Raw genomic sequence first — 143,684 nt, forward strand, 5'->3', positions numbered from 1 at the left:
GCTTGGTTGGAATTAAAATCATATCTTTAGTAAATTTAAATAAAAGTTGATGAAATATGTGGTCGAAAAGTTGTAAGACCCAGAAAATATATACTTGAAATAAATTGTTGATTTTGACTTGAATTCAAATTAAAATTTTAATCAATATCAAACAAAGGCTAAGCACCCATTGCACTTGAGAAGTCACACCAATCATCGTAGTGTACATATCATAATTTTTTATTTTTTATTTTCAATTCACACATAATAATCATTAAATAACACGTAAATTCCAATAACATAATATCTTCCTTTTAATTTATTAGAATACACCGTCTTTGTGATAGTTTTAAGTCAAGCTTACTCGAAGCATGAGATATTTAGTCATTTTTCTTATTTACTAGTTAAAGTTGAACGTCATTGCACATTATTCTAAAATATTTTATAAGTGGTGTAAAAGTAATATTTGATACAAATTTGTTGACGGATTTGATAAGTCTTGGATGAATTAAAGAAAATAAAATTTAGCATAAAAATTTAAGGTAAGAAAGTTGTACTCTCAAAATTCAATTTCTATTATTCAAATTTTTTATAATAATGAAATAATATAAATGAGTAATCTTTTTATATTACATTTGATGCATAAAAAGTTTAATTGTTAATACATAAATTTAAACGTCCATTAAAATTTTCAAATACATAAGTATGAATAAATTCATCTATAGTAAATATAGATTCAAGATTCATCAAGTGAAAGTTCATTGAATCTAGATTAATGTGAATATTAATTAATTGGAAATTAACGACACAAATTTCATAAATGACAATAATTTTATAGTATCTATTACATATTGAAAAACGAAAAGTAAGGTATTATTGAAATAATTGAATTTTAAGATGGTTAAAATTGTCCAAAAAATAATTCTCCCTTGATGTGATATTATAACAAATTATAAATATAGGTTATAGATTATACGAGTTAACTTTTTTTTTTTTTAATGTTCCATGATTAAATCAGCATTACTTTAAAATATAGTTTAACGTATGCACATATTTTAAATGTACATTTGAACATTTACCAAAAAGCAAGGCGAGATATTTGTGATATTAATTAAAATATAATTGAACACACTCATTAATTTATTTTATGTTTATTACATGATCACTTTTAACTACACATTCACAAAATAAAATATTATACAACGTCCTTGTTTGAATTCCATTATTTGAAAAAAAAAATACATTCTTAAATAATGTTTTGACATCATTTCAACTATACATTCTTTAATAAAATAATATTACACTCAAATCTAAAAATTTTCCTTATTTTTTAATCATACATTTTTCATAATCAATACACTATTCAAAAATTCATTTTTTTTTCAAAGAATGGGGGCTCAAACACTATTCGAAAAACATTTTCATACCTTTTAACCAAACGTTCTCCTAAAATACTATTCAAAACTCATTTTTCCTTCGTGAGAATCAAACCGGCTCTTAATACAGTGTATTACCTAAGTGTATAACTTTTAAAAATAAAAATAATAAAATGAAAATATTATAAAGTAGGTGCGATAATTATTAGTGATAAGTCCAGCAATATTTAAGCTGCTATTTCAACCGCCTCATGTGAGACTGTTGATAGCCATAAATTTTGCTATTTGCTTAATGAAAAAGTGGTTAATGATGCTGGAATGATGGACAAAAAGGTGAGAAAGTACCTTGGGTGAACCTTTTCAAGGATAATCGAAAATTTGTTGATGATGTCAAGTTGCAAGCTTTTGAAAATCAATCGGAAGAAATGGTCCTATGTGAAATGGATGCTCAAAATGTAGAGACAACTTGGGGATTTGGGCTCGTTGGGTACTTTACTGGTAGATTCCCAGGGAAAAACGTCTTACTCCAATTGTGTGATTCTTGGAAGGTTTAGTATCAATATTTTGTTCACTTTAGTGGATGTTGGTCTTTAAATTTGAGACTGATGCGAAAGGATTATCAATATTACATGGAGGTCCATATTTTGTCTTTGGAAAACCATTAATGCTTAAAGTCATGCCGCGGTATTTTTGAGTTTAATGAAAAAGAAGTGAGCACTATGCCCATTTGGATCAACCTACCAGGTCTGCCTTTGGAGTTATGGAACACACATGCTTTGGTAAAAATGTATCTAAGGTAGGTAAGCCTATTTCTACTGATAAGGTCACTACCACGAGAGGAAGACCATCCTATGCTAGAGCTCTTGTTGAAGTTGATGCATCTATAGATCTTGTGAGGGTAGTTAAGATAAGGCTTCCTAGTGGCAAATTAAGGGAGTAAGAAATCCTCTTTGAGCACGAACCTAAATTTTGTAGAATACGTAAGATGTTTGGGCACATGACAACTTTATACTCCTTCAATACCCAAGTTGGAAAACAGAATCAGGTTGTTAAGGCCAATTCCAAAAAAAAAAAAAAAACCAGGTTGATAAAAATGGGTAGATTACAGGTGACAATGCATCTCAGATTGGACAGATTGTTGGGACCAACATGCTTCAGGCGGATGTGGGTGATCTTGTTGGTCGACAGTGTGATAATTGACCACAAGAGGAGCGGGCTGACGAGGGTACAAATCAACATAGTCACCAGGCAGATGATAATGAAATCCCATTTACTGAGGTGATCAATAAGAAAAAAGAAATGCACCATGGACACATTCAAGGCAGGATTACTCTTACCCCGGTGATGGAAAATGATGGAAATCCAGTGGCTGAAATGGGGGACGATTGTTCATTAATTTTGTAGGACACAACTACTAAGGCTACTAGCAATGATAAACTAAAAGGAAAGCTTGAGGAGCAAAGAAAGACTATAACTATGAAAGACGGAAAGAAGGGTATATCCCTTGCTTCATCATCATGAAGATCGGAGCTTGGAACATTAGGGGCTTGAATCATCCTCTTAAACAAAACGGGATTCGTCACTTCATGAAGCAACATGAAATAAATGTTATGGGTATTTTGGAGACGAAACTTGGGGAACTAAAGTTGAACCAAGTTATGCGGAATAAATTCGAAGGATTGATGCAAGCGGACAATTTTCTCACTCACAAAGCAGAGCGGATATTGATTTTGTGGAATCCTTCCAAAGTCAAATTGGAAATGTTGGAGACTACATCACAAGTCATCCATTGTACTGCTACTTGTAAGGTAACTTCCTATACCTTTCATGTTAGTTTTGTTTATGATTTCCATACAATTATTAGCCGGAGGCCACTATGGTGTAACATTATGGATTTGAGCACTAATGTTTCATTGCCTTGGATGATTCTTGGAGATTTTAACAACGTACTTAAAATTGATGAGAAGAGCAATGGAGTAGAGGTAACCCCTCATGAAATTAAGGACTTTGCTAATTGTTGCCAACATGTTGGTCTTACAGATATGAGGTCCGTTGGTTGTCTTTACAAATGGACTAATAACTCGGTTTGGAGTAAAATTGATAGAGCTATGGTGAATGATGTTTGGGGACGAATGGGTATCTATGGCCAAGCGGAATTTTAGCCTTCGGGATGTCTTTCCAACCATTCTCCGTGTGTTGTATCTATTTTTGAAAGAGGGGAGAGCACAAGGAAGTCGTTTAAATTTTTTAAGATGTGGACAAATCATGAGGATTTCCATGGACTTGTCCAAGCATACTAGAATTTTGATGTTGTGGGAACGAAACTATTTGTACTTTGCAGGAAGTTACATAACTTGAAAGGAGCATTGAAAGAGCTCAATGCTAAACACTTTTGACACATTTCTATTAGAGCAAATGATGTTAAAAAAGAGTTGGAGGCTGCCCAACTTAGGCTACATGATCAGCCCGCTGATGTGCATTATCAACTCATGGTGGCACAATTGAGGAAGAAAGCCATGGGGTTATGTGAAGCGGAAAAGAGCTCTCACTATCAACAAGCAAAGTGTGTTTTCCTTAAGGAAAGTGATAAGTGTACCAATTTTTTCATTCGTGGAGGAAGAGGAACATAAGGAGGAATTTTATTGCTACCATATTTAAGGAGGATGGGACATACACCACTTCTCAAAATCAGGTTGCTCGGGAATTTATCCTATTTGACCACAATTTGCTTGGCACAGGCTACCCTGTTCATCTCATTAGTTGGATATTTTGAGGAATGGGCCTTTGGTTTCGTTGGAACAAGGTAACTCACTTACTCGGGACATTTCTAGCCAAGAAATCAAGGAAGCCGTATTTGGCATTGGAGATGATAAATCTCTCGGGCCGAATGGTTACACATCTTTTTTTTTTTTCAAGAAAGCTTGGGGGATTGTTGGTGATGATGTTGTGGAAGCTATCAAAGAATTCTTCTCATCTAGATCTCTCCTCAAACAAATCAATCACACGATCATTCTTTGGTGCCGAAGTCTAATCATACACCGAATGTCGGGGATTATAGACCTATCTCTTGTCGCAATGTTATCTACAAGGTGATTTCTAAGATACTTTAGTCTAGGTTGAGGCCTATTTTGAAGACCATTGTTGATCAAGCACAAGCCGCTTTTGTTGAAGGTAGGAGTATAATGGAGAATATCCATCTTGCCCAAGAACTTATGAGACAATATAATAGAAAGAGAGTTGCTCCAAGATGTCTTTTAAAGATTGATCTAAAGAAAGCTTATGATCGGTAAATTGGGATTTCCTTAAAGAAGTTCTTAAAGGGTTAGGTTTTCCAAGTATATTTGTCCAATGGGTTATGGAATGTGTTACTACACCAGCATACTCCGTTGCTTTGAATGGGAGCATACATGGCTTCTTTAAAGGAAGGAAAGGCCTCTGACAAGGCGATCTTCTTGTTTGTCTTTTGTCTCGAATATTTTTCGAGAATGATTAAAGCTGCCTCCAATGATAGTGAATTCAATTATCACCCAAAATGTGGCCCTTTAAAGATTACGCATCTAGCTCTTGCGGATAATTTAATGCTCTTTACAAGGAGAGATGTCATGTCGGTGCAAATCTTAATGGATTGTCTATCCAACTTCAGAAATGCATCGGGTTTGAGGATGAACACTTTAAAATCCAACTAGTTTACAACTAGAATTCATGGGCAAGAACTTGGAGAAATTCAAGCACTCACTAATATCCCGAAGGATACTATAAAATTCTGGTATTTGGGTATTCCACTTGCATCCGTGAAGCTTAAAGTTAGTTGCTATGCCCCATTTTTAGATAAAATTGCTACTTATATTGGTGCTTGGACTTGCTCCTCTTTGTCTTATACAGGAAAGGCAGAGTTAATTAGGGCGGTGCTTCAAAGTGTTGAATGTTTTTGACTTTCTATTTTTCCTATCCCGGCTACAATCATCTCAAGGATAATTAGTCTATGCCGTAATTTTCTTTGGGGATCCAAGAAGCCATTGGTAGCTTGTAGGGATGTTTGCCTACCGAAAGATGAAGGTGGCCTTGGTTTTAGAGACATGAAAGGCTGGAATTTAGCACTACTTGCAAAACACTTTGAAACATTCATCAAAAGAAGGACACTCTTTGGATACATTGGGTCAATCAATTTTATCTTAAGGGGGCGAGTATTTGGGATGTTTTGCCAAGGAAAGATGATTCACCTTTTAATAAAAAATTGTTGGAGATCAGAGATTTCATTTGGAGGGCTGAACAAAATGAACAGACGGCTACTCATAAGCTATCCAGCTGGATTTGTGATGATAGATTCAATATTTTTGCTCCATATGAGTTTTTTAGGCTGAATGGGACAAAGGTGATATGGGCTAAATCAATTTGGAATGCATATGGGACACCAAAGCATGTTTTTATCATGCGGTTGGCAGCTAAATCTAAATTGCTCACAAAGGACATATTAAATTACCTACAGATTGACCGCAAATGCTGTTTCTGTGAACATGTGGATGAGACGGCTGGTCATTTATTCTTTGGATGCCCGTTTAGCTGTACAACTTGGGAGAAAGTCCGTGCTTGGGTGGGTCTTCGAAGGTCTATGTCTACGTTGCTTAGTGCACTAAAATGGATCAAAAAGGAAAGTCGACGAACATCTTGGCATAGCAAAACAAAGCGTACTGCACTTACGACTACCGTCTACTACATTTGGATGACAAAGAATAGAAAGATTTTGAAGATCCCAAACCATATATTGATAGTATTGTTCAAAGAATCAAAACACACGTATACAAAATCATGTTTTCTTTGTATCCAAATGTTTTGATTTAATATGAGTCATTAGCTATATTGGTTGTGCCCCCTTATTTGTATTTTATTTGTTTCGCCCGGGAATGCCCGGTGTAGTTGTATGTGGACTAAATGGGAAATGTTAGCTCAGGTATGCTTGGTGTAATTGTAAATTATTTTTTATCAATATAATTCACATTCACCGATAAAAAAAAAATTCTCAAAACCAGCTTCCACATGCATGAAGGCAACCATTCTTGTTAACTTCCATTTTATCACTTAATTGGCAGAATTTTGGCCACAAATTGAGGTGGTTCTTGCAGCTAAAATTTTCTATAAACATAAGCTACCACAAAGAGAAATATGTCCCATGAGAGGAAGAAAATAGAGTGTGGAGATAGAGGGGAAAAAAGGAGAGGTACAAAGAGCGATTTTGAGAGGTTTTTTTTTATTGAGTTTGTAAATTCTCTTGTAAAATTCTATTCAAGTAAGAGATAGAATTGTTTTTCCACTTGTATCTTCTTTTCTCATGATCACAGAATCACAACAATTAGTTCTGTGTCATTTGTCCATACCATATTCTCACATTTTTATGGCCACGACAAAGATGAAGAGTGCTAGAGCTCCTGCTAAAATATAGCTCGACATTAAGATGATAAAAAATTTAACATCCCTCATTCTTATTCTATTTCCAATGATTACCGCACATGTTTTTGGTATATTAATTAAAATATAATTGAACAAACAATTTGTTAATTATTCTATTCAAGTTTATTTAATACAATGCATTATTGAAGCGTTGATCCCAACTTTCTTCTCTTTCATGTTGATCCCAACTTTTCAAGAGTGTAGTCTGGTAAAGAATTAGTTTGGTCTGTTAAGTCATTGTTTGGTAGGGATTAAAATTTTAATTATAAAGTAAGTCAAAGTTATCAATTAATTTAAACTACATATTTCATGGGATTCACAACTTTTTAACCATTTTTTCATCAACTTTTATTAAAATTTACTAAAAATCTAATTTTAATCCAGGGGCTAAACATTTTTTATTGTAACACTTTGCTTTGGGGAACTGCATGGAACAATGTGTTCGTCGTCCATTACTTAGCCTATGTTTGACACCATTTTTTAAAAAACTCATTTTTAACAACACATTATCTAATAAAATAATTTTATACGAAAATTTTTCCTTATTTTTCAACCACACATTCTCCAAAAAATTATTATTTTAAAATACACTTTTTTTATTTTAATAAAAATGGGCTTTATTTAACTTATTCGTTACTCATAAATTATTAGCAACATATAGTTATAATAAAATATAGTAAAATAATTTGTTCATGAATATTGTCTGAGTCCCATTTTTTTGATGAAAATATAGTTTAAAATTGTATTTTGATAGAGAATGTGTGGTAAAAAAATAAGAAAAAATTTTGAATTTTCGTGTTATATTATTTTATTGAATAATGTGTAATAGAAAATAAAAGAGAAAAAAAATATTTTAAAAATAATGAGAACCAAACAAGGTATAAATTTATAATCACAATAATCTGCTATAATAAATATTGGGTTTTATTGTTTGTACATCGGAGCCCCTCTATCATCAGAGGAGTTAAGTGATAACTATATTTTATACACTTATTTGAGATTTTAAATAATGATATGTTGTAGTTTTTCTAATGAAATATAGCCTAATTCATGTTATATTGTGTTAAATATGTAAAACTCGATGTTTAATAAAGAATTAGATAAAAAAATTCAAAAATAGTGAAAAATGGCGAAATCTGAAAGTCGAGGACTAAATTGCAAACAATCCATAGATGGGACGTACCGGATATCAACGAGCTGAGTTGAGCCGAGCCCGAGCCTAAAATTTTAGGCTCGAGCTCAGCTCAGTTAAAATGGTCGAGCTTTTTTATGAGCCCGAGCCAAGTCAAGTTTTTGCTTAGCTAGAAAATTTCGACTCAGGCCTTTTCGAGCCGAGCTGGGCAAGTTCAATTTTTTTCTGCCTTTTTAAAGGCAGCAAACTTGCTACCTTTAAAAAGGGATCTTTTTTTTTTTTTTAAATAGAAGTTCGCGGGCCGACTCAGGCTCGGCCCAAGTCTCGGCTCGATTGCTCCGAGCCACGAGTCGAGCCGCGGGTCGCTCGAGCCATCGAGTTTTTTGACACCTCTAGATGAGAGAAAATCTTATGTGGGGCGAGCATATCATCCCATGTTATATGTCCACCCCATCATGAATTGACATGTGCACAAACTTTGTTAATTGCGCATTTTTTAATTGAAAAGTACGCTGACTCCAATCTCTTTTTCTTTCTAACTACCGTGTCTCTCACTCTTTCTCTCTTATGTCTCTCACTCTTTCTCTCTCCTTTTGTATTGTTTGTTCCACATTCTTTTGTTTTTAAATATTTTTCATTTTTTATTTTATTTTTTTGAAAAGTGATTAGAAATCCATTTTTAAAATGAAGAAGCAAAGAAGTTGTTTTGAATATAATTTCAAGCCAAATTAGAAATATATTGCAATAGTTTTTAACAAATAACAAACTAGTAATAACGCTTTTAATATACAATAATGTCAAAGCAAAAACACTTTCATCAAAGAAGACAATATTTAATATTGTCTAGAAATCATCATAATCCATCTCAAATTTTTATGTGGAAATTTAGCAAAATAATTACATCATAAACCCTCTTTATCTTCTACAATAACTTCATCAACAAAATATCATACTTCAATCACCTGAAAAGTGTAAACAAACAAATAAATAAAATTTACAAATCAAATTCATTGGCACAAAACTTATAACTTCATCAAATGCATTTTATTTAATAAAGCTCATACCAGCCTCATATCAAAGCTTTCACTATGTAGTCACCATAAATTTGTAACCCGTTCTTGTCTCTGATCTATTATACTTCGAACAATTTTTCCTCCCTTTGAAACACTTCCTTTGAACATAAAAATTCTCGTTGTTTAATATTTTTTGGTGCATATCTTCGAATATGCCCTTTACGAATACTAAAACCTTTTCTTAGAGCATATGTATTACATATATTATAAGCTTCTTCATCTAAACATACTTCCATTCCCACATTGAGTTCTTCACGAGTTTTTCTCTACAACTTAAATCCTCCATTCAATAGAAAACCTGATTAAAAATATTAACATATTAAAAACCCATTCAACCCTTATTAATATCAACAAAATAAATACAACAAAAGATGATTTCACTTTCCCATTTATATAATATAAATACTTAAAAATTTGGCGAAATGAAATTAGTAAATTTAAGAGTAACATCCCATGTGGGACGGGCAATCCCAACGAATCTGCCCCATTTAGAAAATTAGAAGCAGCAAACGGATTTGTTAAAGATATTAAAAACCCATTCAACCTTATTAATATCAACAAAATAAATACAATAAAAGATGTTTTCACTTTCCCATTTATATAATATAAATACTAAAAAAATTAAAAGAAATGAAATTAAAAAAATTAAAAAATACATGTGATTTTTGTTGGACTATAAATTGCCCAGAAAGTGCTTCCGTCTTCCAACAAGACTTTGAAGAGAGGGAGAATGTTTATTAGAAGTTGGGTCCAATTTTTAAGGAGAGAATGGAAAAAAGCGGGAAAGAAAAAGAGGTTACAGCCAGCATACTTTTCAATTAAAAAATGCACAATTGACAAAATTTGTACACATGTCAATTAATGATGGGGTGGGCATACCACATGGGATGGTATGCCCGCCACACACAAGATTTTCTCCCTAGATGGAGGACAAAATGAAGATAAAAGATGCCAAGAATTTAATTGAATAAAATTGGAAGATTAAGGAAAAATAGCTTGTCGAATCAAATACAAAGCTTATGGACTAAAATACAATACTTTAAAAGTTGAGTCGGATTGCGAAATGGTGATCCAAGAATGCCAAGAGTCAAATGGAGTTGAAGAGAAGTCTAAGGGATGAGAATTTGTTAAAAATGATCAAAATACACCGTGAGAAAGTTCGGCAAAAAATTGTACTATATATAAGCACAGGCTTACAGACGTTCCGTACACAAGGTTCCGAAAATTCAATTCAGAGACCAAATCAAGTGTACTATGCATACGCAACCAAGTGTAAGCATGGTTTAATTTCCAAAAAAATAATAATAATAAAATAAATTTGTTTCCTTATTTTATTCTGAAATTTTTTCGCATGTAATCTTTTGACACTCTATTTATACTAAAAGCTGTCCAAAATGTGGGAAACCTCCTTTAAACCTAAAAAATCTCTATATTCTACATATTTTGAAGACGAAGAGTGAAGCTAAGCATCAGAATCAAGGCGGATTATACAAATTTATTGAAGGATATTCATCTTCTTTCAAGATTTAAGCCAAGAAATCGGATTTCTCCACTTTCTTCATTAGTTTTTCTTTCTAGGTGATGCTTTTTCAATATTTCTTGTATAATTTAATCATTAGAATGTTAGGCTAGTTTTTCCATTGTATTGGGTGAATGATGGCTCCTATTGCATGTTTGTTTTGATTTAAGACTATTAATTTAATTATTTATTGATTTTCTTGATTGATTTTGCATACCCATTGCATTATTTAATTGATTGGCCACCAATTGAATAATTAGTTGTTTGTTGTAGTGTTGAAAGACTCACAATAAATTTATAACGCGAAAAATTAACATATGTAAATAGAATTAGGAATAATCTTGATCATATTTGCAATCACATGGATAACTTATAATTTAACGCATTTTGGTCATATGAATTCGAACTAGGAATCAGATCGGATTGTGATTAGAAGAGACTTAATTTGTCTTAAAAAGAGAATTAAATACACTAGTGTTATCGATTGTCACAAAAGCATGAAATTGACTACATTACGAATCAAGAATTAAAATAAATGGCAATTGGGGATTCAAAATCCAATACAATCATTCATATATTTAACAAAATATTTTTTTATTACTTCCTTAGTTTAGAATTAATTTAAATAACAACAAATCACGTCTTTTGTGTCACGAAGATTGAATTTAGTAGTAACTATAACTCACAATTTATTTTATTATTACTTGTCAAAAATTTTGTACACTTGCGGGTTTCATGCGAACATGAACCTAAATGTGTAGACAGCAAAACTCACGGACATTACACATAATAGTGAAATTTGTGTCTTTATGTAATTAATTACCACCTACATAAAGGTTAATTTGATTGTACTATGAATTGATCTGAATGTAGGTCGTGGTTCTCAAAAATTGTGGTCTACTCTCACTTTTATTTTATTTTATATTTTTCAAAAAAGTTAATGAAATATAAATAAAAGAATAAATATTCATAAAAGTTTTTATGTCAAGCTTTTAATATAAAATCAAATTTAACTTCCAACTGAGATTATCATACTAATTCTACTGAAAGTAAAATTAATTCATCTCTTTGATCCATAAAAAATAACTATCTCTAGCAGTTCAACAACCTCGAGTAATGATTATTAATGTAGATTTTGGCCATCCGAGGTATAGTCCAGTGGTGCAAAGGATAGGAGTGAGGTTATTTTACGCTTTGCTGGCAGTCGCAGTGTGAGAGTTTGATTCTTGAGACATGGAATTAGACTCCTTGTAGGCGCAGTGTACGAGCAGCTCTTATTCCCTGACTTGTTGGAGCACATCCCGTGATTTATCTACCTCACAAAGCTCTAGGGATGGGGCCGTGGGAGCCATCAAGGTTGGGTTCAAGTTTTTTTTTTTGTTTTTTTTTTTTTAAATTAATGTAGGTTTTGGCATAACAGAGAGGTGGATGAGAAAAATCATGCTACACTAACATGATGGTTGATAATATTTGTTGATAATCATGATTTGACATCATCACATTTATCCATTTCAAAAAATTTTAAAAATTATGTTTTAAATTAACTGTCCAAATTTTGCTGCATCAAACAATGTCAATCATCATTGTATAGGTAAATTAATTATGGTAAGTTAATGACACGTCGCATGATAAAAATTGATTTAAAAAAAGGAAATTTATAGGGAAGTTGTATAGTCACCACAATTTTTATTTGATATACCACATTTTGATTGTAGATAAACTCCTTGATCTTTGGTCATTGTAACAATTATTTTCTTAACTTTTTTCGTCAAACTTTTTTCATTAAATTTTCATTAATAAGTAGTTATTTATATCAAAATATATTATTTTTATGCTTTGAAATGAGGGAAAATATATTTTTTGTACTTTTATTTATTTATTTTAAATAGTATGGTGAAAAAAAGTTATTTTACGTCACTTCAATGGACTTTCGGATAAAAAACTATCATTAAATATAAAATGTGTTGACTCATAAAATGTTTCGGGATAAAAATGACAAGAAAAATCATTAAGAATATAAATATTACAATGAGCAAAGATTAAGATCTTTAAGTACAATTAAAATGTGATGAAAGAAATAAAATTTGTGATATGAATATAATTATTTGAATATTTTACCAATTTACGTAATTTTATGTCAGGATTAAATCCAAATTAAGCCCCCGATTGTCTTGCTCTAAAACAAAAATTTTTAACCTTCATACTCATCATTCACAGTGATAAAAAAAAAAAAAAAAAAAAAAAAAGAGTTAAGGCAAACATTGTCAGAAAGATCCACTAGAAAAGTTAACTTATAATTAGTACAAACACTGCTAAATCTTAATTGCCTTTGACCTTATCTTGTAAATTATTGAAAAATCTCTTCAACTGTGCAACCCGCACTTCCTAAAACTTTGGATTACTTTTCTCTCCATTGGATCACCAAGAATGAACTCGTTCTAGAGTACTGAAACTCCAAGTGCCTCTTCTCCAGGTTTAAAATTATTTTAACAGCTTATAGGTGAAGGTAGGATTTTTGATGTTTGATATTTAGATCTTTCTGAATTTTGATATGCGTCTAAGATAAGAAAATATTGAAATATGTAATTGATCTTCAGAGAATAATCTCTTGACTAAATATAAAAGCTCAATTAGTAATAACAAATATTTGAGAACAATTATAAAGAATTGAACTTGTGATTAAATCAAAAATCAATGGAATGTATTTTGGATCTTCAATAATATGATCTCTAATGTAAAAATAATGATTCAATTTAGGATGAACTTATGATTGTATATATATAATAGATAATATTTTAGGTGACATTGAAAACTGTATAAAAATTTGATTAGGATTCTTCTTGAATTGAACCACAGCTTGAGTGCTAAACTAGAGCCAAGCAAGCAGCAAGTTCGCTGCTTGAATATGAGGTTGGTGGATTGCAAGCACGAATGCCCCTGCTCTAAGCGCTCGACCGTCGCCAGTGAGTGATCGTCTTCCCATTTCTTGATATTCTTGACAAATCCTTTTAAGATTCTACCAAACCCAAACTCTTTTGACTTTAATTATAACTCATAGAACTATGATTTTGGATACAGATATAGCCAAGTACAATTAGGACTTAACACAAAGATAAGTGAAAATGGATACCAGCTTCAAGGTTTTGATGTCTCCATCAATGTGTGTGGCTTGACGATGATGGTAGGCAGGCTAGCTCAGGAAAACTAGATTTTGAGCTTTAGAATTTCACTTTCACAATAAATACGGGTCCGAAATACTTACAAAATCACCAAAGCAATAAATGGTAAGGAGTGTCGATTTCATATCTACATTTTAATATAAAATTAAAAAAAGTTCACTAAGGTACCATTTGATTGGCAAAACATTTCCATGGAAAATGGAATTTGGGTGGCATTTTCGAACTTTGGTGTGTTTGATAAGGGTTTATTTTCCATGGAATAGAAATTCTTGGATTTCTTGGGAGCTGCACTTTTCTTGCTTTTGTATAGGCCTGGGCGTGGTTTGGTTTGGGTTGGTTTTGGCCTAAACCCAAAACCAAACCAAATTAGTCGGTTTGAGTGAAATTAAAATCAAAACCAACACACTCTAATTTTTAAACCGAACCAACCCAAACCACTTCAGTTCGGTTTGGTTTGGTTTGGTTTCTCGGTTTTAACTTTTAAATAACATTGCATTGTAACTTATAAAGAACAAGCAAACATTGATATTACTCTTACACATTGTTCTCTCTCTTTTCTTTTCTTTTTCCTCCCTTTTTTCTTTCTTTTTCCTTTCTTTTTTTCCTTGTTCTCCCATTTTTGAGTTTGATTTACAAATGTGAGTGTTTCTTTTGCTTGGCGCATAATCTTTGGATACTTTCTGTAATGAATTAACAATTGACATGGTCATTTAACTGACTCTCCAATTAACAAAGCACAAAATACGTTTTTCCCCATAAATTTGCTCAAAATTCAAAAAAGATGCCTAATTCTCTGCACTCATTTATCTAAACAAGCAAAAATAAGTTAACATAACATTTAAAAATTATAAATGAAACACAAACTTATGAAACAAATAGAAGTGCTAATGTTTTTTCTGATTCAAAATGTTGAAATAATTGCTTCTAATAACGATTCATGAAATGAGTTTTAGAAATATTTGTAGAGTACTAGTTAGAGTTAAACATGCATTGCACGTTATGATGAAATACTTTATAAGATCTAATATTTCAATCTGCTGCGACATAAACTGAATATGAAAGAAAATAAAAGTTAGGATATAAATTTAAGAGAAGGAAATTATATTCTAAAACCTCAACTTCTATAATTCAAAATTTTTTGATGATAAAGTACTACAATTGAGCAACTTTGTTATGCTACATTTAGAACATAAAAATTAATTGCTAACACATTAATTTAAACAACCACCAAGATTCATAGACATTTGAATAAAAATAAATTTATTTATAATAACTCCATGTTCATGTAAATTAAGATTCTTCAAGTCTAGATTTATTGAGTCTAGATTAACATGAATGTTTATTAATTAAGAATTAATAACACGAAATTCATACAGGACCAATGATTTTATAGTATTTATTACATATTAAAAGACGAAAAGTAAAGTATTATTGAAATAATTGATTTGTAAAAGTGTTAGAATCCAAAAAATACTTCACATTTGATGTGATATTTAATATATTATAGATTTGAGAGAAATATAAGCCTCTAAAAATAAATGTTAATCATTATACATGCACGTAAATGGTGAAATGTATAATTGAATGTAAATACATACTGAAAAGCGAAAAATAAGGTACTATTAAAGTAGTTCAATTGTAACAAGTTTAGAATCGTCAAAAAAATTATTCTCACTTGATGTGATATTTAAGGGATGTATTTAAGAGGCATTTTCAAGAATGTCCAATTATAAGGGTTGAAGTTGAAAAGTGTACTTTTTTTATAATCCTTGCAAAAATGTCCAACTTTTAGATCAAAATCTCTACTTTACCCTCATGAAAAGATTAATCAATTTTATATCACTTTGGCACAATTTTTAAGAAGAGCAAATAACTTCCTCGAGAAGCCACAATAATGTTGCTATTATTTAGGTGAGTCCACTTGCTTATATTTTTAATTATATTTTTAATCAATTATTCTAGAACAAATGAAGAAGAAGCAAAAATTTCATTAACATATACGAAGAAATATATGATTCCAACTTCAAAGAAATCATTTTAAGAAATTTACTATGGTAGAAATTTGAAGCTGATTAGGCTTTCATCATTTGTCGGTAGAAGTTATATTTCTTTGAATTCTATTTCTTCGAACTCTCATTTTTTTGATAAATTTTATTTAGTAGTTGTTGTTATATATGTTCAAATCTCAATTTTTTGATAATGTATTTTTCCCTTCAATGGACAAAATTATCCTGAGTATATATTTTTGGTACCATTCATCTTAAATAACTTAGTTAGATAATATACTTCTGTATTTAAAATATCATTTATGGTGGAATAAATTCTTACAAAAATGGTGGTTGAAGTTGAAGAAGATGATAAATACATGAAATCTCGTTATTTCATTCTCGACATTTTATAAATGTCAATAATGATGGTATAAATATCGTTCACGACATTTATAAATGTCGAGAATGATATTTATATTATCATTCTCGACACTGTCAAATGTTGACAATAACATTAAAAATTTGAGTAAGTTGAGAAAATTTCGTGTATAGCGATTCACATATTGCATGCACGTAGCATTTTCGTTTTCGATTTTCGTTAGTGGTTGATAGTATTGTTGTTTATGACATGCAGATATGGGAGATGTTAAGAGATTTGTTGTCTCGTATGGTGGTAGATTCGTCAACATAGACGACGGGTGGAAGTGGTTAGGGAACCGAACAACATCAATTGTTGTTCGACATGATATTACATATGAAGAGCTTGTACATAAATTATTCGAGAAGCTGAATGTTGATAGAATGAAGTTTTGAATTCAATTGAAATTTACAGTTCCGAACATGAATATACCCCCTGCTGATGTAGCCGACGATTAGGATTTGCAATGGTTTATGTCTATTCACACAGAAGCAGCGTTGTGTGTAATTGCAGATGAATATAATACTGAAGAGCACGAATTGCATGTCGGAGTTGAGCCTTTGTCACCAATAGAAGATGCATTGTGTGGACGCGATGAAGTCGGTATGTGCGAACTACAAGAGCCACAAACGATTGATAATATGAATGAAAGTTTAGGTGAAGGCAGTTTGTTTATTCGAAATGCAATTAAGTTGATTGATGAAGAGGATATTGTGGAGAATCAGATATTCTTTAGCAAACAATAGTTACACACAAGGCTTCAACTTAAGGTTTGAAAGAGAAGTTTCATTTCAAGGTTAAAAAGTCGAATCCTAGATCTCTTACTGTGTGTTGTGTTGATACTACATGCCATTGGCTAGTACGAGCTTCTAAGATAAAAACTTCAGAAATATTTACGATTCGAGAGTACATACCTGAGCACACATGTTCTCTAGACGTTCGGCGAAATGCACAAATTCACGCAATGAGTGCAGTAATTGGGCATCACATAATGCGAAGGTTGGACGATGCAAACCAATCATACGTTCCTGCGGGTATTATTGGGGATATGGAACGTAAGTTTGGTGTATGGATTACCTACAACAAAGCGTGGAGGGCTAAAGAGAAGGGACTTCGATTTCTTCGTGGTACACCCGAAGAAAGTTTCCAGAAATTGCCATCATATTGTCACATGTTAACCGATAAAAATTCAGGAACTATTGCACACATCGAACTCGACTCGAATAATAGGTTCTTGTACTTCTTCTTAGCGTTCGGGCCTAGTTTACGTGGTTTTCGAGAATACATGAGGCCAGTAATTTATGTTGATGGAAGTCATTTGAAGGGCCAATATAAGGGAACACTACTAGTAGCTGCAACGCAAGATGCTGACCTACAAATATACCCTCTTGCGTGGAGTGTTGTCGATGGGGAAACAAATGTATCGTGGTATTGGTTCTTTGCGAAGTTGAAAGATGTCGTTGATGATTCAAACCAGCTAGTGTTTGTGTCGGACAGGAAGAAGAGTATTAAGCGGGCAATTACGAGGTTGTTCCCACTTTTTCACCACGGTGCCTGCATCTGGCATATCGAGAAAAATCTTATTGCTAGGTATAACAGTAGCAATGTCATCTTCTTATTCAAGCGAGCAGCACTAGCATACCGCGTATCGGAATTTGATCTGTTCATGACACAAATAAGAACCATTCGACCGTCAATGGCATCTTACTTGGAACGTGCCGGTATATCCACTTGGTCATGGGCACATTTTGTTGGTAATCAATACAACGTTATGACGAATAACATTGCGGAGTCACTGAATTCAGTCCTAAGGCGACAAAGAAGTTTCCCTATAACCTGGTTGATCGAAAATATTACGTCATTGATGCAACGATGGTTCTACAAGAGAAAAAGTGCATCCACGAAATGTAGTACGACTGTAACACCAAAAATTAATGATGAATTGAGAAAATTATTCGACGCCGGTGCAACTTTACCAGTACGAAATTTGGACGAACTCATTTTTGAGGTAGGTATAGCTACCGAACTTTGTACTGTCGATCTTATAGATAACACATGTTCATGTCGAGAGTTTCAGATGCGACAAATCTCATGTTCACATGCATCTCGAGCTGCTTGCGCAAAAGAAAAATCATTGTATGATTTGTGCTCCCCTTACTACACCACAGAATATTGGCGAGCTGTGTACAACGAAGTTTTTCACCCCGTTGGTCGAGAGTTAGATTGGGTTGTTCCTCAGTCTATTCGTTCCGTCGAAGTTTTGCCCCCGAATATACGTAGAGCACCAGGTCGACCTCCTACCCAACGTCAACGGTCAAGAACTGAAAGGTCGACGTTGAGACGAAAATGCGGCCGATGTGGAGGGTTTTGGACATAATAGGCAAACATGTCAGAATTCAACATCTTTAAGTGACACGTATACTTGAATGACATTGTGTATTCCGATCGTCAAATGCCTTGATAACATGAATTATTAATGTTTTGAATTTTTTTCTTTTGTATTACTTGCTTTCTACCTCTTGTTTTAAATGTTCTTGAATATATTTTTGACTTCTACTTCTTTCTGTTTCTTTCTTCGTTCTCTCTTGATATCACTTATTTGCAATTGTTTATTGTAAAATTAAGTTTGTAATACATTTTGAATCCTTTATACAGATTCATCCCATTTTTTGTGATTTTTCTCTTATATTATTGTAGTCGTTCAAAATTTTATAGCGCACAAACAGGAAAATTCGTATGGGCATTCACTAAATACAAACAGCACTTCATTTTAGAATGTCATAATTGATACAAACAAGAGAGGCCAGGTTTGGGGTATAACTACCAACAAGGGAAATGGTGCTTACATATATTCTTATGAGCATTTCACTACGATATCATTTTGTTCATCGTATAAGTGAACAAGCATATATCCATTTCATCATTGTGATTTTCTTAATCATTGCAGACACAATGTGGTAATGGATACAAAAGCAACCCATGAATGACTCGTTCTCCTAAGTCATTGGAGCAGACAAAATGGTAATCACAACAAAAGGAAGCCATAATTCCAATACATATCGTAGACAACTATTATACAAAATGGTGATCACCCCAAAAAATATCCATCAGCTATATGGATTTTATAGCACTACTATATGTACGTAAACATTTCACTTACGATGACCGCATCTTCTACATATCCTCCACGATGGACAAAGAGGACATATTATTGTCATACTCCTCGTCGGAGCTTATGATGATCACATCTTCATTTTCGACGGGAACTGCTCCAACATTTTCATCCAACAACACATGATGTGCTTCCGGTTGGACCGGTACTAGGACGATCTCACGATGAACTTGAATTGGTTCAATTTCGTCGATTAGATTCGGAAAAGAGATTGGTTGAAGGCAAACCCTACGATGGCGGTTCGAAGGTTGACGAACATATGGAACAAAGATATTGCTTTCATCATCCGAGTCCGAGTCTATGATGATCGGGTTGTCCGCGGACGACCGGGGGGTCAAAAGTGATAGTAACATTAAAAATAGGAGTATGTTGAGTTGATGAAGACATAATCAATGGAAAAACTAACTAGTGTTATGAATTTGTTAAATTCTCGTATGTACATACTTAAGTAAAGTCCAACATTTTATAGTGGAGAAACACTTGTCCGTTGAATGCACGATAAGATATCTTACCAACCAATATGGTTGAAATCATTCATGGTGATTATTTTACAACTTTTTTCACATCAATATGGTTGAGAACGTACTTGTGCTTGGCATACCAACTTTAATTGCTATAGGAATTATAAACCTGCTTGCTACAGATTTTGCAGTTAATACACCATTTGGTTGCCTTCACTCTTAGTTAAATTTGGTTGGATTATATTTATGTTGACATTTGATGCCGTTCTCGACATTTGTAACGTCGTTATCGACATTAAATGTTGTTAATCTCGACACTTGACATTACGAATGTCTAGAACGACACTTGGACCAAAATACGATATTTCTTTACATTTCTTCGATTTCCGGACGTTTGATATGTCGTTCTCAACATTACATAGCTGTGAATCTCAACGCTTGATATTTCATTTGTCTAGAATGACAGTTCGAGAACATATTACATACCACCATATAAATCGAAATATGCAAACCACTGTGTAAACCAAAATACATTTTACGTACCACCACATAAAACCAAAATACATGTTATGTACCACCACATAAAGCAAAACACATATTGCAAACGACGGTATCATGAACCGACTGATCATCAACAGTCACACAAGCAAAGTACAGCTAAGCCACGACAACTGTTTCACTATCGAGGATAAAGACAGTATTCGTTATTCAAAAAATCGACCGCAATCTTTCTTCTGTATATTGAAATCCTCTCTGCTGAAACTGATTCTATTGGATGCCCGAGAACAAAGCATTCTATATACTTGAGTACAAACATTATGCAATTTAGCCTGTACAATAAATGATTTTTCGTTAGTCGAAATTAGTATATACAATAGATTAACTACGGTAGTAAATAACAAGAGTTGAAGTGCTCACCCATTGTTCGTACACGGTAGATAAGGTATAATCTTCACCTTCATTGGATCATTTATATGTTTCTTTATATCTCGTCTGGTGGACAGGGGTAGACACTGCAATAATCCTTGAAGGACTATGCATGTTACTTCTGTGTGTGCCTTGATTGCATCAGGTGTGTGAACATTATTGCTGCAGTCGTATATGTAGAATTTCCATTCAGGAATATTGACCAGAAATAGATAACATTCATTGCCTGGATATGAACTTGGAATTAATAAATACTTGCATTTCATCCACGGACGACCAGTTACAGGCAATGTACCGTTGACGTAGCCTTGTAGGCGAGTTCCATCCGATTCACCTCTCTGGTTATATTCCATGTGCCACCTCATTTGCTGACAACACTCCTCTTAAAATTGAAAATCCAAAATTGCATATTTTTTATTGACGAGAGTACAATCTTCATTCATACGCTGCCTCAATAACTTTAGCTCCAACTCAATATGCTAATGCAATAAATATATGTAACATATATTAGACATATTAACTACGAAATTAAATTTATTTTGATTGCAAACCTTTACTCACCGCAATATTCAGATCCTTCGTCGGATTCATTAAACTTTTTAGCATGTCTCTTTTATAGACATTGCCACGGCCATCGTCCAAATATGCACTGTATAACATAATTTAAATTACTGTCAAATAATTCAACAAATAATTTTGACATTGATAAAGTAATGTTTAGCATTCGGACTATTCAAAATGAGTTACATTTGTTACCCAGATTGATTTCTCGATATCCAATTCCTAATATTTTTGTACTTGTTCATGTTATAGTCTTCTAAGGGACGACCTGTGGATGACGAAGCCTGTGTGTATTTTATCTTCTTTTCCCTTTCTCTTCTCCGCATGTCAACACTTTCTACTGGTTGAGACGTTGATATCTCATGCGGTTGAACAGTAGGATTTGGACTTGCATGGAGAGGAACATCCTACTGCACGGAACCTATAATGGATTCCATGTTGGATTCCCAGTTAGATAATCTTTTTAGCATATTCTCATTCTTTTCGTCAATGTAAGATCTGACAGAACATAAACTTGTATCAATATAAGACTGTATGGGCTCCTGTTACTGCTGGAATAATTCTTCTTGTTTTCGAAGAATCGCCTGATAATGGGCTTCTTGTTGTTGCGATTTTTGGGCCATATGAGTGCTAAACATATTTGATAGAGAATTATCCATGTATGACTGCATACCACATAACATGTAATATTGCATCAATTTGTTATGTTGTTCGAACAGTTGCTTTTGGCTTTCAAGGATATCCTGGTTCAGGGCTCTGGATTCTTCAACAAATTCTACTTTCAAGTTGCCACACAGACTAGACACATCTGATATCGTATGTTGCATGTACATACCCAACATTTCTTCCATTCGGTCTTCAGTTATATATCTGGAGGCACCAGAAGCAGAACTAGGCCCAACTCCAGTTGAAGTTCTCGATGTACCACGACTGGTCGTTTCTTGCACACTGATGTTATCCGATATTTGTGGTACTACATTATCTACTTCTCCAGTGACAATGACATCTAATATATTATGTTTATCGTCAGCCGGCAGTGAAAGATTTGTGTACCAGGGTATTTGTAATTCTTCCTCTGTAGGCTGCAGCACTGCAATGACTTCGATCTGTAATCATAACAGACTATCAGAAATCCATTTGTTTAATTGAACTTGTTAATAATAAAATACGAATGTCATTCTACATTGAAAATAAAAAATTCATACATCTTGAGTATCCAAAAATTGCTTAACAACAGATTCATTTAGTATAGTATTCGGCCTCCAATTATAGATTCGTGGAATTTGCACAGTTCTGTATTTACGGCCACCAAAATTTTGTCCAATTCGTGGAAACGCTTTATATATCCAATACTGCAACGTAAAGAAAGAGAAATGTGATGTATAAATTTTATTTTTTGTACAAGGAAATTATACATAATACGTAAGTAATTAGAATAGGAACATAATACCTGAAATGCGAGTGGATAGCTTTGTAATACATACTTACATTCTATTTGTCCATTCTGTTGCATCCTTAGTATTTTTTCCAATTGTGACTCTTTCAATGAATTTAACAAAATGAAATATGCTATCTGGCCCCACGGATACGTAAGGAACTCATCCAGATGTTCAACTATGCCCAGAGTTCTATAATCAACTTGTCGTGAAATCAGTTTCAACAAACACTCAACCAACATAACTAATCCCAACTTAAATTTATCTTCTGTATCTTCACACATGTGAAAAGTTTCAAAAAGCATTCTATTGCTAATTTTTTTGTGCCACTGAAATATTGATTTCTAAGACGATCGTTGTTATAATCAATTTCTACGAATGGTTCATGGCAAGGTAGTCCAGTAATGAGGCAAAATTCTTGCAGCCAAACCTAGCAAGATGGTCATCTAACCGTACCCAAAGTCATTATTTTTGCCACAATGCACAAGTCTCATTATAAATTCGTGTACCAATTTGCTAGTAAATTGTTCTTCGTCTCCTTTAAAAACAGCTCCATATATAAATCTATAAAAATTACTACACATCAAATAATATTGTTAATTTGCATCTATGAAATCTACAAAATCTTGAACGTATTGACGGTTTGAATACTGAAGGATGGTACCAGAAAAACATTGTTCTAGAGAGAGAACGTATTCTAAAGACATCTGCATCTATTATACAAGAATTAATATTTTTAAACAACTGTAATTATTTTTTCAAGAATTAATATTTTCATTTGATTGTACACATCTATTATAGTAAAATAAAGTACTGTTAATTGTAAAATTATTTAAGAATTAATATTTTCAAACAAATATAATTTTTTTCACGTCTTGTATACTAAACAAAATTAAAATCAAAAATTAATATTTTAAATAAAATGTAATATTTTTGTTTACATATGATGTAAAACATACTGGGTGGGTAATTACAAAAATAAATAAATAAATAAATAAATAAATATATATATATATATATATGGTGGTTGCATTTCTGTGTCTCCGTGACACGATGAGAGTGTCACGGAGAGCAGCGTTTCCATGACACAGAGACGAGATTTTTCGAGTAAATTGTAATTTAAAAATATATTTTCTTTCAATATATTCAACTAACTGCTAAGTAGCACAAATATTAAATACAAATTTTGAATTACTTACCTTTTTTCGATCAAATGACCGTCTTTTTTGAGTGAATGTGGAAAATGTTTTCGGCTAAATGAATGTGAGAATGAAACTTGAATTAAAATGTGTAGAGAGTGAGTGAATGTGATAAATAATTGTAGCTAAATGTGTGGACGGGGGAGTGAATGAGAAGAAGGAGGTAAAATTAATTAAAACGTGTGAAGAGTGAGTGAATGTGACAAATAATTGTAGCTAAATGTGTGGATGGGGGAGTGAATGTGAGGATAATGAGTGAACGAGAAAAAAGTAGCTAAAAGTGTGCATGTGTGTAAATGTCAGAACCATTTTGTTGTGTTACGATAATTGAATGTTGTTGATAGATTCTGTATATAGTGAATATATTCGCTTGTTTTGTTGTCATAATTGAATATTTTTCACACATTATGGATATATATATATATATATATATATATATATATCAGTGGTTTCTTTAAATTTTCTTATGTTGCAATTTGAAATTTTTTGACAAATTATAAATTTCTTTTTAATTCATTTTGTTCCATTAAAATTTTATATTGACAAAATAAATAAATTAACGTTTTGTACAATTCAAATTTTATATTGAAAAAAAATGTTTGATAAATTTATTTAATTTATTAAAACTAACCGAGTTGATCAATTTTTTCTTACTAACTGCTAAGTAGCACGAAGTTTATTTTATTTTCACATACATGATCACACAGAATGACACATATGTTCACATATTATTGAAAAAATATATATATAAGGGACGTTAACATTTATATTGAAACAATATATTTTTTGACATTTTACTCATTTTTTGACATTTTACTCATTTTTTGACATTTGACGTGTAGTTCTCGACATTAAATGTCTGCTAATCTGGACACTTGACAGTACATTTGTATAGAACGACATTTTAACTAAAGCATAGTATTTCTCCACATTTCATTAGAACATTGACATCTCTTACTCCACTATATAAGATAATAAAGTTATAAACTATTTTCAACATACAACATTCGGAACATGTCACTAATTTATAAACCACCGGTTTGCATTCACAAAATATTACATACCACCATATAAACAAAAATAAACCACTGTCTAAACCAAAATACATTTTTCGTACCATGACATAAACAAAAATACATATTGAAAAATCACCATATAAATCAAAATAGGCGAACCTCTAAATTCTACGCATCCCTCTTACCCCTCTTGCGATCAGATCGGGTGTATGGCGTCTTTGTGTTTGCACTAGCCTACTTCAGCCTCAACGATCGAGGTCTACTTGTAGGTGGATCAGCTGCCATCAAAGGTCCAGAAACGACGCTATCATGAACTAGTTGATCATCAATGGTCACACCAACTGTAGGTACAATGGTTGGTGCCTCTTTCACAATATCACAAGCAACATATACTGACCCTAGTACTCCCACCCCACCTCCCGATGTTATGGACACATCAGGGATATTGCAAACAACTGGTTCGGTTGCCTTTCCGACATCCTGTTTGTCCGCAGAAATATTGGGAGTGAAAACATCATGTCGGGGCTAGTCTCCACTGCAATCGTCATGACCAAGTCCACCATACTCAGCACCAACATTGTGTTGTCCAATTTCTGTAGCAACTTCATCAAACCTTCATCGAAGAGCATTCATCTCATCAGTGACATGATTTCTCAAACCACACACATGACCTCCCAGATCATTTTGGAGACTAGCGAATCTTGTGTTCATTTCTTCCCTCAAATCCCTCATCTTGCTCTCAAATGCCTCCCATTGTTTATTCAAGATAACTCTTATCTCATCTAAAGACATAGGTATTTCAACGATCGAATCCCCATGCTCTTCTTCTCTGCCTTCAACATGATGCAAACCTCGATGACGAGGTCCACCTTTGTTGCCTCTCTGGGATTTATTTGGTCGATGGTTGTTGTCTTCGTTTCGTATGACATCATCTTCAACTGGACAAGCTTGTATTTCTATTGATTGAGCAACAAGATCATCTAGAACGGGGTCGGCTACGTCTTCCAACAGAACTAGATCGACGAGGTACCGCTGCAATTCTTCTGCAGTAGTTGCTCGCAGCGTTGCCCACAAGTGCACCTACAGGAGAAGAAAAATAGGCGAAATGAAATAATATATATTGCGAAGTGTAAGGCAATTAAGTATGTAAATCGCCTACATTTGTCTTCTCAAAAAAATCTGAATATGTTCGGGAATGAGGTTGTTTCGTGCCAGACAACCGCAACATCCTCGGGACATCGTCACAAGTCTTACTCGAGAATCGAGCTCCCAACTCTGGAATTGCTTCGTACGCCTAAATCTGCATGACATTTGTAACAGTAATAACCATATTTGGAGATAAATAACAATGAGCGATGAGAAGAACTGAAATAAACCAAAATAGATGTATACACGCAAGAGGGAATCCGTACAATGTGTAAGTCATCATATCACAATCATTCAAGTAGTGATTTGATGAGAAGTTGAAAACATACTGTCCCCCATGGGTAGGCATTGAAAAATCCAAGTCGTCAACGATGGAAAGAGTTGTCGAATTTGTTCCTACATTTCGATCTCTTGAATTAAATACCTCTTCAATAATTAGTGCCAACCCAAACTTGTAACGATTGTTACGGTTGGCACATTTCAAATTTTTTTTCTCCAAGTCGCTACACGTTATCCGGTCCATATTAGCAAACATTTTATCTTGTAGACGGGGTTTCTCTAGGATTTTGTCAACTTCGGCACCTTTAGGTACCGGACTGCACTTCAAGCCAGTAATTAGTGCGAACTCCGACAGTCCAAATCGTGCAAACCTTTGGTTCACCTTGAACCAAGCCTCAAACCGCTTTCGGCATACCACCTATCTGTTTACCATTTCATGAATTAATTGAACAGATAGTTTCAGTTTCGGTAACCTTGCAACATGTCCTATACAACTGTCCTTCAACTGACGCTTTTGCTGTGGATCCAATTTGTTGAGGACAACTGATATATATTTTGTGTTGCTCACTTGCGGCACATGGGCTTTGACACGTTCTTCCTCCGAAATTTATATCGGTGTGTCATACTCATCTACAAATAAAACAAATGAAAACAATACTTTAACAAATAGTATGAGAACGTACAAACGAAATCAAATATAACATTCTTGTTAAAATGCAGTGAAAGAAAAATGATTTTTACAATACAATGGTTTGATAAAATACCATATCTAAACTAAGTTGTTTAATTGTTGAAATTAAAACAAACCTGGCTTCTGATCTGAAGCTATCATGTAACCATTTTATAGTTGATCACCATTCAAACATTTCAAAAGTATACACACAGTCTTCTACAATTTCATTAAGTTAATTGCCTAATTTAGATATGCAAATAAATCGAAAATGTAATATTCTTTAGCAAAATAAATAACAACAACATAGCCTTGTATTAAATAAATTTAGAGCCAACTACAACAGACCATACGCAAAATCAAGTATACATGTCATAAGATTTGACAAAGTTTTCTATCTGCTATCAACCTATCACAGTCTTCCTCCATAAGAAACCATCAATATACAAATGCGACCCTTAACAAGATGCAGAACAAATTTGATGCGAAAATAAAGTCATTTAGTTGCTGATGAGCATTCAAACAGTCTAAGAGTGTATAATAGCAACACAACCCGTGTCATTTCATCATGTTTATTGCCTAACTTCGATGCGAAATATGCCTCAAATGGAGTATTCTTCACTTCGTACTAGTGTTATTTATCATCTAGCAGTATCAAATTTAGTTGACATATAGATTATATCTCAAAGCAAAAGATACAATAACAGGGACAACAGAAAGTACAATCATTTTCCTGATTTCTTTAAACACTTTACCTCTTCAACCTTTTCAACAGTATCTCACATGTACCACTTTTTATCTCAAATTGTATCAACAGTTAGTATTTGCTCGCCCAATAGAATCGAGACACTCAGTGACCTTGATATCAACTTATGTTAAACTAGCTAAATCCTAGGATTTAGGAAGAGGGGAGACTTGGGGAAGTGAAAAAAATAACGAAATAAAGAAAAAAATAACGAAATAAACTTACTCTATAGCACTGGACTCTGAAATGTGGTGGGCAAACGGCAACTGGGAAAATAAGAGAGAAATGGACAGACTCGTTGTCGGCGGGTTGGGTTGGAGTGAAGATTGAGAGACTGAGAGTGAGAGTTGAGAGGACTTAGTTTAGGGCTTCTTTTTCATTCCCCCGCCTTCATTTTTTTTTTGTATTCGGGTCAGGTTCTATTAGGTTTCCATTTTTAACCCATAACTCGATCCAACTCGACCCATACCTACCCGACCCAGGCATTTAATGCTGATTGACATTTCTACGTTGATTGACATGAATAATGATATGGAAAATTTTGAATTCTTGTGTGGAAATAATATTTTCTAACTGGGGTATTTTCGTCTACATAATTGGAAAATGGACATTAACAAAATTGTGGACATTTTTGCAAATGACTCGTTGAAAATGGACATTACGTGAAATTTCCTCTGTATTTAATTTAGACTTTTAATGATTTTATGAGATTTAAAAAGTTTAGGAATATTCAATGTAAACTTTTTCAGACCTTCTAAAAGTATTACAGCTTGTTTGGGAGTAATTTTTTGGCCCAAAAAATTAATTTTTTGACCGTTATTTCACTATTCCAACCGTCATATTTGATTTATTTAATCACAGGTGGATCTCACTTTTCTCCTAATGGTCAAAAAATCAATTCTCAAAATTACTCCCAAACAGGCTCTTAATGTATTTAATTGAGATTTTTATAAAGTTTTAATAAGTCTATAAAAATCATGGTATATTCAGCTAAAACTTTTGAAAAGTTACGGTGTATTAAATTAAAATTTTTTAGAAGTTTTCATAAATCTTAGGGTATTCAAATTTTAATAACTTTTAGAGACTTTTATAAAAACTTCTAGGATACTAACTTTTAAGTAAAAAGTACTCATATAAAATCTGAAAACTTATCTCTCATTAATCACGAGATTTTGAGACTTTCACCAAAAAAAAAAATGTTTTTTCTTTTCAATCTTTATTTCCTTTTTACTTCTATGAACATTACACGTATGATTAAAATTTATTTTTTGTATTGATTATTGTTTCTCTTTAATTTCTATGAAAATTTAAATTGAATTCTTACAACTTTTTTTCCCCTTTTTTCATTCATTTTTTTCGTGAAAATATCTATTTTTTATTAAATTATAAAATTGTATACGAAAATTTATAATTAAATTTAAATATATTGATATTTATTTATTTTTAAAAGTATATTATATTAATAATATTGAATATTAAATTTATTGTTTATCATATATATATAATTTTGATTATTATTTATTTAATTAAGGTCTTAAAATTTTATTCTTTTAATTTCTTTTATTACATGGGAAGAAGAAGGGGGAAGAAAAAAGAGAATTGTGGAACTCAACACCTCGTATATGAAAATTTTATTCCATTGTACTAAATTCACGTAAATTTTATTTTAAATGAAAATCTTTTAAAATTTATAAAAATTTTAAAATGAAAGCGCATAGAAGTCTACGAAGAACTTCTACTACTTCTATATAAATATATAAAAGATCCACGAAATTCATCATAACCATCATTTAAAAAAGTCTCTCAAAGTCTTCAAGATAAATTTGCAGAGCTTCAGTGTTAAAGGAGAGATTTAGACCCGATTTGACCTCATTAAATTTATTTTTATCAATTACATATTTTTAAATAAAATAATATTCCACTTAATATCATAACATTTTTTTAAGGAATTGTTTGAGCTTCATTATTTTAAAAAAATACATTTTAAAATAATATTATGGTGAAAAATGTGTGATTAAAAAATAATGTAAAGTTATGAATTTACGTATAATATTATTTTATTAAAAAATATGTAATTAGAATAATATCAAATTATTGTTAAAAAATATATTTTGAAAAAAATGGGACTTTTATAATTATTAAAATTTCGAAGGAACGGGGACATCGGGGCTAAAAGAGGCTTCTTTCCCCTTCCCCAAGCCACCAACAAACTCTAATTCACCTCCCAGATTCATCACTTTCACATAAGCAGCTCACATTTCTCTCTCTCTATATATCTGTTGACATGTCGGTAAGTATTTAACATACAACTTCTTGTTAATATTACGTATACAGTGTAAAACCCTAATTGGTTGATTGCTAATTGTGTGCATGATTTTGTTTCAAATTTGTACGATTTGACTGAAATTGAAGTGATGCAGATCTTTGAGTACAATGGAAGTGCCCTAGTGGCAATGGTGGGGAAGAATTGCTTCGCGATCGCGAGTGATCGCCGGTTGGGAGTACAACTGCAGACAATCGCCACGGATTTTCAAAAAATTTATAAAATCCACGAAAAGCTCTTCATTGGTCTATCTGGCCTGGCTACCGACGCCCAGACCCTGTAAATGCTATTTTCCAATTTTGTTGTACTCATTTATCTCTTGTATATGTAATTATTATCGATATCGATATTTCAACATCTATCTATTAGGCAAAGCATACTGAAACGCTTGACACATATGCACGATAGGCTTTTTTGTATGTAGATGCACGAAACCTTTGATATACAATATAGGACATAAGAATTTGAAGCTTCATGAGCAAACTCGCCATTTTTTTTTTTTAACATCGTCATCCATAGTAATACCATTAGAGAAAGGTACAGATTTTGAGCTATATGATGTTTCTGTTGATACACATACTCCAACTTTAGCAAGCTATGATATCTTTAGCATGATTTGAAATATTAGGAAATTTATTAAGAAGGGCCAAAGTAGTGAAGGAAAATGGAAATTCACCTCCCTTTAAATTTTTCATAGATTCCTTCCTTGTTTACCCAATCCTTCGTAATCCAAAAGTTACCTTATGTTTTAATGATGATGAATTTAACATACCTTAGTTTTTTAGAATTCTTCACAAAACTTTTGTTCATGTATAATAGTAATTTGGACAATCATGAAATGGAAGGAAGTGAAGGCTAGAAGTGGATTTATGTGTTTTGAGTTGTGTGTTTTTGTATGGATACGAAGAAAGAAGAAGGAGAAGAAGGATAAAACATGTACATTCATATCAGCAAAAAACTAAAAAAGAGACCTTTTTTCATATTGACCTTCAAACTTCGAAGGATGAATATGACCCACAGTATGTTGCTTAAAAATGTTGACAAAATTGTGAGCATATGTAGTGCAATACGCTTGTTTATTAGGGAAAGATACAACTCTGAAGGATTATATGCAACATGTTGTTATACTCTAGTTCCAACTAATGAACCTTTCTCCAGTAGCTTGCGGATTGTTTTGGACTACTTATGGCTAATGTTTTTGTGTTCTGTTGAATATTGCTGAGACTGTAAGTAAACTTAAATGCCCATTTTTAAGTATAATCAAACTACAAATTTAGTGAAAGGATAAACTCTTTCCTGGGGCTTCTTTATTTAAGGCCATGTTTGACGAGGATTAAAATCAGATTTTTAGTAAATTTTTATAAAAGTTGATAAAATGTATGGTTAAAAAATTGTGGATGGGTCTCACGAAGTATGTGGTTAAAATTTATTGTTGACTTTGACTTAGATTAAAATTTGAATTTTAATCTTTACCAAACAGTGGCGAAATTGGTTTTTGATGAATTTTATGGTATTATTGATTTCTTTTCTCCTTTTATTTTTTAACTCTCTGAAGGTATCAGCGGCTTGTGTTTCGTCACAAGTTATATCAGCTTAGAGAAGAGAGGGACATGAAGCCTGAAACCTTTGCTAGCCTCGTATCTGCTATTCTTTATGAGAAAAGGTTGGTAACATAGCAAATTGCTCTGGCTGTCTTATGAAGACGCTACTTATCTTGGTGCACTTGAGGGCTGTGCAGTTTAAAATAAATTGTTGTTGCTTTGATATAATTTTTATTTTTAAAAAGAATGATTTAACAGTTAGATAACCAAACCTGCTAACTGGATAGATATTCTTACTAAATAAAACTTGAATGCCATATAGTTCACTTAAATTGCAGCCTAGATGAGTAAATAACCTCTGTTTCTGAGCCACTCGCACATTGCTTTTACTTCCTAATAAATTTTCTTGTTTATGAAAAAAACTAATAATAATGGAATTTATTTGGCCCATTATATATCATATTTTGTGCGTAGATAGTAGTATCCTATTACACATCAAAGCTACTCTTGGAAAATGTACTATGCCCTTGTTTGGTCCCGAATACATTTTTCTCTCTTTTCTTTTCAACCACACATTCTTCAAAAAAATAATATTACACTCAAACAAAACTTTTCCTTATGTTTTAACCTCACATCTCCATCAATCTACCATGCCAAAATACATTCTTTGCTAAAAATGGTGCTCAAACAGGCTTTATATATGCGCTTCAATTTCTTTTATGTTTTTCGTTGATGGTTCTTTGAAAACTTATGCATTGGTTACCTGATCTGTTAATTTACTGCTAAGTGTGGCAAATGGTGATTAGAGACTTAATAACCCATAGCTACATTATAGAGACAAGGTTTGCAGGTTTATGGAAGATGTAGATGAAGAGAACTAAGTTAATGAATTTTTGTTTTTATTTCCTTCATCTCTTTCCCCTTTCTATTGTGTATGCACATGTGAATTGATTCATGCCATTATATTAGAAGAATCTCACACTTCATACATTTTTTAAATTCAGTTATACATTCAAGTATTGAGAGAATTTTGTGCTCTGTTTCTTCTTTTTGTGATTTAGATTCGGTCCGTACTTCTGCCAACCTGTAATTGCTGGACTTGGAGACGAAGACAAGCCCTTCATTTGCACTATGGATTCTATTGGTGCTAAGTATGCCTAGTTTCTTCCCGTCTTCATGTTTTCATCAGGAGTTTTGGTCTCTTTAGATTTTACCCTTCTCTAAAAAAATAAAATAAAATAGCTTCGAGGTCTCTCTTAGGGCCACTGAGGTGAGTATCCGACTGTAAATTTTAGGGCCCCGTGAGATTAGTTGAGGTACGTGTGAGCTGGTTCAACACCCATGGTCATAAAAAAAACAAAGAAAAAAAGAAAAAAAAGCTTCGAGGTCCAAATTAGTTCTTGCAACTCATAATTTTCAGAATTATACCAATTCCTTGGACTTTCTGCATCTACATGATTTTAGTTATTTTGATTTCTATGTTTCATATGCTTTTCTTGAAAGACAAGTCATCTAGTGTTTTTACATAAACTCGTGTGCTTAAGATACCTTCTGTTTATATTCTAAGAGTGCAGTGTATAAGTAAAAAGTAGTAATTCAGATTTGCGTAACATTTAAATCTCAGTATTTTCCGGGGCAAAAACATCTAAAAAGTTCTCTCTGAATTTTACTGCCTTAGATTGTTTGCTGAAAATTATTTAAATTGATTAAAACCTCAATGCTGTATTGTTCCTATTTTCAAAGGTGGTGTCATTATTTATGCAATTCTTAAAGCCTGAGTTAGAACTAGCATTCAAGCTTAATGCTCATTGCAGACATATCTTGTTAGATTTTACATGCAGTGTTTTGTAGATACGTATTTACTCTTCTTTTATGCTATTGTTTTTGTTTCTTCAAATGCCAGGGAACTTGCCAAAGATTTTGTTGTTGCTGGAACGGCCTCTGAATCGCTGTATGGTGCCTGTGAATCAATGTTCAAGCCTGACATGGTTTGTCTTTACTTGAAATTGCTTACCCTTTTTTTGTGGTTTTAAACTTAACCTTTATAAAGATAGCATTTAAATATTCTTTTTGGTCTTATTACTCGTATAATTAATTACATGAGCCAAGTGAGGCTTTTGCTGAGTAATAAATTCTCCTTCCCCCAGACTCACCTTCAAAGTTATGTGAGTTTTTATATGAAAACCATTTATAATCGATGATTTATGTAGAATCCACAGGTTTGAACTAACTGTTCACAAATAATCTTTACTTTGGTTGCTCTAGCTGTAGACAATTTTTTGGCAATATGAGTTGTTTTTAATAAAGCAAATTTCTACACACTTTTGAGCCTTGTTTCTGTGATGCCATAGAGATAGAATAGAACTTTTTTTATTTACCAGATGGCAGATTGTATAAAAATATATTTGGCTTCTTCATGGGTTTGTAGAGAGTTCATTTTACTTTATTTATTCTTGGTTGGAACTTGGAAGTGTGATGTATTATTAATTTTGTGTTTGTATTGTTTTTCTTCGATTTTAAGAGATCCCGTTGACCACTTAATGAATGTATCTTCACAACATGATTAATAAACTGTTGGAAAAAAATATTTATCTAGATAAATAAAATATGTTATTTCTAGATCTATGTTTACAGAAATATTGGTCAGCTTTTCACTTGATTATACAGTTAAACCTATTGTACTAGTGTTATTTGGTAAGAGTTGGTGCACGGTATAATACAGTATCTATGAGTCAAACATATGATGATTCTAATGGATTCAGCTGATGCAACATAATGTTGACCAAAGTAACTACATAGATTTTTTTTTTTTTTTATTTGTGTAAGATTAATGAAAAAAGGTTTTTGTCATCATCACTCAAGTCCTCACCAACTCTGCTAGGAGTTATCATGTTACCCAGGCATTAGATGTTGGGATGAGACGCATCTGTTATATGGAAAAAGGAATACTGCACGGAACTTGTGGAAGTCCAATTTAAAGGGTCCAATTGCTTTTAAGCAACTATTTCAGTTGAAAACATAAGTAATCTGTGTTATTTCTAGTAGAGTAATTCTCTCGTCTACGAACAACTCCAAGAACAAAAAACTGAGGCTTGTTTCCAGTAATATTGCTTTGTTGCACCACTATTCTATGTGGCAATACATGGCGTCAAATGTTAAGTCCAATTAAATGTGGTGCTATGGGGCCCATATAATTAGACTTACCATCTTTTGGCACATAGACTACTGTTTTAGCACAGGTGGTGCTATATTGCATTACTCATGAATTATGGGCTGGCTATAATCACTGGTGTAAAATCATATTAAAAAGCTTTGAGTAGTTCACACGTGTAAGTTCATAAATGCACCATGTTACTTTGGTGGCTTTGTAGTTTTTATGATCTGGGTATATTAATTGTAGATTGGATGTTCGTCTTTAACTAATCTTTTCAAGAAACAATGAAACTTTTGTATCTACTAATAGCATTAATGCTTTGCATAATGAGCACATTCCACAATAGCTGTTATACGTATTACTGCGCTCATCTTATTTGTATCTCTTTGTCCGTCTCTTTTATGTGCTTCTTTCTCCTATGTTTTTTGGGATATCAAGCCCACACCCCACAAATGAGCTACCTAATTTCAGTCACCAGATAAAAAGAGCATATTTCTAATCCATGCATGCAGTATATATATTCTGTGATGCCACTGAGGTGAAGATGAAATCCAATTTGACTAAAAAAAGAGCATATTTCGTGCTTTGCAACAGTTACTGCGTGATCATGCTTCAGGAAAATGTATACTTCATTCGTTTTGGTTTGCTGTTGATTTCATTGGGCTGGGTGGTTTTTAAGAACTGTTTACCTGAGCATGGGAGGAGGAATTAATTTCTATTAATTTCTACATTATACTGTGTTTATTTTCCATTATTGCGTACATCAAATCTAGCTTTTATGATAGTATAAAAATTTGAAAAAAATATCCAACCACCTCACTTTCATTTGAAATTGGTTAGCACATTGACTAATGGCTTCTTCCCCTAAGATGATAAAATCTCAGCCTCACTGATTCTTTTATTTTGCACACAATTTTCGTGATGCCAATGGTGCAAGATATTTAACTTATTTAACTGTTTCAGGATGCTGAGGAATTGTTTGAGACCATCTCACAAGCACTCCTGTCATCAGTAGACCGCGACTGTTTAAGTGGCTGGGGAGGGCATGTCTATGTCGTGTAAGTCTTTTTTCTGATTGCTTTTCTATTTCTCGGTGATTTTTTTTCCTCATGCGGAAATTTAGTTCTTGGAAGCATTACCCTCGTGGATCCATAATGGCAAGATCAAAGTTTTTATTGTGATTTTTTGTGCAATTTTAGTGAGAATTTCGCTGAACTTTTTATATTATGGCAGCACACCAACTGAAGTTACGGAGAGGATCCTGAAGGGAAGGATGGACTGATTTTCCTCCATGCATGTTTGGATACTTTGTGATTCAGCTCCTGAGTGCCTGCTTTATGGCGTTGACTCAGGTTACTTTGCCAATTTGCTGATAGAATACTTTGTTGTTTGACATGGATGTATACTTCATCTCTAACTCTGGATGTTTATATTGTCGATGAGTAATCTATATGAATTTCTTGCAAAGATGAGTGTGATGTTAAGCATACTAAGTTCAAAAGCTTTCGCATCTTCTTTTTGACGACTAATTCCAGCCGTGTGTCGATTGGATTTTATATTTGATGTACTATTTAGTTACCTCCTAAAGAGGTTGTTCTTGTTCCACCATTGCTGTCAATGTGATATTTGTCCATTTTCAGTTTAAGAGAGACCACATCCAGTTGTATGCCCCCACCTCGCAAACCCGTTACCGTGCTCCCTAATCCCCACACCTGCCTTCCACCGTGTCATGGTCTGACCTCTACCTTCCATCTCTTGTTCGGATTACCACCTTTTCCTCTCATCCAAGCCTTTCGTACCCCACTCCCGGTCTCCGCCCCACCATTGTCCTTGTTAATCCCATTTCTTCTCTCATTATTTAGTCGGTTGTGACACACAATGAAGTAATGACAAAACAAGAAGAAATTTTGTCGTTGGGAGCTCACATTGTGGCATTCTACAAAAATTGAAAGTTGAGGACCAAAATGACAAGAAAAACTAGCTGGAGACTACGTTGCTTAGATAAGCATAAATTTTTTTTTTTCCATAACTCGACTAGTTTTTGAAACTTTACTAGTGGAAATAAACTGAATTCACTCTTTGGGGATTATTGTTAGTTAATATTTTAATAGAACTGATTTCGTAAATGACCCAAATTTTTATATATTAATGTCTCTGCCAAAATATTTTTTTCTTAATAGTTTAATTGTTCATGGATTTTATGTATGAATAGTTTACACAAAATTGATTAGTAATTTTCCATATTCTTTAATTAATTAATTTATTACTCAACTGGTATACAATTCAAACTCAGAACTAATTTTCTCAATTGAACAGTAAGTGCATAAAATCACACAATGTTTGAAAGTAGGAAACATAATCATTGTTCCAAATTAATAAAAGAATTATTCATGTGATAAAATTTGTCTCGTTACATAGGATTATTTTACTGAGTTCCATAAAAATCTTGGCACAATGACTGCACTTCATCGCCTGCCAATCAATTACTTGTTCTAACTTGTGAAAAGTAGGGAAAATAGTGAGTAGATGAGAATACTCAATAGGATAAAAGTAAATGTATAATCCTGAATAAAATATATATTCATGCATCAAAATAATTATACCGTCATATCATATTTTTAGAAAATCGATAAAAAAACATAACATATCACATATTTGGTACTGAATGGCTGTATCATATTGTATTATATCTTTCATTAGCATAACATTTATCAACATGAAGAAATAAATTAAACGGGATAAAACTACTTGCACTTCATAATTCTACCTCGTCAAATCAAATGAATTATGAAAGAAATCAAAGGGTTGCACGTTCCAAAATTTCAATATACATGATTAAATACGAGCTATTCAACAAGCCCAATATTAATTTACTTATTATCACTCTATCAATATTTAAATATTTGGTTCAAATAAAATTGAACTTAATACATATATCACTTTAGCCCCCCAATTTTTTCAAAATTTTAAAAATATAGAATATAAAACAAATAATTTTATTCAATAAAATTTTTTGGTGTTACAGATCCACAAGGGGCAGGAGGTTATAATGCTTACCACATCAACAGTGGAGGATAAAGTTTAAAAAAAATAAAAAAATAAATTAAAACACAGTTGATGTGGCAACGTCACACTTTGGGACATCAACTGTGGGCATTATAATCTCTTGTCTAGTTCTGTTAAAATATTAACTAAAAATAAACCCTAAAGAGAGAATTCTATTTATTTCTACTTGAAAAGTTTCAAAGACTAGTTAAGAGTTATGATCAAAGTTTCAAAAACACTTAGCCACATAAGCGACTAAATTTTCGAGTCAATTTATCCAAATCTTCTTATTTTTTGTTAATTAATTGCTACATTTTATTGGTAGTTGTGTTGATTTATTTTAAGTTGTGCTGGGCTCCTTTAAATTTTTAACAGACAACATTATTTATTTATTTCTCAATATCCTAGTCAGGTCACTTAGTTAATTATTTACATTTAAACTTATTTTTAAGATTTTACTATTAATGGTTAGAATGATTTAGTAGATTTCTTAAATAGTTGTTTTGAAGATTTGACCAACAAGCATTTCGACATATTACTTTAGTGTTGTAAGTAAATAAGTACAACACTGTTCCCCCCAAAATTATTAAAGATGTATTATCTATTCAAAATTATTTATGAGTCCGCATTCCCTAATTGGAGTCAAATTTTTTATTCCTTTAAGAATTCGTTGAGAGAAAATCTAGTTGAGGTGGTGATTGGCCAGAAAAATTGGTTGTATAATCACAATAAACCTATTTGATTCGTCAATATTTGGATGAAATAAAAGCATTGAAATGATTCACAAAATGTTATAGAAGGTATCATCGTATTTGATATTTTTATTCATTTTCTTTTATTAGTTATTTTACATCATTTAACAATAATCAATGAAGTCATGGAGAGAATGTATCTTGTGTTATATGTTTATCATGTGTATTATCTTATATTCTTATTGAAAGCCCAAGAATACTTAAGAGAGAGGTGAATTGGTTTTTAAATTATTTTTTTGACGAATTAATCTAAATTCTAGTAAAGATTAAATAGATTAATTCAAGTAATAAGTGCAAATATGAAAGTGATAAGTAAATGTGAAGAGAGGATGCAAAACGATATAATTGTGGATGTTTGATCCAAAACAATTATCTACATCTTCCATTACCAAACTCTCCGGCACTAGCAATGCCTTTTCATCATATTGATTGACTTACAAATGAGGAGCACTTATCCTTATAAAATATTGAGTTTTGCGGGACCTCAATATGATCCACACTATTGAGTTTTAAGGACCTCAATATGACCACATTATTAAGCTTCACGGGACCTTACTATGATGTAAAAGTATAACAAAATTAATTTATAATGAACTCCTCTTTCAATAAATGATACAACTGAATTAAGTAATAAGATAGGTTAATACTTAAATGAATAGCAATAAATGATAGTTCAATTGTTAGATGAGAAAATTTTGATGAATATGATGATTTCAAAGTTTAATTCAATCAACCAAAGTTTTTTAATGAGATGATAAAATAGAAATAAAGGCAATGTTAGTTCAAAAATATTCTCAAAATATATCTCTCTTTTAATGAACAATGGTATAAAATTATATACCAAAAGAGAGATGATAAACTTTGATGAATATTAAAATTTTACATGTTTGATTCAATAAATTAAAGTTTTAATATAGAGAATTAGAAGAAACGATACAATGTAAATTCAAAGCTTTTTTTCAAAACAACTATCTCTTCTACGAATGATAGAAATAAGTTAACTACAAAAGGAAATATGAAAAACTTTGATGAAAATGATAATTAAAGAGTTTAAATCAATCAAAGTTTTTAAATAAAGAAATAAATAAAATGAATACAAAGGAAAGCCCAAAGAATTCTAAAAGAAAATGTCCACTTTGATGCTCATGAAAGTCTTGTGAAAAATGGAAAGAGTGGGGATATTTATAGAATTTAAAACTTTAAAAAAAATTTGTAAGTTCGGATGACCAATATAGTCGTTTGTAAAGGAGCGTGGAAAATTTTCGGTCGACCACTTCTTCCACTAGTCAACCGTCCGGCTATTTTGCCCTTTTTACGTTTTGGCCTCGTTTGATCCAATTTGATGACTTTGAAAAATGTGGACTTTTGAAATGTATTTTTAACTAGTTTTTCAAGAAAAAAGACATTTTTCAACTTCAATTGTCATTTTAAAATTCAATTTTATATTTCATCAAAATATTGTATCAAAATAACTTTAAATGCACAAAATTATTTTTGATGCATAGAAAAATTTTGAATTTAAACATTTATTGCTAAATATCAAATTATTAGTACATTTACATTTGTACTAAGAAATCTAATCTTTGATCTTGCTTCAAAGTTTGGAACTTAAGATCTTAAATGTGTGACTTCGATCTTGATCTCCTTCATGAGTCCAATTGTGATAATAGCTTTTGATCTTTTGATAATTATCGATCAATTTTTCGTTGGATGCTTTGAAGATTATAATAACTTTAAATTCAATTGTTAGTAAACAAGATTAACTTATTTGTTATAATCAAAAGTTTAAAATTATAATCAACCATAGGTCAACACTTATCTTTATGGAGAGAAAGTACCATGTGTTACAATTACATATGTTGTGCCTATTATTATCGATTAAGGTGTTAAAATGTTTATATCATATTGTTGCATTATAATGATTAGAATTATAGAATTTTGGTATGTAATATTTTTATTAATTTTAATTATGTCTAAACATTATATTTTAGGCTAATATTTACGATTTAATTTATTTGATATATGTTAATTTTTTTCTTTGTTAAAACATGATTTTAAGTCGAACCAAATTGAAAGTAGTTTGGATTGGTTTGGTTTAAAAATAGAAACGGTTTGAAAAAAAAATAAAAAATAAAAATTTCCATTTCACTTTAAGTGATTTGGTTTGAAATGTCACAAATCTTCTAAACCAAATCGTGTTTGCCCTAAATATGCATTTATTCAATATATTAGTATCAAATTACATGTCCATTTTATGCTAGCAATAGTTCCAAGTTATCTAGATTTCTACGAAAAGCCCCCGTCACCAACAGGGCCTAGCATTATTTATTCAATTTTGCTACATAAATAAGGGCAATGAAATAATTTAAAAATTAATGAAATATGTTATGCAATTCTTCTATTAAAATTTCTCTATTTTATTCTTGCATGTACCGCTCATCAATACAAAATAAGCAATATTATCGTATATTTATGACACAAGTAATTCCAAGGACACATGATTATTACTTCTTTTGTCCCATTTATGTAGATTGATTTTGTTTTTTTACATGTATTAAGAAATTTTATTTAATGTTATTGAAAAAGTAATTTTTGTTAAAAACTTTTCTAATTTATCCTTATTTATATTTGTACAATTTCGATTAAGTGAAAAAATTGGCTATAACTAGACAAATTAAATAAGAGTATATTGGTAAATAAAGAAAACAAAACATTCTCAGTAAAAAAAATAGGACTATATAATTAGGACAAGAAAATAAGAAAAGTCAACATATATAAATGGGACGGATGGAGTATTAGCTACGCACACAAAGCTTTTGTCTTGTCTTGGAGGCTACGTCATATGATGATCACGTTTATTACTAGTTATAGTAGAACGTGCATTGCGCGTTATTCTAAAATACTTTATAAGTGTTGTAAAAGTAATATTTAATGCTAATTTGTTAGAAGGATTTGCCGAGTTTCAAACGAACTAAAGAAAATAAAAATTAAGATAAAAATTTAAAAGAAGAAAATTATATTATCAAAACTTAACTTCTATGATATAATTTTTTGTGATGATGAAATACTACAAATGAGCAACCGTTTTATACTACATTTGATACATAAGAATTAATTGATAATACATTAATTTAAACATCCATTAAAATTCTTAGATTTATTAATATAAATAAATTTATTTATAATAACTCTAGATTCATATAAAATTCATTAAATCTAGATTAACGTAAATATTAATTAGTTGAGAATTAATAACACGAAATTCATAAATAACTAGAATTCATATACCCACTAATGGAAAATGGAGAGATGGAATATTTGATAAAATTTATTTTTTTGGGCTGTAAAATACAAAATTGTATTCTGAAATAAAAGAAAACAAACTAATAACAAAAAAGGAAAACAAACAAAAATAAAAAATAAAAAAAATCCTCTAGATCGATTTTCTCTCTCCAGACCTTCGCTTCTACCCATTGATAATTTCAATCAAGTTTTGAAAACGGTAAATATTCAATGTTATTTTTTTGTATTTTTAATTAAATAATGTTAATGTTTTGTTAATTAGTTTCTATGGAAAACTGTAATTATTCAAGGTTAATTTTCTTAATTTATTAAATTCTATTGATATTCTCCTGATATGAAATCTCTGAATCATTAAGGGTGCGTTTAATTACCAATATTTTTCATGAAAAATATGTTTTTCCTATTCAAATTTTCACTTTTGTGCTGTTTGATTACTATTTTTTTCGATGAAAAACATTTTTCTACTTTTGGTCATTTGATTATATTTTCCTCAAAATCAAGAAAAATATTTTTTTTTAGAGGAAGTAGGATTTTATTTTCCACGGAATTCACTCTCTCTTTCTCTCTCTCTCTCTCTCTCATCTATTTTCTCTCTCTCATCTACCCACCAATAAAAAGCGAACAAATATAATATTTTCTAGATTAAAAATTAAATCAATCAAACATATTTAATCGACAATTTTCGTGCAAATAAGTTATAGGCAATTGAATTACCTAAAATTTATTTTCTTGCCATGCAAATTTCATACTTGCAATCAAACGCACCATAAATTCCAAATTATATAGAGTATGCATGGACGTAGGTAAATGTATTATGTCTGTATTGATATTCTCCTCTTCCTTGGTGTTACAGGACGTCTCACTTTGGCTTGGCTGTACCATTGGCGGAAATTGTCGTACACCATTGCCATGGATGTTTAGATCGCATGTGTGTACGTTAATCAAAGGCTGAAGCTGTAAGAAAAATTGAATCGGAGAAGAGAGGGTTCTAGGAAGGGTAAATGATGACCCAATTATTGTTTTTCTTGTCCCACTTAGTAGGATGCCTAAATAATGGTACCCATTTTAGTAGCCCATTATTCTTGTGTTGGGCATTTGGACCACTACTTTAGCCTAAGCCTACGTACCTTTTTTGTCCACTCTATTGGTTAAATGGTCCATCTCTCTTGCTGCCTCTATGTCGCGAACTTACTGCTGCCTTTTTCTTCTTTACTCCTCTGTTCACTTTCCGTTTGCTCACCTCTATTGCCTTTGTGGTTTGATTCTTGTGTGATATTGGCTTCTTTTATTGTCTCCTTTGTGGCTAATCAATAGCAACCGTAAGTGGAGGAACCATTTTGGAAGTTTTGGGTTGTTGCTCATTGTGGTGTTGATTAGTTGGTGAACTGAGCCTGGTAAAGCCTTGGTGGTTGTAGTTTCTCACTTTACATGAGAGAATCTGTAGTGGCTAGGAACATATTTGGAAAAGTAGTCCTCTCTAAAATGCAAAAGGAGGATCAAGTATTTCTTAAATGCAAATAGAAGAAATCATTTGTCCAAAATCAAGATTTTTTGTGCTATTTTTTCCTTCTCTAGTATAGTATATGGGAGAACAACAAGGTCATATTCGATATGTTGGATTGGATATGATTAAAGAGTACAATTATGTGATGATATCTGTTTGTTTTTATGTTGTAGCTTATGAATAATGATACGTTTGTTGTAATGACAAAATATTTAATCAAACAACTTACCAAATTATCTTTTGATGGGCCTGACTGTATTTTTTCTTTTCATTTTCCATATCATAGCTTGTTAAAGGAAAACGCAAAAGTGGAAATTATACAAAACCATACTTTAATTATTCATACTAAGAACATTGCCTGATTAATGGGGGAAACCTGTAGTTATGATGCAAGTTATATACACAATAAGTCACATAAACAAAAATTAGGACACGAATGAAAGTGCATGTCACATACTTATATATAATGTGACACAAATATTACTCAAACACAATAGTACAGGTCACAGCACATGTCACATATCATTTTGGTAAATCACAGATTAGAGATTAAGTCATAGAATTTAACTTCACCCTCAAGTTTCTCATATTTGTGCTCATTTCCCTCATCTGCTTCTCATATTTGCTTGACAAAATTGTAAAAGTGCCTTGTGCCTTTTCCTCGTGTCTGCAGAACCAAGATTGAAGAATTTCTCTTAATGACTCCAACAAAGCTAAAATGTGGTAGTTCTTGGGAGACTTTGTGACCGCATTAACCGACTCCACGATATTAGATGTCATTATGGAATACCGATTTGAAGGCATGTGGAAACGTGACCATCTCTCAAGTCCAACATCGTCCTATAAACAAAATCATGGAGATGTATATCATATAGTGCACAATATCATGTTAAAAGTATTTAAATGAATAACATTATAGGATAATGTATGGTATGTTACCAGGTAACCCCTTATCTTCTCATTAATCGAGTCGAGCTGTTGCATGTAATATTCATATTCCAACAATGGGCAAGCGCGAATAGCTACATTGAATGCTTGTGTTATGTTTTGTCTCGATCTCCCGTAATGTGATTTCAGATTTTGTAGTAGATGGTACGAACATATCCCGTGAGAAGTTCCCGGATACACGTTTTCAATTGCCTTTTTGATGTTGTTGTGACGATCCGATACAAGGCACAAACCGTCTCTGTCCCCATAAGTTTTCTTTAGCTGTCCGAAAAATCATGTCCAAGAGCTGTCATTCTCATTATCCCCAATCCCGAAAGCAAGTACATAGATGCTATTATTTGCATCTTGTGTACATGCCATGAGTAAGGTGTAATCATAGTGTCCATTTAAATATGTGCCATCAACCACAACAACTGGCCTAAAATGTTTCCATCCCCATATAGATGCACCTAGTGCCGTGAAATAATATTTAAACCTACTATGACCATCAATTTTAGGCTTGTGACCGATCTAGGGTTTGTTTGCTGTAGCACGGAAAAAAATGCTAATATCTTATTAAATGAATTAGTTGGATCACCCCTTAACACTTTCAAAGTTTCCTCTTGAGATCGCTAAATTTTAACATAGTTCAAAGATACTCCATATGTATACAACATGTTGTTGCGTATATCATTCATTGTGTATATGGTGCGCGATGATATGTACTTATACTTAATGCAGGTTGTCACAACTCTCTTTGTTACTTGTCTATAAACACTGAGTACGATGTTTACAGCACGTGTGTGATCTTCTGCAATATGCCTAATTTCAAACATATCTGTTCCGGCTAATTTTGATGATCTGCATGTCCAACTATACTCGCCATGTGAACATTTTACGAAATAGCCTTTCTTATCTGACCGAACGACCACATATTCAAACATATGTTGGATTGCAAAAAACAACAAGCTCAATTTCATAATTTCTTTGTTACAAAAAACTCTCCCTTCCTCTACCTCCCTAGCATCTACGACCACCACAACTGTGACCTCATGTTTGAACTTATCACTAGATGGATCCACTGTTGCTCCACAGATATCTGATGACATATCTGCTAATGAAAACCTATATTCATTCAATTGAACATTAACTGATACCGCAATAGGCTGTTTTTCACTATTTGCAGTTGTGACCTCAATGTGAATTGAATCTTTGGCAGGGTAACGATTCGTATATTTCAAAAGTATGTACGATAATACATTATTGTCACTCTTGATTGTTATCGGAGGTAGATCACTATTCAAGACATACTTCAAATGCCTTCATCGTCACAACAATTTTTGCAGGGTCCAAGCCAAACTCTTTCATAACTGTATCAACAAGCCTCAAATGCCCGCAACTACGATCAATCAAGACTAGCATCATTTGTGATTTATTCAACAAATAAACGTGAATGAACCTCATTTCTACAAAATGAACAAAAACATAATTAGTCAAACATCCAATTACAGTCACAACAAACACATGTCGAATTTCGAATATCATGGTCACATATTGAATACATGCAGGTCACATGTTCTTATTTTCCAGATTTTTTTGTAATTGGTCATAGGTCATTGCATATTAGTTACATGCCATTGAAGAGTGGCCATAAGTCATTGCATATTGGTCACAGCTAATAGCATATGGTCACAATTTTAATTGATCACAGGTGACAACAAATGCATGTTGAATCTCGAATATCATGGTCACATATTGAATATATACAGATCACATGTTCGTATTAAATCACAAAACATGCACAATTGAGGCACGGTAACTAATTCAAACAACAACATTAATGTCACATGTCACATATTCAATATGTCACACATGTCACACATTTCGAGACACAAACACCCACGTGCCATTACTACATAAGGTCACATCCTATAAACAGACGGTTACAGGTTGTGTGCAACAGTCACAACACTTTCGAACATCATTGAATGATATTCACGATCACAATTCCCACACAAATCACAATTTCATCGATCGATGCTTGGGAAGTAGGAATAAACGACAAATTACATTTTATTAATCGTAATTACAAACATGATAAATGCAAACTTTCTGAATTACAGGTTGAAGTAACATATCAGGGTCTGTTTGATGGACTCATGTTTTATTCTAACGTAATGCAACCTGGTGATTGCAATTCGTGACTCGAACTGTGCTTTTACCGTCAATTTAGATAGAGCCGACGGTAAATTGGAAGTAATTTCAGATCTCCGTAGCTTCTGAAATTAGTTAGAGAGATGATTTTTTTTTATGGAAAGTCCTACTGGTTTTGGTAAGTCATGCTGATTTGTGGGATTGTTTTTTATTTTCAAATAAATTAGTGTGTGTGTGTGTGTGTGTGTGTATAGACCAGTATCTGATTGGTGAAATTTCATACTTGTTTTCTTATTATTGAAATGGCCTATACTTAATCTCTTGTGTATGAAATTTTCCCAACACAGAATGTGATTTCAATGGCATGTTCACGTAAGATATGCCAAGCAGCTGCAATAATTTATATTTATCTGAATTGTTATTAAGTTTGGATTTCAATCAAATTCACACCACTTATCCATCTTGTTCCAATGTTTGAGTCTGTTGACCCCGCACTTTGGGCCCTCTACGTGGCCAATGGTGAGCTACTCCACGTGTTCCCCCTACGTGCAACGACTAACGGTCAGGCATATATGGTCGATACTGACGATGAAGATAGACCAGTATCTGATTGGCGAAATTTCATACTTGTTTTCTTATTATTGAAATGGCCTATACTTAATCTCTTGTGTATGAAATTTTCCCAACACAGAATGTGATTTCAATGGCATGTTCACGTAAGATATGCCAAGCAGCTGCAATAATTTATATTTATCTGAATTGTTATTAAGTTTGGATTTCAATCAAATTCACACCACTTATCCATCTTGTTCCAATGTTTGAGTCTGTTGACCCCGCACTTTGGGCCCTCTACGTGGCCAATGGTGAGCTACTCCACGTGTTCCCCCTACGTGCAACGACTAACGGTCAGGCATATATGGTCGATACTGACGATGAAGGTGGTGGCCACATATACTTTGACGATCAAGTTAGTCGACGGTGGAGGAAGCGATGTTGGAACGCACAAGCTAAATTATGGGGGGGAGAGTATAATTACTTTACTATGGAATGCTTACCTTCTTTATGGCCAAGTCCTTAGTATTTATAGGCAAAGGGTACCATCATACGTGAGACACGTGTAGCCATCCGACGATGCGAGGTGTCCGGTCGTAGGCGTCCATCAGTCGCTTACTTGGTGGGCGGGCATTTAATTTCTCTGATCTTGGATTGACATATGGCAGAAACGTCACATCAATCATTCCTAAAGATATAGAAACAATCGTGTAAAAAATCTGTTTGTGAAACTGGTGGCGAAGAGGCGTTTCTCCTCGTCTCCGCAGCATATTGCCTTGGCCTCATCACCCTTGTGTAGACACCTTGGAGTGTTACCACCTCGTCTCACCTTGTGGGCGAGCTCACGAGCCACAAGCTAGCAAGCCAAGTCGAGCCCACGAGCCGCTCGTGAGCTCTTGATTTGTTTTAATTTTTAATTTTTGTAAATTTGCACATTTTTTACGAGCCCACGCTTGTAACTTTGCTCAAGGGATTGAGCCCCCTGCTCGACTCGAGCTCAGGCTCGGGCTCGTCATTTGACGAGTTCAAGCTGCCCATGAACCGAGTTTTAACGAGCTGAGCGCCCGAGCCAACGAGTCGTTCGGCCCATTTGACATCCCTATAAACGCTAGGACTTGTTTCAAGAGAGATGAGCACTCGCATAATGGTCATCTCATTTTACTTCAATGCCAAGGACACAGGGTGGTGGGCATTAGCAATCTCGTTGTTTGAGTCCCCGGACAAAGGCTCAAAAGACCTTACTATGACTAGCGAAATCCTTTTCGACTCCGTCAAATATATTCACTCTTTTCCCCCATCAGTAGCTTTGAGTAAGTACCAAGGGCAAATTTACTTTCAATTAGTGTGACCTCGAGTCCATAATCTAAAAAACTGAGGTTCTAGGTCTTTTTGTGACGGAAACAGTCAATGTGAATGTTACATTGCACGCCAAAACCATCAAACTACTTAAAATTTTAATGTCCACATTGACGATTTCCACTATATAAGGATCTTGATTCACAGATTTAAATAAGTTGAGGTACTGTAACCTCAATTTTGAAGGTTAGGACCAAAATTATGCTACCTTTAAAGTTGGGGAGTTCAATCCTACAGTCTCTATAGATTTTAATTTAATTCTTGACATTTTTAGTGGTTGAGAGACAACATATACACCTAGGACATGCTCGAGAATACGACTGTTTATTAAGTACCAAACATGCTACAAAGGTAATCAAACAACAGAGACTTTCCAGAGGTGCCAAAGAAAAATACAATTGCAGGGGAATCTCAGTGCAACTTGCACTCAAGGAACCAATACATAAACATGCAAGCACCATTTTGTTTGTACAAGAAACGGAATTTCAGTGGAATGATCCAAATGTATCATCAGATTTTATTGCAGAATTTTTCAGTAGTGTTATAAACTTTGGATCAAGGCCTCGGTAAAGCTTGCCTTCTCTGAGTCTCTCAAAGTAGGAAATCTTCAATCCATTATTTCTTGCAATAGGAGAGCGAATCCAACCTGAATTCCTCTTTGGTGTACCAGTCATTATGACGGCTGTTCTGTCATTTGCAAAGTTCGCCAGAGGCACCATAGCCTCAGGTTCTGTGGCCGATGAGGCGTCTACCAGAAAAATATGACTAAAGTGTCCAGTCTTCAGTCCTTCAGCATACAGTCGAAAGCTACTGATGAAAGTGGAAAGGATTACCTGGAATTTTTCGAGTTCATCAAGACGAGGACACGAAAAGCACTCGACCTCTTCCTCATATGAGCAGGACCGAAGGATATCGAAGGGTACTCCATCCAACTCTCGAAATGCTGCATTGGCTCGAAACATATCAGACTTCGGAATCCGCTGCTGGAGGCCTCTCATTAGCACATCACATGTTTGGTTTAATGGTGCACATACAAGAATTCGATTTGATGGGGAACTTCGACAGATTTGGGCAACTGCTTCTGCAATTAATAGTCCAGGTTTCGACAATGCCTTTGTTTCAGTTACAGATATTGGTCCCTCAATGAGGTAAGGAGGTGAGCCCTTGAGGCTTAAGATGTGTTGAAGAGAAGAAATTTGCTGCTTATCGAGTTTGGGGTCAATAAACAGTTCCATGGAGGTAACATTATTTTCTGGAATGGACTCGGGGAAGAGGAAGTTTCTACCTAAGGATTCTGAGGCAACTGCGATTGCATGGTGTGCCCGCTTTAAACAAACTCTATTGAATGAAAATTTGACATCGTATTTGTGGTCTGATTGATAATGAGCGTGAAAATCATCTCCAAATTCAGCCAAGAGCAAATTTTTCCCCACCAGACGATAGAAACTACCCTGTTTAAGAATACGATGACAGTGAGATTAATAAGACAGGAATGAATTACATTTACTAAAATTCAATACTAGACAATGCAATGTATAAGGAAAATCTTGTGAATATAAGATTCGAATATATACTTCCATTGCAAACAGATACATGAAAAGAGCTAAATGACATTCAATTACTCCGGAATAGCCATCTGATTATGTGAAGAGATTACTGAATTCAATTGGGATGGAAAGGAGAAAATAAAAACCATATAGCTAATGAAAAGTATACAGTCAACATGTTCGACAAGGAATTTTACAAATTTCTTATTTAATAGCTAAAACCCTAGACAGTGTGGAACCTCAACATGGCTCCTAAAATTCTAGAATTTACTCAGTAATGTACAGAATATATTCTGATCCACAGAGGAAAACATGAGGAAGAAGGGATGTTATTCAACTTGTTCAAAAAGGAATCATAGACAGTTCTTATATACTAGCCAAAACCCTAGACAATGTGGAACCACAATATGGCTTAGTATAATTCAGGAATTTACTCAGTAATGGACGGAATATAGTCTGATCATCATTTTTGAGGAAAAATGAGGAACAAAAATGCACTTAAGGCCTTGACTAAATTGCAATAAACCAATATGTTGAACATCAATCATCTAATGTTCATGTGTTCAAATTATTATTATTATTTTTTATTTATTTATTTTTTTTTATTTTTTATTTTTTTAAATTTCCTGGAAAGAGAGAGGATCAAGGATCAAGGGATAGATCTTGGCTGAAACAGCTATAATAAATTGAATAAATAAATAAAATCAACTTTTATAATTTGGTTGGTTCATGTTACAGGATATAACAATAAATCTGTAGGGTCGTGTATAGGCTTAATTGTAGGGATTGGCATAATTATAGGGATTCCTAATTAGCATACCTTCCTAATATAGACTTCTTAATACACACACTCACACACACACACACACTCTCTCTCTCTCTCTCTCTCACACACACACATATATACAAACACACACACACGTGTGAGTGTATCTTTTCCCATGATTAATATTAAGAAAATATTTTCTCTCTCAATATTAGTTCAATAGTTATTTTACCAGTTTCAAAATTTCTGGTTTTTACTCTATAATTGGATTGAATTTCAGACCAGTTCTTGGTTTTTCTAGTCGGACTAGGCTCTCCGGTTCTAGTCTGCTTTTGATAGTGTTGGTTCAAAGAGGGGTGAGTAAGTTCAATTATTTTTCTCAAAAAATTGATGATTTAGTTACTATCTTGAGATGTGAAATGATTCAAACATGTCAGGATGATTGATATTTTATGGTTTAGTCTATGAGATGACCAGTAGCTAAGGTTCATCAATTGTTTTATTTTTCTCTGTTTTAATTCCCATTTTAGATAAGTTAAGTATAACAGTACTTTGACATCATCAAAGAGAAAAGCTAAACATTCTGTTTGAAATGGCTTCTTAGTTTAATACTATAGCCTCCTCGTTTCGTGACATTATGGCTTTTTGGTCGACCCTAGTAATGACCTTTCAGCCCTTCTCAAAGAAAACAGTCAAAGAAAATATCAGTATGTGATGGAGGAAAAAAATTAGAAATCAAGTGAGCATTGGTTGAATATAGCAACAAATTTTAAATTGACAACACAAGAATCAGCTTCACTACTGTGATCCTGTCGATTCAGTTGATAAAAAACTGAGGCTTACCTGAAATTCTTTGCCTTTCCCATTCGAAAGCCTTACTGAGATGAAGTCTCTAGATAACAGGAATGGCCGGTTTGTTCCAACGTCAAATGTTACAAATATTTTTTTATCTTTTTCCTTATGCTTATTCCTTGAGAGATAACCGATCTTGAAAAGGATTTCAGCATTGTGCAACTCCAGATTTACATTCTTCATCTCAAATCCATCCCATTTCTGATCCAAGAAAGCAAATTGAAGATATTATGGTGGTACAACAATGTTAATTCTCTACATATAATGAGCACACTTATAGGTACCGAAGTCAGAGTGAAAGAATACAAAAAAAATCCCTAACAAAAGGAATACAGTGATTTCAAGAACCCATAAAAATATAGAGCTTCTTTGTTTGTTTTTATTTCAAGGATTAGGGTTCTGAACATTTATCTAGTCAGAAGATTAAAAATATCATTTGAGCAAGTAAAAAGCACGAAGAACAACTACCGACTACCATCATTTTTTGATACTTTTATTGAGTTTTAGGGAATGCAGAGCATCGATTGAGGTAGGATCACCATTTGACAACACTTCATTGTAAATAAATAAGATTACCGTTTTGAACACCATAAAACAGTGTGAAGACTTAAAACCAGATACTGTGATTATGAGCTAAAAGAACTTCCAGCAACACGAGAGTTTGGTTTGTTACTAGAAAAACTCAGCCAATAAAGGAAACTGAAAATTCTGAATCGAAGCAATTAACATAAATTTCTTAAGTCTAAAACTAAATGATAAAATTCTTTCTGACTTAAATGAAAGATTGTGTTGTTACTCTCTAACATCTCCCTCTAAATTGGGTTGGGTCCAGTGACCCCTACTTATGCAAAGAAAGTTTAAGAAACAAGAAGAATTAAATGGGCAAATTACCCTTTCTTATTTTGTACTAACTCCGTCGCAGGCTTGTTACTATTTTACACACAAATTAAGAAAGGACAAAGATATTTGTACGCACACATTTGTACAAAATGTTTTACTCACTCTCACATACACTTGGGCCCCACATGAAATTAAAAATGCCAACATGTAGCCCTCACCCTCCCATTGTGAGTGTAAGTAAACCATTTTGTACAAAAATAGGTTTTACATCTAGCACTCTCCAGAAAGAAAATGTAATTAATATAGTTGGAAATATAAATTTTTCTTACATTTTTCCTAATATACCCCCACATTAAATAATGATTTAAATAGGATTAATTTATATTTGTTGATAACAATGTATATTAAATAGGGGAATATTAGAAAACAAAAAAATATATATCTATACTTTCAATAAAAAAAGTGGTCTATAATTTGGGACAGGCGGGAAAAAAATAAAAAAATATGGGATGGAAGTAGTACTTTCTAGAAAAAAGGTCATATTTAATCAAATACAAGGCAAGTAACTGGGAAATGTAGCATACACATACACTTACACATTTGCCTACATGAATAGGCCTTTATGTGCAACGGTGCGATCGTCCGTGTTTACCAGAAGGGCGTGGGCATACCTGAGAATTTTCCGATGTCTATCCCAGGTAGGATTGAGCTTAGAATGAAGAAATCAGCAACTTGAACAGCACAAATGAGGAGTAATTCTATGATCCTATTAAGACTTAAAAATGGATTTTCAAGATTTTAGCAGTAAATCGGTGAGCCTGCCTGCGTGTATTAATCTGAGAAGGAAGAGAGTAAAGTGGAGACAACGATATGAATACTGAAGAAAAGAAAGACTACTTCATGGTTCCAACAGCCAATAATATCTCTTCTTCCCTTACGTTCTTCGTGCATGTTTGGCTAAGAAAACTCAACTTGTAAGTAAACTTACTTATAGGCAAATAATTGTGTTTTTAAATACATAGATTTTTCATTTGTTCAAATTAAATACTTATTTTGACAATAAAATAAATATTTTTCTAATATGTACTAGAAATTAATACACACATACACTTTCTTAATTCAGTGCAAATATGTCTCCAACGAACATTCAATCTCTAGAATAATAGCATCAGATTCAACCTGGCTTTGTGTGTGATGCATCAACAAAGGTTTATGAGGCGGACAGAACATAAAGTGTGGTTAGTAGGGATTATGAATGAAAGCGATATGATTCAATTATTCAAATGAATGAATATGATTGATTTGAAACTTCTACTTGTTGAGTCGAGGTCGTTGGGGGTTGGGATGAATAAATTTTAAAAATAAATACTCATAAGAAAGGACAAATTCGATTTTAGAGTCGAGTACTTACGGTTCCTATTCAAGAACTAAGAATCGACTTGGACCGAATTGATTTTCAATTTGATTCCTAATTTATTATTTTGGAACTAGATCGAAATATTTGATCTTGGTTCGATTTCAATTTGGCAGGTTTGATTTTCGCTAAAATGTACACCCCTACATGAATGGTTGAATAGTCAACCTGATTTGATCTCCTATATTGATTGGCCAATCCATGAACCCATGAAACCTCGATCGAGTTAAAGCTGATTTCGATCCATTTGTTTGAGCTAGGTAACCCCAACTCTAGGTTGCATGTTCATTTTGACACGAGCCCACACATGAACATGTACCAATGCGTCTACTTGATTGAAAACGCTTGTAGTCATTATATGCGTTTCTCCACTTCGGTCACCAAACTTTTTTTTTTTTCTCAACTTAGTCAATGAACTTTAGTTTCTGTTTCATTATAGGCACCTCCCAAAAGAAAAAAAAAAGGCTCACGTCTAAACTTAACCATCCAAATTGAAACAAAAATAGAAGATCAATAGTTGATTAAAACATCGAAACTTTTACTGTAATAAAATAATGTCAAATATTTAATATTTAACTTATATATTCAATTTAGGAAATTCTTGTTTAATTATGGAATTTTTTAGAAATTAGAAGTAGTATCGCCTTTTTTTATTTTTTATTTTTATAAAGCAAAATGGAATACACTAAAATAGATTGCCACGACTTGGAGACTATAAAAAGAATGGAATACAATCAATCCAACCAGAAGTGCCAATGACTAAATGAATAAAAAACGCTACAAAGTGGGCTACTCTATTCTCGTCATGGGAAATAAAACAACAAGAACCACAATTGACGTCGCCTAATAAAGCTACAATTCTCATCTTTGAGAGCCATGACTAGCTCTATTCAATCCGCGCTAGTTGACTTAGAGTGCAACGAGTGGATATTCGAGTCCAAATATCCCTCCATCAGAAGTACTTGCAGCTTCGTGATCTAGATCACCATTCAACAAGCACTTATATCCACTTCTATAAATATAAGTTCCGTTTGGGTCGTGGTGCATAATTAATAAATCTCGTCTCAATGTATCTAGTGGAATAGGCAAAATCTGCTCTTTATCAGATGAGACAAAAATTCTCGCTAATAGTTCCAATCTCCCATTCCCCAACATGTGTATTCAAATCAGCTACATTATCTACCTATTCGAGGCAGCGTTGATTGGCCAAATAGGAGGTTTTGATAACCCCAAATGTGGAGATGACCAATGTTGGTAGCTCTACGTCCATTCTAGATTTCGAGAGAAGTCCTAAGGAAAAGACTTTGATGGAACTATGTTCTCAACATACGCTGTAGTCTCGAAATTGTGCTACAGGTACAACTTATTTCACAGTATTGTTGACAACTTTCTCATATGGAGGATTGGGGCTGCGATTAAAATAATCTCGAGCCCCACATTTTGTGAGAGAGCTGTCAAATATAGTGTACAGCACTTGATGTACACTTGTCATTTTCCATAGTCTCGAGGGTATATCCCTAAAATGATGAAAAACTCGTAATGGATTTAACCATATTTGATAAAGTTCTGTTTCTCCTCTCTCAAATACCATTTTGTTGGGGTGTCCATTTGCGCCTTGGTTGGATACAATCACATATTCCGATAGGTATTTCCTAAATCCATGTACAAGGTATTCATGACCTTAATTTGATCGAAATGTTTTGATATTTTTCCCAAATGTTTCTCAACCTCTGTACGATACTCTTTGAACTTTCAAGATTTTTTGAACTTTTATACTTCAATTATATGTACCTGTATCTTGAGTAATCATCCATAAATATGTCAAAGTACTCGTGATCGCTTATCGCAATTGCACTCGTAGGACCACATATATAAGAACCGATTAATTCTAAAACATCCTTGGCACTATATTCTTTAGCTGAAAAGGATTCTTGAAGGCAAGCTTCACATATTACATATGGTTCCACCTTTAAACCATTTAGAACCCATCTTTTTTCAAATGTTCATAATCTTATATGTCCAAGTCTTAAATGTCAAAAAAATATTTCATTGGTCGAAGATAATATTACGTTATTGTTCCAATAGCATTATAAATTACACTAGTAGTTGAGTGTAACATATGGAGATAGCTATCAAGCCAAACTGGAGATTATTATCATGTACTGACATAGACTAATAGAAGATTATTGTGGATAGGGCACGCCCAATACTTTTCCATCATGTTGGGCATAGACAATGGAGGTCACCCGATCGACACCTTTCATAATTTATTTGATTTATTTTTGAAATTAAAAATAAAATAGTCTCGTGTCGACCATAAGCTTAACTAGCTAGACTCTACATAACCATATCAAATCTAGGCTAGACCCTCAACGAGTAATTCCAGACGGGAACGGTTAGACCATGTTTCAACACTATGGAGCTGGTGCTCGAGAAATGGACCCATTCAGGTAGTGAAAGAACCATTATTTATGAATTCAAAGAAAGAAAAAGGAAAAATCTAGAGAAATCTATGAATTCATGTACACAAAGTTTATTGAACTCCAAAAGCAGAGCCAGAATCCTAGAATTTGTTCCTTTCCTCCAAGAAACTTCCGACCAATTCTCTTTCATATAACAATGTCAATCACTTTGATCTTTTTTGCCAAGAAACTTCCTACAATGTTCTACCCGCAATTTCAACCGCAAGTTAAGATAAAATGATTTGTATATCCCGTACAAAAAAGGACAACCTTAGATTTATTTATTTATTTTTTTCTCTCAATAATTGAAAACAATAACCTTCTACCATCATCCTTCGAGTTCTGCTACCCGTACAGGCCACACACAAATAGGGGGGGGGGTAGGCTAATTTTATTTATTTTTTAAATAATCACCCACCCCACCCCCCACCTAGCATGTGAGGGACTTGTACAGCAGGCAATTTCCTATACATATACACACACATACGGTTGTTGCAACATATACATAATAGTTTACTTAATGGTATATATATGCATAATATAGTGAAATATGATTGGATCAACATTTTTTCAACCAAAAATTAAAAGAAAATTCCCTATTCTCTTTTTGACACATATTCTATATATAAACTATTATATAACTCCTTATATACAAATAGCATTATATATGTGATGTAATCTTCATTGTTGTATATATAACTATATGCATATATGCAATACCTTCGTGACTTTACACGATACATCACCAAATAGGAATAGGAAACTTCAAAGTCCATCTGACGTGTTTCTGCTTTAAACTCCCATACGATATGTTTTTGTTAAGTTGTGAAACCTAATTACTATCATTTCGTGAAGCTATTTAGGAATTTGTATTCTTTTGAAATTCAATTTTACTCTAATTTATCTTATAAATCGGGGGCTGTAAAAAGGAGACAAAGAGACGCTAGAGAAAATAAGAGTTCGATTGTTTATTTTTATTTTTTGTAAACATTGTTCGTCATAGTAAATTATTGCAACGGTGGGAGCGAACGTAGTCTCACATTAAGGCGAACCTCTATAAATTTTGTATGTCATTGAATGTTTATTTTTCTTTCTTCAAGCAATCAGCGGAGTAGAATTAGAGTTTATAAGTCTCAAAGTTTCCTCTAAGTAGCATCCACCTAAGATGAATTTTCATTAAGCTTGACAAAAATGGCCATGGAAAGGTTAGTATCTATAAGATAATGTGGCTCTTTCAAAGCATTGTATCTATACCTGCACAGAAGATGAGATAGAGTTATTTTTGGACAAAACCAAGTGTCAAGGACCGCAGCTTTACTTAGACCCTTGACACAATCGTAGCCGCAATTTGCCCAATTTCGACCGCACATTGTAAATATTTGTTCAAGTTTGAGTTGTAATTTCCTTTCTATTGTAATAGTTATTTTAGTTGTAAAATAGCTCAGATATTTGTAAACGTTTAATATGATTTCTTGTCATTTAAACGTCTACTCTTGTCATATAAGTTTTTGTTTCGAATGCTATTATAGGGGGTATTAGTCAATCAAAAATCTTTCAAGCTTACCGGTGTCCGCCTTCTGTACCAGCAATTGTAATTTTTAGCTTTCATCAATTTTATCAATTTACTTTCAATGCATTCAAATTCTCTGTTGTAAACTTTCTAAAAAATTGTAATCAAATTTTCTTTCATCTCGATGTGATTGAGAAAAGGAGAAAAGTAGTCTAGCGGAGCAGACTACTGTCGCACGGTGTCCCTTTATGTGTCAAGAAGAAAGGCACCCCATGAAAGTTGATATCAGAGCTATGGCTCACGACCCTCGATAAGAAAGCTATGTATCAAATTACATCACACACTACTGAAGTGAGAGATCCTCAAATGAAGAGTACTACTAAAAAGCGAGTGGATGTGCTTGATGAGACAACTACTAGGTTGTGCTATGCCGTGGAGGGCCTCGAGGAAAAATTCGAGGTGGCAGAGTCAGAGATTCATAAATTAGACATCCAACTGGATGAAAGCCAAAAGGCTTGTGCAGCAATGACTGAAACTATTGCAATCATTCCTGATCTGCAGAATGAAATGGAAGAGTTGATAGCTCAATTACAAGTACTCCAATGTGCAGTGGACAATGGGCAAGCTCCCGCACATGAGTATACTCCCAGACTTAGAATTCTTGAACTGTGTTCCTACGGAGGGGCACGTGATGCAAAAAAAGTCGAAAACTTCTTGTTAGGCATGGAACATGCAGAACCCCAAATAATTTTAAACACCTTAGTGGCACTAAGACATGAATATTGGATGGCTAAAGTATACTTCAAATTTTTAGTCTCATTTGAGACCCATTTACGACATAAAAAACATTCGATTTGAAAAATGATATTTCAAGAAAAGTTGTAGCTCTTTGAGTTAGCCTTCCAACGCACTTTGAATTACCTCAATCGGATATCGGGAGAAGAAGTTATGATGGAAATACTAAAGGCTGTACAGTATCAACCGAAGTACGCAGAATATGAAAAGTCAAATTCCTACACGACTTTCTAGCACCTTCTTGAACCTATAACTCCCACATAAATGGCACCCATATTAATGAGTATTAGGCCCTTCACTTGCCCTTAAGTTGTGAGATTTTCACCTATAAATAGGCCCCAATGCATACACATTTTTCATACCAAGACAAAAGCTTCTAAGCATAAAAGAGAAAGTTTTCAAGAGGGAAGAAAATTAGTTTTTCCTAGAAGTTTTGGTGCTATCAAGAAGTGTTTTCCAAGCATCAATTCTCAACGAAGTGTTTTTTTTGAAACATCAAAGGAGTGCATTTTTCAACAATGTTCAAAGCATCAATCAAGTTAGGTAGAGGTGCAAAGTGTTAATTCGTGTTAAGTTATAAGTTTCTAGCAAATGAAGATTTATGTTAATGTTTGTATGTCTAATGGTACCTCTGGTACGGCATACACATCCATGTCTAATGGTACCTTCGGGTACGGCATGTACTTCCAGTCAAGGCGTCGTGTTAAGTCATGACTCTACATGTTTGGGATTCTACCGAAAATCCTACTATGAAAAGGTTTCTAAAATTACAGTTTTGAAATGTATAGCTTGATCACGAATACACCAATGATATCTATTGAGTTTTTTTAACTCACGGGTTTAACCCCTTCTCTACAGATTGATATGATTCTACCTTGGGCCTGGATGATGGAAAAGATGGAGAGTGGTGCAACGAGCCCATGGAAAAACCCGGTGAACCAGTTAATTAGATTTATTTTTGTGAACGTTTTCAATGTTATTTCTTTAAAGTATTTGAATAACGCTGAGCGCGAGAAGAAGTTGTGTTTTCTTCAAATAAATTACGTTTCGTTATTTTTTATTCAGTGTTTTATTTAAAATATTCGAAAGGTTGTTGTTAAAATTATCATTGTAAAAATTAAGCTTCCGTTAAAACATATTCTCCTATGACTAAACCACCGATTAATTAAGTAAAGTAAGTAACGTTCCGGTCCATAAGGGGTCGGGGCGTTACAGCGTGGTATCAGAGTACGGTTTAGCCGGTTCTGTAGACCAAGTATGTTTTTTTTTTAAAAAAACTGTTTAACCGGTTCTTTAAACCAAGTATGTTTTTTTTTTAAATGAAAAAGTCTAAGATATTCCATGGCATCTTGCATCCATCCATCAATCTCATCCTATGGCCCAGGTATGTTGAAAGTTAATGTTTTCATGAAAAGACTATGTTATGATGCTTTGCGATGCTATGGTACAACTTATGCTTATTTTCAAAGATATACTATGCCAGTTAGAAATGATTTGAAAGATGTGTTTTTTTTTTTTTCAAAAGATATGCATTGGGCTAGAATTTATAGGTAGAATGTTATGTAACAGTAGCCATTTTTCCAAGAGTAAGAAAAAAAAGTATATGATATGTGAAAATGCAACAAATATGGCTCGTAGAACGGTCAGGGCATATAAAGAAGCATTGAACCGCAGAATCGTCATTCAGTCCTATGAGAATTACGTTACTGATATGCTTCGTCCACTTGACGAACATATACATGATGTCTATGAGAGGTGCATGACAGCGGTGAACGCTGGAATGGAGATAACGCATATTGAGGCTATAAATAACCTCATACACTCCCTTCCACCTCAATGGAGAGATATGGGAGTCACGGTTAGCGATGTAATGCTAGAGGGGTACCCAAATATATTTGAAGTTGAAGTGTATTACCAATCAATCCTAGACCTATGGAGGGAAAACTTAGAACCTCAACCGGAGATAGTAATTGAACTTGATGAAGAAGAAGAGCCTGAAGAAGGGAATGATCCTGAGCCCGAGCCATAGGTTGAGATGGACATAGAATCCGGACCTGAGGCGGAAGACTCCTCTAGAGATGAGGCTCCACCAAAGAAGATCCGTAGAACTTATAGGGGTTAGATTTAAATCCTTGTAACAACTTTCTTTATGTCAAGAAATAAAACTTTATCTTCTTTGTTAAGATTCGAAGTATGAAACTACTAAGAACCATACATTTTGTCTAAAGGAAAATGGCCCGCGCAAACCAAACCAACTTGATAAGAGATCTCCTCCAAGCGGTCAAGACCTTGGCAGGCAAAACCCGAACCAGGCGCAACCCCTACCACTAGCTCCTAATGCTCCTCCAACCCATGCTTCAGTGGTTGAGCAATTTAGACGACACAAGCCCCCTACCTTCAATGGAGCAGCTGATCCACTTGCAGCCGAGGAGTGGCTTCGCAAGTTGGAGAGAATATTTCGATTAATAGGGTACATGGACGCCCAGAAGGTTAAGTGTGCTGAGTTTATGTTCTTCGGTGATGCAAGCCATTGGTGGGACTGATGTTAAGGATGAGGACCCCAGAGCAACAAGCGAAATTGACTTGGGAGTGATTTAAAGAGGAAGTAATGGACAAGTACTTTCCACAGTCTTTAAGGGATCACAAAGAAAGTGAATTTCTCCAACTTAAGCAAATGACTATGTCCCTGACTGAGTATGAAATGAAGCTTGACCAACTTTCAAGGTATGCTCCACATCTGGCGGATACGGAGGACAAGAAAGTCAGGAGATTTGAACAAGGGTTGAATCCAGATATAAGCATGATACTTATGTCCCATCGTGTCACCTCATACCGTGAAATGCAAGAAAGAGCTCATGCTATCTGGTACCAGAAGACTAGCGCCGAGCAATATAGTCAACTGTTCAATCAACCGGACAATGGCAGTATGGGTAAAAGGAAATGGAATGGCTAGGATAAGGGAAAGGGCAAGTGGCAGAACAAGAAAGCTAATGGCGGAGCCAATGCCAACAAGAGCATTGTGCCAGTTATAGAGCCATGTCTTAAGTGTGGAAAGACGCATCGTGGCGTGTGTTTGCAAGGGAAGAATGTTTATTTCAGATGTGGCAAGCCAGGGCACATTTTTAAGGATTATCCCACATTTACCCCGAAGAAGGATGATAACAATGACCAGAACCAGAAAGGGAGAGCACAAGTTTTTGCAATGGCTCAGAAAGATGCAGAGGAAAACTCGACGTCATAGCAGGTACTTTATTGATAGCCAATACACCTGTTTATGTATTGTTTGATTTAGGAGCCACACATTCCTTTGTATCGACAAATTTTATGGCTAAATCTAGTATTACCTGTGATAAGTTGGAAGGTACATTAGAGGTTAGCATTCCTTCAGACAACCCTTTGAGTAATGATAGAATAGCCAAATCAGTAAGTATTGAAGTTTAGGGAAAACCAGTGGAAGCGAACCTATACATGATAGAAATGAAGAATTTTGATGTAATACTAGGCATGGATTGGTTGGGTTGTAATTACGCCACCATCCGATGTAAGGAAAGAGAGGTATCATTTCAGAAACCAGGAGATGAACCATTTTCATTCCTTGGAATGAAGACGAAACCCCTTATTCGACTAGTATCGGCATTACAAGCTAAGAATATGTTGAGAAAAGAAACATGTCAAGGATATTTAGTAAACATCTCAGGAGGGAAACAGGAGACGATAAAGGTTGGAGACGAACCAATAGTACAGAAATTCATAGATGTGTTTCCAGAAGATCTATCTGGTATTCTACGAGATAGGCAAGTGAAATTTACCATAGACCTAATTCTCGGAGTGGTACCAGTGTCAAAAGCCCCATATCGAATGGCCCCGAAGGAACTACAAGAGTTAAAGAAGCAGTTGCAAGAACTCCTAGATATGGGCTTTATACGACCAAGTGTATCTCCATGGGGTGCACCGGTGTTGTTCGTGAAGAAAAATGATGGAAGCATGAGGATGTGTATCGATTATAGGGAGTTAAATCGATTAACTATCAAGAATAAGTACCCACTCCCGAGAATCGAGGATCTTTTAGATCAACTGAAAGGAGTTAAAGTATTTTGCAAGATCGACTTACGATCGGTATACCATCAATTGAAAGTAAAGTCAAAGGATATACCCATGACAGCTTTCAAAACTCGTTATGGACACTAAGAGTTTACAGTGATGCCGTTTGGGCTAACCAATGCACCTGCAGTGTTCATGGACCTGATGAATCGTGTATTTCATCAGTACTTGGATAAATTTGTCATAGTTTTCATTGATGACATTCTGATATATTCCAAGAGTAAGGAGCAACATGAAGAGCACCTAAGAATAGCATTAAAGGTATTACGCAAGGAGAAGTTGCATGCCAAATTCAAGAAGTGTGAGTTCTGGCTTGAACGAGTTGGATTTCTTGGACATATAGTCACTGCCCAAGGGATTGAGGTATATCTAGCGAAAGTGGAAGCAGTAACCAACTGGAAAGCACCAACTAATGTTGGCGAGGTACGGAGCTTTCTAGGATTAGCAGGATATTATCGGAGATTCATAGAAGGATTCTCCAAAATAACTGGACCAATGACGCAGCTTACAAGGAAGGGAGTAAAATTTCAATGGACGGATAAATGTGAACAAAGTTTCCAAGAACTTAAACAAAGGTTGATATCAGCACCCGTGTTAACAATACCTGAGGGTATGGAAGGGTTTGTTATATACAGTGATGCATCCAAGCAAGGATTGGGATGTGTGCTGATGCAGAATGGAAAAGTGATAGCCTATGCATCAAGACAATTGAAGAAACATGAGCAGAACTACCCGACACATGATTTAGAACTTGTGGCGGTAGTACACGCCTTGAAGATATGGCGACACTACTTATATGGAGGGAAGTGCGATATCTACACAGATTACAAGAGTCTCAAATATTATTCACACAGAAGGAATTGAACATGCGACAAAGACGATGGTTGGAATTGGTGAATGATTACAATTGCACTATCCATTACCATCCAGGTAAGGCTAATGTTATGGCCGACGCCTTAAGTAGAAAATCAATAGGACAGTTGGCGTCACTACCCATTTTTCAAATGGAGTTAGTCAAGGACTTGAAAAAGTTGCAGATCAAAGTGGTTACCACACCAGGAAAAGTCATTGCTCGTCTAGCAGCTTTGATAATTCAACCTACTTTTAGAGATCGAATTATAGAGACACAAGGTAATGACCTATTCATGTTGAAGATCAAGAATGAAATTGGTACTGATAAGAAAAAGGATTTTGGAATAGCTTTGGATCAGGCACTGATGTTTAAGGGGAGAATTTGTGTGCCTAAGGATGAAACCTTGAGAAACGAAATATTGAAAGAGGCCCATTCCACCCGGTACACCGTACATTTCGGTGGTACGAAAATGTATCGAGACCTCCGAGATACATTTTGGTGGAGAAATATGAAAAGAAGTATAGGGTTGTACGTGCAGAAGTGCATGGTATGTCAACAGGTTAAGGCAGAACACCAAAGACCGACTGGATTGTTAAATCCACTGGACATACCCGAATGGAAATGGAAATGGAAAAATATCACAATAGACTTTGTGGTTGGATTCCCGAAGTCAGCAAAAGGAAACAATGCTGCATGGGTAATAGTGGATCGATTAACAAAGTCAGCTCATTTTCTTCCAGTGAAAATGACATTCAGTTTAGACCAATTGGCACAGTTGTACATTAAGGAGGTTGTGAGATTACACGGCGTACTTGTGTCCATTGTGTCTGACAGAGACCCAAGGTTCACGTCCAAATTTTAGAAAAGTCTACAAGGAGCTATGGGAACGAAGCTGAACTTTAGTACAGCATATCACCCTCAGTCTGATGGTCAATCTGAAAGGACCATCCAAACTTTGGAAGACATGCTGAGAGCATGTATTTTGGATCTAGGGGGTAGTTGGGAGTCATACATACCCCTAGTAGAATTTGCATATAATAACAGCTTCCAAACAACTATCGGGATGGTACCGTACAAAGCTCTCTATGGTAGAAGATGTAGGTCCCCTGTTCATTGGGATGAAGTCGGGGAGAAGAGAGTTTTGGGACCAGAAATAGTTGAAAGGACAGTTGAGGTAATCGATAAGATCCGTGCAAGGACAAAGGTAGCACAGGATCGACAGAAGAGCTATGCGGATACAAGGAGGAAGGATTTAGAATTCAAAGTAGGAGAAAAAGTGTTTCTGAAAGTGGCATCGATAAAAGGTGTACTCAGGTTTGGCAAGAAAGGAAAGCTACGACCCTGCTATATCAGACCATTCAAGATACTTGATAGGGTCGAAAATGTAGCCTATCGGTTAGCTCTCCCACCTGGGTTATCGACAGTGCACAACGTGTTCCATGTATCAATGATTAAGAAATACGTGCATGATCCCAATCATGTAGTGAACTATCAATCCGTGGAAGTACAAAAGGACTTATCCTATGAAGAGGCACCGATTAGAATATGGGATCGAAAGGTGCACAAACTAAGGAACAAAGAAATTCAATTGGTCAAAATACAATGGAATAATCATGAAATAGAAGAGGTCACTTGGGAAGGGGAAGGAGAAGCCAAAAACAAGTATCCAACACTATTCGCCCAATCAGAAGGTGAATTTTGAGGACGAAATTTTAATTAAGGTGTGGGAGATGTAGAACCCCAAATAATTTTAAACACCTTAGTGACACTAAGACATGAATATTGGATGGCTAAAGTATACTTCAGATTTTTAGTCTCATTTGAGGCCCATTTATGATATAGAAAACATTCGATTTGAAAAATAATATCTAAAGAAAAGTTGTAGCTCTTTGAGTTAGTTTTCCAACGCACTTTGAATTACCTCAATCGAATATCGGGAGAAGAAGTTATGATGACAATACTAAAGGCTATACAGTATTAACCGAAGTACGCGGAATATGAAAAGTCAAATTCCTGCACGACTTTCTAGCACCTTCTTAAACCTATAACTCCCACATAAATGGCACCCGTATTAATGAGTATTAGGCCCTTCATTTGCCCTTAAGTTGTGAGATTTTCACCTATAAATAGGTCTCAATACATACACATTTTTCACACCAAGACAAAAACTTCTAAGCATAAAAGAGAGAGTTTTCAAGTCTAGAAAAAAGAGAAAGGAGAGGGAGGAAAATTAGTTTTTCCTAGAAGTTTTAGTGCTATCAAGAAGTGTTTTTCAAGCATCAGTTCTCAACGAAGTGTTTTTTTTGAAATATCAAAGGAGTGCATTTTTCAACAATGTTCAAAGCATCAATCAAGTTAGGTAGAGGTGCAAAGTGTTAATTCGTGTTAAGTTATAAGTTTCTAGCAAATGAAGATTTATGTTAATGTTTGTATGTCTAATGGTACCTCCGGTACGGCATACACCTCCATGTCTAATGGTACCTCCAGGTACGGCATGTACTTCCAGTCAAGGCGTCGTGTTAAGTCATGACTCTACATGTTTGGGATTCTACCGGAAATCCTACTATGAAAAGGTTTCTAAAATTACAGCTTTGAAATGTATAGCTTGATCACGAATACACCAATGATATCTATTGAGTTTTTTTAACTCACGGGTTTAACCCCTTCTCTACAGATTGATATGATTCTACCTTGGGCCTGGATGATGGAAAAGATAGAGAGTGGTGCAACGAGCCCATGGAAAAACCCGGTGAACCAGTTAATTAGATTTATTTTTGTGAACGTTTTCAATGTTATTTCTTTAAAGTATTTGAATAACGCTGAGCGCGAGAAGAAGTTGTGTTTTCTTCAAATAAATTACGTTTCGTTATTTTTTATTCAGTGTTTTATTTAAAATATTCGAAAGGTTGTTGTTAAAATTATCATTGTAAAAATTAAGCTTTCGCTAAAACATATTCTCCTATGACTAAACCACCGGTTAGTTAAGTAAAATAAGTAGCGTTCCGGTCCATAAGGGGTCGGGGTGTTACAGAACAATACTTTCTCGCAGCTTCGATTGAAAATAAAGCAAGAAAAGTAACCACAATTACCATGTATCTAGATGGAGATGCAAAATTATGGTGGCGAATAAAATATGCTGATATTTAGGCCAATAGGGTTCGAATAGATTCTTGGGATCTCCTGAAGGAAGCAATAGATCACAATTTTTCCTAGAAAATGTTGAGTATCTAGCTTGATGGGCACTTCAAGACCTGAAACATACAAGCTCCATCAGGGAGTATGTGAAAGCCTTTTCAGGGCATATGCTGAATATCCGAAATATATCGGAAAAGGAAAAGCTCTTCACCTTTATCGAAGGGTTGAAACCATGGACACACACAGAACTTTAGAGACAAAAGGTTACTGATTTGATCGCGACCATGGGAGCCGCTGAATGTTTGAGTGACTATCAAATAGAGTTGAGAAAAGATCGACCTTCGGGGAGTAATCAAGCAATTGGAGGTGGAAATAGACCTTACAAACCCAGCTCGAACCCAAATAGGAGAGAACGTTACTCTCAGAATAAGGGAGGAGCCAACTAAAGCACCCGTCATTCTCAAGGAAATTAACATAATAACCGTCAAGAGAACTATAACGGCAGCAATAGTAACAACTGGAACAAAGGGAAAGTAACGGAGGATCGACCTGTCGCTAATTCTAAAATTGTGTGCTTTTCATGCGAAGGACCTCATTTTGTGTCAGAGTGTCCTCAGAAACAGATGGCGAATGCATATTGTCAACTAGCAAGTGGCAGATCAAGTTCAAAGCAAGATGCCCCACAAGCTAGTTGTCATGGTGAGACCAACTCCAAAGAGGATGAGGATGTAGTTCGTGCATTTTCACATCGGTGCAATACATTGTCACATCGGGTTGCTGAAAATGATGATGTCCCTTTGAAAGAGACAAAGACGGAAGAAGCAAAGACTCGTATTTGTAGGGCCAAAGGCTTAATGTATATTGATGTGAAGATCAATGGAAGCCAATTAGGGCTATGGCGGATACTGGTGCTACCCACAACTATCTTACATGTACTGAAATAGAGCGACTAGGACTTGTTCTGGAAAAGGATAGTGGGAAAGTCAAAGCAATCAACTTCATTGCTCAACCAATAGCTGGAGTGACGAAATCGGTGTTGATCAAAGCAGTTCCTTTTGAGGAAATGACAAATTTATCTGCAGTTCAGATGGATGACTTCAATGTGTCAAAAGCTTTGAAAAAATTTAATATGCTTGATTGTAAGCCTATGACACTTCCTCTTGCTAATCACTTTAAACTATCTTCTAAATTTTGTCCTAAATCTGAAGAAGAATATGCCAAAATGTCAAAAATTCCATATGCTAATGTAATCGGTTCTGTGATGTATTTGATGATATGTACCAGACCTGATCTTGTATATAGTATTAGCCTTCTAAGTAGATTCTGTTGACCTACGGTTGACTTCTCGTTTTGATTATAACAAACAAATTATGTTTATTACTAACAATTGTATTTAAATGATTATAGAAGTTATGACAAACATAGTAAATCGAAGATAAAAGATTGCTTTTGGAGCTTTCACACAAATTGAAGAAAGCGGGAGCCCAGCTACACAACAAGTCAACAAGCACTTCATCAAGTTAAACTATGAAGAAATTAGACTTAGACACCTTGATTTCAAATGTAAAGGTAAAATACTTATGTATTTGATAAATATGTTATTTGATGCTCAAGAAAGTTTCTTTGCACAACAAACACGATTTTTTGCATAAATAATTTTTTAAGGCATGAACCTAATTATACACTTTAAGGAATGTCAAAAATCTTGAAAAACAAAGTAGAAACATCCTTCATGACATTACACCCTTTTCGAATATTAAAAGAAGAAAAATTCTAACTACCAAATGCAAACTGGTCTAGATGACGCGTCATGTAACTCTGGTGGATGCAACCTATAACTTTGGCCTAGAGGACACGTTCTATAATCCTAGTGGACGTCTGGCACGACAGGTTTGTCCAACGGTCTGAAAATTGGACGTTCTGACTTCTAAATAAAAAACGGTTAGTTGACCATCCGATAAGTTAGAAGACGTCCAGTAGCCTCATTCGGTAAGATAAAATTTTTGATGGTTTTGCTACTATAAATACCAGATCAGTTTGCATTCAAGATAACAACTTCAAGAGCATTAAAGTGCAATTTTCTTGAGCTTAAATATTTGTTTTATATTCTTTACTCATCCCTATTCATTCTTAAAAAACCTTTTATTGATTCAACATTTGATAATCATCTCATAAAAATTTTTCATATCTAACACCTGAGCTTTAATTATTGCTATTTACTAAAGTGTTAACCTCCTTCTCTTGTTGTACTCAACTCTGAATAAATCATTCATTACAAGAGAAGTCTCTATTTATGAACTCTTTCTTTTCAAACTTATGGGTAGGATTGAAGTCCCGAAAATTTCAACATTATAAATGAACGGTGCTCCTCGCTTGTAAGTCACTAGAAGCATTATAAGAAGGTTGAATTGCACCATAAGTCAATCAGTATAGTAAAAAAGGCCTTGCTTGTGACGAAGAACTTGGTGACGGGGGACGTAGTTCATTGTATTGGATCAAACCTCCATATCATATCGTTTAACTTCTCTTCCCTTTTACTTATCCTTGTTTTTATTTATTACTTGTGAATTTATCTTAGTCTTCGTTCCTTTTCATATTTGACTAATTGCTACATTTAACTGAGAAATAATTGTATACTTAAAACTATTTTTCGAAAAAGTTACTATAACCAATTCACCCCCTCTTGGTTAGCTAGTCTTGGGTTTTCAAATTTTTGAGTAATCCTGGTGTAAGAACACTGGCATGCTTTGAAGTGGTTATTAAGGTATCTTAAGGGATTATCAAACTTAGGATTAGTGTTCAAATCAGATAAAAATGGGATAAGTTTGAAAGGGTATACTTACTTTGATTTTGCTGGCAATAGAGATAATAGAAAATCAACATCATCCTATTTTTATACACTGTGTGGTACTGCCATTAGTTGGAAGTCTCAACTTCAAAAAATAGTAGCTCTGTCCTCCACAGAGGCAGAATATATAGCAACTACTGATGCTGTTAAGAAGGGGATTTGGTTAAATGGCTTACTAACTGAAATGGGCTTTGATGATAATCACACTATGCTATTTTCTGTAACCAAAGTGCAATTCACCTAAGCAAAAATCCCATGTTTCATGATAGATTGAAACATATTGATGTTAAGTATTATTTTATAAGAGAAATAATTTCAAAAGGTGAAGCTAAGATTGAAAAAGTTTCTACTCAATTTAATCCATCTGATATGGGTACAAAAGTAATTCCTTTAAACAAATTCTTAAACTGTTTGAAACTTTTATTGTTGATTCTTTGTGATTCATGTACAGGTACATAGAGCAAATGAAAATGAGTTAAGGATTTGCTCCTGGCTGTACTATAGTTCCAAAAATTCTAGTATGCTTTGAAGTGGTTATTAAGGTATCTTAATGGATCATCAAACTTAGGATTAATGTTTAAATTAGATAAAAATGGGATAAGTTTGAAAGGGTATACTCACTCTGATTTTGTTTGCAATAGAGTAATAGAAAATCAACCTCATCCTATTTTTATACGCCGTGTGGTACTGCCATTAGTTGGAAGTCTCAACTTCAAAAAATAGTAGCTCTGTCCTCTACAGAGGCAGAATATATAGCAACTACTGATGTTGTTAAGGAGGGGATTTGGTTAAATGGCTTACTGACTAAAATGGGCTTTGATGATAATCACACTGTGCTATTTTCTATAGCCAAAGTGCAATTCACCTAAGCAAAAATCCCATGTTTCATGATAAATCGAAACATATTGATGTTAAGTATCATTTTATAAGAGATATAATTTCAAAAGGTGAAACTAAGATTGAAAAAGTTTCTACTTAATTTAATCCATCTGATATGGGTACAAAAATAATTCCTTTAAACAAATTCTTAAACTGTTTGAAACTTTTATCTGTTGATTCTTTGTGATTCATGTACAGGTACATAGAGCAAATGAAAATGAGTTAAGAATTTGCTCATGACTGCACTATAGTTCCAAAAATTTTGGTAGCAAGGTAGAGAATGTGAGACTCGAACTGTGGTTATATGCTTCCAGAATTTTTTAATATTGGAAAGTCGTGTTTTATGAAACTGCAACTTTATTAAATTGACACTTTCAACTGGATGGAGACATGTGGCTTAACTTGGACTGTTGGATTGGATCTGGAACCTTGTATTATTGGCGCTGTTTCACTTGGCATGCTCTTCTACCAATTAACGCGTCTGACTCTTGGTTCTTTGTGAGAAAAAAATCCTCTTGTCTGGTTAGGGTTTCGTCTATTTGATTCTTTGGCTCAAATATCTGATTTGAGGCCTTAAACTTGTAAATCTTAGTGATTTGGTTAGATATTTTGAGTGATTATCTGTCAAACCCTATGTTCTCTTGAGTTGTGATGTTTTAAGAGAAGTGCAGTGAAGATTCTTTGAAGGTGTTGGATCAATCTTGAAAGATAAGTGTCTTTTCTTTATCTCCCTGTATTTGTTGAACATTTGTAACTCTTAGTTGCCAATTTTTGGCTATTATAGTGCAACTGAGCGTAATTCAATTTGTTGGATGCTCAACGGAGGATGTCGGTGTTTGAAGCGGTCACTGAACCTCCGGGGTTTAGGTGAAAAGAAATTTCCTGCACTGTTTTATTTTATGTCGTTTTGAATATCTTGCTTCTCAGTTTAATATTGTGTGAACTTTGACTTTCAAGAACGAACTGGCGAATGGGTGCATAACGTGTGGGAGTCTACTAAACAGTTTACTTTAGCATTTCCTCCTATAAGATATTCTATTTATTCCTCCTTCTATCAATAAAGTAAGAGAGAAGGCTGTCTCTGTCTTACAAAGAAAAAAGATTTTTGCCCCAAATACAATATTATAATCGGTTAAAAACACAGTTAGCCACCCAACTTAATGCATTGTTTCACTTTGGTCACCAAGGTTGTTCCTTGTTTAACTTTCATTTTTGTTGCAATTTAAGCATTATGTCTTTCTCCTGACCAACATAAAAAATGGTCATTGTTTATGCTCGTAAAGCATAAAAATGATTTATTGGGAGGGCCATAAAATTAATAGATATACTAATGTGGCTAATGGAAAGACATAAGTAGCATGAAAAATTATTAAGTGCATTGTTTTTATCCTCCAGGTAGACAAAGTCTTGTCATATATTTTTTCAAAGTAAGAAGAAGAATCTAAATCTTCTTCCCGAATCCCCACAGCTCCCCTCATCCATCACCACTACTTTCAAAGTCAATCTTACAAAGAGAAAAATGCCCTCTGGGACATGTCCCAGTGGTGCAAAGGACAACGGTGAAGTATACTCAACCTTGCTGGCAGTCACAGTGTGAGGGTTCAATTCTTGAAACATGGATTGTGACTCTTTGTGGGCACCAGTTTATAGGTAGCTCTTATTCCCTAACCTGCTGGGGTACATCCCGCGATTAACCTCTCTCACGATGCTCCAGGGGCAGGACGGTAAAAGACCCTTAAGGTTGGGGTTCAACAACAACACAATAAAATTGTAACAAAAATTTCCAACCCAGCTTCTTCTTTTCAAACTCAATTTATTTGTCTACGCAAATATGAAGGAAAAGATGCCTGAAGCCAATAAAAGCTGGAGCGCATGTATTAGCATATCAATGATAAAAGCTACCTCAAAACCTAGAAAAACCATTGACATGAGAGAGAGCGAGAGGGGGAGAGGGAGGGAGGTGGAGGTGGTAAAGCTCGTTTGATAGTTCTTTCTATATTGAATGTATCTATCATCTGTTTTACCAATATTAAAATACAAATTGATGCTACTGTAATTGTAATAGAGAAAACAATATTTCTCCTTTAGACATGTTACCTTTTGATGGTATTCTATCAACAGGAATATAATATCAAGGAATAGTACTAACAACATGAGCCAATAATGATTATATAAATGAAATAACAGAAGGTTGCAAGTAAATGTCAATCTTCTTTGAGCAAATAGAGATAATGGCATATAAGCTCAGTTTTAGGAGGCCACTTAAGTTCCTTCAAATCTTTGATCTCCATCAGAATGTCGGACCTCGAGGTGTTCAAGCGGGTGAAGGATGCTGAGGAGGTGTCTTACCTTGGCTTAACCTGAGGTGCATCTTGTCGCAGATTGGACTCATGTAGTCTTTTCGGATCGGACTTTCCTGATGACGAAACTTCTCTTCTTGGGGCCATGGTTTCTTCCATGTAAATGTATTTCTCAGCTCGCATGAGTAGCTCGGTTACTGACTTTGGTAGAGTCTTAGACAAAGACATCTTGAATGCTTCACACTTAATGGCGTATATCAAAGCTGAGACTGCTACTGTAATATGTAGATCGGGGATCTGAAACCTTTCCTTATTGAATTTGGTCATGAAATTGCGAAGTGTCTCATTGGGTCCTTGACACATCTGCATGAGTGATGCGGCTGTCTTTCTGATTTTCTTGTTATTTGCAAAGAAAGCAGAGAAGTTATCGGCTAAATCTGAAAAGGAGGTAATAGAGTTGGGTTCCAATGTGGAAAACCAATCTCTAGCTGCATTTGTAAGGGTCTAAGGAAAGGCCTTGCATATTACCGCATTTGGTGCGACCTATAAGTTTATGATATTTGTGTATACATTGAGGTGGTTAATGGGGTCAATTTTCCCATCATACTCCTTTATCCTAGGATACTTGAACCTATCCGGGAAGGGATATGAGAGAACTTCCGGAGTGAATGAAGTATTGGGGGTGAAGCCTGTTGTTGCCCGAGCATTTTGTAGCATACCCACTACGATTCCTTCTTGAATTATCCTAGCGAGTTTAGCAAAATTCATTGTAACGGATCTTGAACCTGAGACCACTTGCAGTGCACCCGAAGTTCCAACCCCACCATCATTATGAGTTCTACGTGGGACTCGAGCTCTAGCATCTATCATAAAACCACCTTTGAGGGTTGGGGTATTTGACGGGTGCGAATTTCTCTAACTCAACAATTGGGTTAATGCGGCAACTTGCTGACGAAGCTCCTCAAAAGCTCTAGTGGTAACAATAGCTAGAGAAGGTGTTGACATCTTTGATGATTCTTCTTGAGGGACATGACATTCTTCAGGAGGAAGAGGGTTATCTGAAATGGATGAGCTTGCTGGAGGAAGACCTGAACGTGTATTGACCATAATTTTTGGTAACGCTTCCCACAGACGACGCCAATGATGCTACCAAAAAATCGTACTTGAAAGATCTCGAACTAGATTATTGAACTCTGAACTTGGACGAATTTGAATGAACACGAACGATTTTCGAATACCTAAAACAAAAGCAATGAGGTGTGTGTTCGTCGCCCCTTAGATGCTTAAGTCAGATAGAGAATTTAATGCGTGAGGCTATGAACTAGGAATAATGAAAAAAATACTTGAAGAATGAGTGCGAGTAATGTATTTATAGGTGTTGATGAAAGAGTCCTAGACGGACTCAACCATGTGTGATCCTTATCCTCGTAGGATAAGGAGCTCGTATTTTATTCTAAGTATTCCACTTATGTTTGAGTCGAAGAGGGAGTCAATTAGGATAAGTATTGTAGGTGGAATAGAATAGTTCTCTCTAGGAACCACATCAGGGGATTGAGGGCTTTATATGAACAATGATACCCGACCTGCCTTTATGAACCCGACCTCAAATACACCTGACCTCACATTCGAGGGATTCATAGGGAGATAAGGTCAGGGGTTTATAGGTCGAGATTGGGCCTTAAGAATGTTGAGTTATCGGTTATTAATATGAAAATAGGTTGAAAGGAATGAAATTAGGTTGCTTGAATGTATAGACCTAGAGAAGTTCCTTTCCTATTTCAGTAGAACGTGTTAGAAGAGATCGAGGTACAAACAAAATGATCATAGCTTGAGCTGCTTAACATGGTAAAAACTGAAAAGAGTTGAATCTATTGCAGATTTTAGTAGATGTAGAGCTAGATCTAATGGGCTTATGCAAATAATTGTATAGTCAACTCCAAATTTGTTGGGAAGCATAACTTCTATTGTTCTTTCACATTATACTTCAAAAACTTTCATCTTCTCGTCTTTTGATTTTTTATTGTGTGGTCATCTAATCAGGAAATATCTCGCTGATCTCTTCAACAACGCTACCGATCATCTGTACCATCCCTTGCACAATTGGACTCTCTTTGTACAAGAGCACCTCAATCGAAGCACGACAGAAGATAGCATCATGTAGGAATCTCAACTATCAAGACCAAAGTCATTCCTTTCCCACCTGATCCCAATCCCAAAATGTTCATTTACAACTGTTAAGACTGGTGAGAATCTACATTCCGGCATGAACAGTAATCTCCATGTTCTGTTTGGAAATAGGAAGAGTGCCCCAAGTCAGGAGCGGACCTAAGGGGGGGTCCCCTAAGGTCATTTGACCCTCTAGGTATTTCAATTTTTTTTAACTTAGTTTTCGGGCTCACTATAGAATATCAAATGAAATTGAAATATTACATTCTTAATATTATTTTGAAGTACTCGCGGCCTAGTATTTCATGTCGTTAATGTTGTGTAAAATGGCCAATCGTAGCAAATGTTACGAGACGTCAATATAAGTTGTTCCAAACTAATATTTCAAGAATTTCGATACCAAGCTAACTTTAAAAATTCTTCGATGATTATACGCTAGCCATATCCATAAATATTCTATATTCTCTTGAAACTCATTTCGAGAATTATATCATAAACACATCAAATGATCTAAATGAATATTGAAAATAGTTAAACATACATCAAATGTATATGCTAAAAAGAGACGTATAACTTATTTTTTCTTGTTAAACGTACGTCAAACGTATATGCTAAAAAGAGACATATAACTTGTGGTTGAGAGTATATTTTCCACCACTTGGTGCTCCATCCATTTCCAGTCGTTCTGCTAGCTGCTACAGGCTAGCCATTGATCCACTGACTCCTGTACAAATGTCCAGTAGAGACATTTTTTTATTCTTTTATTCCTTAAATTCGATTCCTTCTTTCTTTCTTTTTCTTGCTCATTTGACTCAGACTATGTGCAATCTTCATCCACCCTAGATAGTGTGAGTGTCTCTCTGCTTGTTTGGGTTCAATTTTTGATTGGGAGGGAATTGTTCCACGATATCTTAACTAGAACCAATGCCAAAGCTGGGGTTGAAATTAGGGCTGGACAAAACTCCCGAACCGAACTAATCAAACCGAACCCGACGGTTCTTCTCAAATTAAATACCCGAACGGGTATTTGAATCAAGAACTGACGGGTATGGTTCGGTTCTCGGTTCTAGGCCAAGACCCGAAAAATCAAATAAGAACCGAATCTCCGTAATTTTTTTAATTAATTAATTTTAAATAAGTAAAATTATTTTATTTTTTCTAAATAAATTTGTTAACTAGATAATTTAGTTCAAACCACAAAATATGATTTTCTTATTTCTAATATTTAGTTCAAAATCAACTTAATCAAATTGACCTCAATTTTATCCAAATCTGTTATACTACTGTAGTGTCGTTTCCACGGGAAAAAATCGAATTAAAACTTTGCAATATCTCTCTTAATGATTTTGAGCTCGCTATCTTTCTCTTTCTGTGATTTTAATAATCAAGTTTATGAAGAATTCAGTAAAGAAAGACGTGAAACACATAAGATTGAACTACATTATTTTGTAAGAGCTAATATTAAATATATCATTGATTAAATTAACGTAAATTTGTATATATTAAAAAATTTAATTATAATACGGAACCGAATGGAACCGAACCCGAACGGTTCCGTAATTAAATTTGGACCCGACGGTTCCACTTATTAAATACCCGAAAATTTCGGGTCGATTCGGTTCTTGTCAGAACCGAACTGAACCAGACCATGTCCAGCCCTAGTTGAAATATATACTCCCCAATTTTTTGCTCGCCAACTTGGTTTTGGCCAAATTTGACCTGTCCCTCCTTAATACTCTAAAAATTTGACAGACCGCTTTCACACCATTAATAGGGCAGAGGCACAAGCTATAGATGTTCGCAACCTTCTTTTGACGAGCAAGTTTTCATTAGCCCATTTCAATCCTAGCCGTGCTGTCCACCCTCTTTTTGAACAACTTTGACCATCAGTGAATCGCATATTGTTTGCAATTGATGCCAATCGTGCTTTCCATTCACTGGATCAGCCAAACACTTCTTCCACTTATCCTATTTTGGTCACCCTTGTGTCCATTAGGAATCCTTCCTCCCCCACTCGTGCTAAACAATCTATTCGTCCATCTACTTTTTCTACCTGCCAAGGCTACTGCAGCTAAGAGTGCCTTAAATCACAAACGGCCAGCTTTAGCATCTCCCACTTTGGAGGATGATGATGATGACGATGACGCTCCCCTCATCGTTAGGAGAAAGGTAATTGAATTCTATTTATTCACAAACATACCTTTCTATGTACTAATGGTTTACTTGAAACCTTTCTATGTGCTAATGGTGTACATGAATTTCTCAGAAAAGTTCAGCCTCTCCTTTGAAGGCTTTGGTGTTGGCAACTCCTGCTCCATAATCCTTTGCTGAAGATGCTTCGTCCAAATCAGCTGATGAAGAGACTATGCTTAAAGAGAAACCTTCAGTCCCGAAACCCTCATCACAACCAATGGAAGATCCATCTTCTTCCTAGGGCGCCGACCCCCCAAACATCGAACCAGAAGGTAATACATTTTTTGATGTTTTACCTTTGCTTGTGCCATTGGTTTCTGATTTGTTGCTTCTTGAATTCTGCAGAGGCTCCCATGGGTCTGCCCGTTGTGGCAGAGTCTTTTTGCCCAAATAAGGGGAAGTCTCCATAGGTGGTGGAGCCAACTGGTGATATGCCACTTCCCAAGATTGCTGATGAGGTAACTTTTCGCTTCACTTTCATTTTCGCTTTGTTTATTGTAGTGAAAGCCCTCAATGTTGGCATTTTTCTTTGCAGGGTGCTGATAACATTGTGCATTCCGTCCAGGACTTGTTCACTTCCTGGGGGCAAGTCAAGACGCCTCGCCTTACTTCAATCGATCATCTTTCTGCTTCTTCAGAGGAAGATATGAAGTTCCTCAAATAGTCGATATTAGAGTATGTATCTTTTATGGACATGAACATCGGTCAGGCTAGTGCTACTAAACATAAAGATAAGCTTGAGCTATTGAGTGTGAAGTTGGCGCAAGCACTGACACTTCCATCGCTCAATATTTCTGCTGATTTTAAAGCGACGTGGAAGGTTGTCCACTCTGACATCCTCTCCTTGTTGGCCAAAAATATTGAACTGAAGGCCAGGTGTACTCAATATCTTCGCGCTGCATCTGAAAGAGAGTCTTTGCTTCTAGAGATTAACAAAGCCAAAGACGAGTTGAAAGAAATCTCTTCCGAAGTTATGATCGAAGACTCTCTGATGACAAGTTTGGCTGCAAAGATAAAGGAGCTTCAAGTAAGGATGGACGACTGTAAGGCGAGAATGGCTGCTAAAAAGCGTAATGCTTCCTAAGGAATTGAGCGAACCAAGTCTTTGGTCGAGCAGTACGAAAAGCTGGAGGTTGATGACAATTTTGTAGCTGAATTAAATGTCGCTTCTTCTCAGCAGAGCGAGGATTGGGGGAGACTTAGGGAAAGAATTTGATCGGCCTAGGGTGAATTGTAATTAGACATCTAATGCCTTAAATTTTCCTTTTGTAACTTCATACTAACTGTCATTGCTAAATTTGAATGTAACAGCAACCATTGTCATTAATGAATGACTATTTTGACTACTTGCGTGCTAATTGACGTTGTCCTTAATCGTCAACCCCCAAGCATTTAACTGCTTTATGATAAGATTTATGTACATTCTCTTTTGGTATTTCTGTCTCTTTTCCCAAGACTTTGGGCCACTTGACTCCAATTACTAGGCACGAATGTGGCTCTTCATATTCCGTCTCTTCACCTTCACGCCCCTATAAATGCACGTATATTTCGCACTTTTCATTTTCATTTCCTTTCTTTTTTTCAAAAACTAATTTGCTGCCATCGTTTGACATTTCAACGATCGATCCAAAATTTTCGTCTTTCATAGAAATGGATCATTTGATCCACCTATTTTACTACCTGTTTTGATGTCACTTTGGTATGGGAGATATAAGAAATATTTTTTGGCCAGCAAAGTTCTTTCCATTGTCTTCATGTTCTTTACAAGGAATTCAAAGATGGAAGGTAATTTTTAAGGATGCCTGTCAAGCCACTTTGCTTGCTGAGAGTGCTTCTCAGTCTCCTTGCCCGTTATTGTAGCAATGCGATTAGACAGACGATGTGAGGGTGCTTTTCTTCCCTTTTGCTTGTTGAGAGTGCTTCTCGGCCTCTGTGCCTGCCTTTGCAACAGTGCGATCAGGATGGCAATCAAGGCCAGTTCACCCTCTTACTCGGCGATCAACCGAGAGATTAGTTTGCTCTCAATTCTAGCTTATAGAGCATTTAGTATTTTGTATCTCGCAATTTGTAATGAATGTCTGATAATAGAGGAATTTATTTGAAAGTATTTCGTTCTGGCCCTTTTTATATATGATCGTTCAACGCGATTTGACTATGCTTTTATTTGTTCACTTTCCCATAAGGAAGGAACATGTTTTTTTAAATATTTTCCATTAATGAACCTCATGTGCTTGGTGCCATCTAAATCTTTCAAATGATAGACTCCATTAGACAACACATTATTTACTTTATATGGCCCTTCCCAATTGGGCGACAACTTGCCATATTTTGGATCCTTGCTATCCAAAGGGAGTATTGTTTTCCAAACCAATTCGCCCAGGCTAAATGACTTGGCTATAACTTTTTTATTATGAAACTTAGCCATCCTTTGTTTTTGAACTTGCAATCTATCTAGGACGTCCAACTTTAATTCGTCCAACTATAATAAATTTTGAACTAGTGATTCGGTATACTCATCATCACTTTACTTATATTGTAAACACACTCTGATCGATTGCACGTTAATTTTCATAGGCAAAACGGCCTCCTGTCCATAAGTAAGTTGGAAATGAGTAATTTTGGTACTTGACAGAGGCAACGTCCTATAAGCTCATAAAGCATTGTTTAGACATTCATGCCAATTTCTGACATTTTCATCTATCATTTTCCTTATGATATTTTTTAGAATCTTACTAGAAGATTCCGCTTGTCCGTTGGATTGAGCGTAATACGGTGTGGAGTTCACTACTTTAACTCCAAACTCGCTCAAGAATTTATTCACTTGATCTCCATTTAAAGAAGTTCCGTGATCTACCATCAAAGTTTGTGGAATCCCAAATCTATAAATAATTTGATCACAGATAAATTCTATGACACTCTTTTAGGTGATTTCTTTTAAAGGTATCGCTTCTACCCACTTAGTGAAAAAATCAGTTGCAACTATAACAAAGGTATGTTGCTTAGACGATGGGGGATAAATCTTCTCTATTAGGTCTATCGCTCAACCCTTAAACGGCCAAGGTTTGATAATAGGTGTCATCTCTCATGCTGGCACCCTTTGTATTGGACCATGCTTTTGGCATGCTAGACAACTCTTTACATATTGAACACATGATTCTCCTATCTTGAGCCAAAAATATCCATTCCTAATAATTAACCATCTCATCCTTTGGCCAGCTTGATGAGCTCCACATATCCCTTCGTGTACCTCAGCCATGATTGTTCTGGCTTCTTGCAAACTTACACATTTTAGCAATATACCATCAGAGCGTTTCTTAAACAACTCATCATCTATCAGTATATAGTTTAGCAAACGCAACTTCATTTTTCTATTATCTCCTTTATTTGGTTCTTTAAGGAACATTTTAATCTCTGCCCTCCAATCTATTGCATCTCCATCTTGTATGCAATGAATTTCAATCCTTCTCGCCCTTCTTTGGACTACGGGCAATATTACTCCATATTTATAAGTAGCTTTCCAATTTAAAACCTTTGAATACCCTGAGGCCATCTGAGCCAACTCATTTGCTACGTCATTATATTTCCTATTAACACATTGAAGCTCTACTTGGTCGAATTCTTCCAACAACTCTTGGGCGATTTCATAGTGACTTATAATGGAATCACTTTGGCACTTAAAATCACCAATCAATTGGTAAATTATCAATTCAGAATCACCTCTAACGATCACATTCTTTACTTCCATGTCTATCATTAATTCTAATCCTACGATTAAGGCTTCATATTCGGCTTGATTGTTGGTGCACATCATATCCAAAGTAAAAGCGAACTTGTAACTAATTCCTAAAGGATTTATCAATGCTACTCCTACTACTGCACCTTTAGAGGTCTTTGACCCATTTAAATACAAAACCCAAGGTTTTAATTCGAATGAATTGATTTCTAATTCAATTTCTTCAGACATGTTAAGTCATGGACGATCGATTAGAAAGTTAGCCAAAGCCTGATTTTTGATTGCCTTTTGGGATATGTATTGTATTTCGAATTCTGATAATGCTAACGTCCAAAGGCCTACCCTTTGGTGTAAAATAGGGTAAGAAAACATATACTTAACCAAATTTACTCTAGAAATCAAATAAACGATTACGGGCCGTAAATAAGCCCTTAATTTCGTACACATGAAATACAATGCAAGAAATAATTTTTCAAAGGTAGAGTAATTACATTCACATTTTGTTAACCGTCTACTCAAGTAATAAATCGCCATTTCTTCACCAAATTGGTCTTCTTGCGTGACCATTCCAGCTATTGATTCTTGTTCAGCCGATACATACACTTTCATTGGCCGTCCTTGGATTGGTGACACTAACACTGTGGACTTGATAAATATGTCTTTAGGCTTTCAAAAGCCTTTTGATGCTCTTCTTTTCAGATGAATTCGTCTTAATTTTCAACTTTAAGAGCAGCGAAAAAGGTTTAGTTCACCTTGCACAGTTAGAAATAAAGCGTTTTAAAAAGTTTACTTGGCCTAGAAACCTTTGCAATTCTTTTTTATCGCTAGGTGATTTGGCCTCTAAAATGGCCTTCGCTTTATTTTTATCAAATTCAATCCCCCTTTTGTGTACTAAGAAACCAAGGAAGTTTCATGCATTAACACCAAATGCACATTTCAAGGGATTTAATTTTAATTTATATTGCTTCATTTGCTCAAATGAACATCTCAATTGTTCAAAATGGTCATCTTCTTTAATGGATTTGACCACTATATCATCTACATACACTTCAACAAAGTTGCCTATCATATCATGAAAAATCAAGTTCATCGCCCTTTGATAAGTTGCTCCTGCATTTTTCTAGCCGAAAGACATAACTACCCATTCAAAACATCCTAGAGACCCAGGGCATCTAAACGCAGTTTTGTGTATATCTTTCTCAGCTATATAAATTTGATTGTATGAATACCCATCCATGAAGGAATACATTATGTGTCCGGCAGTCGAGTCTACTAGAGAATCTACCGTGGGCATTGGAGATTCATCTTTGGGTGTGGTTATGTTTAAATTCCTAAAGTCTATGCACACCCTTAATTTACCATTCTTTTTTAGTACTGGCACGATATTGGACAACCATTCGAAATATATGGCTGTTCTAATAAAGCCTGCTTTTAATAATCGCTCTATTTCTTTCTTAATTTTAGGGAGTATATTAGGAGCAAAACGTCTAGGAGGTCATTTATGATGTTTAAATTTTGGTTTGGTTGGTAATCTATGTTCCACCAAACCTCTATCTAAACCAGGCATATGTTCATATTCCCAAGCAAAGCAATCCTTATATTCTTCTAATAAAGCGATTAATTTATCACTAACCTCTTGATCGAGCACCTGGCTCACGAATATTGGGCGATCTTCTTCTTCATTGCCAATATTCACTTTAATCAGAGGGTCCTATGCTTGAGCGTATCCAAGCTTGGCGATCCTCATTACTTCATCGTCCAATTCCCTTATAGACACTTCTTCTTCTAAACAATCCACCTTGTTGACTTCTCGGCCAATATTTTGTTCCAACTCCAACACTGCTAATTTATCTCTCAATGCTTCCAAGGCTACTTCTTCTTTCATCTTGTCCTTACATCCTTTATTGAAAGCCATTAATTTGACTTTGAAGGCCTGAACATTGGCCATTACCTTTGTTGCTTACAATTCATCTAAAACTCCTTGATTACTCTTTTGTCAATTACTGGCTCTTCTAGGGTCACTATATTTGGCCTCATTTGACTGAACATTTCAGTGAGTGCATCTACCAAAAACAGCTCTTCACTCTGTGCAACAATTTGAGTTTTTTTCTCCATCTTGGACTACTCTGACAGGTCCATAATTTCCTTCGTACAAACATTTCCACTGAGTTTGCTTCTGCGACAAAAGGCCTATGATCAGCCTACACCACTTCTGCTTCACCCTTATCATTCCAAAAAACCAGGCATTGATGGAGCGATGAGGGTATATAGCGACTTCCGTGTATCCAATCTCTTCCTAATAACACATTGTAACTAGTAGGACCATCTATTACAAAGAAGACTGTAGTCCTAGTAGTTGTCCCTATAGTTATGTCCAATGGCATAACCCCTTTAACTGAAGTTGCTCCTCCATTGAAACTTGTAAGGATGACTTCTGTTGGAATTATATCACTTTCTGTCTTTGCAAATTTCATCATCATCCTTTATGGAATGGTGTTTATAGCTGCTCCATTATCAACAAGTACTTTTGCCACAGGTATGCCGTTAACTAAAGCTTTAACGTACAATGGCCTCAAGTGTTTAGTTAACTTCATAGCTGGTCTCTTAAAAATAACCTTTTCAATAGCATCTATTTCCACTTCCTGTTTGTCTTCTATTGAGTTATCCTTTTGTGATAAGTCAACGTGCAATATGTCGCACTGAGCTTCTGTTTCCTGAATTTCCTTTTTACAGTTTTCTAATGCTTCTTCTTCGGTTACCCAACATGTGGGAGGAGGCATTATTTTTGGAGGTGGCCCATACTTTTCAGAGTGAGGAACTCTCTTTTTCCTTTTAGGCGCCCCGTACAACACGTAATAATCGAAAGAAAGCCCAGACGGTTCCCCCAACAAGTCCACTTCACGAACCTCCTCTCGATGTAGTTGCTTCAACAGAGTATTGTGCGATACCCCTCTCTTTCTTCTTTCTGCTTCCAGATCAATTTCCTCTTCTATGTCCATCATACCATCATCCCCTTCATCATCGTAAGCCCCTCTAGAGGTTTGGCCTTCCTCACATTCCAGCACACGTGCTTCTTGTTCGTTATCCTCCCTTTCTTCTTCTTCTTTCTCTTTATTCTTGAACTCATTGGCTAGTAAGTAATTATTAGCCAAGACAGGAGGTAACGTACCGAACTGAATAGTAAGGGGCTGATCTGGATTTTCTCAATCTCTTATGTCTCGCTCAAACTTCGATCTCTCGGAAGAACTCTCTGGCAATTCTTCCATCGATTCGCCTGTACTAGTCTCTTCACTGTCTCCAAGAACATTTTGATTGGCCACCTCGAGTAATTTAGGCGCCTTAGGACGTGGCATTCCCTATTGTTGCCTCATCATTTGTCCATAGTTTCATTGAAAATGCCTTTGTTAGGTTCTAGTCATCTCGTTGAAGGGTATCACCCTTCCTGCGTTATACTGGAATGAATGCCATACATTTGATTGGCGAGGTTGTGGCCTGAATGTTCTCCCAATATTTACTGGCCTGAACTACCTTTCAAAAGGCGGTCCCCTATAGAATGATGTACCTCGCCCTCTACCAGGCTGAGCGTTTGGGAAAAAACTAGGACGATGGTGATGCTGCCATATCCCTGGTTTCTCTGTATTTGCACTCACTTCTCTTTTGTATCTTGCACACAGGACGTCTTCATCCTTTTTGGGCTCCTTCCCTTTGATACGTTCAAAGACACTCGGATGTGGCCCAGGGTCCTCTTCCCCGTCATCTATAACCAACTTGAATTTCGACAACTTATTTTTGAAACCAGTCGTCACCATGTTCACACCAAGTGGCTGTGGAAAAGGGTTTTCATCCACTGCCATCTTCTTCTTATCTTCGAACGTAATTCGTCATGATTCAATGGCGTCCTGTAACACATGGCGAAAAATCAAACAGTTGTTAGTCACATGTGACCATGCATTATGCCACTTACAATATTTTTTATCCTTAACTTGTTCAGGGTTTGACAATTTATGTTTATCGCTCAGCTTTATCTGTTTATCCTTATATAGTTTATCAAATATAAGGTCAGCTTTGGTTACATCGAACGAGAACGTTCTAGCCTTTTTGTTTTCATCTTTTATAGGTTCATCCTTACCCGACGGTCTAGGCTTTGCCATTATAGGACAAATATAAGTATCTCCTTTAATTAATTCGGTCAAACACATTTCGGCTTGATCATAATATTCATCATTAATGGTATGAACATCAGAGTTCGGGTCTCTATAATAAGTCCTCTTGCTAGAGTTTTTCATTTGCTCTTCTTCTCTTATTAATCATTCATACCTAATCACGTTTACGCTCAATTGAAAAAGATCAGAAAATTCCTTGTCTTGAAATTTCTTTTTCAAATCAAAGCTTCGACAATTTTGAGCGATTTTGACAAACTCCTTTTAGGGCAAAGGTACAAAACATTTACTTCTTGCTGTCTTGAACCTTTGAAGGAAACCTTCTGCCCATTCATTTGGCATTTGACGCAGACTCGCCAAATCGGTCAAAGTAACTTCAGACTCAATCTTATAAAACTGAGCATGGAACAATTACTCCAATTGTTGCCATATTTGAACAGGGTTTGCTGGCAAATTGATGAACCGAGAGAAAGCTACTCCTGTTAATGAACGAGGGAATAGCCTCATTTTATGGTAGTCCGTTACTTCACCACTTTGCAGTGTGAATCGCCCTATGTGTTCTAGAGTAGACACCTCTCCTAATTCGGTAAATAATGAGAATTCTGGCACTTTATACCCTCTAGGCCATGGATATGTTTGGTCTACCCAAGCAGGATATGGCTTTGTGTAAGTCGGCCTAATGACAGGACGTACTCCAAAAGCCATCTGATCATGTACTATTTCCATAATTTGATTTCTCAACATGACATTGGGGTCATATGGAATTCCTATAGGTTGGTTGATTGGTTGATTTGCTTGAGGCATGATGTTTGGTCCTTGGTTGGCAACATAGTTGCCTTGATTTGGGTCATTGTTACCATTAGCCAGAATATTTATTCCATCATTAACACGTGGGGCATTCTGTCCATTATTTAGGACATTGTCTCTTACATTTAGGTTACCCCCCAAGTTAGTTGTACCATTACCACTATTCTGATTTGGCAGTACACCATCCCCTGGTTTGAAGTAGAGGGACGAAAAGGTGGTTCTATCCCTTGATTTGGACTTAGGACTGGGGGATTATGTCCCACAATTGTCCTAGATTGAAAGTGATTTGCAAGAGGCACAACTGGCTGACAAATTTGGCCTACTAACTTATTCATTATTTCATTCAAAGTATTCAGTTGTTTGGCCATGTTGTCATAATGTGCATTCCCATTCTAGGTAAATCTTTCCATATAATGAATATTTCATAGATTTACCTGTTCAAGGACATCCTGTGTGAATTTTCCAAGTAATGCACGTATGGTTCGAGGACTCAACTCTGTCATTGGTTCGTAACGACTGTGACTGCTCTGACTCTGTCCCTCTGTTCGTGGAGAGCTACACTGTTCCTCATATCGCTCGATCACAAACTGGACTCCTCCCTGACTTGCTGCTTCCTTATCAGATTTGTGAGGCATATTGTTTCACCTTTTATATCTTCAACACCAAACACCAACTGGGCGTGCCAAATTGTTTCGCGCAAGTAGTCGCTAACAATTAAAAAAGGGATCAGACAATTGTGTAAGGAACAAACCTCTTGAGACAAAGTCCCAAAAAGGGGTGTTTTATTGGCGATGGTTTACAATTGGAACTAAACAGAATGCCTCCAAGGGGCGCAAGCACACGAGTACTGAAAGAAATGTTTAAGTTTAAACTAAGAATTGAAATTACATATTTTCTGTTTGAGAGTGTTTGATTCGGGGTCTTTCTCTCTATGTCTTCTCTTCTTTTTATATTCTCTTGATGATTTCTTCGTAACAAACCGCTTGGAAACTGTTTGACTGCCTTATAACTATCCACTTTCTTTATGGTGGCTAACTTGTCATGAAACTGCCGTCTCTAACTGCTGGTGCTACTACTCTTTGTCGTTCAACCACCTTCAACTGGGCTCCTTGAATCGTGAAATGTAATAAGGTTACTCAATAACTGCTTCAATAACTGCATTTCTGGATAACCATAACATTTTATGTTTGCTAAAAATCCTGGGCGATTCGAAGGTATGGGCGAGAACAGGGTCATCGCTCTAGGCGACTGTAAGGCATTCTATTCGCTCGGACCTTGGGCGTCTTGAAAACTTGGGCGATGATTTTACTGTGTTCGTGGGCTTTCACTGCATTCATTAATAACCCTGTCTGGGCCTTTATCCTGAATTGCCCAATTGGACTTCACTCTTTGGGCTATTTGATTTGGGAATTCCTCAATTGGGCTTCATTCTTTGGGCTATTCGATTTGGGCTGCACTTTTAGTGTGTCAACACTTATTTTAATTATTCTTTGATTTTATTTGGTAGAAAAACGAGTGAAATTTGTGTTCATTATTTGATACTATGTACCAAGCATGCATCTACTTTTTTTTTAAACTAATTTTGTCCCATATTACTTTTCCCTCCTCTTTGCTTTGGAAGATGAATACTAACAAGTAAATTTGTTCTTGGGTACAAAGAGCCCTGCTTGATGACTTTTTAACCGAGACAATAAAATTGTTTTCCTTGTAACAAAAGATAGGAGGGAAAAGTAAAACGGAGTCTCCCAACTTTTTTGCTTGAGACGTTCTTAACTTTTCAAATTTGTAGCTAGTTGATTCCCGAGTCAGTGATCAAATTTGTTATATGCGTGACGAGTCACAAAATTGGAGTAATTTTATTGGGGTTAAATATAAACATATGATAACTATTTCATGTATCCATTCAATTGATATCCTTAAATTCTCTATTTTATTTAATTGTAATAAAATTGTTAAATAAAAAAATAAAGGATTGCGATCTAAAAATGATATTCACTTTCTAGATTTTAAGGTATTTTTTTAAATGACCATTGGGGGGCATAACCTATTTTATTTTGTTGTAGTGAATTTATATTCCTATGCCAGTGGTTTGCACGTAAATCTTTTGTTTTTGTTCTTATATTTTCATATTGCCAATTCTCATTTATTTCTAATAGTATGCACTGATGAGTGCTCTATACCCATGATATTTATGTCCCTTAATTTATTATTTTATTATCCTTAAGAGTGTTTTATAACGTTTTAGTGTGTGTTTTGCTGTTGTGATATAGGTTGATGAAATTAAAAGAAATAAGCAAAAGTTGGCGAAATTGGAGAAAATGGCCAAATTGTAAGAGATTCAAAATTTGGGAACTAAAATACAAATAATCAAAAGTTCTGTCAAACCTCTCAATGAAGATCCGAGAGAGCTAGGAGTCAATTGGAAGAAGAAAGACATTAAAGGGATCAAATTTAGTCAAAGTGTGATCACATATCAACTTCCAATCGAAAAAGTTATTCTCCGGATTTTTAGTCTCACATTAAGACTCATTTTTTACATAGCAAACGATCAAAATGGAGAATGATGTCTGAAGCAAATTTGTAGCCCTTTGAGTTATCTTTCCAATGCATCTTAAATTACTCCAATCGAATATCAGAAAAAAAGGTTATGCTAAAAATACTGAATAACGTGTAGTCAGTCTTTTAGCTGAATTAGGCGCCACGATGCCTATGATTCTGAAAATAACAGTAAGGGCAGCGCTGCAGCACCCATATTGGGCGCGGGATGCCAGCTATGCGGGAATTTTTTTAATTTTTTAATTTTTTGGACTCTTTTCTTGATCCAACTTAACCCTAATTCGTTCAAGAACTTCAAGATACTTTAAATACCATTCAAAACACCTATTTTCTCCAACAATTGAAGGGGGCAAGATTGAAGACAATTCAACAAACAATTCATTAAGAACAAGGATGCTAGAATCAAGGAATCAAGCTAGGAGGCATGAAGAACATCAAGGGAAATTCCAATTAAAAGCTTCAAAAGAGTTTTTCTTTCTTTTCCTCTTTATGTTGTTCATCAATATGTTTAGATTTAATTCTTCCATCATAAACTAAACATTTAATTTAGGGTTTGATTGTAACCAAAACTTGAGAATGTGGATTGATTAATTTTGGTTATTTCTATTTGATTTTCCACATGTGTTTATTTGTGTATTGATTTTAATGCTTTCAATTAATTGGCTAATAATTGAATGAGTAGATGCTAGTCAATTTCGGCACTCAAGAGAGCGGAATTTAAGCGTGATTATAAGATTAACATAGCACAGATTTTATGAGTTTCGAGAGAAAGTATATGATCTATGAAGCTTACTCGATAAAAGAACCAGGACTTTGATAAATTCTTGATTTTAATTCGAAATAGAGATATTGAAAATAATTTCTAAGATTAATTTCTAGCCGGTACTCGAGAGGGGATAGAATTACATTTCTTGCTTATACACATGGAAAATTGATTAAAGATAACTAAGCTTTTGAAAATCATATTTGAGGGCGAGGTGAAATCACAACCCTAGGCCTTCTCATCTTGATTATTCTTATATCTTGCATTTATTTGTTGAATTTATTACCACATTCATCACGTTAATTCAGTTAAAATCATTGATTTCAAATTTTCATTCATCTAGATAAAATAAGAACTACTCAATTATAGTACTTAGTAGAAATTGAATTACAATCTTCGTGGGTTCGAGACTCTTAACTTCTTTACTATATTACAAAACTTGACATTGTACACATACGGTATAAATAACGTTGTCAAAAACGTGTAGGATGCACCTTGAATTAATTTTATTTTTTATTTTTAGTTCTTTCTCTATGCTTTATGAACAATTATTTTCACATTTATTTATGCGTGCATAATGTATACCTGTATGTGCCTCTTTTTTTTGTGTGGTTTAAATTAGGTTTATTCTACATTAAAGATGATCATATTAGTAAATGCCATCCAATTGTTGTGCCCTTTTTAATCATACATTTTAGTAGTTTCTTAGTAAAACTAAGATAATCAGAAGTGTTTTTTGAGTTGGTGCTACACTGTTTAACAAGAAGTACTTTTTGAATTGGCATTACGCTGTTTTGCACTTAAAGTAGACATTCAGATTCTTTTCTTATTTTCATCGTGGATAAAATTTTGCACATAAGCAGGCATTTTAACCATATTTACATTGAGGATAAATTATCTTCGACGAGTTTCATAATCTTTCATGGATCAATTATTCCTCAGTTTCTCCTCACCTTTTTTGCCGTGCATTTCATGTATTAATTCATGTATACCGCGAGTGGCATTAGACATTAAAGTTGGGAACATCTTGAAAAACTGGAATTTACATTGGTTGGATATATTTTTTTTAATTTTGTGATGTAAAATGGAATATCTGTTTCTCTGTTTTTATATTCCTCTGATTCCAGGATGTAGTAAAAAGACTGTAATGAAGTAGATATAGAATAGTTGAAATGGATTGTTTCTTTACTAAAAACTTTGATTTGCAACCAGTGGTGAATCCAGGATCGAAATCCAGCTAGGGCGGATTGATCGTTGACCATTGTAATAGTTCGATCGTTTATTAAAATTTGGTTACATAATATCAAAAGTTATTCAATATATATGTAAATGAACTAAAACGTTAAAATCGTATAAATATGAAAATATACTTTGATACAACCCATAGTAAATTGAGTCTGGGACTTCTTTGTGTTATTCAATAACTCTTGTGCTCGACTAGAGTCAGTGGCGGGACTAGATGCACAATTAGAAGTAGAAAAACTGGGTCTGGACTTTCGTTTTGGTTGAAAAAATCGTTCCATAATCTGCAAAATGTCATCCTAAACGTAAATTCCCAAATCAATAATCATTCCTAATATCCTATTTCCTCATCAAATCATAAATTACTTATCATAAATCACAAATCACAATTCGCAAATACAATTTCATAAACAGAAATTCCCAAATCAATAATCATAACTCATCATGATAAAACGTAAATTACTTATCATAATTCATAAATCACAATTCGCAAACATAAATTTCCAAATGAATAAATCATAACATAATTAATATTAAATTATTCAATGCTCAACAATCAACATCAACAACTCCAAAATAGAAAAAATCAAAACAAAATAGGCAGACTCACGGTGACAGTAGCCAATGGCCCAGTAGCAAGGACAAAACAAAATCGAACAAAATCAAAATAGCTAAACAAAATAGAACAACACCAAAACAAAATAATAATAATAATAATAATAATAATAATAAAATAAAGAGGGAAAGAAAGAGTCACCAGTCTGAATGTCTGAATTCTGATGGAGTTCACTATCCGGTCGACGGTTCGGGCGTTCGACAGTCGGCACTTCGGCGTTCACTATAGCCAGCGAGCAGTGACGAATGCTTTGATGGAGTATGCTATTTATTCGGTTTGCCTCCTGGAGTCTGGAGCTAGGTCGTGTGGTGTGAATTTGGAGAAACAAGAAGTGAGGTTGAGGAAAAAGGTTTGGCAATTTGGGGAAAATTCACAATTCTTGCTGCCTGGCTGCTCACTGCGTCTGTTGGACGATTGAAATGGCCAAATGGGTAATGGGTTCAGGCTGAATACATATTATACATTGGATAAATTCATTTGACATTTGGGCTAAATAATAATAGCCCAAAATTTAATATTTACTGAAGCCCAAACCACAAAAAAAAAAAAAAAGAGGGGCCTTCATCTTCCTTCTTCTTCTCCAGTGACCGATGCACTGACCACACGGTTCTACAAGACTGCAACTGCTGTGATCTTTCATTTCCTTACCAGGCGGCTCTGCAAATTTCGACGGAGCTAGCACGCACGGCCGCACCCCCTCGTCGGGTGCTAGCTCCGCGCCTGTTTGCACCCTAGAAAATCAAAATAGGGACTTCTAAAAACTTATAGACTCTAGGACTTGTTTCAAGAGAGATGAGCACTCGCACAATGGTCATCTCATCGGGGTCATTTACTTCAATGCCAAAGACAGAGGGTGGTCGGCATTAGCAATCTAGTTGTTTGAGTCCCTGGACAAAGGTTTGAAAGACCTTATTATGATTAGCGAAGTCCTTTTCAACTCCGTCAAATGTTTTCACTCTTTTTCCCCATCAGTAGCTTTGAGTAAGTACCAAGGGCAAATTTACTTTCAATCAAGGGCAAATTCTGGGCTAATCCTTTTCCCTTTTGAACCCCTTCAATTGGCTTATGAGGATTGAAAGGTAGAGTTTGAACTATTTTCACGAATGATGAATACAAGGATAAAGAAGAATCTTTCAAATTTTGATCACAACGAATATGAATTCAATTTAGGATATAATTATCTAATTTACGGAATTTTTAATAAATTAGAGGTAGCATCAAATTTTTTTTAAACCTTTTTAAAGCAAAGTGGAATCCACTAAATTTTTTTTTTTTTTAACCTTTTTAAAATGAACTACAGACATTAAAAAGACTGGAGTACAATCAATCCAACGAGAAGTGCCAATAACTAAATGAATAAAAAAGGCTACAAAGTGGGCGACTCTATTCTCCTCTTGAATAATCAATAAATCTCATCTCAATGTATCTAATGGAATAGAGTAAAATTTTTCAGTCACGTCAGGTTGCAACTTTAGTCTAAGCGATGTTAATGTGGCATTTAATGATCGATTGAAATAAATGACATATTTCATTTCATATTTCATTTAGCATCTCATCTAATGTCATCTAGATTAAGGTTCCAACCCTAGTGGAACTACATCTATAGCATTACTTGATGGAATAGCCAAAATCTGCTCTTAATCAGATGAGACAAAATTTCTCTCAATAGTTCCAATATCCCATTCCCCCACGTGTATTCAGATGAGATACATATTCTACCTATTCAAGGTAGCAGTGATTGGCCAAATAGAAGGTTTCAATAACCGTGGATCCTGGATCACATCAACTGCCGTCCCATCCCTATTTCTCCAGTGAAAACCTGGAACAATTCACATCCCCATATAATACTCTTCGACGAGAAATAATCTTCTATTGTGACTGATGCCTCTAAAAAGTTGACCGGTCTTTTCATCTTTTCAGTACCACCTTACTTTCGATAACTTTTCCTCCGAAAAGGTTACGTTTTACTAAGAAATATCTTCTTGTCCTCATGAATATAATATCCCCTAGTGTCTCTCCTAGACCCTATGAACAAGCATACATATGAATCATCTGATCTTGTTTCCAAGCACACGTGCAAGACCAGACAACCCCAAATGTAGAGATGACCAATGCTCGTAACGTCCATTCTAGATTTCGAGAGAAGTCCTAGGAAAAGACTTTGATGGAACTAAGTTCTCAACATATGCTGTAGTCTCAAGGGCATATCTCTAAAATGATGAAAAACTCGTCATCGATTTAACCATGTTTGATAAAGTTCTGTTTCTCGTCTCTCAAATACCATTTTGTTGGGTATTCATTTGCGCCTCAGTTGGATACAATCAGAGTCTGATAGGTATTCCTAAATTCATTTACGAGGTATTCATGACCTTTAGTTTGATCGAAATGTCTTGATATTTTTTCCTAAATATATCTCAACCTCTATAAGACACTCTTTGAACTTTTCAAATTTTTGAACTTTTATACTTCAGTTATATGTACTTGTATGTCGAGTAATCATCCGTAAATATGACAAAGTACTTGCGATCACCTATCGAAGGTGCACTCGTAGGACCACGTATATAAGAACCGATTAGTTCCAAAACATCCTTGGCACTATATTCTTTAGCTGAAAAGGATCTCTTGAAGGCAAGATTCACAGATTACATACGCTTCCACCTTTAAACCATTTAGAGCCCTTCTTTTTCAACTTTTTATAATCTTATAAAAGCTTATACGTCCAAGTCTTAAGTGTCACAAAAATATTTCATTGATCGAATATAATATTATGTTATTGTTCCAGTAGCATTATAAATTGAACTGGAAGTTGAGTATAACATATGGAGATAGATATCAAGCCAAACTCGAGTATTTTACTCATAATCAGTAAAAGAATAAAATTGTCCAAAACAAGAAATAAACTAATTTCTACTACATATGTGGGATAACATAACAATCTCTAAAAAAGAAACTCCTACCACTACTAAAAAGAAAATAAAAAACTACTATATATGAGTCACATACTCCAACAAAATGGAGTATTGAACTTGTTTCTCAACATACGAAGTGGCCCACGTGGAGGCCTCATATTCATACACGTGGCAAACATATAGAAGGGATCAACATTCGAAGCTATCGCATTGAGCGACAAGGTTATTTCACTCAGAATAGCCGACGTGGTCCTGCCCTTCCTTCCAAGGTGGTTTGCCTTTTGCTGCCGAACTCCTGGAGTATCCGAGGCCCCGACAGGTTCAACTTTGACGTCTCAGAGAAGTCAGTCTAGACTTGTAGGATAACTGACCTCTTGTCAAATGTCTGTCGATGTAATTAATGTGAAATAGAGTTGACGTGACATCAAGAGTCTCAGATCAGGCCACGTGGTTCAAATTTAACGATGACCACCTCGACTTGATCACTATAAATAGACAATTTTTGTATCATTGAAGAGGATGGATCTTTGAACAAAGAAAAGGGGAAAAAGAGTATAATATATACAAAGTTGTCTACTATTTATCTTCTTATTCTTCTACAAATACATGTATTTATAATCGAGATATACGACCACGTGTATACAATCTCTTAATGACATTTGTTGGCCATTTTCAGAGGTCAACGAACTAACTATTATTGCATCTAAAAAACAAATTGATAGTAAAGTACAATGTTTTTTTAGGATGGCAACTATAACCTTTTTGAAAATCATTTTTCATAACATTCATTTTCAACAACATTTTAAAAAAAAATTATTTTTCACATTTTCTCATAACTTTTTTATTTAATTTTTAACTTTACATTCTCACACTGTCATAATTTGGTTGCTAAATTCAAAAAGATAGACTCTCAGAAGCTCCAAAATAAATATTGCAGTCAGTAAAATTGTACATTTTATTCATAAAATTGTTTGTTCGAGTGATCGTGCTAGCTAGCTGAACGCGAGGCCACCGTTCGAGCAATGGTTTTATCCGGGGTGAAATCTGTTTGCTATTTTGGTAGTTTTTACACTTGTTCTATTCCAAGCACTCCATTATTTGTTAGATCTATTATATTAGGACTCCTCCATCATTTCTTAGGATCTTCTTAGAAGTTACTTTTTTCGAAAGTTGATTAAGACTTACTTTCCAAAAAAAAAAAAAAGTTACGATAGTAAAAAAAATTAATTTCAAAAATATGTTTAGTGAAAGACAATGTTAAAAGTAACTTTTACTTCTTTTTAATCATGCATTTTAGTAGTTTCTTAGTAAAACTAAGATAATCAGAAGTGCTTTTTGAGCTGGTGCTACACTATTTAGCAAGAAGTACTTTTTGAATTGGCGCTACATTGTTTTGCACTTAAGTAGACATTCAGATTCTTATCTTATTTACATCGTGGATAAAATTTTGCACATAGGCAAGCATTTTAACCATATTTACATTGAGGATAAATTATCTTTAGCGAGTTACACACTCTTTCATGGATCAATTATTCCTCAGTTTTTCTCCAAGCCTTTTTTGCCGAGCATTTCGTGTAAAAATTCATGTATAATGTGAGTGGCATTAGACATTAGAGTTGGGAACATCATGAAAAACTAGAATTTACATTAGTTGGATTTTTTTTATTTTGTGATGTAAAATGGAATACGTGTTTCTCTGTTTTTATATTCATCTGATTTTAGAATGTAGTAAAAAAACTGAAATGAAACAGATATCGAATAGCTGAAATGGCTTGTTTCTTTACTGAAAACTTCGATTCACACCCTCGAACGTCAAATTAGGGGTATCCAAACACACATAGACTTCAGGACTTGTTTCAGAGAGATGAGCACTCGCACGATGGTCATCTTATAGGAGAGATTTACTTCAATGCCAAAGACAGAGGGTTGTTGGCATCAGCAATCTTGTTGTTTGAGTCCCTGGACAAAGGCTCGAAAGACCTTATTATGATTAGCGAAATCCTTTTCAACTCCGTCAAATGTTTTCACTCCTTTCCCCCATCAGTAGCTTTGAGTAAGCACCAAGGGCAAATTTACTTTCAATTAGTGTGACCTCGAGTCCATAATCTTCAAAACTGAGGTTCTAGGTCTTTTTGTGATGGAAACAGTCAATGTAAATGTTACATTGCACACCGTAACCATCAAACTACTTAAAATTTTAATGTCTACATTGACGATTTCCGCCATATAGGGTCGATTCACAGATTTAAATAAGCTGAGGTACTGTAACCTCAATTTTGCAGGTTAGGACCCAAAATTATGCTACCTTTAAAGTTGGGGAGTTCAATCCTACATTCTCTATAGATTTTAATTTATTTCTTGACATTTTTAGTGGTTGAGAGAACATATACACCTAGGACGTGCTCCAGATCATGACTGTTTCTTTAGTACCAAACATGCTACAAAGGTAATCGAACAACAGAGAATTTCCAGAGGTGCCAAAGAAAAATACAATTACAGGGGAATCTCAGGTCAACTTGCACTCAAGGAACCAATACATAAACATGCAAGCACCATTTTGTTTGTACAAGAAACGGAATTTCAGTGGAATGATCCAAATGTATCATCAGATTTTATTGCAGAATTTTTCAGTAGTGTTATAACCTTTGGATCAAGGCCTCGGTAAAGATTGCCTTCTCTGAGTCTCTCAAAGTAGGAAATCTTCAATCCATTATTTCTTGCAATAGGAGAGCGAATCCAACCTGAATTCCTCTTTGGTGTACCAGTCATTATGACAGCTGTTCTGTCATTTGCAAAGTTCGCCAGAGGCACCATAGCCTCAGGTTCTGTGGCCGATGAGGCGTCTACCAGAAAAATATGACTAAAATGTCCAGTCTTCAGTCCTTCAGCATACAGTCGAAAGCTACTGATGAAAGTGGAAAGGATTACCTGGAAATTTTCAAGTTCATCAAGACGAGGACACGAAAAGCACTCGACCTCTTCCTCATATGAGCAAGACCGAAGGATATCTAAGGGTACTCCATCCAACTCTCGAAATGCTGCATTGGCTCGAAACATACCAGACTTCGGAATCCGCTGCTGGAGGCCTCTCATTAGCACATCACATGTTTGGTTTAATGGTGCACATACAAGAATTCGATTTGATGGGGAACTTCGACAGATTTGGGCAACTGCTTCTGCAATTAATAGTCCAGGTTTTGACAATGCCTTTGTTTCAGTTACAGATATTGGGCCCTCAATGAGGTAAGGAGGTGAGCCCTTGAGGCTTAAGATGTGTTGAAGAGAAGAAATTTGCTGCTTATCGAGTTTGGGGTCAATAAACAGTTCCATGGAGGTAACATTATTTTCTGGAATGGACTCGGGGAAGAGGAAGTTTCTACCTAAGGATTCTGAAGCAACTGCGATTGCATGGTGTGCCCGCTTTAAACAAACTCTATTGAATGAAAATTTGACATCGTATTTGCGGTCTGATTGATAATGAGCGTGAAAATCATCTCCAAATTCAGCCAAGAGCATATTTTTCCCCACTAGACGATAGAAACTACCCTGTTTAAGAATACGATGACAGTGAGATTAATAAGACAGGAATGAATTACATTTACTAAAATTCAATACTAGACAATCTAATGTATAAGGAAAATCTTGTGAATATAAGATTCGAATATATACTTCCATTGCAAACAGATCCATGAAAAGAGCTAAATGACATTCAATTACTCCGGAATAGCCATCTGATTATGTGAAGAGATTACTGAATTCAATTGGGATGGAAAGGAGAAAATAAAAACCATATAGCTAATGAAAAGTTATACAGTCAACATGTTCAACAAGGAATTTTACAAATTTCTTATATAATAGCTAGAACCCTAGACAGTGTGGAAACTCAATATGGCTCCTAAAATTCTAGAATTTACTCAGTAATGTACAGAATATATTCTGATCCACAGAGGAAAACATGAGGAAGAAGGGATGTTATTCAACTTGTTCAAAAAGGAACAGTAGACAGTTCTAATATACTAGCCAAACCCCTAGACAATGTGGAACCACAATAGGGCTTCTTATAATTCAGGAATTTACTCAGTAATGCATGGAATATAGTCTGATCATCATTTTTGAGGAAAAATGAGGAACAAAAATGCGCATAAGGCCTTGACTAAATTGCAATAAACCAATATGTTGAACATCAATCATCTAACGTTCATGTGTTCAATTTTTTTTTTTTTTTTTTTTTTTTTTTTTAATTGCCTGGAAAGAGAAAGGATCAAGGATCAAGGATCAAGGATTAGATCTTGGCTGAACCAGGTGTAATAAATTAAATAAATAAATAAAATCAACTTTTAGTGGGTGAAGTGGCGAATTTGGTTGGTTCATGTTACAGGATATAACAATAAATCTGTAGGATCGTGTACTTAATTGTAGGGATTGGCATAATTATAGGGATTCCTAATTAGCATACCTTCCTAATATAGACTTCTTAATACACACACACACTCTCTCTCTCTCTCTCTCTCTCTCTCTCTATCTCTCACACACACACGTGTATCTTTTCCTATGATTAATGTTAAGAAAATATCCTCTCTCTCAATATCAGTTCAGTAGTTATTTTACCAGTTTCAAAATTTCTGGTTTTTACTATACAATTGGATTGAATTTCAGACCAGTTCTTAGTTTTTCTAGTCGGACTAGGCTTTCCGGTTCTAGTCTGCTTTTGATAGTGTTGGTTCAAAGAGGGGTGAGTAAGTTCAATTATTTTTCTCAAAAAGTTGATGATTTAGTTACTATCTTGAGATGTGAAATGATTCAAACATGTCAGGATGATTGATGTTTTATGGTTTAGTCTATGAGATGACCAGTAGCTAAGGTTCATCAATTGTTTTACTTTTCTCTGTTTTAATTCCCATTTTAGATAACTTAAGTATAAAACAGTACTTTGACATCATCAAAGTGAAAAGCTGAACATTCTGTTCGAAATGGCTTCTTAGTTTAATACTATAGCCTCCTTGTTTCTTGACATTAAGGCTTGGTTGAATATAGCAACAAATTTTAAATTGACAACACAAGAATCAGCTTTACTACTGTGATCCTGTAGATTCAGTTGATAAAAAACTGAGGCTTACCTGAAATTCTTTGCCTTTCCCATTCGAAAGCCTTACTGAGATGAAGTCTCTAGATAACAGGAATGGCCGGTTTGTTCCAACCTCAAATGTTACAAATATTTTTTTATCTTTTTCCTTATGCTTATACCTTGAGAGATAACCGATCTTGAAAAGGATTTCAGCATTGTGCAACTCCAGATTTACATTCTTCATCTCAAACCCATCCCATTTCTGATCCAAGAAAGCAAATTGAAGATATTATGGTGGTACAACAATGTTAATTCTCTACATATAATGAGCACACTAGTAGGTACCGAAGTCAGAGTTAAAGAATACAAAAAAATCCCTAACAAAAGGAATACAGTGATTTCAAGAATCCATAAAAATATAGAGCTTCTTTGTTTGTTTTTATTTCAAGGATTAGGGTTCTGAACATTTATCTAGTCAGAAGATTAAAAATATTATTTGAGCAAGTAAAAAGCACAAAGAACAACTACCGACTACCATCATTTTTTGGTACTTTTTATTGAGTTTTAGGGAATGCAGAGCATCGATTGAGGTAGGATCACCATTTGACAACACTTCACTGTAAATAAATAAGATTCACGATTTGAACACCATAAAATAGGGTGAAGACTTAAAACCAGATACTGTGATTATGAGCTAAAAGAACTTCCAGCAACACGAGAGTTTGGTTTGTTACTAGAAAAACTCAAGCCAATAAAGGAAACTGAAAATTCTGAATCGAAGCAATTAACATAAATTTCTTAAGTCTAAAACTAAATGATAAAATTCTTTCTGACTTAAATGAAAGATTGTGTTGTTACTCTCTAACATCTCCCTTTAAATTGGGTTGGGTCCAGTGACCCCTACTTATGCAAAGAAAGTTTAAGAAACAAGAAGAATTAAATGGGCAAATTACCCTCTCTTATTTTGTACTAACTCCGTCGCAGGCTTGTTACTATTTTACACACAAATTAAGAAAGGACAAAGATATTTGTGCGCACACATTTGTACAGAATGTTTTACTCACTCTCACATACACTTGTGAGTGTAAGTAAACCATTTTGTACAAAAGTAGGTGTATATCTAGCACTCTCTAGAAAGAAAATGTAATTTAATATAGTTGGAAATATAAATTTTTCTTACATTTTTCCTAATATACCCCCACATTAAATAATGATTTAAATAGGATTATTTTATATTTGTTGATAACAAAAATAGGGGCATATTAGAAAACAAAAAAAATATATATCTATACTTTCAATAAAAAAAGTGGTCTATAATTTGGGACAGTCAGGATAAAAATAAAAAAATATGGGATGGAAGTAGTATTTTCTAGAAAAAAGGTCATATTTAATCAAATACAAGGCACAAGGAAGATCAAAACTTTGTACCCTCAGAAGGCTATACTTTACAAAGCAGAACATATTTGGACCGTCACGAAGCTCTTTATTTCTCTTGCACTTCCCTTTTTCCCTGAATTTGTATACTAGCATTTTCGTAGCATAATAATGTACTTTATCTTTGAAGTTTGAGAGACATAAAAGATTTGATCCTGCTACATTATAACAATTATAAACAATAACATAACATGGCAATTGAAGCTATATGAAAAGTGAATAATCACCTCAAGGTAACAATCCTCGGCATAAAGTAGAGCATGGAAGTAATTTTTGTACGTCGACATAGACAAAGGCTTCTTGAGCACTCCCGGAACAATTTCTTTTTCAATTGAACTTTTGATGTCCTCCGAAAAAGCATAGGTAGATGAACCCTCAACCAATATATAACTAGTTGTTCCCTGCTGATATGTCAGAGCTGAGGTCGGTAACAAGGTTGGCTTTGTGGATAGTGGACGTGGTTTTGGTGAAGGAAATCTCTCTAACAAAGATGATGCCGATGATGACTTAGACAAATGCAATGCAACAGGAGATTTAAAAGAAGACTGAGATTCTCGAAAAGTAGCTGAAGATACATTCTCGGGTAATCCCTTTCCCTTCTGACAGCCATCAATTGATTTCTGTGGTTCCAAAGGTCGTGTTGAAACTGGTTTCATGGAAGAAGATGATGATGATGATGAAGTGACTGGAGCCGAACCTTTTAAGTTTTCTAACAAAGAAGATGATGATAGAGGTGACCTGGACGAATGCAATGTGATGGGGAATTTAAAGGAAGACTGAGATTCGTGGGAAGAAGCTGAATTTACATTCTGGGCTAATCCTTTTCCCTTTTGAACCCCTTCAATTGGCTTCAGAGGATCGAAAGGTAGAGTTTGAACTGTTTTCATGAATGATGATGACGAGGATAAGGAAGAATCTTTCAAATTCTGATCACGATGAAATTCATAGGGCTTGTTTACCTTTCTCTCCGGATTATGATCTCTCTTAATTACATTCGAATGATCAATATTATTCTTTCCAGACTCTATTGACCTATAATTGTACTCAACAATTCCAGGTGACTTAACTCGAATAGAACTTTGGAAAATGGTCTCTTGGGACTGAATGGATGAAGCATTCGAAGAAAGATGATTATTTTCATTGTGAAATCTTGCTGCATTGGTGGTGGCGGTGTTGGTTGGTCGGAATCTAATCCACTGGAGTTTAGAACAAATGTAAGAAACAAAATCATTATCACGGCCAGCAATTTCAAAATATCCATACCGATTCCTTTCAATCTCAAGCTTATCCTCTTCCTCAGAGCAAAGAATACACTGTAATATATTAAGAAACCCCATCTTTTCTCCACCACTTAGCTAAATCCTAGTATCAGCACAGCCTACACAACGAAAAATGAAGAACAAAAATTAGTCGAAAAGGAGTGAGGAAATTGGCCACACTCCAAAATTTGTCAATAAGTAACTGGGAATATTGATAAATTTGAATCTAAAAATCTCAGTATTAGATCGGCCTACGCAGGGAAGAACGAAAATCACTCGAAAAAATAGTGGGGAAATTGATCACACTCCAAAATTCGTAAATCAGTAACTGGGAAATGTAGCATAAACATACACTTACACATTTGCCTCCATGAATAGGCCTTTATGTGCAGCGGTGCGATCGTCCGTGTTTACCAGAAGGGCGTGGGCATACCTGAGAATTTTCCGATGTCTATCCCAGGTAGGATTGAGCTGAGAATGAAGAAATCAGCAACTTGAACAGCACAAATGAGGAGTAATTCTATGATCCTATTAAGACTTAAAAATGGATTTTCAAGATTTTAGCAGTAAATCGGTGAGCCTGCCTGCGTGTATCTGAGAAGGAAGAGAGTAAAGTGGAGACAACGATATGAATACTGAAGAAAAGAAAGACTTTCGGAAGACTTCATAGTTCCAACAGCCAATAATATCTCTTCTTCCCTTACGTTCTTCGTGCATGTTTGGCTAAGAAAACTCAACTTGTAAGTAAAGTTACTTATAGGTAAATAATTATGTTTTTAAATACATAAATTTTTCATTTGTTCAAATTAAATACTTATTTTGATAATAAAATAAATCACTTTTAATGATAAATTATTTTTCCAATATGTACTAGAAATTAATAGACACACACATGCTTTCTTAATTCAGTGTAAATATGTCTCCAATGAACATTCAATCTCTAGAATAATAGCATCAGATTCAGCTGTTGCTTTGTGTGCGATGCATCAACAAAGGTTTATGAGGCGGACAGAACATAAAGTGTGGTTAGTAGGTATTATAAACGAAAGCAATATGATTCAATGATTCAAATGAATGAATCTGATTGTTTAGAAACTTCTACTTGTTGAGTCAAGCTCGTTGGGGGTTGAGATGAATAAATTTTAAAAATAAATACTCATAAGAAAGGACAAATTCGATTTTAAATCTAGTACTTACAGTTCCTATTCAAGAACTAAGAATCGACTTGGACCAAATTGATTTTCGATTTGATTCCTAATTTATTATTTTGGAACTAGGTCGAAACATTTGATCTTGGTTCGATTTCAATTTGGCAGGTTTGATTTTAGCTAAAATGTACATCCCTACATGAATGGTTGAATAGTCAACCTGATTCGATCTCTTATATTGACTGGCCAATCCATGAACCCATGAAACCTCGATCGAGTTAAGCTGATTTCGATCCATTTGTTTGAGCTGGATAATCCCGACTCTAGGTTGCATGTCCATTTTGACACCATGAGCCCACACATGAACATGTACCAATGCGACTACTTGATTGAAAACACTTGTAGTCCTAATATGCGTTTATCCACTTCGGTCACCAAACTTTTTTTTTCTCAACTTAGTCAGTGAACTTTAGTTTCTGTTTCATTATAAGCACCTCAAATTAACATAAAGGCTCACATCTAAACTTAGCCATACGAAAATTTCTGCCAAATTCTTTCTTTTTAAAGCAAAATGGAATCCACTAAAACAGATTGCCACGAACTGGTGACAATAAAATTAATGGAATAAAATCAATCCAATGAGAAGTGCCAATAACTAAATGAATAAAAAAGGGTACAAAGTGGGCTACTCTATTCTTGTCATGGGAAATAAAACAACCAGAGCTACAATTGACGTCGCCTAATAAAGCTACAATTCTCGTCTTTGAGAGCCATGACTAGCTCTATTCAATCCGCGCTAGTTGACGTAGAGCGCAACAAGTGGATATTCGAGTCCGAATACCCCTCCATCAGAAGTACTAGCAGCTTCATGATTTAGATCACCATTCAACAAGCACTTAGATCCACTTCTATAAATGTAAATTCCTTTTGGGACGCGGTGCATAATTGTATCTAATGAAATAGCCAAAATCTGCTCTTGATCAGATGAGACAAAAATTCTCTCTATAGTTCCAATTTCCCATTCCCCAACATATGTATTCAAATAAGCTACATTATCTACCTATTCGAGGCAGCGTTGATTGGCCAAATAGGAGGTTTCGATAACCCCAAATGCGAGATGACCAATGCTGGTAGGTCTACGTCCATTCTAGATTTCGAGAGAAGTCCTAAGGAAAAGACTTTGATGGAACTATGTTCTCAACATACGCTGTAGTCTCGAAATTGTGCTACAGGTACAACTTATTTCACAGCATTGTAGACAGCCCTCTCACATGGAGGAGTGGGGTCACGATTAAAATAATCACGAGCCCCACATTTTGTGAGAGAGCTGTCAGATAAAGTGTACAGCATGTACTGTACACTTATCATTTTCCGAAGTCTCGAGGGTATATCCCTAAAATGATAAAAAACTTGTCATGGATTTAACCATATTTGATAAAGTTTTGTCTCCTCTCTCAAATACCATTTTGTTGGGGGTGTCCATTTGCACCTCGATTGGATACAATCACATATTCTGACGGGTATTTCCTAAATCCGTGTACAAGGTATTCATGACCTTAATTTGATCGAAATGTCTTGATATTTTTCTCCAAATGTTTCTCAACCTTTGTACGATACTCTTTGAACTTTTCAGATTTTTGAACTTTTATACTTCATTAATATGTACTCATTAATATGTACCTGTATCTCGAGTAATCATCCATAAATTAGACAAAGTACTCGTGATCGCCTATCGCAGTTGCACTCGTAGGACCACATATATAAGAACTGATTATTTCTAAAACATCATTGGCACGATATTCTTTAGCTGAAAAGGATCTCTTGAAGGCAAGATTCACAGATTAAATATGGTTCCACCTTTAAACCATTTAGAACCCATCTTTTTTCAACTTTTTATTATCTTATATATCCAAGTCTTAAATGTCACAAAAATATTCATTAGCCGAAGATAATATTATGTTATTGTTCCAGTAGTATTATAAATTACACTAGTAGTTGAGTGTAACATATGGAGATAGATATCAATCAAGCCAAACTGGAGATTATTATCATATAGTGACATAGACTAATAGAAGATTATTGTGGATAGGCCACGACCAATACTTTTCTGTCATGTTGGGCCTAGACAACGGAGGTCTCCCAATCGACACCTTTCATAATTTATTTGATTTATTTTTGGAATTAAAAATAAAATATTCTCGTGTCGACCATAAGCTTAACTAGCTAGACTCTACATAACCATATCAAATCTAGGCTAGACCCTCGATGTCATGTGACGAGTAATTCCAGACGCGAACGGTTAGACCATGTTTCAACACTATGGTGATGGTACTCGAGAAATGGACCCATTCAGTTAGTGAAAGAACAATTATCTATGAATTCATAGAAAGGTAAAGGAAAAATCTACGAATTTACGTACACAAAATTTATTGAACTCCATAAGCAGAACCCGAATCCTAGAATTTGTTCCTTTCCTCCAAGAAACTTCCGACCAATTCTCTTTTATATAGCAATGTCAATCACTTTGATCTTTTCATCCAAGAAACTTCCTACAATGTTCTACCAGCAATTTCAAACGCAAGTTAAGATAAAATGATTTGTATATCCCGTAACAAAAAGGACAACCTTAGATTTTTTTTTCCTCGATGATTGAAAACCACCACCTTCTACCGTCTACCTCCTATATATACATATATACACACATACAATTGTGCTACATATACATAATAGTTTACATAATGATTTACATATGCATGATATAGTAAAATATGATTGGATCAACATTTTTTCAACCAAAAAAATTCCCTATTCTCTTTTTGACTCATATTCTATATATAAATTATTATATAACTCCTTATATACAAGTAGCATTATATATGTAATGTCATCTTCATTGTTGTATATATTACTATATGTATATATGCAACACCTTCATGACTCTACACGATACGTCACCAAATAGAAATAGGAAACTTCAAAGTCCGTCTGACGTGTTTCTGCTTTAGACTCCCATACGATATGTTTCTGTTAAGTTGTGAAGCCTAATTACTATCATTTCGTGAAGCAATTTAGGAATTTGTAGACTTTTGAAATTCAATTTTACACTAATTTATCTTATAAACCGAGAGCTGTAAAAAGGAGATAAAGAGATGCTAGAGAAAATAAGAGTGCAAATTTTTATTTTTGTACATATATATATATACGGTTTTGCTACATGTACATAATAGTTTATATATGCATGATATAGTGAAATATGATTGGATCAACATTTTTCCAACCAAAAATAAATAAATAAAATCCTCCATTCTCTTTTTGACACACACACACACACACACACACACACACATATATATATATTGTAATCTTCATTGTTGTATATATAACTATATGTATATATGAAACACCTACACAATACGTCACCAAATAGAAATAGGAAACTTCAAAGTCTATATGATGTGTTTCTGTTTCAAACTCTCATACGACACGTTTGTGTTCAGTTGTGAAGCCTAATTACTGTCACTTCCCGAAGCTATTTAGGAATTTGTATTCTTGTAAAATTCACTTTTACACTAATTTATCTTATGAACCAGCAGCCGTAAAAAGGAGATAAAGAGAGGCTAGAGAAAATAGGAGTGCAATTTTTTTTGTAAACATTTTTATCATAGTAAATTACTTCAATGATAGGAGCAAACGTAGTCTCACATTAAGAAAACCCTGTAGAAATTTTGTATGTTATTGAATGTTTATTTTTCTTTCTTCAAGCAATCAGCGGAGTAGAATTATAGTTTATAATTGTCAAAGTTTCCTCTAAGCAGCATCCACCTAAAATGAACTGTCATTAAAAAATGGCTATGGAAAGCTTAGTATCTATGAGCTAATGTGGCTCCTTCAAAGAATTGTATCTATACCTGCACAGAAGATGAGATGGAGTTATTTCTGGACAAAACCAAGTCTTGATTTCATCAATTCCTGGTTCTTTTACGATGCGATTATCAACACGGACCAAAAAAAAAGCTCGAAGAAAATCAAGATAGCTTAATCGAGAAAGATATGCGAAAAGCATTCGAGGGTTTTGACTTGAATGGTGATGGCTTGATTTCGAGCGAGGTACTTCAGAATGCACTGTCAAGATTATAGGGTTATTTGCAGAATTTTAGAAAGCTGTCTATGTTATTCTTTTCCAACCCTGCTCCCTGTCCCGGCTTGGGGACAGGGTCCGGGACAGGTGGCTTTATTCTTTTCCTTATATGTTGAGCAACATGTTTATTGGCAGTTAGACCTTTTTTCCTCTGTTGCTGATCTTTGATGAAGACTTTTCTCTTCTATTATAATTAATTGAACATTTTACTATTTTTTCTTGATTTGTTCATCAGCCTATGTACGACGATGTAGTAACCGTGGTTTTGCAGTTGTCCTCGAATAGACTAAACTATTCTTACTAATAGTGTGCTAGGCTCGCGCTAAGCTCGATATCAATAGCAACTCTTGAACGACCACAAACGTTGTGAATTTCAACATGTCGCGCCTAGTTGATCTGAATTTTTTTTTTCAAAAAAAATCGATATTTTTGGTTCAAACTGGTAGGCCTAATAAAGCACGAATTAATTGTTGATGGTGGACAAATGATGATAAGTTGGATTTCGCTCTATTTTATACCATCAGCAAAGTTGGTCTACATGACGAATTTACGTTCAAAATGTGAACCATGGCCATTTCCAATTGTGTGCGGTGAAGGGAAATAGAATAATGAGTGAATGGGTAGCTCACTCTTCAGAGTCCTTGGGGCGTGTCCAGACCGCTTCTTGGAATTGTCATTTTGGTGATTATTTATCGATCACTGGTATTAAGCATTGATCTCAGTTGCTATTACATGATATTAAATGATAAGTTCATTTAATTACAAAGTAACATGACTCATTTAATTGAACATATAAAATTTAGCCACTTAAACTGGTGCCAGATAAAATTATTCTTATTTAAATACAATCCCGTGAAGTCGAAACATCAAAATCTAATTTGAATCGACTTCCTCTTTACACACTTCCGCTTTACACAATCCCTCTTTAAGTGAGAAAAGTTTTATTGGGATGATTTTTGCAACTTAACCCTCTTTGGTTCTCATTATTTTAAAAAAAAAAAAAAAATAAAGAATTTGAATAGTATTTTTAGAGAACTTGTGGTTAAAAAGTAGGGAAATTTTGAATTTATGTACTCAATATTTAATTGTGTGAATGTTTTGTCGAAAATGATTCTGTAACAAAATTTTCTTTTGAAACAATGAACACCAAATTGGGGCTTAGTAAGATTATTAACTCAGTTAATGACATGTGGTAATTTGTGTCATAATTAGTTTCTACTCCACTTAGTATTATAATTTGGAGAGCGTCTATAAATTTAGAGAATAAAAATTTAGCTCTTAATCTTACCACTCGAAAATGAAAAAAAAAAATTTATTATTTTCTCTATTTTTTATTTTAACTAACTTTTGTTTATATTATTATATTGTTTTTCTGCATTGAAAATTTAAATACTTTGAATGTATTTAATTATAGAGAGTGAGGAGAGGAGAGCCAAACTTGCTCTTTATATTAAAATGTTAATTTAAAAAATTTCTTTGAAGATGATTTTAAGTGCCGACTCTTTAAACTAAAGAGCATCTCATATTTAAAGAGTATTTTAAAGATACGCTTTATCTCTTATTTTTTTCAAATTACTTATTCAAAATGATGACACCAGTCATTAATGTCAAATCTTATTTTAATTTGTTATCCTCTCTCATTTTTTACCGACTTTAGTTGTTAATCTTCTTATTCTTATTATCAATATATTATACGCCTCATATGAACATGAAACCAAAATTCATCAAATTACTTCTTTTATTCTCTTTTTTTAACAAAAGGAATATACATCATTAAATTGATAGCGATTGTTTTGCCAATTAATTTGTCAACAAATTTATTAAATTAAATAAAAATCAATTAATCCTCACATACGTTGTTTTCATTCTGTCTCATCCATTATACAAAATATGGTATTTCATAATGTTTTCTAAAAGGTTGAACCCCAACCTTGAGGGCCCTCATGGCTCCGCCCCTAAAACTTTGCGAGGGAGGTAAATCGCGAGATGTGTCCCAACATGTCAGGGAACAAAAGCTGTTTGTATACTGCGTCTACAAGGAGTCCAATTTCATGTCTCAGGAATCAAATCCCCACACTGTGGCTGTTAGCAAGGCATGAGATAACCTCACTCCTATCCTTTGCACCACTAGGCTATGCCCCATGGGGCTATTTCATAATGTTTTCTACCATCAATTATAGGTTGTTTAAGTAGAGAAGACATGTTTTTTATTGGATAAATTAATTAACTGGTTGACATATTTATAAATAAAATAACTCTATAGTTTCTTTTCTTGTATAAATGGTTTTGGCAGAAATTCTATTTTCATAATTGATGCTTTTCTTTTACGTGTAAGTCATAAAATCTTTGGTTGGCTGAAAATAAGGAACATGAGAAAAAAAAGGTATATACAAGGATGAAATGACGAAATTAATGAAAACTTGAATTCCACGGCATTATTGCTGTTGATAAATAAAGAGTATAAAAGAAGTAATTTAATGAATTTTGGTTTCACTCTTAGTTCATATGAGTTGTATAATAATATTCCAACAAAAAATAGGAAGATTAAAACTAAATTTAATGAAAAGTAAGAGATGAAATCAAAGTAAAATAAGGGTCTGTTTGATTGCAAAAATGGAATTTGAGTGGAAAGAAAACGAATTCCATGTGAAAAATGTTAAAATAAAAGTATTTTTTTATGTTCGTTTAACTTTGTTTTATGTGAAAATTGTCAGTTAAAGAAATAGATTTTACTGGTATTGGAGATGAAATTTGTTTCCATTGCCAAAATAAATAAATAAAATCATCTATCTTTTGGTTTTATTTAACTTTGTTTTACATGAAAATTGTCAATTAAAGGGAAATTTTTTTTTACAATAATTTTTAGAATTTATTTCCATTGTCAACCAAAAAAAAAGAAGAAGAAGAAGAAAAATGGCAGATCAGCCTAGAAATCAAGAGAATGTAGCAAACCAAGAAAACCAAAAAAGAGAATTCCATGGAAAAAATTGTTGTCAAACATCATAAAAAGTGGAAGTTGGAAAATGAATTCCATTTTCCATGGAATTGGGTACCTATCAAACAAGCCCTAAGATTTAAACATAATAATACTTGTCGTCATTTGAGCGCGTGAGTTGAGATCGTTCTATCAAATTTTAACGTAGAGATACATTCTTTTATATTTTATCACAATTTGATGACAAAAGTGAACATATTCTCGAGCCTTATTGTTTACGACAATATATGTTATCATGTGTATGATTTTCAAAGACTTGTCATCAAATGCTATTGTTTTAGATGGTTATTCTTTTTATCCTCATTCTTAAAAATTTATTTGAACTGCAGAATTTAAAAAAGGAAAAAGAAATTAGAGGTAGAACCACTTATTGAAGGAGTCTATTACTATAAAACCCAAATGTTAATCTTCATAAGAATTCTTTGCAAAATGATGATTTTCAAGCCCCCTCTAATTTCATATGATTCTTGTAGTTATTGATAGTTTTTCAGCATGCTTAAATTAATTACAAATATTTGAATCAGGTCAATTCAAGTAATTTATCATTCATTATCAGTACTTGAACATGACCTAATATATGGTGATAGGCAATAGAGGTGTAAAACTGATTGGACACGATCAACACTTTTTAGTCATCTAAGCTTAGCCCCAGCCAAATTTCACCCCGTATGGAATCTAGGCTAGACACTCGACATGATGAGTCGATTGAGACTCGAACCCCAGCCAAATTTCACCCCGTATGGTGATGGCTCTTGAAGAATGGATGGATTAAACAAATATTCAAAGACTACCCATTCAGGCCGTCAAAGAACAATTATCTATGAAATCAAAGAAAGACAAAGGAAAAATCCAGAGAAATCTATGAATTCATTTAAGAGTAGAGCCAGAATGCTTAAATTCCTAGAAGTTTCGTTCTATAATCTCAATCACCAAAGTCTTTTTCATTTAAGACTGTCAATGAATTTGTTCTCCTTTGCCAAGAAACTTCCCATCACGTCAACCACAAGTTAAGATAAAATTGATTTGTATATTCCGTACAAAAAAAGACAACCTCATATTCTAATCTCAATAATGGAAATGGACAATCTTCTACCTGCTATATATTTGCAGCAACCTCAAGCATACAGAACCAAAAACACGACACGACACAACACAACACAAACATAAGAAATTCGATACGACATGTTTTCTCTAAGTACCAGCCACTTGCAACGAATTTTCAATAAGCTCGACAAAAATGGCGATGGCAGGGTGAGTATCGACGAGTTAATGTGGCTTCTTCAAAGAATTGGCATCTATACATGCCGAGAAGATGAGTTAGAGTTATTGTTGGGCAAAACATCCCTTGATTTTATCGATTTCATATTCTTTTATGACTCGATTATTAACATGGATGAAAACAAACACAGGGACGATCAAGATAGCTTATTCGAGAACGATCTGCGTAAAGCATTCGAGATTTTCGACTTGAACGGCGATGGATTGATTTCAAGTGAGGAGCTTCAAATTGCATTGTCAAGATTAGGGTTATGGGATAAGCATTGCAACAGCCTGGACTCTAAAATTATTATCAATGTGTATGATACAAACTCCGACGGCTTTCTTGATTTCGGGGAGTTCAAGAACATGATGCTGTTTGCACAATCCTAGGAAGTGTTATGATTTTCTTTGCAGACTTAATGATGTAAAGTTTGTACATATATATTTATCAGTGAATAACAATTATATCCATTCAACTCTAGTTATCATCATCATCATCATCACTGTGTCATTTGCAACCCTAATTCTTCCTTTGTAAATATGGAGTTTTGAGTATCAATAAAATACACACGTCTATTAACAACATGATGTTGTTTACAATAACCAAGGAAGTGATATGTTTTTCTTTGCATACTTATATGATGTCAAGTTTGAATGAATTATTGTAAATAATATGTTTATATCCCTTCAACTGTAGTTATTATCATCATCACTGTATCATTTGCAGCCCTAACTCTTCCGGGAAATGCTATTCTATCTCATTCTCCACCAGGCTCCATACAGAATACTCACATACAGGGGCCCACCCAAAAAAAAATTGGCTAAAAAAATACCCACCCCATCCCCCTGCATGCGAGTATTCTGTATGGAGCCTTGTAGAAGGAATTTTCCAACTCTTCCTTGTAAATATGAAATTTTGGTTTTCAATAAAATATATAAATATATATTAATTTCTCTACTTTCTTTTCATTTTCTCTCTGTTTTACATCAAAAATATTTATGACTTATCATATCCTTTTTTATTAGGTGCTTTAATGACGACCTCTCTAGTTGATTATCATTAAGTCATTTTTGGAAACATCCAATGAATTTAGAATAATGCTAATAATTTAGAGTCAAAATAATCGATGATATGTGTCAGTATCATCATCGATACATTGTCCAATATCTAAAAATGCATTCAAACTTCACGAAATAATGCTAAACCAATGTCACAAACAAATGATCATCTAGACTTCAGATGAATGGCATCACGAATTTATAGGCAGAGTAATAAATCAAATGGAACAGATAAAAATAATTTATGCCGTCCAACCTAAATGTACTATAAATAATAGAAGCCAGTTGTGCAGTCAAAAAATAAGACAATATACATACAAATAAACATAGTTCAGCTCAGCTAAAACGTTAACCAGCTATACATAGACCAGAGCTTCCAAATCATCAAAACAAATTACTCACATATTGCTACTTATAAATCAACCATTGCTACTTATAAATAAACCAAGTTTCCATAAATCTTTATTTATAGGTGCAGAAACTTTCAGAAAAGAAGGCTATTTTGATGGATCAATGCTCACTCTAGACCATCCAAATAATTTCTGCTCACTTAAAATGACCTATTAGGTTTAGGAGATGAGGACTTGGCTTTTGCAAAATCAACCAGATCTTTGAACAGTGCATCTTCAGTAGAATTTTCCCGTCGGGTATTGGCTGGTGATTTGATAGAGAGATTCTGAGTTTGCCCGACTAAGCTGTCGTAAGAAGAACCAGATCCACTACTCGAGTGAGAGGCACCACGACCATAAGAGTTTTGCTCGAAAAATTGCTGTCTCTGGTTATACCTGGAAGGTGGAGGCGGGAGTGGGACGGGGGCAGGAACGTCCCAAGGAGCCGGAGGCAACTCATCAGAAGATTTGCTTTTTGGAACAGGTTCATTGTATGGGGATTTTGGAGAAAACATTGATGCTGTCGGATTTATCAAATCGTCCGGAGGGGAGGTGGACAACTTGGGTTTCACGTTAGGGGTTGAGTTTCGGCCATTAGACCGAGACCGAGCAGAAATAGGAGTTGATCCTGATCTTCCCAAAGACCGTTCTGATTCATAGAAATCCCCACTTAGATAATCCACCGTACCAGAGTCAGAACTAGTAGGTTTAGTTATTGATGGTGGAGGAACAATTGGTTTGGTCCAAGTGGGTTCACTCTTTCCAGCAATGGGCTTTCGTGACAGTCCTTGCAATGTATCCCTTGATGATCTGCAATGAATGCAGTAATGTAACATCAATACCTCATTCAAGAAGGGTTCGGAAAATTTATCAAAGTACTATTCGATGTTGTGTTAATAAGATAACAAAAATGTAGAGCGTACTTGCAGCATCAGTACCCGCGGCGCCTAGAAATGTACCTTTATGCAAATAACTTCTATTTATAATCCTGTTTCTCCTAGAACAAGAGTTGATTTTACAAGCTTTAGGTAGTTTTGATAACTAGAATTTTGATGTGATTAGTTTTAGACTTTTAGTATATTAGCAGCAGTTTCATAAGATTTAAGTTTTTTACTATGTAAAGAGGAACCTGTTATTTTCAATTTACACTCAACATTATTATTCTTGAACCTAAAGATTTCCTTGGTCACGTGCATCTTTAAATGCTTCGCCTAATCTCTAGTCAAAGAGGAAAGGCTAATCGAGGTTTTTACGGCAGTTATCTTAGTTGCATATTCTTGATGCAGCCCTTGTAGAATGCACAAAGTACGATAAGAAATGAATCCAAACAAGAAAGTAGTGTAATTAAGTTAACCTGTGTGCTAACTGAGCAATATCATCTTCCAACTCATCATCCTCGTGATTGACATTCATAAGAGGAGGTGCAACTGGAGTCTCTGTTGTCCCTAATGCAACTGTCAGGGTTCCTTTGGCAATTTCATCATGCTTTTTCAGAACGCGCTGCAAATTATCATTCAGTGCTAATCCCTTGCATAGAAGATCCTCATCCCTGAAAAAAGAAGCGACATTTCCTCTTAGAAACTTAATTAAATTCAAAAATATCAAAATACCAAGAAAAGCTGTATTCGTACGCAGTATTATTCACAAGAACTGTGACTCGTTTTTGGTATGAACGGCACTGTTCAACAAGGTCAGCGATCACCTCATCCTTTACACCCTGTGCCCAAATCCAAAAGGTTAATAAACAGTAAGTATGAATAATCTACAGCAGAACCATAGTTCCTCTTAAAGAAATCCTAACTGTTAATGAACCAAAAATATGAATAATCGACAGCAAAAACAATATTCTTCTTCCGAGAGAGCCGTGCTTTCAACTTAATTATAAAAAAATCTAATCTGCATCAAATTTGTCGCTCTCTGATCAATAGAAACAAGAAATGCCTAGAGAAGAGTTGAGAACAAAGTGGCGAATGGGTGCGTAACGTGTGGGAGTCTGCCGAACAGTTCACTTCAGCATTTCCTCCTATAAGATATTCTATTTATTCCTACTTCTATCAATAAAGTAAGAGAGAAGGTTGTCTTTCAAAGAAAAAAAGATTTTTGCCCCAGATACAATATTATAATGGGTTAAAAACACAGTTAGCCACCCAACTTAATGCATTGTTTCACTTTGGTCACCAAGGTTGTTCCTTGTTTAACTTTCATTTTTGTTGCAATTTAAGCATTATGTCTTTCTCCTGAACAACATAAAAAATGGTCATTGTTTATGCTCGTAAAGCATAAAAATGATTTATTGGGAGGGCCATAAAATTAATAGAGATACTAATGTGGCTAATGAAAAGAAATAAGTAGCATGAAAAATTATTAAGTGCATTGTTTTAATCCTCCAGGTGGACAAAGTCTTGTCATATATTTTTCCGAAGTAAGAAGAAGAATCTAAATCTTCTTCCCGAATCCCTCACAGCCCCCCTCATCCATCACCACTACTTCCATAGTCAATCTTACAAAGAGAAAAACGACAACACAATAAAATTTAAAAAAAATAAATAAATTATAACCTGACGATTCTTTGGATCCAAAGCACGAAGCATTTCCATCAAAACATCAGCAAGTCCCTCAGCATTTTGAATTTCTGACAAGCTGCACCATTGAAAAAATAAAATAAATAAATCTTATAATTAAGGACTGCAATCCATGTGACTATGGTAGTCATGAGCTTCTTTGCTTTAGTACTTAGAAGTATTAAGCATTACCAGCAGTACTAACTATTGGAATAATGACTTTCCATTTTATTCCCTTGCCAATTTATTGGTTTGAGCCGAGAAAATGGTCCAGTGAATAACTTTAGCATCAGGACTGAACAATTCATTGAATGTATTTAAACCAGCCCCATCAAAGTTCTTGTTAAAAAAATTATGCTTTTCAATCCTAAAAATGAAGCAATCTAGAAACATGTTTTGCTAAACTTTAAAAGTTTACTGAAGTAAATAAAAATTTATGGCCAAAGTTGGAAAATGGAGGAAGTTAGGCTAAGCTAAAGTTATAAAGAAGCAGCTTTTTTTTGAAAAGTGGATAGAGACATAATTCACAGAAAAGTTGAAAGTAATATTTATACTTAGCCACACATGTTGCATGCAGTTATTTACTTGGACAGTAAGTTAACAGTTGCTCTCAAAATTACTTGTTTTACTTAAAAGGAAGTCATCCAAACACACAGGGAAACAAAGCTCTAAATAAACTATTTACACAATAATTGTAGTCATATACAGTTTACACCAATCATCCCCACTAAACTCTCCACTTGCTAAGACAACATATTCAACCCTGGCAGTCGGAAAAAGCTGAAAGCATTTTTTAGTTTAGAAATAAACATCACGATGAGAATGTAACTATTTTATTTAAGTACATAAAGCTTTGTGAACCGATCAGTGCAATGCAAAAATTAAGGGAAAAGGATAAACCTGAGCCCAGAGGCATCTGACTGAAGAGAGGCCTGAACAGCGGCTTCCTCATATGCAGAAACAGAATACTCTATTGGATGTGTTTGTGGTGGGGTGAATAGTGGTACATGTTCCTCTCGAGGTGGGAATTCTACACCAGCAGACTGTCATTTTCAAACAGAAGTGAGTTCTTGAACTTTAATGGCGTGTTCATTCAGATGATTTAATAGCACCGGACAATGCTAAGGAAGAAAAAAGCTAAAATCTTATTGATTGCATTCTCGAGCCATATCTAACATTGTGTAACACAAATGCATTGAAGTTGGAGGGATAGAGTATACAACAAAGGAAGATAGAGTTATATCAGTCAAGCATCAAATACAAGGAAGCAAGTTAGATAAGATAATTTAATCGTATAATACAAAATCATGTGAAAATTAGAATGTAAACTAACACACTGCAGAGACCAGTTGTTACATGCAAAGTTAAAGCCAGTGAACTGGTAAAGCAAAAGGCATTGGTCTCTTGAAGGTCAATGGCATTATTAAGAAAGAAAACAAACTAAAATCTTGTTCATTGTAGTGTCTAGTATAGTCTAATAATATATGCAATGAGAGTTCTGAAAACGAAAAATAATTTACTCAATCAGAAAGCTCTCAGATCTCCCTCCCTCCCTTGCCCTCACATACACAACAAAAAAGCTTATACAAATGATCTGGCATGTATTTCTTTGCTACAATGTAAAGTATTTTCTAGAGGTCGTGAAAACTGATTTTATTCTCTTGTATTTGGTAGCATTTACTCGATTCCAGAATAAAAATTCTCCATGCATAATAGCATTTTAAAAATGAATTAAGTTTCTGGGCAAATCATTTTTCTGAACATAATTCCATCAATTTCCCAACAGTATAAGCAAGCACAAGAGTGATAACAATTTATCATGTACAGAACTACATTCAGACAGATATATGTAGCCATTGCACATAAATAAGCTCATAGAGCTGAACTCGTGCATGTTATTATATCTAAAAAACTATTTTTGGGCTACAACAGATGAGCATTTATCCTTTATGCACTTTCAAATTAGCTTCTTCAAAGTTTTCATCAGTGAGAGATAAATTTCAATGCATAACTTAAAGGGAATCATGCATCCACAGGAAGCTGAAAAACTGCCTCGACATTCAGCAAAAGCTTTAAGAGGAGAGAAAGAAGCCAATATATTTAAGTTAATATAATCCTTTTTTCAAAGCTTGTATGCTTCTTAAAAATTTGTATTCCAAGCAGATCCCTCAAGGTACTTAAATAAATATTTTGTAAAAAAAGGTTTTCCCAAAATTGAGATAAACAATAATGTAAGAACTGAACGGCATGTAACAAAAAATTCCAACCCAGCTTCTTCTTTTCAAACTCAATTTATTTGTGTACGCAAATACCAAGGAAAAGATGCCTGAAGCCAATAAAAGCTAGGGCGCATGTATTAGCAGATCAATGATAAAAGCTACCTCAAAACACAGAAAAACCATTGACATGAGAGAGGGGGGGAGGAGAGGAGGTAGTAAAGCTCATTTAACAGTTCTTTCTATATTGAATGTATCTATCATCTGTTTTACAAATCTTAAAATACAAATTGATGCTACTGTAATTGTAATGGAGAAAACAATATTTCTCCTTTAGACATGTTACCTTTTGATGGAATTCTATCAACAGGAATATAATATCAAGGTATAGTACTAACAGCATGAGCTAATAATGATTATATAAATGAAATAACAGAAGGTTGCAAGTAAATGTCAATCTTCTTTAAGCAAATAGAGATAATGGCATATAAGCTCAGTTTTACAAATGAAATGTGACTAAGCTTTCACTGCAAAGAGTTTAATGAACTTTAATTATAAAATATAATTGGGCCGACCTATAAAAAGCACAAAGAGATGTAAATTACCTTCAGCTCATTATAGGCAGCATAATATTGGGGAAACCTTCCCCTGGGTCCCCCAAAGGCTTCTTGCCAAGTATCTATCAAGATTAAGATTTTCTCCCTCACATTTAAATCAGGCTGCAAGAGTATAATTGAACGCAATACATAAAAGGTACATTAGGGTCTCGAAGGGTAATAACAAAAGATATCAAGAGCAAAGATGATACCTTCTTCTTCACTATTTTGACCATTTCACGTAGAATATCCCGCTCGATGATCTGCTGAAACAGATTCTCCCCACAATTTTTGGTAAGAGTCTCCAGAACCTAGAACGAAACATGTTTGTAAGGATAGACTTTGCACAATTGCCTTATAAACCCTTTTATCCACAGAGTAGATATTACTTCAAAACTTGACCAATGTTGCCATCAACCTTCTCTTGTAAGTATACCTTTCCTGAGTCTACATAGTAAATCTTGAAAAATGTGCTTTGTACAGGTTAATGCTCTAGACTTATCAGGGTAAACATATCAAAGGGTCCATGTCTAAGAAGGGAAAACTGAAAACACTCACAAATAATGCAAGGAGCTGTATCTTAGGGTTTTTACTCCCCAATCTTTTCTTGAGTATCTTCAGTGCATCCTTTGCTTGCCTGTGATTTCAATTTCATGAGATTACGCAAAAATATCATTTACTTCAACCTTTGCAATACATATTAAGAGCATCTCCAAAATACTCTATATTTATAAAGAGCATCTTATACATAATAGAGAGCATATTTATATTTAGAGAGTAATTTCATTTATACACTCCAACAAACTCTCTATTTTGATTTTTGATTTTTATTTTTTTCCAATGAACATTTAATAATTTCTCCACATATTTAAAAAAAAAAATTTTATATATTAATGACCAATCAATTCAAATGTAATTTGAAAATTTTAAATTGTAGAGTATTGAAATTTGTAATGTATTAAATGCAATCATTGTACATTAAAAATAGAGAGTGGGTTTAGCTCTTTAAATTTGGAGAGTCAAACACACTCTCTACTTTAAAAAGTTAAAATAGAGAGTTTTTTGGAGCTCATTTTTAAGCATTGATTCTCTAAAATAAAGAGTATTTTGTATTTAAAGAGTCTTTTGAAAATGTTCTAAGAGACTGAAAGTACAAATATGAAATATGATCCAGCGAGTTCCAAATTTGACACTCGAATTCAAAATTCTAAGGGGAAAGAAAGCCTCGGAGCATGACATATACATTTCCTTGTTTTTATTAAAAAACAAAAAAAAAAAGGAATATCTATTAATGCTTAGCAAGATGGATATCTTGTAATATTATTCACTGACCCTACCTAAAATCACATTCTCGCTACTCACTCCACTTCAAATGTAATAAATCAACGATTTCCAAAACTTGTCCAGGGAGAAAAACAAATAGATGGCATCTACTTCTTGCATCAATAATAAATTAGCATCACCGGAAATCTATCACATCGAGCATGTTTTGTTAAGCTTAAAAGGGTTCGCTTAAAAGTTTACTTGTAAGGAATAAGTATAAATTCGTAAATTTTTTTAATTGATCAACATTAAAATAAGTATGTCTCGGGCAGTAAGGTAAAGAGTTTATTTCAAAATAATTAACTTTTGTTTAGTTAAAAATTAGATTATTTAAAAATAGATTAAAAGCATCCAAAAGTTACTAATTTTTAACCTTAGCCAAACATGCTCATTGTAATTAAATAAAATTTCAGGCCACACAAGTGAAAAATTCTCTAGCCGTTAAAAAGACTTCCAGGGTGCAATCACGACCTTAAAAATCAATATGCCAATAAAACTGCAACATCAAAGATGTGAATCATCTGGACTGGAAAAAACAAGAACCGCGAAGGAAAAATATACAAATCTATTCAAGTAAAAGTTACACGAAATGACTTGGAAAGGAAAAATAAACGAAACAATACCCAGGATCCATATTTATGACATCGCAAAGCTCTATGTTCACTGCCCAGTCTGGACCAATCAACGTGTCACTAGTTGCCCTCTCAGCAATAGCTGCCGCGTTAGCCATATTTGTCTGTTTTCTAATGCCGGTTCCTTTAACTTCCTAAAACAAACACAAACTCGACACAGTCAATTCACATCACCAATTAAATAACCCAGGTACCTGCAGAATACAGACTAACAGAACAGCTAAGAAATCCAAACAACAAAATCTTTTGAAGAATGGGCACACCCTTTGCATCATATAAGACACGAAAACAGATCTGACACATTTTCTAGCGCAATGGAATGACAACAGGAAAACCCAGAAAGAAACTGATAAATTTATGCTCAAATATACGCAAAATTACACTCTAGAATTATATATGATAATCAAGCAGCCTCAGAAGTAAAGTACGAGATAAAGCAAAACTTATAATTAAGAAACCAAGCTATAATTCTTTTCTCTTAGCAATAAATGCAAACCCGCTGATAATTTAAATTACGAAAAATCACCAAACGAATAAACAAAGTCATTAAAGAGAGTGACCAAAAATATAATTCCGACCCGCAAAATAACATCCAAGAAAATAAAGTCTCAATTCCAAAATCAATCACAGAGAAAAAAAAAATGAAACATCGATTCTTTCAAGCAAAGAAAGAGAACCAGTTCGCATAATCACAAGGATCAAGAATTAAAAGAATCAAATTCAGACAAAGAAAATACCAAAGCAGAAAAAAGTCAGGATCTTTAGAAGATCACCGGTCAGAACCACCCCACCGTCTAGTTTAGTTTATAGAGAGAAGAATATAATAGTATAAATATGAGAGAGAGAGAGAGAGAGAGAGGAATGAAGGGATTTTGCTCTATATGGGGTTTTGGTACGATGCCATCTTAAGCTTCAATCTTTTTACTGTTTGCAAGAATGAAAATTGACATAATATTATATAATATTATATAATTTTTTATTTTATTTTATTATTATTTTTTTTTTTAATGCGTCCAGGTGTTTGGAACAATGTTCGAAGAAATTACCATTCAAGAGTATATAGGTTCCATTCAATTCTTTTTTAATTTTGAGATGCCCAAAACTTTCAATTTAAGTACAATAAAGTCCTTTGGACCGAAATCGTGAAGAATTTCATGAAATGTGTCACTTGATCCACATATGATCATTTTGAATGGATTTTCTTAAAAAACAAGCAAAATAATAATAATAAATATATTAATTATGTTCTTTATCATTAAAACCACTTCCTCGAGTGGAGGGGATGAAAGCAATAAGGGATTATGGATAATGATGGAGATTACAACAGGTAAAAGGTATATCGATGGATCCTGAAAATGAATGTGATTTTTCATAATTAGTTTCCTTTTCTTCTTCTATTTTTTCTTTTTTTGTTTCTTTTTGAAGACATAAAAGTTATCAAAAAAAAAATGTATAACACTTCCTTCTAAAAGGACTTTACTTGCACCTATTGAGACTTTGAAGATCTCAAAATCCAAGAAAAATTAAATATTAAAAATGGTGACTCAAATGCTCCAAGTTATAAAGTTTGGAGGCCACTGCTGCAAATTTCCGTAATTACAATTTACACGACTAGGGGTTTACCATCCGTTGACCATATTCTATTGCATTCTTCGCTATAACCATTGGTCTGTCATGGGAGATCGTCACAGCCTTGTCGTTATATAATTCTTTGGCTTTGACTTTTTCGTTGTTTAACGACTAAGCAAATAGTACCACAAGCGCGTCATTAAAATGGCCCACCTCCACAATGGTCTACTGTTTAGTGTTTACATTGACCATTGCTGGTGTTGACCAGAGTCAGCCTATACCAATTATCACTTCAAATTATTAAAAAAATAATAATAAATAAGGATGTGTTTTTCAATTTTATTCATAAAACTTGTGATTTGATATTTAAAAAAATGTATTTTTGAAAACAAAGCTAAACTTATAATATAAACTGAAACGCGTTTTAATTGTTTGGAATGTTTTTATTGAAAGTTCTGAAAACACTCAACAAATGGGAAATAAGTATTTAAATTAAATTTTAAAAATTTAGAATTCTCAATATATATATATATAATTCTAAAAAAAAATAAAGTTCTAGAAACCTTTGGTAAAATACTCGCTCGGACAAACATGTTTACTTCACCAAGCCCCTCTTCGAGAAGAAAAATAATAATTTTGATAAATTTCTAAACAATAAATATTTTGAAAAAAAAATAAAATCTAAAACTCTATAAAAAATTAAATTGTTAAATTTTAAAAAAATAAAAATTCAAAAAATAAAAGTCTAAAAACATAAAAAAAAATAATAATAAGAAATAAAAACAATTGAAGCTCTTAATGGTTATTTATTAAAAAAAAAGTTAAAAATATGTTTAAATGAACACAAATAAAAATTTTGTGTCCGCGTCATTATTTTTTATTTTCTATATTTTTCAACTCAATTTATATTTATTTATTTATTTTGTTATTTTTATAGCGAGAAAAAAATATGTTAAGATTCATTAACTTAAATACGTATATATTATTTGATAATATATTAACAAAAAAATCATCTATTTAATTTATTGAATGATCAAATTTCGTGGAATAAAATCTCTGAAAATAATTTTTTAAAATTTTAAACCAGACGGACTTTCTAAATTTCTATAATAATTAATAATTTTATGGTCAACTCATTTCACATCTTCTTATGAATTATTATTATTATTGTAAAATTGAAGGGGTTCATTTTAGAATCAAAATATATTGATGAAGCACTTATGTAATTTGAAGAAGCATAATAGTGAGTCAAACTCTTCTTGACTTCGGCCAAACACTTTTTTCTTTAGTGATTTAACGTAATTTTGGTCTAAGTCTCTTCATATTCATCAACTCAAAAGACCAAGATATTAGGTAGGAGAGTCATCAAAGCGAAATGTTCAACATTCATCTATCCGTATGCAATTTCTCCGTGTGGAGATGACTACCTTCTATGTTTTAGAATGTCTACTCTTAGTAGAAGTGACGAAATTATTTAAATTTTAGCTAGAACAATTATGTTCGTATCTTGTTCCAAACAAATGTGTACATTTCAATTTAAATTCGTAATTGTTTAAGTGTTGATTGGCTTCGTTGATGTTATAGAGATTATGAAGAAGAGGATTCAAAAAGAAAAAGATGACGACGAATAATAGAACTAGAAGCACGATTTGAAGGATTTTCGAAATTCTTAGCTCTATTATGCTTTTTTTAATTTTTAATGTCAACTTGATACTTGAAGAATACTATCGTTTATATTTGCATTTGGCACATACCAGAACACAATTTTATTAATTAAGTTAATTAAGATATTACAAGCGTAGAGTGTATTTGGTACATTATCAGATTGTAATACGAGATAAGGATTAAATTAGTTCGATATGAAGTATAATTCATGTAATACTCGGGTTACAATCCATAATTTATCATTCATTAGTCATGCCAGGTTAAATAGGTTTTTAGAAATAAGTATATTGTTTAAAATATAATAAGGTACATGTTACATAAAAAATAAATAAATAAATAAAAGAGTAACTACTTCACAATTATGAGAGACAATGTTAATTCAACATATTGTTGGACAAAAACTTAGAAATAACTTCTCTTTTTTAAGCTTACCCAAAATACTATGATAAATTTTTTAAATCTTCTAGATACTTGTGTTTTTCTAAGAAAGGTCCTAATAGACTCGATAAATTAAATATACACCTTAATTCACCTTGGTCTCACTTAACGTATTCCTGTCTACTTTAACTTTATTGACCTTAATCATATTCACAATCCCAATATAATATGGTGAGCCAAACACGCCTTTAAATTTTCACATAAATATAACTAATTTTTTGTCCAAATTTTTTTTGATACTTGGATATAATCAAATATCCATTATTGTTGATGATATTCTAAAATATCTAATATTAGTTCATGCACATCTACTTCCATGGTTTAATCGTGTTGCTGATCAAGAGTATTTTTAATAATTTGGTTTTCATCGAGCTTCATTCTTTTAAAAATTCATTTTCAACCACACATTCACATATAAAATAATTTTGTACGTAAATCTAAGACTTTCTTTATTTTTTGACCACACATCCCCCACTCCAAAAATAAAAAATAAAAATATTTCAAAACACATTTCCCTTAAAAAATGGGGCTCAAACAAGAGTGTGACTTTGGAAAATTAAATCTAAAATTGATTGTAGAACATTATGCACTCTCAAGGCATAGCGAACACTTATTGAAGAAGTTAAGTTTCTCAAAAATAATGTGTATAGTAGGAAAAGTGATAGTAGGGTACAAGTTAGGGATGGCAACTAGATGGGGCGCCTCCACCTCACCCTGCCCCGTCTCGTCCAAACCGCCCGTCCCCGTCATGGGGTGACTTTTTGCCCCATTTTATTTTTTTTTATTTTTTTCACATTTTCAAATTTTCGAGTTATGTTATTATTAGAGAATAAAATATAAATTCAAAATTGATTTTTAATGAGTGAATTGTTTAAAAATAAATTTTTTTTTTTTTTCCTTTAGAGGGCGGGGCAAGCCCTGTCCCACCAACTCGTTCGGGAGGGGGTTTTTTGCCACCACTAGTACAAGTTGTAGTGTAGATATTAATGATACTATAATTTAATTAGCGAACTAAATTTCACAAGACTGTCAAACGGAATGCCTAATCTTCGATAATGTTTTTGTAATAAGGGATAGGGTTTCATCAATTTGATGCCAAGTCAGTAACTGGTGGTTTCGAATTGGAAATGGAGATGATAGGGTTGGAGTTACTATTTTTTATATGCATTTATGTGGAATCTTTTAATAGATTTGTATAATTCTCTAGCTAAGATAATTTCTTGATAGATATATAAGTCTTAATTCATTGATTATTACTAGTTGTGCTAATTAAATAAGAATAGCATCGGTCTTCTGTTGATCTCATAGACATGCTATTCGTATACCTCAGTGATAAGATCTGGGGGTCAAAAGTTAGTCTCTCTCTCTCTCTCTCTCTCCTGTGGCAAAAGACGAGTTGAGGAATCATTTTCAAGTAATTCGTTTGTCACTTTATCTTGATCTCGCGGCTCTTTAGTAATTGGAGATGACGAAAATAAAGATCTCAATGCAATGGCGAACGCATATATTTTCAATTAGGCGGACACAATCAAACTTAGAAAAAAGTTATGAACAATGCTTAAGTACTAATCTCGTGAACTTAGTTAATACAAGGCTTAAGCCCTAATCTCGAGTGTGATCAGACAAAATCTGCAAACGTACGGTATCGTTGACAAGTAATAAAAATCGATGAGTTTCAAGCTTGTCGTTTTCAAGAGGAATAATGTCTACTTTGTAGCTACTATTAAATTTGAAGTGTGGTGACGTAAAAAAATATAGTTTGTATGTCTTCTATACAAATATTATACTAAGAAAGCAAATAAAGTACTTATCTAGCCCTTGTTTGAGCCACATTATTAGAATGAAAATGTATTTTTTTAATAGTGTATTGATGAGAAATGTGTGCTTAAGAAATAAAGAAAAATTTTGGATTTACGTGTAATATTATTTTATTGAAAAATGTGTGGTTGAGATGATGTCAAATCACTGTTGAAGAATGTATATATATATATATATATATATATGAGAGAGAACATATTTTCAAAAAGAAAAATAATACTAAATAATTGTATAACTTACGTCAGTATCCATTAGTATCATGTGTTTTTATTTAATATTCTTTTTCAAAATTTTATATTTAACACGATTCAATCCTATTCATAATCCGAATTCATATGAAAACGTGCACTAAATCACGAGATTTATCACATATGATTGCATATGTTATAGATATTATTTCTAATACCTATTATCCATGTGCTATTTTAATGCATTCTAGATTTATTGTGAGTAATCCTACACTACAACAAGCAACTCGCTATTTAACTAGTGACCAAGCAACAAAGTAGTTCAATTGAAATGCAAAACCAATCAAGAAAAATATATATATATATTAACTAATTGTTTTGAATTAAAATAAATAAATAATAAAGTTCATCATTCATTTAATGCAATGAAAAATTTAGCACAATATTCTTATGATTAATTACACAAAAATAATTGGAAAAAATCACCCGAAAATAAGAAAGATGAAAAAAGTAGGAGAAATCCATGCTTTTTGTTGAAATCTCAAAACTGAGGTATGAAGCTTAAAAATCTTTGTATGATTCGCCTTAAATTGATGTATAGATTTGTCTTCGTCTTCAAAATTTGTAAAATATGATGAAATTTAGGTCAAATGAAGGTCATTATGTTCGAGTTTTGGTATTTAAAGAATGTTAAAAAGATTTGCGTTGAATTGTTACCAAACTAAAAATAAGGAAAATCGATTTTTTTCCGCTTTTATATTAGGCGTGTGCCTAGGCATAGCTATGAAATTTTGATATTCATTTTTCAAATATTTGGTTTGTCCCTTTTGGATTCTTCCCTCTTGGTGCTTAATATAGATGTGTTTTGGGTGGTGAGCCTTAGTTCTTTTATACCAAAGCTACCCTGCAAAACTTACAAACACACTTGTTACATCAATGATAATAGAAACTATCAAACAAACCATTGAAAATTTCTTGGAGGTGAAGCCAACTCGACTTTCTATTTGATTCTACATTTCTTATGATATATGGAGGCTTGATTATTAATATGAAGTTCCCCATATATGATATACTCTATCCCAAGGAATGGAGTTATTTTCTTCCCAAGGAATAGAATTATTTTCTATACCCAATGAAAGTATGTTTTCTTTTAATTTATTAGTACTCTCAGGTATCGACACCTTGATAGTAAAATTCTTAAAAAACCTCTTAAAAGAAAATGTCAACACCTGGATCTCTAAGTATCGACACCTACCATTTTTCAGAATTCAAAACGTATGTATGTCTCGATTTTTGTTGTTCCAAGATCTTTGAGACTCTATCATACTAGCCAAGATTGACAACTGCATCTGTTTGATGATTAAACACAAGGAAAATTCTACTTGTATATAATGGTGTTCATAATGTGATGTGACAATCATCCGATTATTGATGTGAAAGTGTGAGATTTAAATTAAAGGTTGGATCCAGTGCCACGTGTAATTATGGACACCATTATGTAGATAATTATGTACATGTAGCACTTTCCTAAACACAATTGTTGTTTGACATTAGTTTCATCTTCTTTGAAGTTTGAATATAGGCATCTCGTGTGTAATTTATTACGTGTGTTTCTAATTTTCATCCATTCTTGCATTGTATTACATTGGAAGCAACATTGAGATATAAGACGTGTAATAGAATGACACACTGGTTTGTGATGTTACGAAATATCTTGTCTTGCTTGGGTGTTGTCAAGCATTAGAACCCAATATATACACGTCGCCACAGTGGATACTTGGAGTTATTATATTTAGTATGTGTTTGGCTCCGATTTTTACTAGCTTAATTCATTTTTATTTTTTTTTACCGTTGCTTGATGTAAAATGGGTCCCACTATCAGAAGTATGTGATAAGCAAGTAGAAGAAAATGGTTGTAGCCCCAGCAACGGTCAGAAAAACCATTTAAGATTCTGTTTGATTCTCATTCTTTTGTCACAAAAATGAAAAATATGATCGTTATCTCTTGTGTGAGTCTCATAAAAACTATATTTTTCATTTTCATTTTTGCAAAAATGGATATCAAACGGGGCCTAAATATTGAAGAAAATTTTTCTTAGACAGCCCCTCAATAACATGGGCCCTATTGTTACTTGGGCACTTACCATGTTGAATGCTACAACACCAACACTTTTATTTAATTGTTTACCATTCACCTTCGCAAAGAAAAACTAGGTTTGTATTTAACAATTAAGATGACTTTTGCACTTGTATTTTTAAAAGTTTTCAGTTAGGAAAATAAGAGCATCCCCAAGAATCTTTCTATTTTTAAAGTGTATTTTATGCATAATAAAAAGCATCTTTAAATTTAGATAGTAATTTTTTTATGCACTCCAATAAACTCTTTATTTTGTTTTTCCAGTGTACATTTAATAATTTCTTCTCATAATCTTATTTAACATAATTTTTAATATGTCAATGGCCAATCGATTCAAATCTAATTTGAATAATATAAATTATAGAGTGTTGAAATTTGTAATGTTTTAAGTGCAATCATTGGACATTAAAGAATAAATAGTGAATTTAACCCTCTAAATTTAGAGAGCCAGAACCACTCTCTATTTTAAAAAAGCAAATAAATAGTTTTTTAAAACTCATTTTTAAGTATCGACTCTTTAAAATGGAGAGTATTTTATATTTAGAGAGTTTCTTGTAGATGCTCTAAGAAGGTGAATGAAACTTTGCTATAGTTTTGCTTATTCAGTGTAAATACCTCACCACCAAGTGTGCAAAATAATTAGTTACATAAAGTAAATGTTTTTTTTTATTTTTTTTAATAATGTATGCTAAATTGCAAATGTTTACATTAAAAAAAAAATGTTATCAACATAATAATGTTAATTTCAACCTCAAGTGTTGACACTGGCAAGAGGAGTGTCGATACCTATGCCAAAACCGTCAAAGCCTCCGACCTTGTGAGAAATAGGTGTCGACGCCTGTAGCTCAACCATTGACACCAACTTTAAAATTAAATTAAATAATTAATTTTAAATACTCCAGTGTCGACACTCGAGTGTTGACACCTAATCGATGTATATTACATTATTACGGTTGACTACTGGGTAGTTGGTGTCTACACCCACTTGAATATTTTTATTGAATTCATTTTTATCAAACTTATCATGTATTCTTCTTGTCACGAAGTTAAAAATGTAATAGTTATGATAAAATCATATTGTAATCATCATGTTTTCGAACGTGCTACGGGATTTGTCATCTAAGATTATCTATATTACCATATGGTTAGTTGTAAAGATTTGCACTCCATTTCTACACTCGCACTTGCACAAACATGCTAACAATATTAACATATAAAGATAAGTATAAAATAATAAAGTTACATATAAATAATTCTTTTTTCTCTTATTCGAATAATTTATTTTCTCTTTACTTTCAAGTAAGAAACAATTATTTCTAATATAAACTCAATTTATTTAATTATAATCACTACACAATTTTTTATTTCTTAAACCATATTTTAATTACACTTAAAATTCTCAATCTTTACTCATTATAGTATTTATGTCCTTAACGATTTTTTATGATATTCTTATCTTCAAACTTTTTATTATTTAAAACATCAATGAGGCAGGTGTAGCCTTTACAGGAGCCTCACAGGCCCTCACTGTGTAGGGGCGAGGCCTCACATGTATTAAAAATTAAATTAAATTGTGGGGCTCGCCCCCCACGTGTCTTATCTGATAGGGCCCGTGAAAGAGGCCCATGTACGTACAGACCGACTCTTAAAACATTTCGCATATGATAACAGTTTATATCTAAAAGGTTTGTTGAAATAACGTATAATAATTTATTTTTCCATCATATCCTAAATAAATAAAAAAGTATGAAAAATATTTTTTCCTAATCTCAAAGTATGAAAACAAAATATTTTGACATAAATCATCGCAAAAAAAGAGATGTACTAAAGAATTGAAAATTATAAATATAATCCAACGAAAAAAATTAAAAAATAATTGCTACGACTACCAAATATTGAGGAGTTTAATTGTAATTAAAATGTGATAGTAACAAATAAAAATTGTGGTGATAATATATTCACCCGTTGCTTAATTTAAACTTTTATTTCTAACCAAAAGGACTTTCTATTAGACAAATTTAAATTGTTTATAAATAAAAATAGTAAGAGAAATAATAGCAACACTTATAAAAATGGTGAATAATAATTAAAAATATTTTATCAACATTAAGGGTTAATGTATGATTTTGAATAATTTATAAACCCTCTAAGTTTATATGGTTTCAACAGCAACCCCTAAATTGAAACCTCCCGCAAATCGTCGCCCCGCCACCACCAGCCTTATTCACGCCCAGTATTATACAAAGATGTCAACTTCCTTAGCAGACAAACCAGATTCCATGCCTGAAACTCAACACGAAAACGAAGAATATGAAGGAGAAGAGGAGGAGGAGGAGGAGTTGTCATGGTCATCAGATTCCGAAATAGGGGAAGCTTTGGATTTTTTGGATTCAAGGGACGATGCAGAAGGTGGAATAATGGATGGAGGCACATTCACTCTGCTTCACACCAGGCGCCCCAATGCCCATGGTGGGCTCCAGTCTCGGCCTAACACTTCTTCGCTCCAGCCAATCTCCAATAAATCCCAGAAGTTAGCCAACCGCATGAGGGCCTCACCCTTGGAGGTATTAATGGATAAATTATTTTATTTTTATGAATTTCGGAAATAAATTGACTACATCAAGAATTTTGGAGAGAAGAAAGTAGTTGATTTGTTTGAGAAGTTTACAATCTGGCAGTGCTTCAGATGTGTGTTCTATTGGCATATCCTCATTTTTGTGTGGACAGTTAAGTGGATATTTTTTGAATCTTATAAAAAGGAGAAAAAACGTCAAGTTTCAAACCCTGAAGGCACTTCTTCAGTTCCTCTATCTGTTGGGTTTGCATCTTATCTACGCTTGCATATGTAGTTGCATGAAGTATCTGCAACGTAACCTAAAAGCAAAGAGCTTTTTTTTTTTTTTTTTAAGCAAAACATCAACACAACCTCAATGGGTTTTGATTCTCCACCAAGAATGTTGATGGGCGTTTGGATTCCCCAATCTTATAGATAAAGTCAAACTCACGAGGACAAGAGGAAGGAGACATAAAACTGACCTTCTAAAAGCAAAATAATGCAACATATGAAGGAATGAAATAAAAAAAGGAAGTGCCACTTCATATGCAAAAAGAGCAAGTGAGAATAAAACTAATGTCCTTATATACTAGGAAATCCATATCTATCTTACAAGAGCTTGAAGTCATCTTGGTAGTTATAGAGGTCCATACTCATAATAATAGCTTTCATCCCAACTCGCCAACGCAAGTGAGTTGGTAACCTGGTTCCCCTCTTGATAAATGCTGGAAACAGTATCATGGTCATGTTGAGAAAAAGTGTTTATCTGTTGAAGAATGATCTGAATCGATCAAGTGAGAAAAGGTGTTTGATCTGTTTAAGATCGATCTGAATCGATCAAGTGAGAAAAGGTGTTTGATCTGTTTAAGAATGATCTGAATTGTCCATGGTCTTCTTCTTCTTATTGATATAATATGAACTAAGAAACCTGTTGACATGGCCCTCACCCCATTAGGATTACCTTCAAGAAGTTTAGGGTGCAATTGATTTGCCGTTTTCGGGCCATTTTCATTTTTCGAAAACTTGGAAAACGCGTTTGGTCCGTCGTTTTAGAAAACGCATTTTCGAAAATGAGTTAAAATTTATAATTGAAAACGCAAAACGACTTTTTGTCATTTTGAGCGTTTTCAGTTATAAATTGCCAAAACGCTCAAAATGCGGAAAACGGGCCGTTTTTGGGGAAAATTAAAAATCGTTTTGAAAATGAAAATGGAAAATAAAAATGCAAACCAACCGCTACCTTAAATTCCTCTTGCATCTTGAGTTCTACTTCCTTTCTTTTCTTTATGGGGTTAAAGAAGAAGAACCTATTGACATGCCCTTCAAGCGGTGAAATTGCCTTCTCGAAGTCTAAATTTCTCTTATATCCTGTAACTACCAGTAAAGTTATTTGCTCTGCTTAATTATTTCCTTTCTTTTCTTTTGCTTTTTTCTCATATCACATTAGCGCTTAAGATCCAGAGATAGTTTATTCTTTTGAAGGGTCAGTCTGATGTGGCACAAGTTCAACATGGGCATCATATTTCTTGAATATGAACCCTGCTATTGGCCATATATTCAATGATTTTTCGGATATAATTTTTGAACTTCCACATCAGCTTGAAAAAAATAATTTTGCTTATTGGGGTAATGTAAATGCAGGCTTAAAATGAAGTTTTATTTATCATCTTATTCCACATTAACTGACATTGTTCTAAAATTTCAATGTTTCATTCAAAAATTGAACAAAATCTTTGTAGTTGGTTGTTATTAATTTCAGTTTGCCCTCTTATATATATGTGTGTCTATATATATAAGTTTTTGCTTTTTATATCCTGAGGAGTTCATTTGTCCGTCCAGGAATGGGAAGGAAGGCTGAATGTTGGCATGTCGAATTCTGTGACAACTGCAATTCGTGGAAGTGTTCGAGATATGGCAATTGGTAAAACAAAAACAACTGAAAAAGCAGACCGTGCAACTGTTGAGCAGGTGAATGACAATTAACTGATTTCTTAGATGGTTAATATCCTTATTTCTTCTTTTTAGGTTGTTCATGTGGTTTAATATCACGTTTCCTAGCAAGACTGCTTGCAAGATGTGCTGATCACTTCTCTCTCTATATGTTCTCATCAATTCTGCTACTGTCTCCATAATTGAGTTTCGTAGGAAGCATGCTTGTTGAGTTATTCCCTGTTAAATAATCTCTATATGCATGCTAGCACCCAGACACAGATATGTATATGGAGTTGCCTTATTAACAAGTTTTTCTACTCTACTTCAACAATTTTGAAGTCTGATGACAATTGCATGCAGATGTTTTATGCTATTAAGTGTGAGCCTGGATATGCCACTGTAAAAGCATCAATTTGTTATTTGTGATTGTATTTTGTTGTTAGCACATTAATTTGGAATCTGAATGTTCAATTAAAAATATAACTGCTATCACCATGCTTAAAAATCGTATCTTACTTTCAGGCTATTGATCCTAGAACTCGTATGGTTTTATTCAAAATGCTGAATCGAGGTGTGTTTAATGATATCAACGGGTGCATTTCAACTGGAAAAGAAGTATGTATCACACTCCTATATTCAAGGCTTCAATTCTCCTCCTACTTATCTTTTTTTCTCTCTCCTCACAACAATCATTATTCTATGTTATAATGTTATAGGAAACTCACACGTGCTAGAACGTTATGTAACTTGTCTTTTGATTCATTCTTCGTTTACAGGCCAATGTTTATCATGCTACAAAATCTGATGGTCAGGAACTGGCAATCAAGGTCTACAAAACTTCAGTTCTTGTATTCAAGTATGTTGAGTGACCTTTTGGTTTGTTTCAACCCATAGATAATTTTATCTGTTTTGCTATCGTGTATCTATTAAAGAAATAATTCTGAACTCAATTTCAAAGTGGTAACTGAACAGCTATGTGAATTTTTTCTATATAAACATTCACAATTTTTCAAAATCCATGAATGTATTAAGTTACCGGAACTTCCAATATTGGCAGGAGATACTCATCTACTATACTATAGAATGTTTATTGTAAATCACATGAAACAGTAGCCTTTGTTGAAAATAAGAAGTGACAAGAAAGTTAAGGAATTAACATAGTCTAACCAAAACAGACTTCAGTCTTTTGATGGAAAGCTAAATTGATAAAAAAAATTTACTTCTACCAGCTCAAAGGGTACAGTGTTAATTTTAGCTGTCCATAATAATTATAAACATAACTCTTAATTTTGTTAATCTATATTATTTTTAGCAGCATTACAAAAGGTGAAGCGCAAGACAGGGCATCTGGTGTGGTTATATCTTTTCGATTTTGTCATAGAAAAGGAAAATGAGAAGTAAATCAGTAGAAAAAAACAAATGGAAATGCAATATACTTCTTTGCTGAAACATGTAACACAATAAATAGACCATATATTGTTAGTACCTCCACTATGCTGATTATCATATAGTATGTAAAAATATTCTTTGTATGGAGGCAAAAGCTTTAGAACAAGGTTTAAGTGAGTGTTCTCCTACCACGTTACTCTAGTTTTTTTTTGTTTTGTTTATTTATTTATTTATTTTTTAATTTTTTGTGTTGAATCTACCCCGCATTCTTGAAGGCATAAGCCTCGAACAACTTTACTTGCTTCTGGGGTGACCTTGACTCCCTTAAGATATTTAGTTTCTAAAGTTTGTTATGAAAGTACAGAAAATTTGATGCGAAATCTTGTATATATGAGGAACAAGATCTGTTTAGATTATAATCTTGTATTGTGATAAATATTTCATTTTATGACCACAGTTATCCTTACTTTTATCTTATGAAATTCTTATTCAACTCTATAAACTAAATTTGCTGCAAAACAAACATGCTTTGCCGCTCAACTTTCAACCTGTAAATGGGAAACGTGTGTAAAATATAATACTGTAGATAGAATTTCTATAATGCTCTCGTGGTTTCCAAATTATACCCCTACTTCTTGCATCAGTTTTATCATGTGGTTTTTTTATAGCCTAAAGTCTTGCATTATAATTGTGCTCTGGACATGATCTGCTCACCACTATTGCTTATATCGCTGCTTCAAATAATAGGGATAGAGATCGCTATGTACAAGGTGACTATCGTTTTAGATATGGATACTGCAAGCACAATCCTCGAAAAATGGTTAAGACATGGGCTGAGAAAGAAATGAGGAATCTTATGAGGTAAATGCCTTGTTGTCTGTCTTATATGTCTTGTTACCTTGAAGTTATAGAGTATAACTGCTGCAGATGTTCAAACTTTATAGCCTTCCATTGACTTGTGCAATCTCTAGAAAACTTTGATTTGTTGAATGTTCCAGATGGGGTGAAGCAAGAAGTTCGTAGCTTTTTATTTTTGGGACACTGTTGGGTTCTAAAATCATGATAATGGTATATGGCTCAAGTTTTTAAAGAAGTTATAAAAATTCTCACAGGTGACTCGAAATTTGAAATGGGTTGCCATTTGTCTAAACACTTTATTCACACTTGTTTCTAGGCAACAATGTTTTGATCAAATGACAGTCACTATAATAGCAGTTAATCAGGGAATTAATTTTGTATGAAATTTTAGTTGCAATAAATGTTACAAATTGTTGTAGACTTGTGGGTGCTTTAGTGCCAAAATCAGGTTGAAAGGATTATGTCAAAATATATATAGGTATTATTATTGTTTCTCTGTTGTGATTCAATTTCATCAGTGCTCGTGGGTGAACTGCAGATTAAGGGCTGCAGGAATCAGGTGTCCAGCTCCCCTTCTTTTGAGGCTTCATGTTCTGGTTATGGAATTCATAGGTATTGCCTTGATATTCTGCTCGAGTATCTTTGCTTTCATTGTTAGAAGTAATGGTGAATTTCGTTTTATGACAGGCAAGGCAGGTTGGGCTGCACCTCGGCTCAAGGATGCTGCTTTATCGCTTGACAAGTTACGTGAAGGCTATGTGGAGGTGGGTTCAGATATATCTATTAGCTTCTTTATATTTTGACAACTAGTTTGATGCCTGAATAAAGAGAGGTGGGCTATGTAGATGGCTGACTTGAGTTGGCTTTATATAAGCTACATTGATTTGATCCTCTTATTAACTGATATTTATTGGTCGATTTTGTCAGATCCAGATTTATCATAAATCTACTTCTGACTTGGGAGATTGTTAGGAAATTTGGTACACCGTTGATCTGGAATACTGAGTTTGTTGATTTATTTTCTATAGCTTCCCTCTAATATTTATGAGTCACAAATGTTATGTTGAAAATTTTATCATAAAGACAACCTTCCATGCGAAAGGTTTGATGGCACTCCCTTTAGTCTTTCTGTGAATCAGATTAAAAAGTTATTAAGCTTACTCAAATGTATCCCAATCTTCACAAGGTAAATAATTTATCATGACCCCGTTGTACAAATTATAATGATCCATGGGAAGGGTCACATTCGTAAACTGTCTGTTATGGGCTCCATTGTAACATTGCTCCCTTTTATTTTTAAAAAATGGATAACCACCAATTTATAGATGACGACTTATGAAAAGAGCTTAATTGGTCGATATGTTTGTTTTTGATTTAATGTTACGATGCACATGCTCCCCTCCCAACCGAGAAAAGAGGGAAAGAAGTTTTGAGTTTAACTGTTTTCTGTCATATTTTCCAGATGATTGTGGCCATGCGAACGTTATATCAGAAGTGTAAACTGGTGCATGGGGATCTCAGTGAATATAACATACTGTATTTCGAGGTAAATCTTTATTTTCTCTGGTTTATAAACACGGTACCTTTGACTATGAACAATTTCTGATAAGTATATTGAGCAGGGACACTTGTATGTTATTGATGTTTCACAATCAGTTGATCTTGACCATCCACATGCCCTTGATTTCCTTCGTGAGGATTGTATACATGTTTCGGTGAGTATAAAAAAAAGGAATGGTAAAAAAAAAAAGTTGGCCCCCCCCCCCCCCCCCTTCTCTCTCTCTCTCTCTCTCTTCTTAAGTATCAAGGTTTTCAGTTGAATAATTTATGCAAATGAATAAGTGTTACGGCAATTAACGATGTTGATGTTGATTAAATTGTGTAAGTGTGGCCTGCAGGATTTCTTTAAAAAACACGGCATAGCTGTTATGACAATTCGGGAACTGTTTGATTTTATAGTGGATCCCACTATTGACGATGATTCTGTGGACAGTTATCTTGAAGAGGTAATTTCCAATAGCTATGGTCTAATGGCAAAACTTTTAATATTCATTGTAACTGCTTTTGATTTGTTGCAGGTGCAACAAAAAATTTTGGCTAGAGGTGATGTGATCTCTGCGGAGGAAGAAATTGCAGATTCTGTATTTGTGCAGGTTTCAGTAGAATTTATTCTCTCTCTCTCTCTCTCTCCCCATAAATTCTTCAACACTTCAGCATCTTAACATTCTTTGCAATGAACTTTCCCAATAAATTTGGGGTCCGTTCCGCAAATCCTTTTTCGAAGCTCCTCATCTAGCAATGAACCTAGAGTGGTCAAAGTGTATGTGTGTAAAATTTATTTGTGGAACAGGGTTATTCAGTTGTTGGATTTTTACTTGTTAAGTTTAATGCATGTTTAATGATTGTTGGAATCTCATTACGTGATTATATTGTTGTCGGGTTTGTGCTTGCATGAGATCAACAATTTCTATTGAGTGGTCAATTTCCTGATTACTAGCACCGTGTTTGATTTATGCTTTATTTTATTTATTTGAATAAAACCCAAAAATGTCATTGATGACGCATCGTGCTTATATTAAATCAGTTTTGGAGATATAAAAACAAATTTTAGTTGATGATTTAGGCAAGTCTTTTGTTACCGTATTGTCTAATTATGTTTAGTGTTTATTTCATCTGAAGCTCAAAATTTAGTTACATTTTATTTTAGCAAAATGATTTGATGAATGAATTGTGAATTTCTCAATGCTATATTTTGTTTGTTTTTTTCTAGTCGTTCATTCCAAAGACACTGGATCACGTGAAGAATGCTGAGGAAGATGTGCAACGAATTACGAGTGGCAAGGATACAGGGGACATGTATTATCAGACCATTACGGGTCTGAAGCAGGCTCTTTCTATGGTTAATTCGTCTCAAGCAGAAACAGAGAAACATCAGTTGAATGAAAATCCAGTAATCAGAACCTCTGCTCAGGCCGCTGAACATCCTGACTTGACCCATGGTGATTCGGAGTCTGGAAGTGATGACAGTGAAAGCGATTCAAGTGAATCAGAGGATTCGTCTTCTGAAAGCAATAAGCAGGGGCCAACCGATAGAAAAACAGCCAGGAAAGAGAACAAGAAGAAAGTTAAAGAAGAGAAGAGGGAGGCTAGAAAGCATAAAGTTCCCAAAGCTGTGAAGAAGAAAAAGAAAAAGTTGGCTAAAGCCAAGAAATATAGGTAAGCAGCAGGTTGTTACCATCTGAACCACCTCGACATTGTAAGTCTGGTGGAAGCAATTTTGCAGTTTTTGCGGTAATCAATGATGTTGGCACATCATATAGTGAGTACTCTATATTTTAAGTTATAATAGTTCTGCACTTCCTTGTCTTCTTTTGTTGATTTCCTTCACTTCATACATCTGCACAACAGATCTGATCATGTGTTCCCACATAACTTTCTTGTGATGAAGAGATGAAATTGTGTTGGTTAATTTGCAAGTTGTTTTCTTACTTTCCAATCACTCATATTTAGCCCTTGTTTGAGCACCATTCTTGTCAAAAAATGAATTTTTGAATAGCGTATTGATGAGAAATGTGTGGTTAAAAAATAAAGAACATTCATGGATTTGCGTGTAATATTATTTTATTGAAAAATGTGTGGTTAAAATAAGGTCAATCACCGTTGAAGAATATATTTTGATGGAAAAATGGGGCTCAAACAAGGACTTAGTTTGGATAAAGTTCTGCATTGCTAAAATTAAGCTCCTTTTTTATTTTTTTTAAGTGATCTGTATGGATTAAGAGAGGTTTGTTTGATCTATGTATGATGCTCTTTTCGTACTTTGCTCCAAAATTTAGCTCTAGAAGGCTGTTGCATTTTCTGGGCTTTATTGGAAGCCTGAAGCTAACTTTTAATCATGCTGAAGCTTTGATGCTCATACTAGGTGTCTGTGTCAAGTACATGTCTCACACTGCCACTCGGACACTATTCGGTCATTTTATTGTTGAATACATGTTAGGTATTGGCACTCTTCAAATATTATGATTGTTTTATTGTTGGTCTGAAGCTCCAACACCAACACTCTTCAGACTCTCTATAATCAATTTATTGGAGGTCTGAAGCCGCTTTATCCATTCCAAGGTCTGGACACTCCTCTTAGGTGTGTATCATACACCGTTAACTTCAGATACACGATTGGTGATCTCAAGCTACTTAAATTGAGTCTTGAAGTTCCATCTTAAAAAATCAATATTGTTAAAGAGAAACTCAAGCCCTTTTATGCTAGTTGTTTTCATACGATGTGGGATTTACCCTTAATATATTATGCCGAAGCCTGGATGCTACTATTTGTCGGTTTTGGATAGATATTGGATACTGACACTCTTCAAATGCTATATGATGAGTGTATGCTGTTTGAAGTTTCTTTATTCATGCCAAATCGTGGCCACTCTTCATTGGTACAAGTGTTTTCACAATGGGACAACGCCTTCAAACATCATATAATTTTATATTTACATGATAGAATGCGGTCAGGTTTTGTTTAGCCTCCCTTTGGTTGAAATGGAAGCTTCTGAAAGGCATTAAAATATTTGACTGAATAATTTCATTTGTGTAGCTTTTCTCAACAGTTCTCTTTCTTGCTATTCACTCTTGCCTTGGGGCTAATTGTTTATTTCTATACAAATTGAAAGGTATTTCATTTTTTAAAGCTTAAGAAGCACTGCCATTAACCATCACGGTGCTCATCTCTAATACAGGTGATGATTTGTAAACTGTATTAACATTCTGTATATTGGAGTCGTGCATCTCATGGGGTTTCAACTTCATTTAAAGGGAGGTGCCCAACGTGCTGATAAGGTTAAATGCAGGTTTACTGCATTTGATGCGAGACTTGGAAGTAGTTATTAGAATTCACCCCTCTTTGAAACTGGCGTGTACAAAAATAACGTTTTAGTTAAGCCCTCTTGGGGCTTGCCTGTTTCCAATGAAGGGTGATTGTTCTCATAACACTGTTACTAATACTTGGGTAGAATTCATCAAGGGTTATGCTACATGTGGCATAACATCATTGGAGGATTGAAAAACGATTTTTTCAACCCTCCAATTATGGAATTTCATATGTACATTATTGACATTTTTATAGACACCATAATGTACATGTAGAATTATGGATATCATAATGTACATGTAGAATTATTCATTATCTGTACAAGTAGAGTACTTCATCAAAAATATTCTTATAGAGTGGACATGCAGAAAGTGCTTATAAGCCCGTAAGGCAAGACTTTCACAAGTGACGTTGAATGCAGTAGTAGCAGCTACAGAAAAGAATCATCAGATCTTCCATAACAAAGAGAATGTAGAAAACTTACACTGCAAGTTTCTCTTCATATAGTATACTTTTATCTGCGTATTATGGCAGGTTGTTTAGGGAAGTATTCAACAATAATGAACTAACAACAAAAGGAGTCCTACTCTACAGACTTGCTTTACATCGAGTGGAAGCAGGACCAGCAACTGGATAAGAAGCCATTCTTTCTCCTGCATTATAATCAACAACATATTTTTAGTCAGCACCGTTCTCATTAGGTATTCCGAACAGAATATTATTGGACAAAACTGTACATGATAATAAACAAAATTTTTGCTCCTTTTATTCCTTAATCTTTTCAAGTCAAGCCTATGTTCCAAACATGCCATAAAGGGTTGAAAGACATTCTTCAGTGATCATTATAGACATCAATGTATTCGACAGTAAGCAAGAACTCGATTTCTTTTATTCCTTAATCATAAAGTGTTGTCATGTTGAGCTGCCCTACTAAACATGCCCAGAACTATATAGGACGACAAACAAGATTTTCACTTCTTTTATTTCTTTATCCTATCCAATACCTATAAATTTTTCACTTTTTTTTTATTCTTTCATACCATTTGATGTTGTCTGGTCGAGCATACATACCTAGCATATCGTAAGGGGTTTAGAATGAAATTCTGAACAGAACATACCTGCTGCCATAGCTGTCACCACTGCTGCTCCCTTTACTTCCATTGGAATTGCTTGTTCTGCTATTATCACTGTTACTTGAATATGTAAATCTTTTCTTCCACCACTCCTTGTCAGCCCCCTTTGATGACACCTCTGGCTTAGGAGAAACTTTTGAACTAGCATTATTTGTTAAATTCTTCTTCTTCTTGGATTTAAAAGTAATTGGAAAAACCATTTTGAGAAATAAACCCCTGTTATCAATACTTCCATTTCTAATCATCTTTGCCCTCTTCTCTTTTACCATACTCTCTTGCCTTTTCACTTTCACCATCTGATCTACTACTTGATCATCATGATTTGTGATTAATTTATCCGATCCCTCTTCTTGACCTTGATCTTGATCTTGAGTTTCTAATATAGACGGCTCTACAAGATCTTTCAAGGTGAGCTCATAAGAGGACTCAGGCAAATTCTTGATCATATCCATAAGTTCCCCCTGCCCTCTAACAATGTCCTGCACCCTGCTGTGGTGAAGAAGCGGCCGATTCGACAGATTTTCCTGTGGGACATTATTCCATAAAGGTGGAGAGCAAACACCAGAATCTTCTTCTTCTTCTTCCATGCTTTGATGAGTTCTAAACTGAACTCCCTGATCACCATTCCAATTCCTATAGTTCTCATAATTTTGAGCAGTTTTTCTAACCTTAGCATCAAAATTTAAAATCCTCCTATGCCCAAAACTCTCTCTTGTATAGCCGAGAGCTTTTGGAAATTCAGTTCTTGAATTATGCATGATTTTAGAATGAAAGTCTCATGTACGGTTTGGAGAGGAGGTTTTTTAATTGAAAAATGACTATATCGAAAACTAGAGAGTAATAAATAGTGGGGGGGATACAGTTCTAGAACGAAAATTCTTTTAGCTGAATGACGACCATATTGAATGAATATCGACTCAATTCGAAGGAAATTATGAGAGGTTGAGGGGAAGAGTGAATTGGGGTGGCATTGTCATATGTTGTGTTGATCCATAGTCACTTTCCTATTACTTACAACAAATTTTTAATTGGTGTGGATAGATTTTTGCTTGCAAAAAGTCAATGATTTCTAGATGAGTTTGGTTGTGGCGTGAGGTTGGGGTTGGGGGATGGAGCAATCTTTCTCCCAACAAGAATTTTGTTTTATTTTGTTATGGATGCTGAGGGCGGGCATGTCGCTTTCATATCACGATATTAGGGAGATTTTTCTCAAAATGAGTTTTGTTATTACTCTCTTGTTATATGTGTAGATTCTGGCCTATTGGTATTTGACCATCAGCCTCAGAAATTGCCATGGCATGGCATGGCAAGAGTGGTGCAATTTTGTCGTTTTGACGTGACATGAAAAGTTTATGCTTTTAGGGTTATTAGAATAAACCGTTCATACTTTCTTTTTCTTTTCTTTTTTTGGTATTTTCACCCTTATTTCAGTATTTAATTGCAGAAATCATCATTTTCATTCATTTTGTTAATTAAAAGCTGTGAAATAAAAAATATACCATTCTATTTAAATAAAACTAAAATAAAGAACTCAATGCTCAAAATTAGGAAGTCGAAAATACCAAAAATAGTGGCACCACGTCTTCTGACTACACCCACCATCATGGACCACCACCGATTAGGTCACACACCTTAGGAGCACAAACTCCATGGAGAGAATTCATCCAACAAAGGGCAAACGATAGATAATTTTTTGGTTTTTCTTGCACAAATAACTCGTGGATAGTGACAATTTTCTCCCACTAATTGATGGCTTCCACATAGCCCAATCCACAAATTTTCTTGGAAAAAATCAAATTAAAATTCAGACGAAAATGGACAACCATTTAATTGATCCAATTGTTGATCACTTGCTTCCAAATTTAGTCTCAATAGTCTCAACAGGGACAGTTCAGTAGATCGATTAGAGGTTATTTTGTTAGATGGTGTCGATGGTTTAGGGGGTGTTCTCTTTGTGTTTCAGTTTTGTGTTTTGAGTTTTGAATTCATTTTGAGTTTTGTATTTTGAGTTTTTGTTTTGAAATTGTTGAAAATGCGTTCTTTTTGTTAGTTTCTCAAAACAAAAAAAAATAATTTTTTTTTTTTAAAATTTTGAGAATCACCACAACACCACCTCAAAATTTTTTTTTTTTTAAATTTTGAGAATCACCACAACACCACCTCAAAAAACCAAAAAAAAAAAATTAATTAAATTTTTTTTTTTTGAAATTTTGAGAATCACCACACTATCTCTTCAAAAAAAAAAAATTTAATTTTTAATTTTTTTTTGAAATTTTGAGAATCACCACACCACCTCCTCAAAAAAAAAAGAAAGAAGTGTTTCCCGCGTTTTCAATTTTTTCAAGTTTTACACTGAAAATGCCCAAAACGACAAAAAAGTCGTTTTGTGTTTTCTTCACAAATTTTTTTTCGTTTTCGAAAACGTTTTCGAAAATTCGTTTTCGAAAACGGGAAAGAGAACACGTTTTCACCGTTTTGAAAAATCGAAAACAGAAAACGACCCGAAAACGGTAAAGAGAACAGGGCCTTAGTATTTGTAAGTTTGAGGTTTTGGCCGTCAATTGCGGTCAGATCCGATGGGGTTTGGACAAGCAAGTTGGTACGTTGTGACAATGAGATGAAGGGCTGTATGGTGGTGGTGGTGTCAGGTGGCTAAGGTTAGGGAGGTGTTTTCGGTGAGTTAAAGTGGCGGTTTCATGGTTAGGAAATAAATTGATTTTTATTTTTTATTTTTTAACTATTTATTTGTACTTTTTTGAAAACTTTGGGAGTATAGTTACAATTTCTTCTTTATTTTTTTTCTTTTATTTCTTTTTATTTTAAATATGAGGATATATTAATCATTTTACAATTTTTAATTGACAAAACGGTTGAAAATAATGATTTTCGCAATGAAATGTGGAAATAAAGGTGAAAATGTCAAAAAATAAAAAGTAATGACGTTTTTCGCGATAATATTGATAGATAGAAACCTTTTTTTGCCAATATCCTAATCTTTTATTGCCATATAAAATGAAAACACGAATTATTTACTTAATTTTTCTATCAAAATACCCTTTTTTATTTTATATATATATATAAGAATTGATCTCCTAAACACCAAGTGATGTAGCACACTCTAATAGGTAATGTAATTAATTTTGTAATCAATTATTATCTCACATCACTTATTATAGTGTATCATATCACACTGGTGCTTATCTTAAGCATTGGTGCTTAAGAAATTAGTCTTCTATACGGAGTTGCCATCATGAGTGGATGGGGGGGGGGGGGGTTCGGGGC

General features: G+C 34.2%; 7 protein-coding genes across 13 annotated transcripts; 4 read left to right on the forward strand and 3 right to left on the reverse strand.

The window, feature by feature from the left end:
- The first annotated feature begins 17,073 nt into the window (after positions 1-17,073).
- On the forward strand, positions 17,074-19,096 carry LOC111371988. The gene is made up of 2 exons (XM_022994129.1): positions 17,074-18,473; positions 19,057-19,096. The coding sequence occupies exons 1-2, from the start codon at positions 17,074-17,076 to the stop codon at positions 19,094-19,096; spliced, it is 1,440 nt and encodes a 479-aa protein (XP_022849897.1).
- Positions 19,097-29,880: 10,784 nt separating this feature from the next.
- On the forward strand, positions 29,881-36,264 carry LOC111372273 (proteasome subunit beta type-3-A). Of its 2 annotated transcripts, XM_022994517.1 has the most exons (7): positions 29,881-30,011; positions 30,142-30,323; positions 31,600-31,707; positions 32,647-32,736; positions 33,489-33,573; positions 35,703-35,797; positions 35,973-36,264. In XM_022994517.1, exons 1-7 carry the CDS (start codon positions 30,006-30,008, stop codon positions 36,019-36,021), a joined length of 615 nt encoding a protein of 204 aa, XP_022850285.1. In that variant the 5' UTR covers positions 29,881-30,005; the 3' UTR covers positions 36,022-36,264. The 2 variants fall into 2 exon arrangements, with proteins under 2 accessions (XP_022850285.1, XP_022850286.1); XM_022994518.1 differs by lacking the exon at positions 29,881-30,011 and having other exon boundaries at positions 30,136-30,323.
- Positions 36,265-48,637: 12,373 nt separating this feature from the next.
- On the reverse strand, positions 48,638-102,265 carry LOC111372274 (probable RNA helicase SDE3). Of its 4 annotated transcripts, none has more exons than XM_022994522.1 (4): positions 101,890-102,259; positions 100,506-101,656; positions 51,489-51,698; positions 48,638-49,783 (listed from the first exon to the last, which is right to left on the reverse strand). In XM_022994522.1, exons 2-4 carry the CDS (start codon positions 101,613-101,615, stop codon positions 48,818-48,820), a joined length of 2,286 nt encoding a protein of 761 aa, XP_022850290.1. In that variant the 5' UTR covers positions 101,616-101,656; positions 101,890-102,259; the 3' UTR covers positions 48,638-48,817. The 4 variants fall into 4 exon arrangements, with proteins under 4 accessions (XP_022850290.1, XP_022850287.1, XP_022850289.1 ...); XM_022994519.1 differs by having other exon boundaries at positions 101,971-102,258; XM_022994521.1 differs by having other exon boundaries at positions 101,896-101,979.
- Positions 96,425-120,746, reverse strand: LOC111372275 (TOM1-like protein 4). Of its 3 annotated transcripts, XR_002698738.1 has the most exons (12): positions 120,592-120,746; positions 119,846-119,988; positions 118,458-118,536; positions 118,112-118,210; positions 117,909-118,022; positions 115,988-116,130; positions 115,085-115,166; positions 114,158-114,243; positions 113,881-114,075; positions 112,643-113,336; positions 99,905-99,910; positions 96,425-96,436 (listed from the first exon to the last, which is right to left on the reverse strand). XR_002698738.1 is itself a non-coding variant. In XM_022994523.1 (10 exons), the coding sequence occupies exons 2-10, from the start codon at positions 119,950-119,952 to the stop codon at positions 112,688-112,690; spliced, it is 1,554 nt and encodes a 517-aa protein (XP_022850291.1). In that variant the 5' UTR covers positions 119,953-119,988; positions 120,592-120,746; the 3' UTR covers positions 112,367-112,687. The 3 variants fall into 3 exon arrangements, 2 of the variants coding, with proteins under 2 accessions (XP_022850291.1, XP_022850292.1); XM_022994523.1 differs by lacking the exons at positions 96,425-96,436; positions 99,905-99,910 and having other exon boundaries at positions 112,367-113,336; XM_022994524.1 differs by lacking the exons at positions 96,425-96,436; positions 99,905-99,910 and having other exon boundaries at positions 112,367-113,336; positions 120,628-120,739.
- Positions 110,947-111,561, forward strand: LOC111372277 (probable calcium-binding protein CML44). Its single transcript, XM_022994525.1, has 2 exons — positions 110,947-111,069; positions 111,228-111,561. Exons 1-2 carry the CDS (start codon positions 111,056-111,058, stop codon positions 111,466-111,468), a joined length of 255 nt encoding a protein of 84 aa, XP_022850293.1. The 5' UTR covers positions 110,947-111,055; the 3' UTR covers positions 111,469-111,561.
- A 9,064-nt stretch (positions 120,747-129,810) lies between the features above and the next one.
- LOC111372278 (serine/threonine-protein kinase RIO1-like) lies at positions 129,811-137,871 on the forward strand. Its single transcript, XM_022994526.1, has 12 exons — positions 129,811-130,233; positions 132,063-132,191; positions 132,678-132,770; positions 132,932-133,011; positions 134,292-134,405; positions 134,941-135,014; positions 135,090-135,166; positions 135,865-135,948; positions 136,025-136,117; positions 136,301-136,408; positions 136,481-136,555; positions 137,173-137,871. Exons 1-12 carry the CDS (start codon positions 129,826-129,828, stop codon positions 137,620-137,622), a joined length of 1,785 nt encoding a protein of 594 aa, XP_022850294.1. The 5' UTR covers positions 129,811-129,825; the 3' UTR covers positions 137,623-137,871.
- A 1,832-nt stretch (positions 137,872-139,703) lies between these two features.
- On the reverse strand, positions 139,704-141,529 carry LOC111372279. Its single transcript, XM_022994528.1, has 2 exons — positions 140,388-141,529; positions 139,704-139,922 (listed from the first exon to the last, which is right to left on the reverse strand). The coding sequence occupies exons 1-2, from the start codon at positions 141,158-141,160 to the stop codon at positions 139,871-139,873; spliced, it is 825 nt and encodes a 274-aa protein (XP_022850296.1). The 5' UTR covers positions 141,161-141,529; the 3' UTR covers positions 139,704-139,870.
- Positions 141,530-143,684: the final 2,155 nt, after the last annotated feature.

The sequence above is a fragment of the Olea europaea genome, chromosome 23 (assembly GCF_002742605.1).
Source record: "Olea europaea var. sylvestris chromosome 23, O_europaea_v1, whole genome shotgun sequence".
NCBI classification, from domain to species: domain Eukaryota; kingdom Viridiplantae; phylum Streptophyta; class Magnoliopsida; order Lamiales; family Oleaceae; genus Olea; species Olea europaea.

Coding starts and splice junctions, on each gene's coding strand:
- LOC111372279 (XM_022994528.1), bottom strand. CDS start 141,160: ATGCATAATTCAAGAACTGAATTTCCAAAAGCTCTCGGCTATACAAGA. Junction 139,923..140,387: donor GGTGACAGCTATGGCAGCAG/GTATGTTCTGTT, acceptor ATTATAATGCAG/GAGAAAGAATGGCTTCTTAT.
- LOC111372275 (XM_022994523.1), bottom strand. CDS start 119,952: ATGGCTAACGCGGCAGCTATTGCTGAGAGGGCAACTAGTGACACGTTG. Junction 116,131..117,908: donor CTGCCTATAATGAGCTGAAG/GTAATTTACATC, acceptor TGAAAATGACAG/TCTGCTGGTGTAGAATTCCC. Junction 113,337..113,880: donor ATTGCTCAGTTAGCACACAG/GTTAACTTAATT, acceptor CATTCATTGCAG/ATCATCAAGGGATACATTGC.
- LOC111371988 (XM_022994129.1), top strand. CDS start 17,074: ATGAGTGCAGTAATTGGGCATCACATAATGCGAAGGTTGGACGATGCA. Junction 18,474..19,056: donor AAATGCGGCCGATGTGGAGG/GTTTTGGACATA, acceptor TAATCATTGCAG/ACACAATGTGGTAATGGATA.
- LOC111372274 (XM_022994522.1), bottom strand. CDS start 101,615: ATGGGGTTTCTTAATATATTACAGTGTATTCTTTGCTCTGAGGAAGAG. Junction 51,699..100,505: donor CCGAGGATTGTTACCTTGAG/GTGATTATTCAC, acceptor TTCTTGGATCAG/AAATGGGATGGATTTGAGAT. Junction 49,784..51,488: donor GGAAAGGCAAAGAATTTCAG/GTAAGCCTCAGT, acceptor ATTCTTAAACAG/GGTAGTTTCTATCGTCTGGT.
- LOC111372278 (XM_022994526.1), top strand. CDS start 129,826: ATGGTTTCAACAGCAACCCCTAAATTGAAACCTCCCGCAAATCGTCGC. Junction 135,015..135,089: donor TCTGGTTATGGAATTCATAG/GTATTGCCTTGA, acceptor GTTTTATGACAG/GCAAGGCAGGTTGGGCTGCA. Junction 135,167..135,864: donor TACGTGAAGGCTATGTGGAG/GTGGGTTCAGAT, acceptor CATATTTTCCAG/ATGATTGTGGCCATGCGAAC.
- LOC111372273 (XM_022994517.1), top strand. Junction 30,324..31,599: donor GCTACCGACGCCCAGACCCT/GTAAATGCTATT, acceptor AACTCTCTGAAG/GTATCAGCGGCTTGTGTTTC. Junction 35,798..35,972: donor GGAGGGCATGTCTATGTCGT/GTAAGTCTTTTT, acceptor ATATTATGGCAG/CACACCAACTGAAGTTACGG.